Here is a 121896-nt window from a genome sequence, read left to right as displayed (position 1 = left end):
TCCCCAATCCCCGTGAGAACAGCTGCCCCAGCCACTGCCCCCTCATCTGCTGTTGGGAACCTTCTGTCTAAACTCACTCTCCTGCCTGGGGACCGAGCACATGGCATTTCGGGGAGGACAGTGCCCTTGCAGATCCAAGGCCAGGCAGGGAAGGCAGGCAGGGTATGCATCTGCACAGCAGAAACAAGAGCTTTGGAGGCTCAAGCCCAGCTTGCCATGGTCATGTGATCCTCTACACTTGTCCCTGTAAGCAATGGAGTCTGTGTAACATCTGGCAGCTGGAAAGGAACACCAGAGTGGGCAAGGGTGTATGACTCAATGCAAGGCTGGCTGCAGAGTGAGGCTAAACAGACAGCCCATGGAGCAGGAGACTGACCGGGTAGGGCAGTAAGGGCAGTCATACTCTTGAGACAGAAAGGGCCAAGCATGGCCAGCAGCTCGGGGCAAGGGTTTCCACTCTGCACGTGGCTACATGCGGAGTGCAGCCCACTCAAGCCCCTGTAAGCCATCCCATTCTAAGGACAGCTTCCTGATACCAATTTCTCCTTTCTCAGCTCCTGGACTTATTTCAGCCCGATTCCCCCAAAAGGAGGTGACCAGGCAGAGATTGGGGGGAAGCAGCAGGCTGACATTAATCGATAGAAGCGGCTCCAAGCAGTTCATGCGGCCTTATCTCTCTCTCCTTTGGATAGCGTGTGTCCGCCGGAGTCCACGGGGTCGGTGATTAATAGGGGCCATCACTCACTGTCCGGGACGGCTGAAAGGCAGTGGGGAGGGGGCGGCCCTCCCCAGAACTGAGATAACAAGCAGCAGGAATAATGAGTGGTGTCACTCCACTTTTCATTTTGATGGAAAGTCATTACGGGAGTCAACGCCAGCGACAAAGAGCCATGAATCAACTGCTCTGCTATGAAATTAAAATCGAATTGCTGGCCACCCTCAGCCCCTACCCTTCCTGGGAAATGGGGATGGGGAGGTGGCTTGGGTGAGGGGTGCTATCTTGGGGCGGGCTCTATCCAATCCCAGAGCAGCCTGTTATGGGCAGGAAGTGGACAGGCAGCCAGTGAAGGTGACAACTCCTGTCTCTACCTTGTTTATCAGACCCTTCCTCCCTAAACCATGTTTCCCCTCTGCCTGGAAGGTAAGCTGTGATTAAGAGGAAAATATGGCTTTGCTGACTCTAACAGACCACTGCTTGACTGCTCCCCTTGGGCCTCTGGCTGGAGCAGGGTAGCTTGGGCCTGGTGATGGAGCGAGCAAGGCCTAGCTGCCTTGGCTATCTCAGAACCCCTTGCTGAGCCATCTCTGTAGATCCTAACAGGGCCTTCCTGATCACTATAAGCAAAGACATAAGTCCCTAATCTGGGACTCCACAGTGGCAGCTAATGGTCAGGAAGGCTGCCTGGACCAAGAATCCATGAAAACAGGTACCCAGCCTCAACCGCAAGCTCTGGGGAGCTGTGTGAGTAACTGTTAGCAGCATAGCCAAGAGTCTTTCCCTTTTATTAAGTCCAGTTCAACTAGCTAGAAGCAGCTGTGGTTCCAGGCTAGGGGATAAGCCACGAGGCCAGTCAAGACTGCTGTTTGCAGTGAGCCAAGAGAGTGTTGAGGCCACCATCCGATGGTAGTTCCTTCCCAGAGCTCTCAATCTTCCAGTCAGTCTGGTTGCTTGCTGGGAAGGGTCCACCACAATCAGCCCTGGCTCTGCTGCCATTTCAATGCTGGGAAGATGGGCAGGTGAGGCACCGAGAGAGTATGTCACAGAAAAGTCCCCATCAGGTTCACGGGGCGCCCGCCGTACCTCTTAGAGATGTCAGCTTCGATCTGAAAGACAGTTGCTGGGTAGACAGGGATCAAACAAGCAGGTGCAGGGCTTCATTCAGCAGACATCTGGGGGTCCTCCCACATGGCGAGATCACCCCATCCTGTCTTACCAGCTTCTGTAGCTCCTTGGTCTTCTCCAGCAGCAGGTCCAGCTTGGGCTCCAGAGCCGCCTGCTCCTCAAGGGCACCCTGCTGCTTCTGTACCATCAGCTCTTTCTTCAAAGCCAACAGCTGGGACTGCTTCAGCTTTTGCTGGAGGAACTCTGTCACGCGGTCCACATACCTATGCAGAGGGCACTCAGGTGAGCGGGGAGACTGCCCCACTCCACTCCTCAGGAAGCCATTCCCTGATTGGCCTCCTACCCCCACATCTGCGAGTCCTTCTCCATTAAAAACGCCACTCTAGTTTCCTGTTATACCTGGGAAGCAGATTCTGCATAAATCAATGCCACCCACCCCCCAGCCCCTACCTCTACCATCTGCCCTAAAGACAGTCCAAGGAGAAGGCGATGGCACAGAAGGCATGGATGAGAACTAAGGGGGTCACAGACAGAGGAGGAAGACAAGGACCCAGAGCTGATCAAAATGGCAGAACCCAGAATCAGGATAGCCAGACCTTGGTGAGGCCAGAATCATAAACAGGTGTTGCATTCGAAGACTGGTGAGCCGGCCAATGAGCTCCTGTAGCGTGGACACCATATTAACCATCTTCTCTTTGGTTTGGCCCTGCAGGATGGCAGGCGCCAGCTGAAACTGGCTCACAGACAGGATGTCGGCCTCCTCGCTCATCTCTACTGCTCTCTGAGACAAGAAGATCTCGAGCTAAGGGTGAAAGAGGAGCTAGATTACAGGAAGAAAAGAGCTCAGAAGGCTAGGCCCAGACTGCTCAGCATGTGAGAATGCGTGGTAAGGGCTAGACTCTAGGGGAGAGTCTCTACCACTCTCACTGCTAGAAATCCCACAGCTGCAGTGGGTCTGGCGTGGCCCCCTCCGCCACTCCTCATCCCACCATTCTGTGTCAAGCCTACACAGTTCTGGACCTTCTTTCTTCCCTAGCCTGTGGGTCAGATAATCAAGAAGACAGACTCCAAGGATCTCTCTGCCCCACTGGAGGTATTTCTTTTTGCTCCATGGGAGGAATGAGGTTTGGGGACTCCATGGGTGAAGAGCTGTGGGTGAAGAAAAGGCCAGGGCTGGGCGCCGGTGGCTCACGCCTACAATCCTAGCTACTCAGGAGGCTGAGATCTGAGGATTGCAGTTCAAAGCCAGCCTGGGCAGGAAAGTCTGTGAGACTCTTATCTCCAATGAACCACCAGAAAACTAGAAGTGGTGCTGTGACTCAAGTGGTAGAGTGCTCGTGTTGAGCTGAAGAGCTCAGGACCAGCGCCCAGAACCCAGAGTTCAAGCCCCATGACCGACAAAAAATAAATAAATAAACAAATAAAATAAAAGGTCAGGAAGAAATTAAGGAAGAGACATATCTCCAGCCTATCTTATTTTGTCATGGAAATTAGATAATTTTTGTCCTCTTCTTCCTTTGAGGCTAGAAAGGGGTCTCTTAGGGCAGAAAGAAGACAGAACTGGATGGGGCAGAACTTTCTAGAGGTTCTCCTCAACCATAAGCCACTGAGAAGGGAAGAGACTCCAAAACAGGGCCCATTTTCCCAGTCTAAGAACACTGGCTCTTTATACCTTAGTTATGGCAATCATGTTTCAACACAAATGATTGTGCGGCTCCTATCTTGTTAAAAAACAAAAACTCCAACAACTTCATGGTTTACCAAGTCAACTCAAAATTCAGACTGTCTCTGAGCTCCTCTTCTGCTCCCCCATCCCAGCTCCTGTAACAAGGAGCCATGCAGCCTCCTTCCTGTCAGTCAAAGGTCCCCCCTTAAGACCTTTTTGGGGGTTCTTTCTGCCTGGGAAGTTTTTTTCTTTTTTCTTTTTTTTTGCTAGTCCTGGGGCTTGAACTCAGGGCCTGGGCACTCACTGTCCATGAGCTACTTTTGCTCAAGTCTAGCACTCTACCACTTGAGCCACAGCGCCATCTCCAGCCTTTTTTGTTTATATTGTACTGAGGAATAGAACCCAGGGCTTTGTGCATGCTAGTCAAGCACTCTACCACTAAGACACATTCCCAGCCCTCCTCCCTGCTTTTTTTTTGTCAGTCATGGGACTTGAACTTTGGGCCTGGTCACTGTCACTGAGCTCTTCAGCTCAAGGCTAGTGATCTACCATTTAAGCCACAGCGCCACGTCTGGTTTTCTGGTGGTTAATTGGAGATAACAGCCTTACAGATTTACCTGTCTGGGCTGGCTTTGAACCGTGATCCTCAAATTTCAGCCTCCTGAGTAGCTAGGATTACAGGCGTGAGCCACTGGCCCCGGCCAGGAAGACTTTTTGCTGGACAATTCACCACTGCTTTATCTGGAGTATTTGCAGTCTCAGCGTAAAGTCACCTTCTTAATGAAGCCTTCCCTGACTCCCAGACATAGAACCACAACCCTTGTTAGAGAAATGAGCTCCCTTCCCAAAGCTTAGTCTACTCCTTCCCTTCTCCACAGCTTAGCATGCTTCCTTTCTAGGCAGCACTAGGCCCATGCAGTAAAGGCAGTAAATAATCAACTTCCAGCCACCTTTACCTTGGGATGGCACTCCTCTGGGGCAGCTACCACCATATAAGGCAACAAGAGCCCCTTAGAGTGGCCTTCAGTTCAGTGAAGCTGCAGGACCCCTTACCTACTATTTGGATGGTAGCCATAAATCCTCGTCCACCATGATGAAGCCCTTGGCCCACATGTGCATACTGGGGTCTCTGCCTCCTAGCCTCTTCTAGCTCCTCCTAAGCCTCCTAGGTTATATAGGTCACCTCAGACAATAGCTGGTGCTTCTTCTCACTTCTCCCTTGTGAGAAGGGGTCTTTCCCAACAATAAACCTTTCTTTGTTCTCTGTACCTGGATGTCTGCGTGGTTTTCTGGCAAGTTTAATAATCTTTCAACCCTTCTCAGCAGCTCGTCTCCCTCCCGCTTTCTTTTTCTCCGTAGCATTTAGCACCATCTTACATACGCAGCATTTGTCTAGGTTCTCATCTGCCTTTCCCACCAGAGTAGAAGCCGCGTGAACTTGGGGCCTTTGAATGTCTGGTTCACTGCTCTATACCCAGTGCCCAAGAGTGTGCCAGGCACTTTGGAGACTCACAATAAAGATGAGCTGGATACATGGGGTGGGGAGCATCCTACCAGGTAAGACTCCTACTCCAAGACAAAGGAAGGACTTAGTGCCCTTTGCACTACAGGAGTGGTCAGGCCAGGGGACAGAACTGACGTCACCTGTGCTGGAGGCAGGCTGTTCCCCACACACACACACAACAGTACCTCCATGAGCTCATCAATGAACTGATTCCGGGTCTCAGGATATTCAAGAAGTGTCAGAGCGTCTGTGCCTCTAGCAACACCTTCTGGAGCTGCCAAAGAGAGAAGCAGACAAGTGAGAAGGGATCTAGAACTAAGGAAGGAAAAACCCACAAATTTGAGAAGCCCAGGGGATGACTATGGACAGACTTGTTGCACTAAAGCTACTTCCCAGCCCAAGCCAAGGGAGAGGGTTATCCTTTCCCAATTGCCCTAGCTTTTCTCAGGCTTCCTGCCAACTCTAGCCTGCCAGAACCACAGAGCTGGGTTCAGGGAAGGCCAGCTCTGAGCTGGTGGCAGTAGGAAGTAAAGTGTCATCCTGCACTGCCCTCTAGTGGCTCAGATCACTGCTACACCCTCTCTGCTGGTGAGGAGGAATCAAGCCAAACTTTGGGGTCTAGCCAACATCCTTTAGGTAATCCCACTAAAATGGCTAGCCTATAGTCAGTCTCTAAAAAGCTGAGTCTTCCTAGAGAACTTCTCTTCTGCCCCTCTCCCCACACATCCTCAGCAAGACTTAGAGAAAAGTTTAAATGTGTGAGAAGCCTAATCATAATAGTATATTTTTGTGTCTACACTTGGGGGTTCCTTGAGCACTTACCTTCAGTTCCTGCCTCCAGCACTGTGATCTGCGAACCAGTGGCATCATCTCCCCAGTCTATCCCATCACTCCCCAGGTCCTGGGTGGGGAGCAAAGAACCAGAGAGCCTGGTGAGAAGTCCCCAGCACAGGGAGCCAGAATGGACCAAAACCTTAAGGAAGCCCAGGGCCTGCACATTACAGCTGGATTAAGGTCGACAGACCTGATGCATGGGACAAGGATGGCATTGTGGGCTATTATAATGCCATCCCCAGCCTTGCTTTGTAAAGTACTTCTATACCTTGCCCCAAACCCCAGCAAGAGGAGATACATAAACTCTGGACACATCACTTTTGAAACTGCCTCCTTTGGAATGCACTCATCTTTGGAGGAATGCCTTTACAGGCACAGAGTACGGCTGAAGCAGGATCACAACAAAGTCCTCCGAGAGATGAACCAAGTGGGCATCCTAACCTTTGACTCTGACTCCAGGGAGATGCCCCAGTCGATTCCAGTAGGCTCAGTAGAGATGTTGGGGCTGGAAGCTGCCTCTGCCCCAAAGTCACCCCAGTCAATCTAGAAAACAGAAAGAATGTCAGCCAAATAAGGTGGGAGGAAAAGAAAAAGAAATGAAAGGAAGAAAAAAGAAAAGGCCAGATGCCAGTGGCTCATGCCTATAATCCTAGTTACTCAGGAGGCTGAGAGCTGAGGATCATGGTTTGAAGTCAGCTTCGGCAGGAAACTCCATGAGACTCTGACTGAGATCTAATTAACTATTCAAAAAAGCTGGAAGTGGAACTGTATCCTTGAGCACAAAAGCACAGGGATAGCACCCAGACCCCTGAGTTCAAGTCCCAGGACTGGCACACACACAAAAAATAAGAGCTGGGTGTGGTAATCCCAGCTCTTGGGGAAGCCAAGGCTGGAAAATCAAGTGTTATAGGTATTACAGGACTCAGGACTCTATAGTAAAAATAGTAATATAGGCTACACAGTAAGAACTTGTCAAGAGGACTTGGGCAGGAGGGGGGGGAGCAGGGAGGGGGGGAGGGTGGGGTGTATACCAGTGGCTCCTGCCTGTAACCCAGCTACTCAGGAGGCTGAGATCTGAGGATCTCAGTTTGAAGCTAGCCTGGGGAAGAAAAGTCCATGAGACTCTTATCTATAATTAACCACAAAAAGTCAGAAGTGGAGCTGTGGCTCAAGTGGCTTGAGTGGCAGAGCACTAGCCTTGAGTGAAAAAGCTCAAGCCCAGAATTCAAACCCCAGGACCAGGGGGGGAAAAAGAAAGAAAGAAAGAAAGAAAAGCTGGGTGGAGAGGTGCTTGCTTTCCCAAAGGCCTCAGGTAGTTCTATAGGGAAACACACATTCAAATGCAATGGCCTGTATGCTCCCAAAAGAAAGCCCACATTCAGAAGACACAGGTGTCCAAGTGGCTTCTGGTTTACATGAACCAACTTTCTGAGCTCTCCAGCATTTTCTATACTCTGGTCTCAAGGAGGCCACGCTCTCCTGCCAAAGTCTTGCTCCTATGACTTCTACCCTCCCCTCTAGGACTCTGAATGCAGGTCATGGTTTGAGCTGGGTGTTGATGGGGCAAATGGCTTCTAATAAGGCCTGTTTTACCTCATCTTCTTCCACTTGCTCGGGAGGCTCCTCAAGGTGTGGCCGCTCCACCACAGAGGGCTCTTTCCCCGTCCTCCATTCGTACACAGTCGAGTTTCCCCGCTTCTGCACATACTGCAGCATGGGCAACACCTGCTCCGCGGGGCTTAACAGAAGACACAACTGAGCCTCTTACTGACCTCTCACGAAACCAATATGTGGGCCATATGGTCCAAGGTGTAAGCCTCCCACCAGCTCAAGTGTATGAAATGCAGCTCACCTGGCTGGATATTGGTAGCCCACACCTGTAATCCTAGCTACTCAAGAGGCTGAGGGGTCTGGGAATGTGGTTTAGTGGTAGTTTGCCTAGCATGGATGAAGCCCTGGGTTCAATTCTCCAGTACCACATAAGCAGAAAAAGCAAGAAGTGGTGTTGTGGCTCAAATGGTAGAGTGCTGGCTTCAAGCAAAAGCAGCTCAGGGACAGTGCCCAGGCCCTGAGTTCAAGCCCCAGGACTGGCAAAAAAAAAAGAGAGACTGAGGATCTGAGGATCTGCAGATCATGGAACAAAGCCAGCCCAAGCAGGCAAGTCCATGAGACTTTTGCATCCAATTAACTAGCACAAAGCCAGAAGTGGAGGTATGGCTCAATTAGCTAAGTGAGAGTGCAAGGTCCTGAGTTCAAGTCCCAGGACCAACACACACACACACACACACATACACTCTCTCTCTCTCTCTCTCTCTCTCTCTCCCCAGTTCATGTGCTATGTGGGGAAAATGGCAGTGGGGAAGAGCCAGGGAACACAAGTAAGCCACCCCCTGCTAGAGAGAAGTTGTGATCCTTTTACCTTTCACACACAAATCCTACACAGGCTTGGTACAGTTCAATGGCTTCGCCCAGGGACTGAGCCCCTGCACCAATCTCAGCCAGCTGACTGGGCAGGTCCTTCACCAGGGCCAGAAGTTCTCTTCGGACATTGTCTCCCTAGAAAAGGGAGAAGGGAGGGGCTAGGGCAGACCTGGCAAGAGGTGGAGTCCAAAAAGTCAAAGGAATTACCCAAGGGAAACCACTGGGCTTGGGAATGTGGCTTAGTGTGATAGAGTGCTTGCCTAGCATGCACGAAGCCCTGGGTTTGATTCCTCATACACAGAAAAAGCCGGAAGTGGCTCTGTGACTCAGCTGGTAGAATGCTAGCCTTGAGCAAAAAGCAGCTCAGGGATAGTGCTCAGGCCAATTTCAAGCCCCAGGACTGGCAAAAATAAGTAAGTAAGTAGATAAATAAATATAAACAAAGGGGAGACACTGGCCCAAGAGGGATACAACCTGGCAGAGAAGTCAGAGGGCTGATAGTGAAGTCTTTGCCAGTAACAGAAGAGCCAGGCCCAGGAAGACAGCCCCAAGCCCAGGTGCCCTCCCACTGCAACAGAGGAACAAGGTACCACTCCCTTTATCTGCACACCGTGATGCCATACTGCTTGCATGAGTGGTAGAACTGCTCCCGCATCTCAGCGGCCCCAGCCTGGCCCTCCTCCTCCTTGCGGCTGTATTCTTGCTGGAGCTGCTGGCACTTGGCGATCTGCTTCTTTAGTGAGGGGATCTCGTAGTTGACATTCCGAACCAAGAGGCTAGAGAGTTCCACTAAGAAGGACCCAGGAAATGCACCCCAGGATAGCCACACCCCCTAAGGCAAGATGCCCGAGGATGCACCCAAAAATGCCCTAGAGTGGTGGTAAAGAGTGGGGTTTGTGCTCCAGTCCCTCCCCTTCCTGGCTGAAGAACCTGAGACAAGTTACAAAGCCAGAACTCCAACCTTCAGCTGCAAAAACAAGGGATATTAATATTGACCAGGTGGATCTACATAAACACCAACCCATGCCTCTTCTGCCTAGTATAGAATGGGGGTGGAAGGATGGTGGGGGCAATACACACTCCACCCCATCAGAGAGGGACAGGTCAAGTACCAGCTCAGTTAGGAACACATTTGACCCTCCTTCACTCCCTTCTCAGAATCATTTTTCTCACAATCAGTCATCATCTACATTCTACTCTCCTCCCACAATAGACCATGCCTCCTGTAAGCCTGGTATCTCTGAACTCTGGGTGGGCTTCCCCATGGACACTGGCATCACTTTACCTAGGTAGGTGTTGTCCTTCTCATACAGGGCTACAATCTCTTGCCAATCCTGAGTAGAACAGAAAGGGAAGTCAGCCAGGGAGAACACCCAGAAACAACCTCACAGATCAATCTCTACACAGAGGACACTTCCCGCAGGCTTCCCCTCACACCAAACACAAACTCCTAGCCTTCCTCTTCCTCCTGGGTGTGTGTATGTGTGTGCATGCGTGTACACACATACACATGCATCAATACTGGAACTTGAACTCAGGAGCCTTGCATTGTCACTTGGCTTTTTTGCTCAAGGCTGCTGCTCTAACATTTGAGCCATAGATGGACATCCAATTTTTGCTACCAAACTGGAAATAAGAGTCTCAGACTTTTTTTTTTGTGTCCGGTGGTGGGGCTTGAACTCTGGGCCTGGGTGCTGTCCCTCAGCTCTTCAGTTCAAGGCTAGCGCTCTACCACTTGAGCCACAGCACCACTTCCAGCTTTTTTCTTTTTGCTTATGTGGTGCTGAGGAATCGAACCCAGGGCCTCAGGCATACAAGGCAAGCGCTCTACCACTGAGCCACCTTCCCAGCCCAGTCTCAGTCTTTCTACCCAGGCTGGCTTCAAGCCTCAATCCTCAGATCTCAGCCTGGAATGTAGCTAGATTACAGGCGAGAACTACCAGTGATATGAGCCACTCACTCCTCCAGTTCTTCATGCTAGACAGACCAAAAACTTTATTGTACCAGTGTGGCACCAACAAGCACACCTCAAAGCAGCAGGTGAGAAACTGTAAGCCCAGAGAAAAGATCTACATTTGGCATAGGCTACAGGGAAGAGAGACGGCTCAGAGAGACCAGAGGGGCTGAGGAATGGATGTCCCCAGCTGCACATGACCAACCCTCTGAAATACTTGCCTTCATCCGCTGTGAAGAGTACTGGCCAAAAATATTTTTTGTGGAGGCCTCAGTGCCTTTGAGAAGGTCCACAATTCTTAGGCAGTGGAAGTAGTGAATGTCTGGAAAGCAAGGAAGGGTAGAGATTTGGAGAATGACATTGTCTTTACCTCCTGTAGCCACTGTCTGTGTCTGACTCACATGTACTGTACCGAAAACAATCTTGGCAGGTAGCTCTCCCCTTCATCGTTCTGAAACCAGCATATCTCCCTCTCTCTCTCTGTCTCTCTCTGGGGACAGTCTTGTTTATGGCTAAACAAGGAGGTAACTGCATAGATACAAACTGTGCCAGGAAAGGGAGGATATCAGTGACAAGACCCCCCCAAAGCACTCACAGGACCCAGAGAGCAGCTGAGCAATCTCTTCGGTCTCTGGCATGTCTTGGATGGCAGCATTGATCTTCTCCCGGATCATCAGCACCAGACTCTGCCATTTCAGGCTGCAATGCCTCCTGTCCACCAGCCAGTCTGTATCAGAAACACCCAGTTATGGCATTCCTCCACACCTCCAAAACCCTATTACTAATGCACTGGGTAATGGCTAAAAGTTGCCACAGTTATTGGTTAAGGTATGTGTGTGTGGGGGGTTGGAAGTGTGTGTGTGGGGGGGGGGAGTAATCATGGGAAGATGCAAAGGAACATAGGCCTAGAGATGCTTGGGTTAAACAGATTCCATCAGCCTGACTTTATTCACAATTTTTCTAGAGCAGCTGCCTCAACACAAAGATAATGACAAACTTTTAAATTGGTCCTAACATGAAAGTGCCACTTTTGACCATCCTAGATTCTCCATAATATTTTGCTTCCAGGGTTAATTATAACTTTCTGGTTGACAAAGGATGCAGTTCAACTTCCATTTCCTCGGGGCTGGGATTAACTAGAACAATGGAAAACATAAAACGGTTATGCCAAGTACCGGATGAATGAGCAACTGCAAAGCCCCTAATACCTACAGCGCCCCAAGGACTAGATACCATTAGTCTGCCCTTAATTGTGAAGTGCTACCATGCACACGTGACTCTCAATGGGTCTGACTTCAAGGAGCTGAGCCCAACTCAGTGTTTAAGCCTAAGAGTCATGCTCATTCCTCAGTAGAAGGAACTAAGAGTCAGGCTTCATGGTTAGATGGTCCTAGATTCTAATTATCAAGTTTCTGGAGCAATTCTATTGCTTCTCCATGACTCTCAGGCAGGAGGGTCAGCATTTTCCCTCATTTTCTAGGTGGGAAAACTCACACAGAACTGAACAAATATTAATGATCTTCATTTTTATTTTGGTAGTACTGGGGGTTTGATTTCAGGGGCGGGCTCACATTTGCTATGCAAATGCTCTATAGCTGGAGGCATACCCCTAGCCTGTATTATATTTGTATAATATCAAGTACATAAAACAGCACTTAGAGCTGAGTGCTCAGGCTTCACTCCTGTATTCCTAGCTTCTCAGGAGACTGAGATCTGAGGATCAAGGTTCAAAGACAGCCTGGGCCGGGCGCTGGTGGCTCACACCTGTAATCCTAGCTACTCAGGAGGCTGAGATCTGAGGATCGCGGTTCAAAGCCAGCCCGGGCAGGAGAGACCGTGAGACTCCTATCTCCAATAAACCACCAGAAAACCGGATGTGGCGCTGCAGCTCAAGTGGTAGAGCGCTCGCCTTGAGCTGAAGAGCTGAGGGACAGCGCCCAGGCCCAGAGTTCAAGCCCCACAGCCGACAAAAAAAAAAAAAGACAGCCTGGGCAGGAAAGTACGTAAGACTAGTATTTCTAATTAACCAGCACAAAGCTGAAAGTGTAGATGTGGCTCAAGTAGTAGAGCAACAGCCAGCCTTGAGTATAAAAGCTAACGGATGGTGCCTGAGCCAAGTTCAAGCTCCAGTATTGATACACACAATCAAATAATTACTAAATAATAAATATTCTCTCTGCTGAATAATTTTATTTTCAGAGGGAAAATAAAATTATAAATGTCAGAATTAGGAGCGAAAGGCCGCAACAGTCAAACATCATCTTAAGTCCAAGAATGACATTAAGACTGATAAATCCAGTGAACATCTTTAAATGCCTGCTCTGCATATGCCCTGATGTGGTCGGAATGAAAAGACCTTTCCCCGGCTCTGAGCTGGGGAAGAGACATGTAAACCAGATACAACCATGGCCTGGCTACAAAAAGGTCTGTTAGCCCAATGAGCTCCCTTTCCCATAGCTTAGCATGCTCCTTTCCTAGGCAATACTAAGCCCGTTTAGTAAAGGCAGTAAATAATCAGCCTCCAAGCCCACTTTTCCTTGAGATGGAACTTCTCTGGGACAGCCACCACCATATAAGGCAGCAAGATCCCCTACAGTGTGACCTTCAGGTCTGGGCAGCTGCAAGACCCATTATCTACTACTTGGTCTCCTACCTAGTCTGTCCTGATGAAGCCCCTGGCCCTCACTTCCACACCAAGGTCTCTGCCTCCTAAACCTCCTGGGTTATATAGGTCACCTCAAACAATAGCTGGCACTTCTCTCTTATGAGAAGGGGTCTTGCTGGTCCCCTTCCTGGTAATAAACCTTTTTGTTGTTGTTGTTCTTTGTACCTGGATGTTTGTGTGGTTTTCTGACAAACTCTAATGAACTCTAACAAGGTCTCTATGTCCAACTGAGTCTTAAGTCCCTCTTCTCCCTAATATACAACGATGACAAGAGCTTTTTAAATAAAAGGGAGGTGCCATATTTCCTGGCATAATGGATGAAGCATGAAGATTGAGCCAGACGGGTTTAAGTTCCTGTTCAGATCTGCCACTTAGTAACTAAGCTTCTTTAAACCTAAGCCGGGTCTCCTCCCCTGAATGATATGATGTGATCACACATGTTAACAAACGTTAAGGGAGAAAGCAGGGGTCAAGTGCAGACTTCCTATAGGGGTTTCTTCCTGCTGCTCTTGGGCCTGGCCACCGAATACGGCTGGTGATCAGGACCTCCACCTAGATTTCCAGGTTTCCAACACTCCCAGCAGCCGGCGACAGGGGGCAAAGCACAGGCCTCCCCCGACGGCGCGAGGCGCCCCTCCTACCGAGCAGCTTGCTGGTCTGGATGTCGATGGGCACGTGCTGATGGTCCTGGAGGGAAACACCGCGGAGAGGGGGGCGTGAGCAGAGGAGGCGCCACGCAAGCGCTCGCTGCACTGCCCCAACCGCCGCCGGGCGGGGCCGGAGCCCCAGGCTGTGGGCAGACGCCGCGTGTGGGAGGAAGGCCGGGGAGGCAAGGGCTGGGGTCCCGGGACAAGCTCCCACAACCCCAGGCCCCGTCTCCACACCTGCATCTTTCCTCCACCTCCACTCTCACTTCCGCTTCCGGCAGAAGAACCCGGTTCGTCCCGTCCCGCCACCAATCCACGCTAACCTTCAGTTCTCATACCAACAGGCCTCCTTCAGCCACGTCGCCGCCTTCCGCCGAGCCAATCAGGCCTTAAGCCCCGCCCACCCCGAGGCTCCGAATGGCTGAGCCCGGGAGGGGCGGGAGATCAGCAGACAGCCAACCGGAGACTCGAGGCGGGCTCAGGTCCGAAGAGGGGCGGGGGTTCCTGGAAAAGGCTGCAGTGGTGGCACTGTCCCGATAGGGGCGCACAAGAGCCAGTCCCTGCAGGTACCGCTCTACCACTCCAGGGGGCGCGAAACCTTCTGCAGGCGGAAGGCGTGATCTGGACAGCATATTCCAAAGCAGTTGAAAGTAATTTCTTTTTTCTTTTTTTGTCTGTCTTGGGTCTTGAACTCAGGGCCTGGACGCTGTCCCTGAGCTTTTGTGCTCAAGGCTTGCGCTCTACCACTTTGAGCCATAGCTCCACTTCCGGTTTTTTGGTGATTAATTGGAGGTTAAGAGTCTCACAAACTTTCCTGTCTAGACTGGCTTTGAACTGTGATCCTCAGATCTCAGCCTCCTGAGGAGTAGCTAGGATTACAGGTGTGAGCCCCAGTGCACAGCTGGAAGTACTTTCTTCTCACCGTGTCTTGCTGAATGCAAGGCTGACAGATGCCTGGTAGCATTGGCACACTTTGTCTTTCCCCTTCTGTTTATTTGATAGACATGAGTTGAACACTTGTTTGGTATTGGGCAATTGGGGTAGGGAAGTAAAAGGAGGAAAGGCCCAGCCAGGAAGCATCCCAAACATAACATACTGACTCATGTTTGTTTGTTTTTTTCCCAATCCTGGGGCTTGAACTAGGGCCAGGGCACTGTCCCTGAGCTTCTTTTGCTCAAGGCTAGCACTCTACCACTTGAGCCATAGCACCACTTCTGGATTTTTCTGTTCATGTGGTACTGAGAAATCGAACCCAGGGCTTCACTCATGCTAGGCAAGCACTCCAACACTAAGCCACCTTTCCATACCAACATACTGACTCTTAAAGGAAGAGCTCAAGAGACAGCAGGAAGCTTTGCGGACCACACAGTACAAATGGAATACAGAGGAGTACTGGCAGGCAGGAGTGGCAATATAATTGTGGAGTTCATTGCAGTGTGAAAATGAAGGGTGCTTTGTTTAGCCAGGTGTCCAGTGGCGCACAGGTATAATCCAACTACTCAGGAGGCTGGGATCTAAGGAATACAATTCAAAGCCAGTCTAGGCAGGAAAGTCTGTGAACTCTTAATCTCCAATTGAGCACCAAAACCCTGAAAGTGGAGCTGTGGCTCAAGTGGTAAAGCACCAGCCTTGAGCACAAAAACTACAGGACAGCACCCAGGCCATGAATACAAGCCTAAGGAATCACACACACACACACACACACACACACACACACACACACACACACACACACACACACACACACACACACACACAAAGGATCCCTTGTTTTAAAAAATATATGAACAATTTTAATGACCTATTGAACACACCAGCCTCTGTAGTTAAGAAAAAGAAAAGAGATTGAGACAAGCAATAGCCAGAGGCTTTGCTATAGAAGGCTCACATCAAAGGGAGCCTCTTTAAGAAACTTGGACTTTATCCTTTCAGACAGAGAGGAACCTCATGGGGTTTTAAGGGTTTGAGGCAGGGAAGGACATGTACAGATTGGCTGCAAGAAGGATGGATTAGTGAGAGATAAGACTGGAGACAGAAAGACTGGAAGGAGGCTGCTATCCAGAGGTTAGGGTCTGACCTGAGATTGAAGGTGTGAAAAGGAGAGGAAAGGCAGGATTTGAGAGACATTCAGGAGGAAAATGGATAGGACTTGGCAAGAGATTGGCTGTGTGGGTGGGAGACAGACAGCAAGAATGACATGCAGGTGTTGAGTAAGCAGGACACCATTTTACACAAGGATGTCGGATGCTGAGCAGGAATGAGGGAGGAGAGGACCTCAGATTTGAACTTGTGGAGTTAGCAAGGCTGAGAGCCCCTCAGTTAGAGTGTGCAGAGGGCACTTGGGTCTATAACTCTGAAGTTCAGGGGAGTCATAAAGACTGGACAGTGTCGACAGTCACAAATCAGCCCATCTGTGATCCAGTAGTGGCTGGAGTTAAGACAGGGCTTGAGATCAGCCAAGGAAAGAGAGTGAGAAGATGAGGGCAGATATCCAGGGATTTTAGAGTGGGGTATGTCATTTCTGAATGCTCTCTTCCCCTCCTGCCCCCTGCCTATGGCAACTCAATGCCTGGGGCTTAGTCGATTTTCCATTGAACTGTCTAGTGTGATTCACTAGTGGGCAGACCTAGATTCTGTCCTGTGAGATCCTGGACAAGTTCCACAGCTCTCAAATAACTACAGTTTCCTCAACTTGGAGATAACACAAGGTATTTCCGATAAAAGGCTTAAATAAATAAACATCCTAGGTGTTTATTTACCTTCCCCCCAACTTTTTGTCAGTCATAGGGCTTGAACTCAGGGCTGGGTGCCCTTCTTGAGCTCTTTCTTTGCTCAAGGCTAACACTCTACCACTTCGAGCTCCGTTTCTGGTTTTTGAGAGGTTAATTGGAGGTAAGAGTCTCATGGGGACTTTTCTGCCCAAGATGGATTTGAACTGCAATCTTCATATCTCAGCCTCCTGAATAGCTAGGATTATAGGTGTGAGCCACAGGCATCTGGACTATTTACTGTTTATATCTTTCTTTTATTATTTTTATTTTTTGTAGCCTTGGGGCTTGAACTCAGGGCCTAAGCACTGTCCCTGAGCTGCTTCTTCTTCTTCTTTTTCTTCTTCTTCTTTTTTCTGGTTGTGGGGCTTGAACTCTGGGCCTGAATGCTGTCCCTGTGCTCTTCAGCTCAAGCAAGCGCTCTACTGCTTGAGCCACAGCTCCACTTCCGGTTTTGTAGTGGTTTATTGGAGATAAGAGTCTCTCGACTTTCCTTCCTGGGTTGGCTTTGAACTGTGATCCTCAGATCTCAGCCTCCTGAGTAGAGCTAGGATTACTGGTGTGAGCCACCAGTGCCCAGCTTCCCTGAGCTTCTTTTGCTCAGGGCTAGCACTCTACCAATTGAGCCATAGCACCACTTCTGACTTTTTCTATTTATGTGGTACTGAGGAATGGAACTCAGGGCTTTATGCATGCTAGGGAAAGCACTCTACCACTAAGCCACATTCCCAGCCCCTATCTTACTTTATTTATATTTTGCTCGTCCTGGGGCTTGAACTCAGGGCCTGGATGTTGCCCCTGCACTTTTGTGCACAAGGCTAGCTCTCTGCCACTGGAACCACAGCTCTTCTGCTCATTTGTAGTTAATTGGAAAGTCTCATGGGCTAGTTTCAAACTGCAATCATCAGATCTCAGCCTCCAGAGTAGCTAGGATTAGAGGTGTGAGCTACTGGTGCCCAGCTACAATGTACTTTAGATTTTCTTTTGTTGTTGTTGTTGTTGGTCATGGGCTTTTTTTTTTGGGGGGGGGGTCCGGTCATGGGGCCTGAATTCTGGGCCTGGGTGCTGTCCCTCAACTCTTCAGCTCAAGGCTAGCACTCTACCACTTGAGCCACAGCGCCACTTCCGGTTTTTTCTTTTTTGCTTATGTGGTGCTGAGGAATCGAACCCAGGGCCTCAGGCATGCAAGCCAAGCGCTCTACCACTGAGCCACCTTCCCAGCCCCTGGTCATGGGCTTTAACTCTGGGTCTGGGTGCTGTCCCTCAGCTCTTCAGCTCAAGGCTAGCACTCTACCATTTGAGCCACAGTGCCACTTCTGGCTTTTTCTGCTTATGTGGTGCTGAGGAATCCAACCCAGAGCCTCATGCATGCGAACCATTGTCCCAGCCCTAGATATGTACTTTTATGCTTTGTAAAATACATGCATATACAATGTTATACAATCATTATTGAAAGATATCCATGGAAGCAGCCTGCAGGGCCAAAGCAACGAAGGGCCTCTTTAGGGCTCTCTCAAGGGAATTTGGCTCCCATCTCAGAGTTCCTGACTCAGAGTTTCTGACTCAGGCAGTAGGAATTGCTGGGGCTCCCCCACAATTAAACAAACACTCACTGGGCTCCAACTATGTGCTGTGGGCTCCCTGGGCTACCCCAAGAAGTCTAGCACTACCCCGCCCTCAGGGATATCTCTCCTCCTTGAATCAATAGGCAGGGCCCAGCAGGACTGGGAGGCCCAGCCCTGATGAGTTACTGAGGCCCAGACCACCAGCACCTCACCCCACCCACTGCGCTCAGGGTGACTCACATGGAATACAAGTCTGCTTGAGAACCATTTCTGCCCAGTTGCTGATTCCCATCCCCTGGGAGACTGCCCAAAAGGACATAAATGCCTAAGCCTCTGGCAGCCTTCTGCCCTCTTCCGAAGTCACCAGGAACTTGAGGCCTGTACCTAGACACGTATCCAGGTCACTGACTCTGGTCTGCAGGAAGGCTGGGGGGTAGGGAGCTGGTTGAGCTTCCTGGCAAGGAAAGGGTGCAGACTTTTTTTTTTGTCAGTCCCTGGGGCTTGAACTCTGGGCTTGGGCGCTATCCCTCAGCTCTTCAGCTCAAGGCGAGCACTCTACTGCTTGAGCCACAGTGCCACTTCCAGTTTTCTAGTGGTTTATTGGAGATAAGAGTCTCATAGACTTTCCTGCCCTGGCTGGCTTTGAACCGTGATCCTCAGATCTCAGCCTCAAACTAGGATTACAAGCATGAACCGGCACCCAGCGGGTGCAGACATTTAACCATGACTCTCAACTCTCTCAAGCCTCTGCTAATGGAGTGGGTGGGATGCAGGGGTTGGGGGTGGGGGAGGGCTGGGAGGCAGCACACTTAGGAAGTGGAGGAAAGACCCAGCCAGAGCTGGGATGCCAGCCTTGCAAAAGGACATCACACAGCCCCTGGGTGCCTTGTATGTGGCCTGGCCAACCGTTGTTTTGTTGTTCGTTTGCTTATTAAATGATAACCAGGTGCCACGCGCCAGTGGCGCTCTAACTGGTTGACAAGCCTTATCTAATTGGATCCTTCTTTACTTGATGTGGGTACTATTATTAGTCAGGTTTTAAAGACAAAGGAGAAAAAGCTTAGTTAACTCATCTGGCTGGCATTGACTTGGAGGTGGGATTCAGGTGAGTCTGTCAGACTCCTCAGCCTACATTGTTGTTCTCTAGGTGAGACACCTGTACCTCATTTACACCCATACCTGCTGGGCCAGGTTGGTCACAAGATACCCCAACTCTTCTTCCTTGGCTTTCCCCTGATTCCTGCTTTCTCCCCCACTTGTGTCAAACCCTGAGTACAGCATTCCTGCAGTCCCTGCCCTTTTCCAAAGTTCTTTCTCACCACACCTTATTCTGGACCAGCGCCCATTTTTTATCCTCCTGCCTAGCCATAAAAAGAAGCCTCACCCTTGACATCCAAATAATCTTCTATTCATGTATTACTTTATGGCCCAATTGTTTTGCCCACAGTCATGCTATTGGTGAGGTGTGCAGGTGTGATCTAGCTGCCTGCTGGCCAGGAACTCCTAGGAACATAGCAGTCTTGTCTTTTGATGTGTGTGTGTGTGTGTGTGTGTGTGTGTGTGTGTGTGTGTGTGTGTGTGTGTGTGTGTGTGTGTGTGTGTGTGTGTGTGTGTGTGTGTGTTTACTGTATCTCCCCACACGAGGCTTGAGGACTTGAGGACAGATTAGGCCATCTCTGTAACCCAGCACTTGGCACAACACCTGCCATGGATTCTGTGAAGAACTTCATGGATGTTTGTGCAGGAAGAAATGAGAGGAGGTGTAGCTATTTGCAGGAAGGCATGTAACATTGGAGGTGATTGTAAGGAGTGGGGAGATGATAGTTGGATCTTGGGGAAAGGGCTCTGACTCCCTTCTCCAGCCCTCCCTTTACAGCTTAGGACATGGAATCAACCCTCTTGAGTATCTTGGGGGTCATGAAGTGAAGAAATCCAGACAAAGAAATTAGGGATGGTTGGCTATCCAAGTGAAGCACAGATGAAGGCCATGCAGCAGAGCCAGTCAGTTGCGTCTGCTTAAGGCTGATGATTGTACCTTCCCCCCCACCCCTGCCCCCTGTTTATACTAGGGATTCAACCCAGGGTAGACAAGTGCTCGGTCCTATTGTTTTTAGTTTTTGAGATAGAATCTGGATAACTTTGCCCAGGATGGCCTTGAATTCAAGATCCTCCTGCCTCTGGGATTATAGGTGTGCATTACTGCACCTGGCTGATTGCACTTTTAACCGTGGCCTGCCATGCCCTCCTTATCCCTTGTTCACCTTTGTTAGTCATCTGGGTAAAAACAACTCACTGGGTGACTTTATTAACTAGGTCCAATGTGTCAGCTAAGAATACGTTCTCTCTCTCTCTCTCTCTCTCTCTCTCTCTCTCTCTCTCTCTCTCTCTCTCTCTCTCTCTCTCTTTCGCTGAAATTTGAACTCAGGGGCTGTACCACTGAGCCATGCCTGTAGTTCTTTTTTGGTTCATTTGTTTTAGTTTGTTTTTCTGGTAGGGTCTTGCGTTTTGCCAGGGGCCAATCTCAGACCACCTGCCTAGGCCTTTGGGACTACTTTATGTATGTGGGATTATGCTTTTCCATGCTGGGACTCCCATTCTGTTTCTTTCTGTTGCTTTATCAGGAGAGGGAATTCAATCTACCAAGAGAGGGAAAAGCAAGTCTATTATGAAACCAGTTCAACACTTGCCAAACACTATTGCTAAGGCAGTGAGAACCTTAATGAGAAGACATAGTAAAAATGGATTCTCTCACAGTTTGGAGGCCAGAAGTCTGAAATCAAGGGCTGGGAAAGTGGCTCAGTGGCAGTTTGCCTCACATGCATGTTCAGGCCCCACGACTGACAGACACATGCATGCATGCATGCGCGTGCGCGCGTGCACACACACACAAAAGAGGTCTGAAATCAAAGTGTCAGCATGTCTCTGTTCTGTGCCTCTTCTGTATCCTGGCAGTAGCTGGCTGTACCTGGTATTCCTTGGCTTGTGGTTGTGTTACTTCAGTCTCTGGATGACCATGGTTTAAGGCCAGCTCCAGCAGAAAAGTTTGCTGGTTTTCAAACTAACCAGTAAAAGGCCAAGCTGGCTTAGTGGTAGAGTGCTTGCCTAACATGCATGAAACCTTGGGTTTGATTCCTCAGTACCACATAAACAGAAAAAGCTGGAAGTGATGCTGTAGCTCAAGTGATAGAGTGCTAGCCTTGAGCATAAGAAGCTCAGAGACAATGTCTAGGCCCTGAGTTCAGTCCCCAAGACTGGCAATAAAAAGCCAGGCTGGGGACATGGCTCAAGTGGTAGAGCACCAGCCTAGCAAACTTAAGGCTCCAAGTTGAATTCCCAGTTCTGACAAAGACCACTTCAGTTACACTGGAAAATATGGAAATGTCTGCATCACAGGTTGTGATCCACAGTAAGTAGGAGCATTGGCTAGGCAAGAGGATTTTTAGGGCTGGCCAGAGGGAGAAATCCAAGGGTACTACAGGCTGGAAGCCTGGTGGATGGGGCCTGGTGATGGATACTCAGGGGTGAATAGTGTCCCTCAATGTCCTTCCTGAGGCAGACACAGTCATTGGATTATTTTCTCTGAAAGTGAGCTGTTCAGAAAGGCCTGGCTTCAGTCTGGTGCTTCCTGCCCTTACTAGGCAGCCTTACCATTTGAGCCATTCCCTCTTTTGCTCTTTTTTTTTTTGCCGGTCCTGGGGCTTGAACTCAGTGCCTGGGCACTGTCCTTGAGCTTCTTTTGCTCAAGGTTAGCTCTCTACCACTTGCACCACAGTACCACTTCTGGCTTTTCTGGTTATGTGAGGAATCAAACCCAGGGCTTCATGCATGTGAAGCAAGCACTCTACCACTAAGCCACATTCCCAGTCCCAGTCCCTCCTCCTCCTCTTCTGCTTCTTCTTCTGCTGCTCCTGCTTTCTCCCCCTCCTCCTCCTCCTCCTCCTCTTTCTTCTTCTTCTTCTTCTTCTTCTTCTTCTTCTTCTTCTTCTTCTTCTTCTTCTTCTTCTTCTTCTTCTTCTTCTTCTTCTTCTTTTTCTTCTTCTCCTTCTCCTTCTCCTTCTCCTTCTCCTTCTCCTCCTCCTCCTCCTCCCCCTCCTCCCCCTCCCCCTCCTCCTCCTCCTCCTCCTCCCCCTCCTCCTCCTCCTCTTCCTCCTCCCCCTCCTCCTCCTCCTTCTCCTCCTCCTCCTCCTCTTTCTTCTTCTTCTTCTTCTTCTTCTTCTTCTTCTTCTTCTTCTTCTTCTTCTTCTTCTTCTTCTTCTTCTTCTTCTTCTCCTCCTCCTCCTCCTCCTCCTCCTCCTCCTCCTCCTCCTCCTCCTCCTCCTCCTCCTTCTCCTTTTGATTGATCACAGGGGTTGGCTTGAACTTAGGGCCTAGGCACTGTCCCTGAGCTCTTTTACTCAAGGCTGGAGCTCTATTGCTTTGAGCCACAGCTCTACTTCTGGTTTTTGAGTAGTTGATTGGAGATAAAAGTCTCATGGGGACTTTTCTGCCTGGCCTGGCTTTGAACCACAATCCTCAGATCTCAGCCTCCTCAGTAGCTAGGATTACAGGTGTGAGCCACTGGAGTCCAGCTACTGCTCTGATTTTTTTTTTTTTTTTTTTTTTTTTGTCATGGGCATTGTCCCTGAGCTCTTCAGCTCAAGGCTAGTGCTCTACCACTTGAACCACAGCACCATTTCCGGTTTTCTGGTGATAAGAGTCTCACAGACTTTCCTGCCTGGACTGGCTTTGAACTGCGACCCTCAGATCTCAGCCTCCTGAGTAGCTAGGATTACAGGCATGAGCCACCGATGCCCGGCTACTCTGATTATTTTTAAAACAGGATCTTACTTTATGTTTATGGTCTGCGTGGACTATGACCCTCCTATTTATTCCTCCCACCACAGCTGGGATGAAAGGCTGATTCCACTGTGCCCAGCTATTAGTTAAGGTGGAGTCTTGCAAAGTTTTTGCCAGGCTGGCCTCAAACTACATTCTTTTTTTTTTTTTTTTTTTTTTTTGCCAGTCCTGGGCTTGAACTTAGGACGTGGCCACTGTCCCTGAGCTTCTTTTCCTCTACCACCTCAGCCACAATACCACTTCCATCTTTTTCTGTTTATGTGGTATTTAGGAATTGAACCCAGGGCTTCATGCATGCTAGGTAAGCTTTCTACCACTAAGCCACATTCCCAGCCCCCACATTCCTCTTGATCTCAGTCTCCTGAGTAGTTAATATCACAGACGTGAGCACTCAGGGCTTCTGACTGAGGCAGACCCTGAAGGAGTCAGCAGTTGGTACCCAAACTGGGCATTCAGGCCTTCTTTGAGGGAGAACCTAGCTGCACACTTGTCTGCCACAATTGGACAATGAAGAGAGTTAGCTGGCAGAATGAAGAGTATAGCAAGAGAGATCCATTTATCCTTAGAGGTGACCTTATTTAGAAAAACGCATCTTAGTAGGTACGATTACAGTGAGGGTCTTGAGAGGGATCATCTGGGTGGGCCCTACGTGTCCTCATAAGAGAGAGGCAGAGGAGCTGAGCCAGATACGTAAGAGAGACAAAGGTGACATGAAGACAGAGGAGGCAAAGGGAGCAATGATGTGGCCACAGGCCACCATGCTGACAGTCACAGCAGCTAAAAGATGACGAGAAACTTCCTGGTGCCTCTTGACAGGTCGTGACCTGCCACATCTTGGTCTTGGCCCAGTGGAACTCATTTTTGGACTTTAGATCTGCAGAACTAGGAGAGAATCCAGTTATGTTGGCTTTTTGGGTGTTTTTTTTTTTTAATTAGCAAGTTTGGGCTGATTTAGCCAAGTGCTGATGGCTCAGGCTTATAATCCTAGCTAGTTAGGAGGCTGAAATCTGAGAATCACTGTTCAAAGCCAGAGTAGGCAGAAAAAAATCCATGAGACAATGAACCTCCAATTAATCAGCAAAAAGCCACAAGTGGATGTGTAGCTCAGGTGCCGGCTGAACACCAGCCTTGAGTGAAAAAAAAAAATCAAGCAAGAACACAAGACCCTGAGTTCAAGCCCCAATACTGGCGCGCACACACATGCTCATGCATACACGTGCGCATGCACACACACACACACACATATACAAACACATTTTTAAAAATCTGGGCTAAGTTTGTTATGGTAGCCCCAGGAAACAACTACCAAATGTAAAAGGCAAATTGCCAGCAGGGGTGCATTAGATCATCCCCCCTGGATTCTGAAGGGAAGGGATTCTAGGTGGATCTGTATGTGGACAGGGCATTTGTCAGAGTACCTAGAACTTGGTTTCCATATGCACTTGCTGCTCAGACCTCACTCCTGCAAAAAATGAGTGTTCCCTCTACAATGGTGACCCCATTTGCCTACCTCATATAAAAAGGTAGCTGCTGCCCCCCTGCCATGCCACTCAGCTGTACTTTGGGTAGCCACATGAGACTGTTTGTTTTTGTAGGTCAAGGGGATCTGGGTGCTGTCCCTGAGTTCTTTGCTTAAAGCTAGTAGTGCTCTACCACTTTGCGCCATAGCACCACTTCCTGTTTTCTGGTGGTTAATTAGAGGTAAGCGTCTCACAGACTTTCCTGGCCAGGCTGGCTTTGAACCATGATCCTCAGATCTCAGGCTCCTGAGTAGCTAGGATGACAGGTGTGAGCCTCCCGTGCCAGTGTGAGCCACTGATCTTTGACCTTGTTCTGTTCTTCACCTAGACCAGGCTGGGCACCTGCAGGATCTCCAGTCTCCTGGCTTTGCAGAGAAGAGTGATTGCTGAGGACAATGCATTTCCTGTTAGGGGAAACCTAGCAGAACCTGCCACTGCTCCCTGGGCAGAACTGAGTACATGGAAGGAAATGTGGAGCCAGTTTGGACTATAACCCAATGGGCTTCGTGGCTGTGCCTGAGGTCCTCAAAGATGGTTTAAGTAAACTTCATTTTCTTTATGCAACAAAGACACATCTGCTATATGATGTAATCATACTTAAACCTAGCTTTAGGGGTGCTTAAAGTTGCTCCTTTTTATCAAGCAATAAAGTAGCTGTGTGGAGGGCATTATATTCATAGCTCACAATCTTATCACAAAGTCGGCTTCTTTTCTTGCTACTCCCAGAAGAAATCCCCTGAAAGCCAGGGCTGGGCAGGTCTCTCTCTGCCAGAAGTACTCCCCTCCCACTGGTCCTGAGCCCACCTCTATCCTGAGCACCACCTCTATTGTGGTGGCCCTCAGGAAGGATGGGCCACAGGTAGGTCTCACATTACAATTCTCACTGGGGCTCTTTCTGTGGGGCTGGGAAAACAGTGCTGCCTCCCTAAGCTCAGTTTTGGAGGCAAAAAAAATGGAGGTTGGCTCCGTGCCTTTGTGCCTCTGATCATGTACAATAATGTTTATTGAAATGAACTTCAGGAAATGGAAACTACTAGGTTTCTTTCTTTGTTGCTTTTGCTCTTTCTTTTTGTCTTGTTTGTTTATCTGTCTTTGGAGGGTAACGTTGGACACAGAAATGGAGGGCAAAGGATGAATGGATACAGCAGCAATACTTACTAGACACTATGTTGAAAATAAACTATACAACTTGTGGGTGAGGACAGAAGGGAAAAACTGGGAGAAAGCAAGGGAAGGGGTGACAATGTCCAAAAAGAAATGTACAAGTCATGATCTGACTTGTGTAATGATAATCCCTCTGAATGTCACCTTTATAATAGCCATTAAAAAATTAAGCCAGGGGCTGGGAAGTTAGCTCAGTGGTAGAGTGCTTGCCTTGTATGCATAAGGGCCTGGATTTGATTCCTCAGCATCACATAAGCAGAAAAAGCTGGAAGTGGAGCTGTGGCTCAAGTGGTAGAGCACTAGCCTTGAGCTGAAGAGCTCAGGGACAGTGCCCAGGCCTAGAGTTTAGGCCCCACGACTGACAAAAAAATTAAAAAAAAAAAATTAAGCCAGGTGCTGGTGGCTAACACTTGTAATACTTGCTACAGGAGGTTGAGATCTGAGGATCATGGTCCGAAGCCAACCTGGAAGTACTGGAAACCTTTTTTTTTTTTTTTGTTGGTCATGGGGCTTGAACTCTGGGCCTAGGTGCTGTCCCTCAGCTCTTCAGCTCAAGGTGAGCGCTCTACAGCTGAAGCCACAGGGCCACTTCCTGTTTTCTAGTGGTTTATTGGAGATAAGAGTCTCACAGATGGACTTTTCTGCCCAGGCTGGCCAGGAGGCTGCCCAGCTTCCAGAGTAGTTAGGATTATAGGTGTGAGCCACTAGCTCCCCACCTGTAATACTCTTATCTCCAGTGAACCAACAGAAAACAGGAAATGGTGCTCTGGCTTAAAATGGTAGAGTGCTAGCTTTAAGTACAAAAGCTCAGGGATGGCACATAGGCCCTGAATTCAAGCCTCAGGACTGACAAAAAATAAAATAAAATGAATTTTTAAAAAGGAAACAGGATTCACACACACATATACCCACATACAAAACAACAACAAACAAAACTCAAACAAAAAAACAACTGAGGTCTGAGGATTATGGTTTGAAGCCAGCCTGGGCAAGAAAGTCCATTTTACTCTTACCTCCAACTAACTACCAAAAAGCCAGAAGTAGCCAGGTGCTGGTGGCTCACACCTGTAATCCTAGCTACTAGGAGGCTGAGATCTGAGGATTGTGGTTCAAAGCCAGCCTGAGAAGGAAAGTCTGTGAAACTCTTATCTCCAATAAACCACCAGAAAACCGGGAATGGAGCTGTGGCTCAAGTGGTAGTGTGCTTGTCTTGAGCTGAAGAGCTGAGGGACAGCGCCCAGGTCCAGAATTCAAGCCCCATGACCAACAATAACAACAAAAAAAGCCAGAAGTAGAATTGTGGCTCAAATGGTAGAGTGCCAGCCTTGAGCAGAAAAACCTAAGGGACAGCAGTCAGGCCCTAAATTCAAGCCCCAGTACTGGCACAAAACAAAAACAAACAACAACAAAAACCCCTGGGGTCTGTGTCAGTGATGCATAGTTTTGGGCTTAAAGAGCTAAAATTCTTTTTTTTTTTTTTTTTTTGGGGGGGGGGTCTGGTCGTGGGGCCTGAACTCTGGGCCTGGGCACTGTTCCTCAGCTCTTCAGCTCAAGGCTAGTGCTCTACCACTTGAGCCACAGCACCACTTCCGGCTTTTTTCTTTTTGCTTATGTGGTGCTGAGGAATCGAACTCAGGGCCTCAGGCATGCAAGGCAAGCGCTCTACCATTGAGCCACCTTCCCAGCCCCAAGAGCTAAAATTCTTTTATTTTTCTCCCTGGCCTCCCCTAAGAGCTAAAATTCTTAAGGGAAGCAAACACATGAAGAAGAGGCCATTATATATGATTATATGTATGTGTATAATGAATCATGTACATATCATATTAATTAAACATATGTAAGCAAGCTGTAAGGAGAACAAGAAAATTCTTGATGGAATGAGAGATAAAATAATGAGTTCAGTTTTAAGGGATGAATAGGAGTTTGTCTTGGGTTACAATGGGTAGGGAGGCCATTCCTAGCCCAGAGCACAGTAAGCACTCCTAATCTCACTCTCCTAAACAGCCTCTGTGCCCAAGAAGATAAGCAAAGAAGGGCCTGGTGTCTAGGGAGAGTTGGATGGGGGAGGAAAGGAGGCTGGAGTGATACAGAAGCCTCATCTAGGAGGGCCAGGCCAAGGGATTCCACTACGGGCTGTGGGCCGCCTTTGGAGGCCTTGTCCACCCAAGGACTATCTAGAGTCAGGGATGGAGACAGATAGGATTCTGTGGACCCAGCACAAGTAGATGGGGAGAGGGAGTCTTGAGAGAGTTAACTAGTTAAGAGTCAAAATATAGGGCTGGGAATGTGGTTTAGTGGTGGAGTTCTTGCCTAACATGCATGAAGCCCGGCGTTTGATTCCTCAGTAACACATAAACAGAAAAAGCCAGAAGTAGCACTGTGGCTCAAGTGGTAGAGTGCTAGCCTTAAGCAAAAGCAGCTCAGGGACAGTGCCCAGGCCCTGAGCTCAAGCCCCAGGACTGGCAAAAAAAAAAAAAAAAAAAAGAGTCAAAATATAGTGAAAGGGTGACATATAACTGTAACCCCTCTGTATATCACCTTTAAAATAACAATTAAAATATTTTTAAGCCAGGTGCTGGTGGCTCACGCCTGTAATTCTAGCTACTCAGGAGGCTGAGATATGGGGATGGCAGTTCGAAACCAGTCTGAGCAGAAAACAGTGAGACTCTTTCTCCAATTAACCACTTATAAACTGAAAGTGGCACTGTGGCTCAAGTGGTAGAGTGCTAGCCTTGAGCACCAAGAGGCCCAGGGACAGTGCGCAGGCCCTGAGTTCAAACCCTATAACTGACAACAACAACAACAAAATTTTAAAAAGAGTCAAAATATATCCCCTGAGCTCTTGTGCTCAAGGCTAGCACTCTACCACTTAGAGCCACAGTACCGCTTTCAGCTTTTCTGGTAGTTAACTGGAGATTGGAGTCTCACGGATTTTCCTGCCAGGGCTGGTTTTGAACACGATCCTCAGATCTCAGTCTCCTGAATTTCAAATGTGAGCCACAAGGGTCAGGCATCATTTCTCCCTCTTTATGGAGAGTTTGTCCCAGGCTCTGCCAATTTTACCATAGCCAGTAAGTCCCTCTCATTGGACTACTGAAAGTTTGGGAGAGACATTGAGACAGATGATATTTTGGTGTGAGGAGACTAAGTTCGAGAAAAATACAACTCTAGGCAGAAAGAAATACAATGCTCCTCTGCCCACATATGGAATTCTGCATTCTGAAGCCTACCTCTAAGCAGGAAGAGGGGAGTGAGGGCATTTGTGTTGTGGTGGCCTGGAGATGGGGGAAGGCCAGGAGGGGTTAGTGTTCCTAGTTCCTGCAGGAGATCTTGAGGGTAGGGCTCCTCAGGCCAGGAAGGGCGACTAGGTCTTTCGCTCAGTGCCTGCAGTTGTAGCACTGGGACTTGAAGCAAGGGAGCAGACAGCCTGGGAACCGGTCTGCCAACCTGTCTAACTAGGGATTGGTTTCGATTCAGGGAGTTCAAAGGGAGCGGAGATGCCCAGCCTGCCACAGGAGCAGCTACAGGAGCAGCACCCCTTAACCCTTTCCCTGTTGTGCCCTGGGGCAATATCCAGAGGGTGGTCCATATTGGAGAGGGAAGCTGATGGCGGCTGGGGGGGTGCAACCAGATACTAGAGAACAGGGAAACTCAGAGAAGCTTTAGTGTTCTTGAACACCCGCCCCTCCCCGCCCCCCAGACTTCCCTTGGGATTCGGTCCTCTAGCCTGGCGGTCCCAGGAGGACCTTAGCTTCTGGTGGACACTGAGGGCGCTGGGATTGGATTTCTGAGGTGATGAATATTCATGAGGCTGAGGCGGCCTCTGCTTCTGTTTACTTAGCCGGGAGGGGCTGGGTTTCAGGTTCACCTTGACTCCGGGAGCCGCAGAGAGCAGGTATCCGCTCTTGCACCTGTTTCTCCTGCACCTGACGTGCAGCTGCTCTGCGCACCTCTCCCGGCTGAGCCTGGCCTGCGTGGCACTCTTGGAGCCACGTTCTCCTCCCCCAGTCTCACCCTCCCAGGGCAGCTTCTACATCCAACTCCTTCTCTAGGGAAGGTCTCGCCTCCAGCCCGGAGCAGTCAGGATTTACAGGTACAAGCAGAGGGCTGATGGGTGGGAAAACCAAGGCATGGCTCTCAATCAGGGTTTGCAGTTCTGCCTCCAGGGCTGACCAGCCCAGTGGGCTGGGGGACCCAGGCACTATCTCCATCCCCTCTGGACTAGAGGCCAAACCAGTCTCCAACGGAGCTTCTGCAGAGAAAGTTTTACTATTAACTTTTACTGAGCTCAAGTTCATTCCCCTTGACCTCCTCCTTCTACCCCCGCCCCCCCTGCAACCAGGCTGGACCATTTATCTTCTTTTTGATAGAAGCATCTCCCCATTCCTACCCAGGGTACCTCGGTCTTATCCAGGGTGAACAAGGGACCCTTAGGGGGCTCTGCAGAAGAAGAGGAAGGGGGTTCCAGGTTTAGTCTCATGACCCAGAAGTTAACTTGATTCCTTACCTACACCACCACCCCCCGCCTCAGTCAATGGTTAACTTCCCTGCTCAGAAGGGGCCTGGCCCTGTCTGGTTAGAGTCCTTTAGAACAGCTCACAGATGTACTTTGGGTGGTGGGGGGAGGAGGGGGTCTGTCCTGGAGCACCCAAAGCCTGCCATTGTGCTGGTCATACAGTGTAGCGGTTGGCTGCCCCATGGGTTAGGGACTTTTATGGGCCCCAAAGCTATACAAACAGCAGATATGAAACTGGCACCCTCAGGATCTGATTTCTATCACTCCAGAAGTGCATGGCTCTAGAGCAAGTCCTCAGCCCCCAGCCTTCAGCCTTCAGCATGGCCACTCAGGGCCTGGCATAAACGGACTGTAGGTCCTATACCACAGGTCAAAAAAGGTAGAATCTGTGTGAAACCTCAAGCCCTCCCCTTGTACCCCCTCCCCACCCCTACCTCCCACCATGCCCTTCCAAGTCTCCTCTGGCCTTCTGTGATTGAACATGGACACATGGCAGGAGACATCTTGATTTTTTTTTTTACACTTTGGAGATCTGGGAACTTTGATAACAATATCACCTTTTCAAAAAGAACAGATTTTACACTGGCTTTTATACTCATTATTTAGATTCCTGTAGCTGGGTTACTGTACACAACACAGACGAATCTGCTAATATAGATGTTTTGCAAATTCAGATTTCCATATGTTAGGCTTGCCACAAGGGGCAAACACCTGCTTTGGAGCTCAGCTGTCCTCCAGGACAGAGGGACAAAAAGACCCAGAAGGGAGCATCCTAGAGAGCCCAGATCCAGAACATAAGGGCACCATTGCCTTCCTGTCTTGGTGAAGGGCCCCAAGGCTGGATACAAGGCTACTTCTGTTGCTATGGTTTCCTAACAAGTTCCTTGTGACCTTGTTAGGACAGTTTACTCCTAGGACAGTTAGGCCCTGCAGAAGCTAACTTGAAATATAACAACCATTAAACCAGGTATATTTTAACGGGCAAAGGCAGAAGCTACTTTCTTGCATAAGGCTAGAAATGGAGTGATTAGACTGGGTTCAGGAGTTGGATCTTCCAATCTGGTCCAATGATCTGGTAGCTCCAGATGGGCACTGAGGGGTGGGGAGGAATGACACCTTGTCAAAGCGGCGGCTAGAGAACCCACAGACTAAGGGAGTACCCTGTCCTTTCTTTCCTACCCTCCTCCAACAACTTCCAGAAACCCATTTGGAACATCAAGTTCTGTGCAAGGAGGTGCTAAGCCCAGGCAGGGCATGCTGCCAAAGCAAACTTCTCAGGCTATCCCTCTGCGCCCTCACCTCTCCAGAGGCCTGCAAGTATTTCTCTCCCCCTCTCCTCCACACTCCAAGTGCCAGCTCTACAAGGTCTCCCCTTGGCTTTTGCTGTTACTGGAGTCTGGTTGGAGGGACAGAGCAGGCAACATGGGGTCTGTTTCCTGGACCACAAAGCAGGAAGGAGTCCTCTCCTTGAGTGTTCTAGGAAAAAAGGTCTGAATATGGAGGACCGGAGATGCAGCAGCCAGGGGCAGCCCAGGTTAATGTGACGCACTCCAAGTCTAGATCAGAATCATGCTTTCATTTCTCCTGAATTTGATATACTCCTAAAATGCCATTGGCCTCCTAAAAATATCCATTCTTACTTTTTTATTGTGAAAATACCGTACAAAGGGGTTACAATTACATGATCAAGGTAATGAGTACATTTCTTATCAGCCATTGTTGCCTCCTCCTTTGTTTCCCCTTCCCATCCTCCCCTCTCCTGCCCCCCCCCCCAATATCCATACTTATTATGGAAAGTCTGGAAATCAGAAAACCAGGGGGGAGAAAACAGCATTCTTTATTCCTTTAACAAAAGCTACCCATTAATAATCACTTGGAGGGCTGGGAAGATGGCTCAGTGGTAGAGTGCTTGCCTTGCATGCATGAGGCCCTGGGTTTGATTCCTCAGCACCATATAAGCAGAAAAAGCTGGAAGTGGCACTGTGGCTCAAGTGATAGAGCACTAGCCTTAAGCTGAAGAGCTGAGGGACAGCACCTAGGCCCAGAGTTCAGGCCCCACGACCAACACACACACACACACACACACACACACACACACACACACACACACACACACACACACACACACACACTTGGAATATTTCTTTCTGGTCTTTTCATAAAACAGTGATGAGCAAGGCACCAGTGGCTCACACCTGTAATCCTAGCTACTCAGGAGGCTGAGATCTGAGGATCACAGTTCAAAGCCAGCCTGGGCAGGAAAGTCCGTGAAACTTTTGTCTCCAATAAACTTCCAGAAAACCAGAAGTGGTACTATGGCTCAAGTGGTAGAGCGCTAGCCTTGAGCTGAAGAGCTGAGGGACAGCGCCCAGGCCCTACCGCATACAAAAAAAAAAAAAAAAAAAAAAAAAAAGAATTGAACACAGGGCCTTCAGGGCCTTGCACATGTTAAGCAAATGTTCTATTCTGAGCTATGCCCACAGCACCAAATTAGCTCTTACTTATTTTTAAAAAAATTTTTGTTGGTGTGGGGCTTGAACTCAGGGCCTGGGCACTGTCCTTGAGCTCTTTTCCTCAAGGCTAGCACTCTTCCACTTTGAGCCACAGCTCCACTACCAGTTTTTGAGTGGTTAATTGGAGATAAGAGTCTCTCAGGGATTTTTCTGCCTAGGCTGGCTTTGAACAATGATCCTTAGGTCTTAGCCTTCTGAGTTGCTAGGATTACAATCATGAGCCACTGGTACCATTTTTTTAAGAACCCAAAAATTACTTTTATTGAATAAGGGAATGTAGTCAGAACTTAAGCAAATCATAAGAATTCTTTAGCTTGGTGGGCTGGGAAAGTGGCTCAATGGTAGAGTGCTTGCCTTGCATACATGAGGCCCTGGGTTCGATTCCTCAGCACCACATATGCAAAAAGAAAAAAAGCTGGAAGTGGTGCTGTGGATCAAGTGGTAGAGCACTAGCCTTGAGCTGAAGAGCTGAGGGACAGTGCCCAGGCCCAGAGTTCAGGCCCCATGACCTGACCCCCCCCCCCCAAAAAAAGAATTCTTTAGCTTGTCTAAGAGCTGAAAGATCAATAGCCAATTGGAGGGAAAAGAGGAAGCACTTTACATTTTCAATGCAGAGAAAAACATACTCTAATTGATACATGTTTCTGTCAAAATTCTCCAAATAAGATCATGTTTATCATCTAATGATTTTGTTCCTTTTATTAAGGGATGAAAAGTGAGATTCAGTGTGTGTGTGTGTGTTACTATTTAGAATTACTATAATAACAGCTTGAGAAAATTCATGAAGCAGAAGCATAACTATGAAAAGATTTAAAACAGTGTCATAAAAGTCTTAACTATAGCAGGGCACTAGTGGCTCATGCCTGTAATCGTAGCTACTCAGGAGGCTGAGATCTGAGGACTGTGGTTTGAAGCCAGCCCAGGCAAGAAAGTCCATGAGATTCTTTTCTCCAATTAATCACAGAAAAGGCTGGAAGTGGTACTGTGGCTCAAAGTGGTAGAGTGCTAGCCTTGAGTAAAAGAAGCTCAGGGACAGTGCCCAGGCCCTGAGTTCAGGAATGGTAAAACACACAAACAAACCAAAACCCCAAAGAACTACAGTATGTGGAAAAGACAATAAAACGAAAGGTATGTTACACTCATTCAAAACAAAATTCATAGGGAAGAACACAGAGCGATGCCCCCTGTTGCCATGTGGTTCTCTCTGTTACTGAGGGTGAAGTGTCACCGGCTGGCAACTTAAGCTTCTCCAAGGACTTAAAGTATAAGCCTTGGAGTATAAGCACAGTATAAGCCTTGGAGCTATGAAACCTTCTGAACAGTTTGGCTTTTTTTTAAGTCCACCTTGGGGCTTGAACTCCGGGCTTGGGTACTGTTCGTGAACTTTTCTGCTCAAGGCTACTGTTCTACCACTTTGAGCCACAGCTCTACTTCTGGTTTTTTTATTTTGTTTTTTTGGTGGTTAATTGGAGATATGAATCTCGTGGGCTTTCCTATTCTGGCTGGCTTTGAACCACTATCCTCAGATCTCAGCCTCCTGAGTAGCTAGGATTAAAGATGTGAGCCACCAGCACCCGGTTAGTTTTTGGCTTTTGAGGGTAAATTTGGGCATTTGTATTCCAGAAATAAATTTTCAGTCTTCATGAGTTTTAGAAGGCTCAGTCCTTCGTGGCAAAGGGAATGATGAAGCTACTCACATTACAGCTTACAGGAAGTAGAGAACTCAGCATCAGTTTGTTTCCTCTTCTTGGCAGTAGTGAAGTTTCAGCATAGGACCTTGTGCTGGCTAGGCAGGTGCGCTATCACTTGAACCATTCCTTCAGCCATTTTTGCTTGTTTTTTTTTTTTTTTTTTTGGTTCCAGTCGTGGGGCCTGAACTCTGGGCCTGGGCGCTGTCCCTCAGTTCTTCAGCTCAAGGCCAGTGCTCTACCACTTGAGTCACAGCGCCACTTCCGGCTTTTTACTTATGTGGTGCTGAGGAATCAAACCCAGGGCCTTGAGCATGCAAGGCAAGTGCTCTACCACTGAGCCACCTTCCCAGCCCTTTGCTTGTTATTTTTTGAATATGCTCAATTTAGCATGGACTGTGATCCTCCTATTTGTACTTTTTTTTTTTTTGTCAGATGTGGGGCTTGAACTCTGGGCCTGAGTGCTGTTTCTCAGCATTTCAGATCAAGGCAAGTGCTCTACTACTCTACTGTACCAGGCCTGAATTCTGGGCCTCAGTGCTGTCCCTCAGCTCTTCAGCTCAAGGCTAACACTCTACCACTTGGGCCATAGCGCCACTTCTGGTTTTTTCAGTTTATGTGGAACTGAGGAATTGAATGCAGGGCCTCATGCATATAAGGCAAGCACTCTACCACTGAGCCACCGTCCCAGCCCGTGCGCTACCACTTGAGCCACAGTACTACTTCTGGTTTTCTGGTGGTTAATTGGAGATAAGAGTCTCACAGACTTTCCTACCTGGGCTGTCTTTGAACTCAATCCTCAGATCTCAGCCTCCTGAGTAGCTAGGATTACAGCAGTGAGCCACTGGTGCCAGGCTCTGTTTGTACTTTCTATATAGCTGACAGGTACAAATATAACACCACCTCCAGCTTTTATTTGTTGAGATAGGGTCTCCAAAACATTTTACTTGTGCTGGCCTCTAAAACACCTAATCTCTGAGTCTAAAGTAACCAGGTTTACAGGAGTGAGCTACAACACCCAACTTATAAGGTTTTAAAAATTGATGATAAAGTTACATGAGTGGCTACCTGTCTAGCTACAGCTTTCTGGTGTCTGCTGGCTTCTGCACCCTCATCTAGATATGTCACACTTGTGCCTAGGAGGAGTCTAGAAACACTGGGGCTTGCCAGTCCTGGGGCTTGAACTCAGGACCTGGGCACTTCCCTGAGCTTCTTTTGCTCAAGGCTAGTACTCTACCACTTGAGCCACAGTGCCACTTCTGGCCTTTTCTGTTTATGTGGTGCTGAGGAATCAAACCCAGGGCTTCAGGCATGCTAGGCAAGTACTCTTCCACTAAGCCACCTTCCCAGCCCCCAGAAATACTCAAGGCTAGCGCTCTACCACATGAACCACAGCTCCACTTCCAGTCTTCTGGTGGTATACTAGAGATAAGAGTTTCACAGACTTTCCTGCCCAGGCTGGCTTTGAACTGTGATCCTCAGATCTCAGCCTCCTGAGTAGCTAGGATTATAGGTGTGAACCACCAGTGCCCAGCCAGAAATACTTTTACTTATTGTCACTCTGCTCCCTTAACAATCTTAATTCTCTAGTTTGCTGTCCCCTGCCTAGCTCATATATACTCAGATGCCAACGACCCCTCTCAGAACTCCTATTTGCTCATAAACATCTTTGTGAAAATGAGCGAAAGGTGAGGCCTGTTGGACAAGGAGGTGAAGCAGCGCATGTCAGGGTACCACTGCATTGTGTGCCCATGTCATGGAAGGTGCTATCTGTGATGCTCACCTCAGCTATGCATCCGGGCTCCACCTGCCTTCCAGACCATCAGTTCCTCTTCAGACTCTTATCCTTGTGGCAGCTTGGTAGGGAAAGGGAGTCATTACTTACTTAATAATTATTGCCATTATTTTAAATTTTACTTTGCAAAACATGTCAACCTCTATGAGCAGGTACCAATGGTAGAGCTCAATGTCAAGGTTAGATGGGATGGATAAGGAAAATGAGCATCAGGAGGCTAGACAAGACCCAGGACTTCCCAGCTCTCCCTCTAAGCAAATGTTCCACACCACTCAGTCCTGTGGGTCATTGCTGGAAATTCCAAATAGCTTGGAATATCACAAGTTGTATTTAACTTTTTCTGGCCTCACACTTGTGATCCTCCCGCTTCAGGCTCCCCAATGCTCTGGGCCACTAGTCCAGGCTCTGTTTAATTTTGTAAATATGCAGTAGGTGTTTCTGTCTGTATGAACAGCCAACAGTTTGCCCATCCCAGATAGCAGTGGGAGGGGCTTATCAAAGCCCTGGTTGCTAGGTGACCTGGAAAGATATAGACTATCTCAGAGGGTCTTGGATCATCCCAAAGCTCCCTATAGCTCTGCAGGGGAATGGGATATGCTCATCACACAGTCCCTCTGCCTGACTCAGCAGCTTCTCTGTTGATATTCACTTTGACAGCCCTTTCCCAGAGCCTCTGGAAGCACTGTATCACACGCCTCACCTGAATCCTGAACATAAGGTTTATTCTGCCCTTCCTTCAACTCTGCCTGTAGTAGGGCTTGAACTCAAGGCCTAGGTGCTGTCCTTTAGCTTTCTTTCACTCAAGGCTAACACTCTAACATTGGAGCCACACCTCCACTTCCGGCTTTTTGCTTCTTCATTGGGAATGTCTTGAGTCTCATAGACTTTCTTGCTTTTGCTGCCTTTTTTTTTTTTTTTTTGGTCGGTCATGGGGCTTGAACTCTGGGCCTGGGTACTGTCCCTCAGCTCTTCAGCTCAAGGCTAGAGCTCTATCACTTGAGCCACAGCGCCACTGCCAGTTTTCTGGCGGTTTATTGGAGACAAGAGTTTCACCAGCTTTCTTGCCCAGGCTGGCTTTGAAATGTGATCCTCAGATCTCAGCCTCCTGAGTAGCTAGGATTACAGGCATGAGTCACCATTGCCTGGCTTAGCCTGTGATTATAAATGAGCCTCAAGAGGGCTGGTCCAAGGTGCTCACCAGCTTTGCCCACTGACCTGTCTCCCCGCAGCAGGAAGCCCAGCCTCAGCTCAGGAAACAGCATGACTGAAGTTGGGTGGTGGAAATTGACCTTCCTCCGGAAAAAGAAATCCACTCCCAAGGTGCTCTACGAGATCCCTGACACCTATGCCCAAACAGAGGGAGGCGCAGAGGCCCCACGGCCTGAGGCTGGAAGCCCCACCAGTGACTTTAACACCCGCTTGGAGAAGATTGTGGACAAGAACACAAAAGGCAAGCACGTGAAAGTCTCTAATTCAGGCCGCTTCAAGGAGAAGAAAAAAGTCCGCGCAATGCTGGCAGAGAACCCCAGCCTCTTTGATGATCGAGAGGATAAAGGACAGTAAAGGGGGCCCAGGAGGATGCTCGCACCTCCCAACCTCCTGTCACCAGCCCGGCCTGAGACAGAAGCTCACCACACTGGCCCCCGCTTTGGTCCTAGATAAAGTCATGGGAAGGTTGTTGTTGCCTGCTGGCCAGGAAATGTCTTGTTCTTAGGTTTGTATGTATGTGCCTCTGCTTTGTGTTAAGGCCTGGGCAATCCCAGGTTCCTCCCCCTTTCCCCTAACCACAATACAAAACCCTCTCCAGTTCCAGGAGAAAGAGAGAGAGAGGCAGGGCCTGGGCAGGAAGGGGGCCTGGCGGGAAGTGGAGAGAGAGGGTGCCAAGAAGGACTCCACCTTCTCCCTGGGCACAGGGTCAAGGGTGAGTTTGAATTGCTGCTTAGATACTTCACTTTCTCTACCTGTGACTGCTCCCTGGACCAATCCTAGAGGAGCACATTTTCTAGAAGCCACGTGATGAGGGCGGTTTCCTTGGTGCCAGAGGCAAAGACGTTGAACTTGAGTTCACCTCTTCACAGAAGGGGTAAACTTCCTGGAACTTTGCCCCAGGTATGGAGGGGCAGAGGACTCGGGACTCATCCTGGGGCTGCTGCAGGCCTGACCAGAAACTCCCCAAGGTTCCCTGCCAGAGTCACTCTCTTAAAGGTGTCCTTCCCCCCACCCCCCAGGGACAAGGGGGGGAGGGGACTCTGGCAAGAAGTAAACACAGCCAGTTTTGCCCTCTTCCTTCTCCCTGTAGTATTTAAGACAGATCAGCTCCAGAGTGAATCCTGGAGCCTTGAACTTTTGTTCAAAAAGTAACTGTAGGTTTTTCTTTATAATAAACGATGCTTGTAATCTACACTCTCATCTTGCACTGATGGCCGTGTCTGTGTCTCTCTCCAAGTAGTGAAGTGGGTCTTTGTGTTCATACTCTTCCTTCAAAGTTCAGGAAGGGTTCCAGTGGGACCATGTCGGAGCTGGGTCGCTGACTCCACCATCAACCTGGGCTTGGTATGACGAGGGACAGAAGAGCCAGTTACAGCTTAGTGGCCAGTTCCTTCAGGGCAATAGAATCCATCAGGGGATCCAAGCGAGAGAAAGCTTTGGCAACTGACGATAAAGTCTCAGTGATTTGGTTTGGGATTAGGATGCAAATTCTGGCTTCATCCTTTAGAAGTTAGACAGCCTTGGGGACATATTTTTAAGCCTAGCCTGAAACTAGTGATAGATTTCCTGCCCAGCAAAGCATGAAGTCCTGAGTTCAAACCCCAGAACCACAACAAATTAAAAGAAAAAAAAAAAAAAAGACTACTCTGACAGGGCACTGGAGGCTCATGTCTGTCTGTAATCCTAGCTACTCAGGAGGCTGAGATCTGAGGATCGAGTTCAAAGCCAGCCTGGATAGGAAAGTCTGTGAGACTCATATCCAATGAACCACCAGAAAACCAGAAGTGGCACGGTGGCTCAAAGTAGTAGAGTGCTAGCCTTGAGCAAAAGAGCTCAGGGACAATGCCCAAGCCCCAAGTTTAAGCCCCATGACTGACCAAAATAAATAAATAAAATAAACAAAAATAAAATAATAAAAAATATTATGACTACTCTGAAGCGGGGCATGGTGGTGCATGCTTGCAATCCCAGTCCTGGGAAGGATGAGGCTAAAGAATGGTGAGATCCTGGAAACCTTGTCTCCAAAGAAAGAAATGGAGAGGAGAGAGGGGATGGAGATAGGCTAGGAAGAAGAGTCCTCCAACCCTCAGTTCCCCCTTCCCAGGAAGGAGGCTGTAGTGAGCTCTATCTTGCAGGAAGTGGTCTATATGTAATGTCCCATAAGTTCTTCTCATAGCCAGTGCTCAATTAAAAATCGGTTTTCATTTATTATGGAATGCGACCATAGCCACAGCTTCAGTCTACTAATAAGGTGAGAACTCCCTCCCTCTAACGTCAGACCTGGCTCATCCTTAAACCACAAGAAGGTCTGAAAAAAAATTAATTGGCAAAATCTCTGGAGTTCAGGGGAGAAATGGGGAGAAACCGAGGTAGTCCCGAAACAATGTGGTCCTGCAGGCTGCTGGGCCCCCACCCTGGGGAGCTAGCTGCTCCTGGGGAAGTCCATTGCCAAAACAAACATCTGCACAAGGGGGCCTTTGTTGGTTGACTTGTCTAGGCCAGGGGAACTCTGTGTAGGAAAGAAACAGACCAGAGGTTGGAGGGACCAAAAGCTGAGGGATCTGCCTTCCGCCAAGCCTCTTTATCCTCTTTCTATTACACAGAACTTTCTAGGGTCTCACTAATAATTCTATCAGTAAAGCCTCACGTGGAGATCTCATCATTCTGTCCCCAAATTTGAAGCCCCGCCCACTATTAACTCCATTAAACAGGGCTGAGCGCAAGCCTGCCACAAGGTTTCTCATTTAATCCTTTCGTCAGTCAGGTGTTGCCATTTTCCTCAATTTCCAGACATGTTAGCTGAGGCGGAGGGAGGTTGGACCAGACACTTTAGATCAGGTGCTGGCAGTAACAGAGCTGGGTTAAAGTTGGAGCTGGTCTGGGCATGTGACCCCGCCCCCTTTCAGGCCCCCCAATACCTCCTCCTCTAATCACACTTGCTGGAAGTGTGGGAAGTTGAGGCTCAGAAAGAAGGGAATGGGTCAGTCACCTGGGACAAGGGGAGTAGAGATAAGAAGGTCCTATCTGGGCCTGATTCCTGGGAAATGAGCCTCACCCCAAGGGGGTTTCTACAGCTCAGAGACAAGGGCAGAAAGTCAACTAGCCTCGAGGCTGTGATCCCTAGGTGTACACAGCAGAGACCTCCCACGCCAGAGGGTGAAAGTTGGCCTGGACACCACCCCGTAGTCTACCTAATACTGGCACTGCCTTGCCACCTCCTCTGAGTCCAAGGGCTCCTCTGCCCTTCACAGGGCAATCCTGTGCACCACAGTCCCAAAGCAATTCCGGTTTTGTTTTGTTTTAAATCTTTCTCCAAGGAAACTGCACACACACCTGTAAGCTGGAGGGTGGGCAGGCGGGCTGGGGCACAATCTGGCAGCTCAGGGAATTCAGAGCAAGGCAGCTACGAGTTTACAGGAGAGGAGGAGGAGGAGGGAGGAGGAGGAAGAGGAGGAGGAGGAGAAACCACCAAGAGCGTAAATATGTGCAGGAGCCGCGAGAGGCTATGGGTTATCAACCACAGTTTCACTGGGCCACAACCCAAGAGGAGGAAGGGGGAGGCAGGGGAGGCCAGCTGGAACTGGCCTATACTGCCCAGAAAAGGCTGACCCTGGGCGGTGAGCTCCCCCTGCTGGACACCCCGTCTGCATGGTGAGCAGTGAGGAAAAAAGTCCCAGACATTCTGAGCTCCCCTCCCTCCTCAGGTGGGGCAGGAAAACCAGACCATGTCAGACATTAATATCACACATGGATGACAGGTTTTTATTACACACGTGGAATGGTGAATGAGGGACAGAGAACTGCAAAGGAACAGCTGAGACCAGGCTCCAAGCTAGAGGAGGACACACAGTAACCATGACACAGGTCAGGGGGTACAGTGCTTCTCCATATCCACCCACCATGGACTCCTAAGTCACAATCCAAGATAGCCGACAACAGAAAAGAGGCAAGGAGGGTAAGGGTCACAGGCTAGATGTCTTTCCTTTCCACTCAGGCTTAACTGGGGGTCTACAGAGAGAGAATGGACCTCAGAGGACCCCTGGCAATAAAAGACTAAAGCACCCACACCCGCATACAATCAAAAGTACAGTGTATCTGTTACAAGTTCAAGGCCAACCAGTACAAATAGTTCTCAGTTTCTGGCTGAGTCACAGCAAATATTGTCCAGCCTGGCTCTGTTCCACGGTCAGTAGGCTACTTGTTCATCTGCAACCAGCAATCAGCTGACCCCATCTCTGATCAGGACTGTGTAGGGAGAAAGCCAGTGCAATCCAGCACAGACATAGACTCAAAGGGTTACATGCTGAGAGTAGGAGGTGGGGTTGATTTAGAAGTTGAAGACAGTCTAGTCTTGAGGGGTCAAATAAAAATGCAGACATGGATTCAGTAGTTTGGGGTAGTCCCAAAGATGTGCGTGCGTGCGTGCGTGCGTGCGTGCGTGCGTGTGTGTGTGTGTACGCCAGTAGAGCGGACCTGAACTTTAGGCCTCTCACTTGCTCAGCTTTTTCCCTAGGGTTGATGCTCTACCACTTGAGTCACATTTTTACTTCTGGCTTTTAGATGATTATTTGGAGATCAGAGTCTCTTGGAGTTCTCTCTCTGGACTTGTCAACCTGGAATGGCTTCAAATGAAACTGTGACCCTCAGATCTCAGCCTTCTGAGTAGCTAGGATTATAGGCGTGAGCCACCTACACCTGGATGGATCTGCATCTTTAACAGACTCCCCAAGTAACACCGGCTAGGCCAAAGACAAGTAGCAAAGATTCTAGATCAGAAAGTCTTGATCTTGGTTGCACAGATTTCCTGGGTAGGGGTGTCTTTTAAGGTCTGAATACCAAAGCTGCACTCAGGTCAGCTAATCATTGGTAATTCCAGTGTGTGAAGTCTAGTGATCTACATCAGGAAATCTCCTGGTCTGAACTACCAATTTCTTTAATTTAATTATTTTTTGGTGCTGGTCTTGGGGCTTGAACTCAAGGCTTGTGCACTGTCCCTGAGCTTTTCATGCTCCAGTTTTTTGGTAGTTAATTGAAGTAAAAATCTCACAGGCTTGCCTGTGAGATCTCAGCCTCCTGATTAGCTAGCATTACAGGCATGAACCACCAGCACCTGGCTTATGATTTCATTTTATATTTGAATGATAAAATACATGTATTTGTATATACACTCACACATAAAATTTCCACTAAGAACACGAACAGGAGTTGGATTAAAATCTTCCTGGCTTATAGATAGCAGCCATGATGTGAGCCTCATCTGCAAAATTCCTGATTAGCTGAGACTGAATACTGATGGTGGCTGAACACTCACTACCGAACAGCTCCTTTGCTCTTAGGCAGTTCCTAAGAGGATCTCGTTTGAAATCTCTTCGATGTCACACAGTCCCACGCACTCTCTTAACACCTTGCCTCTTCAGAATCAAGGTGCAAGTCTTTCATAGAGCCAGTCTTCTTCACCACGGTGAGTCATGGGCCCCAAAGAGGAATCTCTAGCCGGGAGGCCACGCCGGAAGACAATTCGGTCATGCAGGCGGTTTGTTTGGCCTTGCCAGAATTCTATCACCTGAGGGTATAGGATATAGCCACCCCTACAAGGAGAAGTAGAGATATACTGTCTCCCTTCATTCTTTAATCCCTCATCCCAGGTTTGTGAAGGAAGCTACTGGGGTGCATCTGGGGAGGCCTGCCCAGAGGGGATTTGTAATCCTGACGTCCCTTTCAGAATAAGAACCAGCCATCACTCACCAATATTTTGGCTTAGGTACCTCTTGTTCCTGGTAAAGCTGCTTCAGCTCTTCATTTTTCTTTCTCAGATACTGTTAAGGAGGAGCGAAGGGAAGACTAGACACAGGTAATGATTCATTTAAGGGCTTAACCATGTATTACATGTTCTTACAAGCTGAGCACCAGTGTCTCACATCTATAATCCTAGTGACTCAGGAGGCTGAAATCTGAGGATCCAGGTTCAAAGCCAGACAAGGCAGCAAAGTCCATGAGATCCCCCCTTTCCCCTTTGTGGAGCTTAAACTCAAGGCCTAAGGGCTATCCCTGAGCTCTTTTGCTCAAGGCTAGTGCTCTACCACTTGAGCCACAGCACTACTTCTGGTTTTCTAGTAGTTAATTGGAGGTAAGAGTCTGGTGGACTTTTCCTGCCTGGGGCTGGCTTTGAATTGTGATCCTTAGATTTCAGCCTCCTGAGTAGCTAGAATTACAGATGAGAGCCACCAGTGCCAAGAGACTCTTATATCTAATTAACCATCAAAAAGGTGGATGATAGAGTGCCAACTCTGAGTGAAAAAGCTAAGGGACAGTCCCCCAAACCCTGAGTTCAAGCCCGAGTATAGGCACAACAACCACAACCACATGCACACACGTGCATACAAACACACACATATGTGCTCTGGGCCGTGTACTGGGCCATGTAGACTGGAACACAGTCAACAGGAGGACCAGACAAAGGAGGTCTTTTCCCCCACTTCCTGTCCTCCCCCAGGGAGATCATCATTCTCTTCTCTTTGCCAGAGCACGAAGGCCCTGGCATTCCTGCAGACAGCCTCTGGGGATGAGTCTAGGTCCTTATCACCTAGAGGACTACACCAAAGCCCACTCACCTCCCGATCAGGGATCACAGAACTCTGGCGGCTGACCACAGCCCCGATCTGGCTGCTCTTGGGGCGGGAATGGAAGTAGCCCTTGGCCTCATCCTCAGGCAGCTTCTTCACAGGCCCTTCCACACGAACCTGCCCAGGGACGATCCAGCTGAGCGACGCCCAATGCTGTCACCAGCCCTTGCTATCAGCACAGGCCTGCTCTCTGTTCTCTCTGTTGGCTGCCCCACCAATCCCAGCTCCAATTAGCCCAACTGAGAGTTATATGGCAGGTGGAGTACTGAGGCCTGGACAGGATGCATACCCAGTATGGATACCTTCCCAAGCCTGGCCCATAAACTCACCCCTGCCAACCCAGCCCACCCCAAGGTGTCCTGGGAATAATCACTCACCTGCCGGTTCAGGGGCTCCCAGTAGAAGACAAGAGAGGCAAAGGGATTAGAGTCCTGGAAATGAAAGAGAATCCGTAGGCAGCAATCAGGGCTGGAAGAGGATGTGTCTGGTCCACACAAGGCAGGCAGGAGATCTGCAAGACTCAGGCCCTCAGCAGATATATTCATTGTGATATACTGTTTACCACTTGAGCTACACCTCGCCTTCCAGCTTTCTGTAGAATAACTAGAGAGAAGTCTCTCAGAATTTTCTGCCCAGGCTGGCTTCAAACCGGTATCCTCAGATCTCAGGCTTTTTACTAGCTAGGATTATCGGCATGAGCAACCAGTGTCCAGCTCACCCATAGATTTTTGAGAAACGTACATGTGGCTGGCATGGATTAAGGGAGGGCTACTCATTTTGAATCCATTCATAGAATGCATATAAATTCCCTCTCTATCTAATAGTAGGAAAGGTACCAAGGATAAAGTAAGTGAAAAAGATAGTCTCTACTCCTTCAAAGCTTACTATATAGCAGAAGAGACAAATATCAATCACATAATCACTGTAAAACAAATGCAGTCATAAACCAGGGGACCAAAAAGGCAGATGGAAACGTTGCAAGTTGAAATGACAGCAAACAGCACTAAAGGGAGGCTCAGTCCTGGAAGGCTTTGCGGAGGAGACAACAAGAGTTAATCAGGAATCTATCAGATTATAGGAGTGGGGATGGTTCATTCACCAAGGCAAAGAAAGCAATGGCAAGTGCAAAGGCCCAGGGGCAGGGGGAGCGGAGCAGAGAGGAAAGTGGATAGGAAGGAGACTAGGAAGGAGACATGAGAAGGTCATGCAGGCAAGGGTGGAGCTGGGCCCAGCCCACGTGTGGAAGATTTACGCTGAACTCTCACCAACTCTTTTCCCTTCCGACTCTCATAGTTAGTGAAGAAACGAAAGCCATCCTTGCCAAAGCCCTTCAACAGCAACATGCGGGCAGAGGGTTTTCCATCTCTAGGGACATACAGAAGAGCAATGGAATCAGCCCATTTCAATGTCCTTACTTGTCTCCCTCCCATAAGATGTCTGAGCAAGCCCTCCAGCTGTGCCCTTTCGCCAGCTCTCAGGCTGCCACTCCCACGACTTGTCCTAGAGGTGCAGTAGGACATGTTTGCCTGAGACCCTGCTATGGACTGAACTGTGTCCCCCTAAAATCCATATGCTGGTTTAACCTCCCTCTCCCCCATGTGACTGGATCTGCAGATAGGGCCTTTTTGTTTTTTGTCCTGGGGGGGCCTGAACTCTGGGCCTGGGCGCTGTCCCTCAGCTCTTCAGCTCAAAGCTAGTCCCCTACTACTTGAGCCACAGCGCCACTTCTGGCTTTTTCTGCTTATGTGGTGCTGAGGAATTGAACCCAGGGCCTCATGTATACAAGGCAAGCACTCTATCACTGAGCCACCTTCCCAGGCCCAGATAGGGCCTTTTGAAAGGGAGTAATTAAAGGTAAATGAGGTCAGAGGGAAGGAGTTCTAAATACAATAGGACTGGTGTCCTTCTAAGAAAAAAGAGCCACCATAGAATGCTGTCTCTCTATCTCTACACAAAGAAGAAAGGCCAGGCAAGGGCACAGCAAAATAAAACCATGGTTTGTCTAAAGAGGTCTCACCAAACACCATCCCTGACAGAACATTGATCTTGGACTTCCAGCCCTCAGAGCTGTGCAGAATAAACTTAAGCCACTCAGTCTGTATTATCAGACTTTGCTATGGTAGTCCTAACAAACAAGGTCCTAAGAGTAGGATCAACAATGAAGTAATCAGCCAATGCTAAGGATCACAAAAAAGGACTGCTATAGCAGGTCTTCTTCCCAGAATTCTGGGAGATACTGTGGGGACTTACACAAGAGCCCTGCCTTCAAGCCTTGTACTCTAATGAGGGGAGACAAGAAGAGCTGAATAAAAGGTTAGTATAAGAATTGTTTCGGGGCTGGGAAGGTGGCTCAGTGGTAGAGCGCTTGCCTTGCATGCCTGAGGCCCTGGGTTCGATTCCTCAGCACCACATAAGCAAAAAGAAAAAAGCCGGAAGTGTTGCTGTGGCTCAAGTGGTAGAGTGCTAGCCTTGAGCTGAAGAGCTGAGGGACAGCGCCCAGGCCCAGAGTTCAGGCCCCACGACTGGACCCCCCCACCCCCAAAAAAAGAACTGTTTCAAAGGCTCTGTGATTGTCAAATAAATGATAAAAGTCAAGTACTAGGCTCTGTTCAAAAGGATCAAGCTTCACAGAGTGGTCCCCAGGAAATGTAACTTTTTTTTTTTTTGGTGCCAGTCTTGGGGCTTGAACTCAGGGCCTGGGTACTGTCCTTGAGCTTCTTTTGCTCCAGGCTAGCACTTTACCACTTGAGCCACAGTACCACTTCTGGCTTTTTCTGTTTATGTGATAATGAGGAATCAAACCCAGGGTTTCATGCATGCTAGGCAAACACTCTACCACTAAGCCACATCCTCAGCCCAACTCTTTTATTTTTTAAGCTCAACGTTAGGGCTCTACCACTTAAACCACATCTCTATTTCTGGCTTTTCTGGTGGTTAATTAGAGATAAGAATCTAATGGACTTTCCTGTATGGGCTGGCTTCAAACCACAATCTTCATATCTCAGCCTCCTGAGTAGCTAGGATTACAGGTGTGAGCCACCAATGCCCAGTCAAAATGTAGCTCTTGAAGGGCAGATGGAGACAAAGGGTTGTGATTGGGTATGCTAGGGAGAGAGATGCAAAGCTGTGCGGTTTACCATTGAAAGGGATTTAGTGGTCTGGTGTTTGGTTTACTAGTGAGGATTGGTTGACTGAGGTCCAGAGAAATGACTTGCCCAAAGCCATACATTTTAATAACAGTGCTGGAATCATGGAGTTGACATGCAGTGAGTTGAGAGCTCTAAGTTTGAGAATTCATTGGTACCCACCTACAGATGGGGCCCATGGCCATGCCCACCTGGTACAAGTAGCCAGACACATGGCGTTGGCTTCCCCTATGTCAGGACACTGAACAGCTTCTTCAAACCAGGAAGCAAACTGCTTCATGGGGTCCAGAGAAGTCAGATGAGTCTCCTCAAATGCCTGAGAAAGGAATTTTATTCCATTTAATAAACACATCGATTTTTTTTGCACTGATCAAAGAAAGCACTTTCCAAATATTTGCTCCTTTAGTCCTCATTATACAATGTTTCCATGATTTAAAAAAAAAAAAAGCAGTACCTAGGAATTAGATTCTGTGCCATCTTAGAGGTCCAGAAACAGGCATAAAAAGACCAATAACTAGCCGGGAGCCAGTGGCTCACGCCTGTAATCCTAGCTACTCAGGAGGCTGAGATCTGAGGATCACAGTTCAAAGCCAGCCCCAGGCAGGAAAGTCCATGAGACTCTTATCTCCAATAAGCCACTAGAAAACCGGAAGTGGTGCTGTGACTCAAGTGGTAGAGCGCTCACCTTGAGCTGAAGAGCTGAGGGACAGTGCCCAAGTCCAGAGTTCAAGTGCCATGACCCACAAAAAAAGGACTGAATAATTTCCTGGGTCCCAGAGCTAGTAAGGCATGAATTGTGGAGAGTGACCTGATAAAAGCTCCATCCCACGATTTCTCATGTAGTTGGCCTGAGATTTAATGAAAGTCTATATTAATTTTATCCTGTGCCAGTATAGGGGCTTGAATTTGGGGCCTGGTGCTCTCCCTTAGTGTTTTTTGCTCAAGGCTAGCACTTTGCTACTTTTTTGGTCGGTTGTGAGGCTTAAACTGAGGGCCTGGACACTGTCTCTGGGCCTCTGGGCTCAAGGACAGTGCTTTACCACTTGAGCCACAGAACCACTTATGGTTTTTGAGTGGTTAACTGGAGATAGATACTGTGATCCTGAGATCTGTAGCTAATATTACAGGCGTGAGCAGCTGCCGGCTTGGCCACTCTTATCTCTGATTAACCAGCTAAAAGCCAGAAATGGAGGCTTTAGCTGCCTAGAGACGATGAGTCTTTTAGTTTTCTCGGCTCTGGCTAGCCTCAGATCAGTCTCCCGAGTAGCTGGAATTATAGGCAAAAGCCCGTAAACTGACTCCAAGGTTTTTTGTTTTTTTTTTTTGTCTTTTTTGTTTTCCCAATGCTAGGGCTAGAACTCAGGGCATCATGCTTAAACTACACCCCCAATCCTTACTTGTCATTTTATAAGCTGTTCCCCCCCCCACACACACATTGTTTTAGCCTTTTCACAGATGCCTATGCCCGTAGCTGCCTTGTGAGGTTGTTGCTATCACTATATAAGTGAGAAACTGAGGCCCACAAAGGATAAGTCAACTCCAAAGGAGGTACATTCAGTAAATGGCTGGATTCCAACCCACAGTTCGTGTGCCTCTTACAAGGACAACACGCTGCCTCCACCCACATCTCCTCTAAACTCCTCCCGGCTGGAGGAGCCAGCACCCCTCTCCCCCACGTCTCCCACTGGGGTGACCCCTAAACCCTCTGGTTTCACGGGTGGCCCCTTGAGAGGGCGTCTCTACCCCCTCCCTCCGCAGATGGCTCTGGGACCTTCTCCCCGCGCCCGGGCCGGAGTCCCCGCGGCGGTGGCCGCACCTCTTGGTCCCCGCGGTAATTCTTGCGCATCGGCCCCAGGTCCATGGCTGCGCCGCGACAGCACGGATGACGGAGGTAGCCCAGCCACCTGGCAGGTCTTCCGAACGTCACCGTGACGCCCCGAAGCCTGCACGTCATGGGGGCCGCTGTCCACGTGACCTGGACTCGCCAGGCGCTGGGGTTCGACGGCGTTCGGAACCAATTTCTCACGGGGAAGGATTTGCTAGTGGCCCAACCAAACTAACAAGTTCTAAGTCCTTGAAGCCAATGGGTCCAGGAACAGCCAATGGGATTTTCCAGGATCGGAGGCGGGAGCTAGACACAGAGAGATCATTGGTTAGAATTTTCCGGTGCAAAGCCAATTAGAGCTCTAGTAGAGAAAACCGAAGTCCAATCGGCAGCGCCTTTGGGGGCGGGAGCAGAGACAAGGAAATGCTGTCACCGCTGTTAAACACGCACGTGGAGTTTTGTTAAAGGTATAGGGATTGCTTCACCCCAGATGGGGGTGGGAGTGGGGGCGGGAATCCCTGGGGGCTTTGGAAGAGCGCTCAGTGTTAGCACCGCCTCTGGGACTGAAGAGATTAGGGCAGGGAAGGGAGATTGGTGGGCTGTGGAGGGCAAAATGGAATTAAGGGCCAGACTGAAAGTGGCAAGGACCACAGAAAAAGGAAACAAACTGTGACTTGAGAGTGGGCGAGGTTGAAGCGATTTGTGTACCACTCATAAATTATTGTGTGGTGGGGATGAGGGGATGATCCTTTAGGGACTAGGATGAGAAAGAGACTAGGGTGAGAATGAGAAGGAGGAAGAGGGAAATTTGGAATTAAGAGATCACAGACCAAGCTGGGTACTGGTGGTTCAAGCTTTTAATCCTGCCCACTCGAGGTTGAGATCTCAGGATCATAATTAGAAGCCAGTTACCCAGCAAAAAGCTAGAAGTGGAAGTGTGACTAACGTGGCCATCCTTGGGGGGGGAAAAACTAAGGGTGTGCTACCGGCCCTGCGTTCAAGCCCCTGTACCAACACACACATACACACACACACACACACACACACACACACACACACACACACACATATCTGGACTAGGCACCAACGTGGTCTGAAAGTATGAGAATGCTGAGATGAAGTTCCTGCCCAAGAGAAGTTTATAATCTGTAGGAGAAGTAAATCTGTGAGCCAAAGAAATGTAGCTCCTGCCAGGTGTTGGTGGCTCACTCCTGTAATGCTAGCTACTCAGGAGGCTGAGATCTGAGGATCGATGTTCAAAGCCAGCCTAGGCAGGACAGTCAGAAACACTTATCTCCAATTAATCACCAGAAAACTGGAAGTGGCACTGTGGCTCAAGTGGTAGAGTACCTTGAGCTGAAGAGCTGAGAGACAGGGCCCAGACCCAAAGTTCAAGCCCCATGACTGACAAAAAAAAAAAGGAAGGAAGGAACGAAGGAAGAAAGGAGGGTAGCTCCTTAACAGATGTAAGGAAAGGGGAACAACTAGATTTGGCATGCTTGTAATTCCAGCTACTTAGGTGGCTGAGGTAGGAGGGTCAAAAGTTCAAGGCCAGCATAGACAATTAGCAAGACACCCCCCATCTCAAAACAAAAAATTAAGAAAGGGAATGATAGTGTAGCTCAGTGGTAGAACTAAGTACTTTCAGGAGACTCTGAGTTCAGTCCTTAGTATCAAAAGTGTGTGTGTGTGTGACAAAAACAAGGGCAAACAGCCTACATATAGAGAGCAGTTTGTACACTGGCACAGGAGAGCAGTTTGTACACTGGCACAGGGTAGTGGGATTTGAACTTAGGGCCTGTGCACACTGTTCTTTAGATTTTTTGCTCAGGGCTGGCACTCTACCACTTGAGCTACACCTCCACCTACAGCTTTTTGGTGGTTAATTGGAGATAAGATTCACTTAGAGCTGGTGCCAGTACTCATGCCTGTAATCCTGGCTCCTCAGAGGCTGAGATCTGAGGATCTCTGTTCAAAGCCAGCCCGGGCAGGAAAATCCAAGAGACTCTAATCTCCAATAAACCACCAGAAAATGGAAGTGGAACTGTGGTTCAAGTGATAGAGCGCTTGCCTTGAGCTGAAGAGCTGAGGGACAGTTTCCAGGCCCAGATTTCAAACCCCATAACCAACAACAACAAAAAAAAAGAAAAAAAGAAAAAAAAGATTTGATTAGATTTGTCTGCCTGGGCTGGTTTTATAATAGGATCCTCAAACCTCAGCCACCTGACTAGCTAAGATTACGTGTGAACCTTGCAGTGATTCTGTTTTTATTTATTTATTTATTGCTGGTTATGGAACTGAAACTCAGGGCCTGAGGGCTGTCACTGAGCTCTTTTGCTCAAGGCTAGCTCTACCACTTTGAGCCAGTGTCACTTCAGTTTTCCAGTGATTTATTAGAGACAAGAGTCTCACAGACTTTCCTGTAAATCTTCAGATCTCAGCCTCCTAAGTATTCCTAGGATTCCTAATCCTCCTAGGATTACAGACTGAGCAATCAGCACCCGGCTGATTTTTTTTTTTTTTGGTCGGTCATGGGCCTGAACTCTGGGACTGGGTGCTGTCCCTCAGCTCAAGGCTAGAGCTCTACCACTTGAGCACTTGAGCCACAGTGCCACTTCCAGCTTTTTCTTCTTATGTGGTACTGAGGAATTGAACCCAGAGCCTCATGCATGCAAGGCAAGCACTCTACCACTGAGCCACCTTCCCAGCCCGATGGGGCTTGAATTCTGGGCCTGGATGCTGTCCCTCAGCTCCAAGCGCTTTGTCACTTGAGCAACCTTACCACTTCCGGTTTTCTGGTGGTTAATTGGAGATGAGTCTCTCCAGGGCTGGGAAGTGGCTCAGTGGTAGAGTGCTTGTCTCCACATGCATGAGGCCCTGGCTTTGGTCCCTCAGCACCACATAAGCAGAAAAAAGCTAGAAGTGGTGCTGTGGCTCAAGTGGTAGAGTTCTAGCCTTGAGCTGAAGAGCTGAAGGACAGCGCCAGAGTTCAGGCCCCATGACAGGACCCCACAAAAAAAAAAGAAAAAAAAAAAGAAACTGGGGGAGGACTAGGAATGTAGCTCAGTGGTGGAGCACAAAAAAAAGATATAGATAGATAGGTAGGTAGGTGGATAGATAGATAGATATCTAGATAGAGAGATAGGAAAAAAGTGCTAGATTCCAGATAGCTTCTTTCTCTCCCTTGATAATTGCCAAGGAAGTTTGCAGCTGACTCCTTTTCTATATTTTCCCTTTGTTTTGAAGATAATGAGTAGGCTTGTGTTGTTCTTTTCTGCTTCATAGGATTTAGTGTCAGATCACAAAGCAGCCCTGCAGATCATGAGGACAGGGAAGGAAGAAGGCTGCTCATGATACCAATGCAACTCCCAGCCAGGGTTTTCTGAGTGGGAGAAATGATTTTTTTTTCTTTTACTGATATAAGTATTTCTTTTAACCCTACCATCCTCAAACTTCGTGTGTGTGTGTGTGTGTGTGTGCGTGTGTGTGTGTGTGTGTGTGTGTGTGTGTGTGTGTGTGTGTGTGTGTGTGTGTGTGTGTGTGTGTTTTGCCAGTCCTGGGGCTTGAACTCAAGAGCCTAGACACTGTCCCTGAGCTTCTTTTGCTCAATGCTAGCACTCTACCATTTGAGCCACAGCACCACTTCCAGCTTTTCTGTGTATGTAGTACTGAGGAATTGATCCCAGAGCTTCATGCATGCTAGTCAAGCACTATACCACTAAGCCACATTCCCAGCCTACGATAAATTCTTTTTTTTTTTTCTTTTTTGTGGGTTGTGGGGCTTGAACTTTTGAATCTAGGCGCTCTCCCTCAGCTCTTCAGCTAAAGGCTAGCTAGCACTCTACCACTTGAGCCACAGTGCTACTTCCGGTTTTCTGAGTCTTTTTTTTTTTTGTTGTTGTTGTTTTTTGGGTCCGGTCGTGGGGCCTGAACTCTGGGCCTGGGCGCTGTCCCTCAGCTCTTCAGCTGAAGGCTAGTGCTCTACCACTTGAGCCACAGCGCCACTTGTGGCTTTTTTCTTTTTCTTATGTGGTGCTGAGGAATCGAACCCAGGGCCTCAGGCATGCAAGGCAAGCCCTCTACCACTGAGCCACCTTCCCAGCCCGTGGACTTTCCTTCCCAGGCTAGCTTTGAACCGTGATCCTCACATCTCAGCCTCCTGAGTAGCTAGGATTACATGCATGAGTCACTAGTGCCTGGCTATATAAATTCTTTAACTCCCTCTAACTCAGGCATCCTATGTGAGGCAGGGTAGTCAACTGACTAGTCTAATGCCAGGGTCCATCTATCTGTTGGTCTCTTATTGTCACACAGACTTTATTATGTAGAGAAAGGACCTCCATAGTACTAACAAAGAAGAAATCAAGTACAGAGAACCTGGCTCCATCTGAGATTTATGTCATTTTATTTTTCAGCCATGGTGGTCGACTGACTCTAAGGAAAAGCTACTTGCCAGCAGTGCAAGTGCTGGTAACCAAAAAAGGGGAATGGACAGTTAAGGAGCTCCAGCACTCCTCAGCAGAGCTGCAACCCTGGCTGGCCTTCTGAGGGTGAGTTAAATGCAGTTCTCTGCTTGCCTGAGGTGAACTTGCTTCTGCTTTCAGCTTGGGTGAGGCACACCCTTACTTCTCAGTAATTAAAACAAACAAAAAATGGGCTGAGAGGCATGCTTTCAGTAGTAGAACATCTTAAATACATGAGAGGACCCGAGTTCAAAACCCACCCCCAAAAAAGTTCCCACAAACTATCACTTCTGCACACCCTTACTCAAACCAAAAGGCACCAGTCCTGGATGGTGGGAAAGGAGACAGAAGGCAGAATCTGGAGCCAGCAGAATCTAGGCTCCCCAGCCTTTAGTTGCTAGGCTCTCTGCTTGGATCTCTACCTCAGGAAGGTAGCCTTCTCTGGCCCTTAGGGAACTGCATTTGCTAAGGACCCTGGGCCTTCTGGAAGTGGCTGGGCCAAGGCGTCTCCTCCCTGCTTTCCAAGCTTCTTGCTAATGGGTTATGAAGCCAAAGCTCTCCTGGGCAGGGGCAGTGAGTGCAGAAGTCAGGAGGAAGTCCTGCTGTGCCCTGCCTCAATGAGACCTGCTTTATGGTAGAGCCAACAGTGGCTCCTGGATGCAAAAAGCAGAAACGCCTCTGACATCTCTGGAAGTGCTGAGAGCCTGAGCTGTAAGGTGAGGTACAGGTGCTCACAGCCCCTTTTGGGCTATGGCCTAGGTTCGTCGGGACCCCCTTTTCCCAGCCCCCTGAGTTAAAAGACAAAGGAAGCCCAACTGCCAAGGAGCAGACTTTGCCTCAGGCAACTAAATTTATTAGCAAGAAAAAATTTTGCCAGCCCAGCACTGACCAACAAAGTACATCGTTAATAAAGGATAACAAATCTGTCACTTAATTCATAAAACATACCTCAAGCAGTTACAACTAAAAATAAAGTTGGATTTTAATTTAAAAGCCTCAAAAATAACAAGCAATATGTTTTTCTTAAAACATGTTGTAGACACAATCGTCTATTATACAATATACACTGTACACAGTAGAGCTTGGGCAGCTGGGGCAGCAAGATGGGGAGGGAGAAGGTTAGGATGGGAAATGTTTTTATGTCAAGTCAGATCTGAGTTGAAATGCTGTGTCACTTAGAAAAGAAAACTGCTAGAGGGAGAAAAAAATTCCTATGTTCATCATTGCCCCCCAAATCCTAAATCAAAAAAGGCATGGGAGAGATGAATACCAAGGAAAAGAAGAAGGGAGCAATTAAATAAAACTTCTTTAAAGCACACACATACACAGTGTTCATCATCTGAAGTACAGAGTATAAGGCAACGTTCTCCATAGAAAAAGGGGAGCAGGGAAGAGTCCGAGGACATCTGACCTTTGAAGTAGGAAGTTGGAATGTCTGGAGGAGCGCCATGGCAGGGCTGGGCAGTGGAGTGGAGGTGGCCTCCCAAGCCTCTGCAGAGATGAGTGCCAGTGGGAGGCTGGGTACAAGGTCCCAGGGCATCCCTAGTGACTGAAGGGGCCAGGGAGGCACACCCAGGAGGAGAGCATGGCAAGATGGGACTCCGGCAGTGTTGGGAGTGTCAGGAGTGGGGTGGGGCAGGGCGGGGCTCACTTTGCTCCTTGAAGGAGTGAAATGCATGTTTTTCCTTTGGAAATAGGGTTCCCATGCGTCCTAGTTTAGAACGTCTCAATGGGCATGGCCAGCATCCATGGTCTGGGCAGGCCAGGAGCTCTTGGTGAGAAGGGAAGGGCCAGGGCAGAGCCAAGGGCTTCAGAAGGAAGAGAGCAGAGCCCCCTCCTGTGGGGACACAGTTGCAGAACAGGATGAGGTGAGGGCAGCTGTGGGTGCCTGTCTGCCGGGGCCCAGGCCACACAGATGAAGGATTGCATCTTCAAGGTCTCCCACTTCAGTCACTCTTATAAGTTCTTCGTGACCAGGTGGGTCTTGTAATGCTTGGTAAGGTGGTCACTCCTCATGAAGCGCTTCTGACACTGGGCACACTCGAAGCGTTTGTCCCCTGGAAGAGGAGATGTTGGTCACCTACACAGTCCCTGTGGAGCCACCCCAAAAAGGAGGAGCACACGTGACAGGCTCTTAGTAAAGCCAACTGGTTTTGTCTCCACACTCTGTCTACCTCCTGCTTATAGGATTCCTCCCTGTGATCTGTTGATCTAGCTCTTTGACCAATTCTCACTTCTCTGACCCACACACCAACAGTGTGCTTTGTTCTAGTCCTTGTCCCACTGTGCTTGAGCACCTGCACCTCACACATCAGGATGCTCACTTTCTTTGTTCTGCTCTGTGCCCCTTGAACTTTACATGTGGATCAACATCTTCTCCCTTTTAGGGAAACCCCACACTGCCCTCTAGTCTTGCCAATCCTGAGCATGCATACCCCGACCCAGACTAGGTCAGCTGCTGTTCAATGTTTACTTTTCACTTCAGTAGGGAGTGGGGTAATCACCTATCCAGGAGCTACAGGGATAGGGGTCTAACTCACAGGAGCAATCACTACAGCTGTTTGTAAAGCGCCACACACAAATCCCTGGACATGCTCAAGAAAACTTCAGATGACAGGTGAACATTTTTCTGTAGTTTTGTATTTTTCTGTCCCAGTACACTAAAACATTTAACTATGATATCAAACCCATGGTATCAAAAACAGTATTGCCTAGTATATAAATGAGTAAAAAAGATAAAGCAACTAAGGGAAAATCAATAGGGAGATGACAGCAAGAGAGCAGCATGGGACAGCAGGGTACTTGTACATTACATCTGTGCTTATTAACAGCTCTGGAGGAATGGCAGAGGTTATGTGATACAATGACATGCTTTGAGGACACTGTGATACAGACATGGCTTGAAAGAACTCTCCAGGTAGCCTGGACAGTTGGTAGTCTTGCTAAGTGTGTTGGGAGTGATGAGGCACGGAGGGCAACAGTGAGGGTGCAGCAGGTAGCTGACCTGTGTGAGTACGAGCATGCCTTTGGAGCTCGTCGCTTCTTGTGAACCTCTTCCCACAGAAGAACCAATTGCAGACGAAGGGCCGCTCGCCAGTGTGCAGGCGCACATGGGCTCGCAGTAAAGACGTCTTCCGGAAGGTCTTGCCGCAGTCAGGGATGTGGCACACATGCTTCTTCTTGCCCTGCTCTCCAGACCTGAGAATTGGTTGAGAGTGGGGTGGAAGAGACAGGAAGTGGGGAAGGAGGAGGTAGAACAGGAAGTGGGGGGTCAGGATGAAGAGCACAGAAAAGGCAGGAGGCCAGTGGCATGAAGCCACCAGTTGCCTCTGCATTTGGGCCACCTCAAAGTCCTGAGCAACTGTCCCATGGGCGGGCGTGGGGGGTGGGGGTGGGGTTAGGGAACAGGGTACATACCAGACTGCTAGTTTGATCCCAACTCTTGAATTACCTCTTTTCCCCATCTTTGCAGTTGGGACACGTGCAGGCCATGCGCCGCCGCTTCTCCCCAGGCTGGGCCTCTCCCGCCAAGGCCTGCTCCATCTGCAGCTGGATCTGGGTGGGGCTCAGCCCACTGATGGTGAGGTTGTTTCCAGAAACGTTCTGCACTGTCAGCTGCTGCTGCCCTGTGAGAAGGACAGAGAAGGACACAACTCAGGGCAGGAAGCCTGAAACCTCAGGTCAGTCTCTTCCTTCCGTAGATGGTAAGGATGATCATCAGGGCAGGTAATATTTTTTAGAGCCAGCCTATCAGACACCTTAAACAGACTCATAATTGTTACATGGATTCAGAGTCAGCCAATTCTCTGGACCACTACACTCCACTGGCAGCATTTACTTGAAGACAGTGTTTACTTGATTTCAGTAAGGAAGTTTATCTTGTCTTGGGAACATTCTTCCTGAATCTGTCCAGCCTGTGTTCTAGTGAGCTATCAACTCTGTTTTCAAGGAAGTCTTCAAGGACTTCTGTTTGTGTGAGAAAAAAAAGCAAAAAAGCCGGGGGCTGGTGGTTCACGCCTATAATCCTAGCTACTCAGGTAGCTGAGATCTGAGGATCACAGTTTAAAGCCAGCCCTGGCAGGAAAGTCTTGAGACTCTTATCTCCAATAACTACCAGAAAACTGGAAATGGCACTGTGGCTCAAGTGGTAGAGTGCTCGTCTTGAGCTGAAGAGTTGAGGGACAGCGCCTAGGCCGAGCTCAAGCCCCATGACCAACAACAAGAACAAAAAAGAAAAAAGAAAAGGGTGAGGAAAAAGTTCTATGACTGAGAAATCAAGTCCTCTTGAACAGTTTTCCCTTCTTCCTTTTGTAGTCCCAATGGGAAAAAACAAATGCCTAAAGTGCTAAGAATTAAGGACTAAAAAGAGTAGAGTTTCAGAAAGCCCCCACTGCCTTGAAAACCCCCTCACCCAACTGCAGACTGCAAAGAATTCTTTCTCTCTTTTTTTTTTTTTTTTTGAGTCTTAGGGCTTTAACTCAGGGACTGGGCTCTGTTCTTGAGCCTCTTTGTACTCAAAGCTAGCGCTCTAACACTTGAGCCACAGCACCACTTCTAGCTTTTTCTGAGTAGGTTTACTAGAGATAGAGTCTCACTTACTTTCCTGCCGAGGCTGGCTTTGAACTGCAATCCTCAGATCTTAGCCTCCTAAGTAGCTAGGATTATAGGCGGGAAACTGGCGCCTAGCAAAGAACTTTTTCCTAGGAAACTCCAATGTATCCTTTGATTATTTTGATTATTGCCCAGGATTTTTTATTTTTATTTTTTGGTCGGTCGTGGGGCCTGAACTCTGGGCCTGGGCCCTGTCCCTCAGCTCTTCAGCTCAAGGCTAGCACTCTACCACTTGAGCCACAGCGCCACTTCCGTATTTTTCTGCTTATGTGATGCTGAGGAATCAAACCCTGGGCCTCATGCGTGCAAGCAAGCACTCTACCACTGAGCCACTTTCCCAGCCCCCTCTCCCCCACCCCCCCAGGCTGCTTTCAGTGTAAAATATCACTAATGAACTGACATGCAGCATAGCTGTCCCACTGCTGAGGGCTCTTCCTTTCCTCCCAAGCTCAACACCAGTCTTTCTAAGAAGCCCTCTTGACTTCCTTTACCTGGAGTTTCTCAGGAACATCTGTCTTTGGTCTGGACCAAAATAATTTGCATAATTAGTGTGTTACTTAGAAAGTTTTCCTGGGCATGTCTAGTTTTCTCCATCCTATTCAAGGTCTGAAGTTGTCAGATGGGGGTGGGGCAGCATGTGACTTACCCTATCCCACAGTACTACTGTAAGGACTATGTGGGAAGACATACATGGGCCTACTCTTAGGCCGGAGGAACCAGGCAAACAATGGGTAGCATCCTCACTGCTGCTACTGGGAAGCCTCAGGCTTGCCCAGTTCCCACATTCTGGGCACACAGCTCTGCTGCCACCACCTTGGCCATAGGCCTTCTCTCACCGCCCGTGTTGGTGATGGTGACAGGCACACCCTGGACTTGGACACCATTGATGTTGATGGTCTGCATGGCTTGGGCAGCTGCCGCCAGCTGTGCAGCATTCAGGCTGATGATGCTTCCAGCAGGTGCAATCTTTGGCAGGGGACGCTCTTTTCGGAGAATTGCAGCAGAATGCTTTTTGCTGGTCCCACTCAGATGGTGAGCTCTGGGTGCAGGGCTGCTACAGGTCGTGGTTGAAGTGGCTGCAGCTGTTGCGGGGGGGCTGTCCTGGACGAGGACAGTCTGCACCTCCCCAGAAGGTGTTCGGATATAGACCTGAGAGGGCCAAAAAGAAGTGAGTGTCCTAGAGAGTATCTATCCCCTGAATGAGAACTAAGCATCTCTGTCAGCCCCAATTCCTACAGCGTGCCCAAATCTACATTAATACACTGTTAACCTTCACCAAGGGCTGATGGCCTCCCTATACTAAGCTGGCTATGGAACTGAAAACTTTATTTACTTAACATAGAAAAATATGTTCTAGCTGGGTTTCAGTGACTCATGCCTATAATCCTAACTACTCAGGAGGCTGAGATCTGAGGATTGTGGTTCAAAGCCAGCCCAGGCAGGAAAGTCTGTGAGACTCTTTATCACCAATTAACCACCGGAAATGATGCTGTGGCTCAAGTGGTAGAGTGTTCGCCTTGAGCTGAAGAGTTGAGGGACAGTGCCCAGGCCCAGAGTTCAAGCCCCATGACCAACAAAAAAAAAATATGTTCTCCTAGAACTGGAGAATCAGATGGCAGTATACTATGAATGATCATCAAATAAAAATAGTCCTTAATAGCCATAGGTTAATAGAAACAATTTCTCTCCAATTTACAATGACATAAAGGGAAAAGTATCATTGTTAATGAGTTAATGGGAAATGTGAGGAGGGATTCTGTGGGGGGAGGACAGCAGCAAACTGGCAGAGGAAGCTAAAGAGCCCATGGGACTGGTTATATGGGAGGAGTCTTATCCAGAAAAATCAAGGAAGAATAATGGGAGTGAGGTCTCCTGACAGAGAGAAGGGAGTTACAAATACAGAGAAAGCTAGAGGAAACCCTGTGGTGTCAGATAGAATTAGAAACATTGGTGGAAATGCAGGGGTTTTAATAAACAGAAATATAAGTAAAAATGTGTACCTGTATGTCTGCATATGATCTGTATCTATTTGTACTTCTTAGCTATAACCACCAAGAAGGCCTTAGCATCTAAATCCCATGCTCTACTAATAGGAACAAGGACTCCTTGGGGACAGAGCTGATTTTCAGGGTTGGAGCAGGGAAGATGGAAGAGCCTGGAACAACTGTTGTACTGGGAAGTAAGGAAATACAGCATGGTAAGACTGTGCAAAAAGAATATAAACTGGCTTGAAGGGGCTTATATGTACGCCAAAATAATTATATTAACCCACACAATCTCAGGCTTGTCAGGGCATTGAATAGGCTAACCCGTGAGGGCTTGAACTCCTGGTTCCTGGATACTTTAATACTGAGTGACACACTAGAGCTGTGACAGTCTGTTCTTCCTTTTTGCAAGAGCCAAACTTGGGTCTTGAATAAAATACGAATCCCTGAGTCTCTACTGAAAAATAAATGAATGAAAAAGAGAATGATAGAATATAATAGGAATTATAACTTCCGATAAGAGCAACCAGGACTCCAAAGAGAAATGGTTATTTTAAGGCCACAGTTGGGAAGATACAAGTTATGAAATTTTGACACATGGATCAACCTTTAGAACATGCTAAAGAAACTAGTCACAAGATCACCTATAGGGACAGGGTGTGACTCAAGTGGTAGACTGCCTGTCTAGCCAGCATGAGGCCTAAGTTTAAACCTAGTACTGCCAAAAACAATAAGACCAACCACCATATGAATACATTTATACACAGTGTTCACAATTTAGGCAACAGAGAAGCAGTGGCTGAGGGGAGAAAAGTGGAAAGGAGTAAATTAAACAATGTGGCACAACCATACTACATAATAATGTAAAGAAACTCAAAATCACTGAAACGTACACTTTAATAGGGCAAATTTTATGGCAAATAAATACCTCGACTGAGCTGAAGAAAGCGGTGGGAGGGGAAAGGACAGGCTTATGTCAAATGGGAATAAGAGCCAACCTGAAGGAGTTTCAAATGGCCAAAGTCAGAACAGTTAGAGCAACAAAACTGACTTATAACCTGAAGTATAAAATAATTATACATTAGTACATACAAATATTAATGAGGAAAAAGAGACAAATTCTCCTTCAGAGGGATTCCAAATAAAATGTGTAGATAAACCTCTTTTAGGGCTGGGAAGGCAGTTTAGTGGTAGAGTGCTTGCCTAGCATGCATGAAGCCCGAAGTACCACATAAACAGAAAAAGCTTGAAGTGGCTGTGTGGCTCAAGCGGTAGAGTGCTAGCCTTGAGCAGAAAGAAGCTCAGGGACAGTGCCAGGCCCTCTTTCAAACCCCAGGACTGGCAAAAAAAAACCCCAAACAAACCTCTTCTAGGATACAGAACCTAATTCCCATTCCCGGTCCCCAGGTTGCAAGACTTAGCTTTATTGCCAAATAGAGAAAAACAGGAAAAATCTCGACTTGCAATGAAGATACCTGGCAAACAATTACCAAGTAATAAGTGCTAACACTGCCAGGAGTGTTCTGTTTTCCTGATAAGAGTGTGAGGGACATTTTTGCCCCTGCTACTTTTTTTTTTTTTTTTTTTTTTTGTCCATCGTGAGGCTTGAACTCTGGGCCTTGGGGCTTTCCCTTAGCTTTTCAGCTCAAGGCTAGTGCTCTCCTACTTGAGCCACAGTGCCACTTCCAGTTTTCTGGTGGTTTATTAGAGATAAGAATCTCATGGACTTTGCTGCCTCTGCTGGCTTTGAACCACGATCCTCAGATCTCAGCCTCCTGAGTAGCTAGGATTATAGGAATGAGCTACCAGCAGCCAGCTAACCTCTGCTACTCTTTACAGAAACCTCTAACTTTAACTTCACTTAGTAATCACCTGAAATCTAGGAAAGATAGGACTGACTGATAACATTTTTATGAAAAGGGACTGAAACTACCACTAAGAAACAATGAAGGGAAGGTGGCTCAGTGGTAGAGCGCTTGCCTTGCATGGGTTCGATTCCTCAGCACCACATAAGCAAAAAGAAAAAAGCTGGAAGTGGTTCTATGACTCAAGTTCTATGACTCAAGCTAGCCTTGAGCTGAAGAGGTGAGGGACAGTGCCCAGGTCCAGAGTTCAGGCCCCATGACTGGACCCAAAAGAAAAAAAAAAAAAAAAAAGAAAGAAACAATGGAGCATTCACAGAACAAACCACTACCTGGCAAGGAAGACTTCTTTATCGAGCCCAGTGATGTTAACTTCTTGGAACTCCTCCCAAATAGGGATTGAATTACCGGTCAACCAGGCCTTACTTGGACCAAGACTGTTGTAACTATGCATATCTTCTCACTCCTGCCCCAAATTCTCCATATTTAACCTAAAGCTCATTTCTATTCCCTGAAGACTGCTTGAAGTTGATGGCAATAAGTAGATCTTACATGGAACTCCTGGAGTTTGGGCCTGGGGTCTAAAACACTGCTTTATACTATAGAGGTAAAATTTACTTAGGGCGGGGGAGAGGGGACTGAAGTATACAGAGGTGAAAGGGGAATCATAGTAGCAAACTTTGCTTGAATGATTCAGGGAAAAAGTTCTTTGTAAAGAACTTTCTTCTATGACTTTTTATTTATTTTTGGTCAGTCGTGGGGCTTCAACTCTGGGTTTAGGCACTGTCCCTCAGCTCTTCAGCTCAAGGCGAATGCTCTAGCACTTGAGCCACAGTGCCACTTCTGGTTTTCTAGTGGTTTATTGGAGATAAGAGTCTCACCGACTTTCCTGCCAGGGATGGCTTTGAACTGTGATCCTCAGATCTCAGCCTGAGTAGCTAGGATTACAGGTGTGAGCCACTGGCACCGGCTTCTTCTATGACTTTAATTAGGGTTATTTATTTATTTATTGGTAGTACTAGGTTTAAACTCAGGACTTTGTACTCTACCACTTCAGCTATGCCCCCAGTCTTGGGGTTATTTATTTATTTATTTTTTTGCCAGGCCTAGGGCTTGAACTCAAGGCCTGGGCACTGTCCTTGAGCTCCTTTTGCTCAAGCCTAGCACTCTACCACTTGAGCCACAGCACTACTTCTGGCCTTTTCTATTTATGTGGTATGAGGAATCGAACCCAGGGCTTCATGCTTGCTAGGCAAGCACTCTACCACTAAGCCACATTCCCAGCCCTCTTGGGGTTATTTTTATTTCCTGAGTTACTGAGGACTATCTTTCAATTAAAAACAAACAAACAAGCTGGGTGCTAGCAGCTCACATCTGTAATCCTAGCTACTCAGGAAGCTGAGATCCGAGGATTACTGTTTGAAACCAGCCTGGGCAGGAAAGTTCATGAGACTCTTATCTCCAATAAACTACTGAGAAAAAGCTGGAAGTGGTACCATGGCTCAAGTGGCAGAGTGCAAGCCCTGAGAAAAAGAATCTCAGGGCCGGGCGCTGGTGGCTCAGCCTGTAATCCTAGCTACTCAGGAGGCTGAGATCTGAGGATCACGGTTCAAAGCCAGCCCGGGCAGGAGAGACCGTGAGACTCCTATCTCCAATAAAACCACCAGAAAACTGGAAGTGGCGCTGTAGCTCAAGTGGTAGAGCGCTTGCTTTGAGCTGAAGAGCTGAGGGACAGCACCCAGGCCCAAAGTTCAAGCCCCATGACCGACAAAAAAAAAAAAGAATCTCAGGGACAGTGCCTAAGCCCTGAGTTCAAGTCCCAGGACCCACACAGAAAAACAACAACAAACAAAAAACCTCACTGTCATCCTTAAATACCAAAATCTCTTAACTATTTCTTTTTTTTTCTTTTCTTTTTCTTTTTTTTTTTTTTTTGTCGGTTGTGGGGCTTGAACTCTGGGCTTGGGTACTGTCTCTTAGCTCTTCAGCTCAAGTCCAGCACTCTACCACTTGAGCCACAGCCCTACTTCCGGTTTTCTGAGTGGTTCATTGGTGATAAGAGTCTCACAGACTTTCCTGCCCAGGCTGGCTTTGAACTGTGATCCTTAGATCTCAGCCTCCTGAGTAGCTAGGATTACAGGCATGAGCCACCAGTGCCTGGCTATTGTTATTTTTATATCTATGGAGGGGGGTATTGTTTTTGAGACAGGATTTCCCTAGATAGTATGCCTTGAGCTCCTAATCTTTCCACCTGATCTTTCTGCCTGGTCTCTGGAGTGCTAGGAATATAGATGTATGCCAGCACACTCTGCTTAACAAAGCTTTTTTTTAAAGGTTAGGTAATAAATATTTTAGGCTTTGTAGACCATAGTTTTTGACTCGGCTACTAACTCTGCTATTATAGTACAAATGACTGTGTCAGTATTCTAATGAAACTTTCTTTAAAAAAAAAAGTAGGGACCAGATGTAACCTGAAGGCTAAAGTCTACCAAAAATTTTCCTTGACAGTCCTGGGGCTTGAACTCAGGGCCTGGGTACTGTCTCCGAGCTTCTCTGCTTTTTTTTGCTCAAGGCTAGCATTCTACCACTTGAGCCACAGCACCAATTCTGGCTTTTTCTGTTTAGGTGGTATTGAGGAATTGAATCCAGGGCTTCATGAATGCTAGGCAAGCGCTCTACCACTAAGCCACATCCCTAGTCCCCCTGAACTTATTTTGCTCAAGGCTAGCACTCTACCACTTGAGTCACAGTGCTACTTCTGGCTTTTTCTGTTTATGTGGTACTGAGGAATCAAACCCAGGACTTAATGAATGCTAGGCAAGCACTCTACCAATAAGCCACATTTTCAGCCCTAGGAATTTATTTAACTACAAAAGTGGAAATAGTTTAGATATAGTTAATAGGCATTAGTTGTATAACTGTCAAACTTTCAACACACTAGAACAAAGATTAGGTAATCATTTTAAAATGTTTTAGCTAAATATTTTTTTTTGGCAATAGCTAAATCTTTATGCGTCTGTATTATTTCCTCAGGAAGACCTGGCTTACGTCTTGCCTCCATCAACTCAAGATGTGGGACTTCACAGAAAGGAAGGCAACACTGCTGCCATCTGCACACCTGAACAGGTATCACTCAGTATTTCAGTGATAATGGGACCTCATATATATATGATATATATATATATATATAAAATAAATGATTTGTAAAACAAATCAAAGCTAGTTGGGCACCAATGGTCTGTATCTGTAACTAGCTACTCAGAAGGCTGAGATCTGAGGATCAAAGTTTGAAGCCAGCTTGGGCAAGAAAGTCCATCAGATTCTTATCTCCAATTAACTACCAAAAAGTCAGAAGTGGAGCTGTGGCTAGGTGTTAGAGAATTAGCCTTGAACAAAAAGAGCTACTCAGGACTGAGATCTGAGGATCACAGTTCAAAGCCATCCTGGGCAGGAAAGTCCAGTGAGACTCCCATAACCACTCAGAAAACAGGAAGTGTTGCTGTGGCTCAAGTGCTAGAGCACTAGCCTTGGGCTGAAGAGCAGAGGGACAGTGCCCAGACTCAGAGTTCAAGCTCCATGACTGACCAAAAAAAAAAGAGAGAGAGCCAGGCATCGGTGGCTCCCACCTGTAATCCTAGCTACTCAGGAGCCTGAGATCTAAGAATCACGGTTCAAAACCAGCCTGAGCAGGAAAGTTCATGAGACTCTTATCTCCATAAAGCACCAGAAAACCAGAAGTGGTGCTGTGACTCACGTGGTAGAGCTCTAGCCTTGAGTTGTTGAAGAGCTGAGGGACAGCGTTCAAGCCCCACCACCACTACCACCACCACCAACAAAAAAGAGCTCAAGGACAATGCCCATGCCCAGGGTTCAAGCCCCAGGATTGGCATCACAAAATAAAACAAAAGCTGATCACTGGTGGCTCACACCTTTAATTCTAGTTACTCAGGAGGCTTAGATCCGTGACCACAGGTCTGAAGGATCACAATCTGAAGCCAGATTGGGCAGACAAATCTGTTATCTCAATAACCAGCAAAAAAATGGGTTGGAGGCTGACTAAAGTAGTAGAGCCTCAGCCATGAACAAAACCCCTGAGTTCAAGCTCTAGTACCAGCCCCCCTCCCCCCCCCAAAAAAAATCAGCTCGCAATATGCCACAGGGTAGTGGCACTCTACTGTAGACTTCTAACTTCCTCCTGTGTGACTTATGTCCCCAGCTTCGTGTCAAGGGCAAACCTCTGTCACTTACTCCTTTCTTTATATAGATAATGTAACTTTAGTTTAAATATTCCTGATATAAGCTGCTCCTACCTATTGTTTTTCTTGTCATTAACAAGGATCAGAATGTTTCTCATTTCTTACTTTACATCAAATTCTATGGCTCTTACTGGGATTTCTTCATTCTTGCTATTGTTCTGAGTAATTCTACAATAAAAAATGAACTTTATTACTAAAATATATAATCTGCTGTTAATTAATCCCCCAAGACATTCCATAAAGAAAAAGAACAAGCCAGGTGCCAGTGGCTCACACCTGTAATCTATCTCCTCAGAAAGTTGAGATCTGAGATTTGAAGTTCAAAGCCAGTCTGGGCAGAAAAGTAAGATTCTATCTCCAATCAGCCAGCAAAAACACTAAACTAGAGGTGTGGCTCAAATGACAGAGTGCCAAAAAAGTAAGTGAAAGCATAAAACAGAGTGAAAAAAATAAGTGAAAGCATAAGGTACTGAGTTCAAGCCCCAGTACTAGGACAGGAGAAAAAGAAAAACTAAGTTTCATCTGATTTCTACATCTGATAAGCAGTACTTAGCCCAAGATCTGAAAGCCCATTTGTCAGGTAGAAATTGCTTGCTACTCTCTGCCTGCCTGGAATGATTCTGACTCCCAACACCCTGGTGAGCTGATTGCCCTCACCTCCAAAAGCAAGCCAGAGGAAGAGTAACCAGAGGAAGAGAGGGAGGCAGGGCAGAGGAGGAGTTACCTGAGTAGGTGTAGACTCAGTTGTCTGTATCTGAAAGTTCTGAGAGGGCTTCTGAGGGACGGTGGGGAGGGTGGCAGATGCAGCCTGCACCACTCGCAGTGCCTGCTGGGGAATCTGCACCACCTGCTGCTGTTCAGCCTTGGGGGGCACCACTTGCACCTGCTGGACCACAGCTGGCTGGCCCCCACCTGGGCTTTGAACAATGAGCAGGTTGTTTCCTGCCTGGATGATGTTGTCTGCTGTGGTCTCAATCAGCACCGTTTCCACCTGCTCAGCTACAGCCACTGGCGGCTGGGAGACAGGAAGGGTCTTCTTCCTGACTTTCTTATTAGTCTTAGACAGAGGCGCAGGAGGGCTTTCGGTCAGGAGCTGAGTGGCAGCCCCTGCATCGCTGGCATTCATCAGGTTGTTGACAGGTAGAGTGAGCGTCACATTGCCACCCCCTCCCGTCAGCTTCACCACATTGGCCCCACTCTGCACTGGGGTGGTAGTTGTACTAGACTTCTGGACAGGGGCTGGCTTGATGGGGACAGGCTTGTTGTGGCTGGATGGTGAGGGGGTGATGATGGCTTGGTTAGTACCAGGGATGATCTGAATCTGGTTGGTGAGATTGGGCTGCACCTGGATGGTTTGGGAACTGCTTGCCTGAATCTGAGGGACTGTCTGGTACTGGATATTTGTGTTGGATCGAGTCCCTTTGTTGATCATGGTGGGATTCTGGATAGCAAAAACCAGCTGGCCTCCAGGATAGGAGGTACTTAGCTGTGAGCCCTGAATCTGCAGTATGTTTCCTTTGGAGGACAAGATGCCGAAGCTATTCTTGCTGGGACTGAGGGGTAGAGGGGCAGGTTTGATAGGGACCAGTTTCCTTGGTGTGGGCTGGGGTGGAGCAGGAGGTGTCACCGCAGCTTCAACTGCTGGTGGGCCAATTTTGCTACATGTTGCAGCAAGCAGGGCCAATGGGGATGGTTGAGAGTCCTGAAAAAGCATCAAAAGGAAGGAGTGAGACTGAAGTCTGTGACTAGCCACCTCTCTTCACCACAACATTCCCCCACCCCCACCCCTCCACACATACACTCTAGCTCCTGCTGGTTTCTCCATGAGGCTAAGGGAGAAAACATGGGAAAAGGACTTTCTCTGGAAGGAACTCTCCAGAAGCAGTCCCTGGCCAGGGTGAACTAACAGTGTCAGCCAGCAATTCCTCCTGCTGACCCTGTATTATAGCAGGGACAGTGCTACACCTGCAGGTCTCAAATTGGGTTCTGTGGGCCCACCATACAAAATTGGGGGGAAGGAGTTAAACAGGAAGGACAGACACTTTAGTATGTTTTCTAGGGATGGTAATTATGTTCCCTGGACTGAGAAGGGCTGTTCTGGAGGCAGCAGCTACAGGACAGGTTCTAGCAGAAGGACTGCTGAGCTTAACTCTGGTCTTTCCACCTGACCCACTTTGGTACCTTAGGCAAATGACTATTGCTTCTTGGATAACAGAACCTTCCCAAGACTCATGTCCTAGGATGTTTACTGTAAAAGAATGGAAAGGATTTTCTTTTCCTTTTTTTTTTTGGTTGGTTGTGGGGCTTGAACTCTAGGCCTGGGTGCTGTCCCTGTGCTCTTCAGCTCAAGGCTAGCAATCTACCACTTAAGCCACAGTGCCATTTCTGGTTTTCTGAGTGGTTTATTGGAGGTAAGAGTCTCACGGACTTTCCTTGCCTGGGCTGGCTTTGAACCGCAATCCTCAGATCTCAGCCTCCTGAGTAGCTAGGATTACAGGCGTGAGCCACCGGCGCCCGGCTTGGAAAGGGTTTTCTGAGTGTGGTGAGTGTCGTCCAAGCAGCCTGCCCTCAAAGCCCACTGCCCACTTGCCTGGGTGGTGGCGGCTGGCTGCAGGTAGTCACTGGGACTGACAGCAGCAGTGGCAGCCATGCTCGTCTGTGGATCTGTTGGAAGAAAAGATATGGAGTAATGCAAAAGACAGAGAGCAGAAAAGATCCCAAGGCTCAGTTTGTTAATGGTACTGGGGTTTGAACTCAAGGTCTTGGGTTTACTAGGTAGATACTCTACTACTTGAGCCATGCCCCAGCCCTTGTTGCTGCTTCTCTGAGAGAGAGATTAAACAGCCTTCTCCCCATGTTTCCACTTTAGGGTGGCAGTCCAGCACTTGTCAGTAGACCTCCTCTACTCACACTCAAGTCTCTAAGCCTATATATGGACAAAATGGGGCAATTGTTCTCTTGTACTTTTTTTGGAGGATGGTAGTGGTAGTACTGGGTTTTGAACTCAGGATCTTGTGCTTGCTATGCAAGTATGCTACCACTTGAACCATATTTCCATTTTTTTCTGGTTATTTTGGAAATTGGGGGGGAGAGGGTTAGTGAACTTTTTCTTCCCAGGCTGGCGATGAACTGCCATATTTCTCAACTTTCTGAGCAGCTAGAATTACAAGCATGAGTTGGTGGCACCTAGCTTTAGTAATTTCCTTTTAAAAATGAACAGGTGCCAAAGATCACTGGGGACTGTTCTTTAACCACATCCTCACATTGTAGGGCCTGTGTGTGTTTATAAGCACAGTCCTATAGTTTCAGGGGCTAATGAGGAGAGCTTCATTCTGTACATTCAACCCATGATACACCTGTGCAAAGGAAAAGGTAACATCTTTTTCAGAAGCAATGGAGGCCTGTGTCACTTGGCAAAGGTACACTGCAGGGTAGGCGTACAGGGGGCCCAACGAGTCCAGTCGGTACAATACATGACTGAAGGCAGTAACTGGTTCCACCAAATATCCTCTAAGAATGTTGTTGATTTTAGTTTTACTAACTTTTTATAGTTATTTGTTAGTTTGCTTTTGCTTTTCTTTTGAGATGGAGGTCTCACTTTGTAGCCAAGGCTGGCTTCAAACCCTTCTGTCTCAGTCTCCCAAGTGCTGGGATTACAAATAGGGACTACTACCCCCCGCTTCAGTTTGAGGTTCTTATAAAATTAAGTAAAATTAACATTTTAGTGAGCTAATGTAAGTCAACCCCAAAACACCTTTTCCTTTAGAGCACTGTTGTTCAAACTGTTAGACCATGAGCCACAGTTATAAAAATAATTTATTTGGGGGCTCAGGACATAGGTTAATAATTAGTACTTGTTTAGCATGCATAATCCCAGCAACACACACATGCTCACACACACAGTAGTCAAAATAACTTACTTCAAGACCTAGCATGCATGCATGCACTTATGCACACACACACATTCATGCAACAAATCCCTGTCCTGTGCTCATATAGGAAAAGTTGGCTGAAATAAGACTGAAAGAGTGATTCAGATGGTACAGCACCTGCCTACCAAGCAAGCATGACACCCTGAAATCAAACCCAGTACCACCAGAAGTTTCCTGAAACAAAATTTGCACTTACTACCATGTAATTTTGAAATTTTTCTGCTTTCTATCAAAAGTGCTGATTGTGACCCATTAAATTGCTTTTATACTTAACTGGCTGAAAAATACAGCTTTGGTCTATATACTACCAAAGTTTGAGAAAAAGTAAAAAGATCTAGAAAGTGAGTTAAATTGGCAGATATCATAGAACTTCAAACAATGGGTGTACTAGGGTGAAAGGTTGGTATAATACTAAGAGTACCAGGCTTTAGAATTCAAATTGAATTCTAAGTGAGGCTTCTGACTGTGGGTCCATCCACTAGTGTGGTGGTCAGGTGCTCCTTTCAGATTTACAGCACCACCATCTTCAGGGTTTCTGTGAGGCTCCAATTACTTACTCAAAAACATCAAGCACAGGGCCTGGCATATGGTGGATAATCAATATATGGCAGTATAAAGTTTAGTAAATCCTGCACTAAGGTCAAACAACAAGAACAGGCCAGGTGCTGGTGGCTCATGCCTGTAATCCTAGCTACCCAGGAGGCTGAGATCTGAGGCTTGTGGTTCATAGCCAGCCCAGGCAGAAGAGACTGATTTCCAGTTAACCACCAGAAAACCAAAAGTGGCACTGTGGCTCAAAATGGTAGAGTGCTAGCACTGAATAAAAGAGCTCAGGGTCAGGCTCTGAGTTCAAGCCCCATAACCATCACCACCAACAACAAAAACAAGAACAGGCCAGGTACCAATGGCTCACACCTATAATCTTAGCTACTCAAGAGGCTGAGATCATGGGGCTGGGAAGGTGGCTCAGTGGTAGAGTGCTTGCATTGCATGCATGGGCGCTGGGTTCGATTCCTCAGCACCACATAAAGCTGAAAAAGCCAGAAGTGCTGTGGCTCAAGTGGTAGAGCACTCTCCTTGAGCTAAAGAGCTGAGGGACAGAGCCCAGGCCCAGAGTTCAGGCCTCACGACCAACAACAACAAAAAAAAATCAAGAGGCTGAGATCAAAACCAACCTGGGCAGGAAAGTCGGCTAGATTCTTTATCTCCAATTAACCACCAAAAAAAGTTGAAAGCAGAAGTGTGGCTCAAGTGGTACAGCGCTAGCTTTGAGCACAAAAGCTCAGGGACAGTGCCCAGGCTTAGGACCAACATGCAAAAATAAGTAACAAGAAGACAGAGCTTAACAGTACTTGTCATGTAAAAACAAAACAAAACAAAAATTAGTGGCTTTTGACTCAAAGCTAAATGAGAACCAGTAGAATCTACATATGATTGCCAAAGAAGCTACTATAATCTTGGACTGCATTTCTAGAAACTTAATCATAGAACAAGAGAAATCATAGTCCCAGTGGATTATGCATATCAGGCCATGTCTAGAGTCAGGTTGTGTGTGTTTTGAGGAATATTTCCAAAGGGGGATTTTTAACTGGAGCTGATTTAAAGGAAAGCAGCAACGGTTGTAGCCAGGGTATGTGGGTAGGGACATTCACTGGGGTACTTGTTTCATACAGTTTCAAAGGGTTGAATCAAGACATCAGAACAGACATTGTAAAGACTTCAGTTTAAGAGAACTTTTAAGCAATGGGATCAATTGCCTTTGGGGGTAATGTTCTCTCTCTCTGGAACTGGTCAACCAGAGGAAGGATGTATGTTTCTGTTGGAGATGGGATAGGAAATCAAAGCAAACAATTCTTAAGATTTCTATACTTTTGGGGGACTGGGTGGATATAGCTCAGTGGAATGGCAGTAGCCTAACATGTGCAAGGCCCTGGAACTGATGCCCAGCACGAAGAAAAAAGAGAAAAAAAAAGTAAGATTTTTACATTTTTCATGTTGCTGATAAAAACAGGAGATAGGTGCTGACAGGGCTGAGAAGGCAGATGAGACCTCCTAGGAGACATGTTGGAGCTCTCAAGTTCACAGCTAAACTTGGTCAGTGACTCTCCCTCAGTCAGACACCACCCTGTGTTATGAAACCAAGGAACACAGAACAAGACAGAATGAAAATGAAATGAAAACTGACCCAGCACTTTCTAATTATCCCCCCTTCCCACAAGGCAGTCATGAATTACCCTGGACTCAAAGCGTTTAGAGACCCCGCTGGGTGCTGGGCTTCTTCAGTTAAAGTAGAATCTACTGAGGCAAGCTGCAGACTGCAGGCTTCCATGCTGCGACATTTCAGTTTGGTTTCATTTTCCTCCCCGGCTGGTTCTGAAATACTCCTCTAGATATTAAAGCACTCTAAGGATGTCTCCTAGTGTCACTCAAAGCTTTATATTCCCTGGGCTGTAGACTTGAATGGTCAAAATAGAGACTACTGTCCCTGCCATGGCAGAATTATGTCCTGGAAAACCACTGAGAAAAGAGAAGGGAAAAAAGAAGTACTTCCAGTTAGTTTTTGGGAATGAAAGTGGATGAGAGGTAGCCAGATATGTAACTGCATGATTATGATCAAAGGTACCGTGAATCCTCATTAATTTGGAACCTTTTTATTTAAAACGTATAATGTGATATAAATTATACTTAACTTTTCCTTTATACTATTGAAAGCACAGCTAAGTATATGAAGATAGACTCAGGCGTAGTTATGTAATTGTTTTATACCACTTCCACCATTTTAACAGTATCATTTGCTTTTAACAGCAATTAACATCTAGTTGTAGAAAACTACACTTAGTAACATTGATAAGATTTATCAGATAGTCTTGAAAGAAAATACTGATCTCTTTCAAAGTTGTATTATTTACAGACTTTTCATTAATTCAGGTTGACTAAAACCTCCTCAACAGTCCCTAGGATGATGAAATTTTACAGTGATTTTTTTTTTTGGGGGGGGGGTTGGTCATGGGGCCTGAATTCTGGGCCTGGGCGCTATCCCTCAGCTCTTCAGCTCAAGGCTAGCGCTCTTCCACTTGAGCCACAGCACCCACTTCCGGCTTTTTCTGCTTATGTTGTGCTGAGGAATCATGCATGCAAGGCGAACACTCTACCACTGAGCCACCTTGCCAGCCCCCCCCCTTTTTTTTTTGTCGATCGTGGGGCTTGAACTCTGGGCTTGGGCGCTGTCCCTGTGCTCTTCAGCCCAAGGCGAGTGCTCCACAGTTTGAGCCACAGCACCACTTCTGGTTTTCAAGTGGTTTATTGGAGATAAGAGTCTCACGGACTTTCTTGCCCGGGCTGGCTTTGAACCATGACCCTCAGATCTCAGCCTCCTCAGTAGCTACCATTACAGGCATGAGCCACTGGCTCCCAGCTTTTACAGTGATTTTCTATACAATAGTGGTACATCTCTTAGGCCCCAAGAAAAACTAAAGATATATAGAACAAGACTTGACAGTAGCATGAACAGTGGTGCCAGGTGTCTAGTAGGACCATACTTACTCTAAAGAAGCTACTACAATCTTGGGACTGTATTTCTAAAAACTTAATCATAGAACGAGAGAAATCATAGTCCCAGTGGATTATGCATATCAGGCCATGTCTGGAGAGTCAGGTTGTGTGTGTTTTGAGGGACATTTCCAAAGGGGGATTTTTAACTGGAGCTGATTTAGAAGAAAGCAGCAATGGTTGTAGCCAGGATACCTGGGTGAGGACATTCACCAGGAATTTCCTTCCCCCATATTGGAAACCAACTGAACCTCAAGTCTGACAGAAAAGCATCTAGTCTCCTGGCTCTTATCCTCCATCTCCACCACCTATTCTCTAGCACAGCCCCCCTCTTCCCTCTCTCCTAGGCCAAACTTGGTGTGGTGGAACTGCTACCAAGTGGACTCTACAGTCTCCTCCCTACTTCTGCCCTACACTCTGTGGCTGCTCCTGCTCAGGTCCCATCAACCTCCTTACTGCTACACCAGATCTCTATTGTAGTCTCCTCCCCGAAACGCCTATGGATTTTCTCCCACCTCTTCCCTTTGTGGACTCCTTTTTTTTTTTTCTGTCAGCTGTGGAATTTGAACTCAGGACCTTGGCACTGTCCTCGAGCTCTTTTGCTCAAGGCTAGCACTCTATGACTTTAAGCCACAGTGCCATTTCCAGTTTTTTTGTGTGTGGTTAATTAGAGATAAGAGTCTGTGAGACTTTCCTGCCTGGGCCAACTTTGAACAGCAATTCCTCAAATCTCAGCCTCCTGAGTAGCTAGGATTACAGGCATAAGCCATCAGCACCTGGCTATGGATTATTTTCCTTGCCACCCCTAAAAATGTGGCGTGTTTTTTTTCCCCCTTCACCCAACATTCCACTCACAGTCACTGTAGGCACCACTCCCATGGCATCAGGTTCCTACTATAGGCTGAAAGCTCTAAGGCCTCTCCAATACATACTAGTCTAGTACACCCAGCCCCGTGGGACTCTACTTGGACTGGCCACAAACACTCCCAACCCTGAACATTTCCTCCTAGAGTTTCTCATCCCTAGCTTGAGGCCTCCTTCCAGACCCTAAAGGAGCCCTTATCTCCGCTGCTGCCCTTCTCTTGTTAGAACATTTTGTCTTCCTTCAACCTTTCAGGTTTTGTTTTTTTTTTTTGCTTGTTTTTTTTTTTGTTAGTCGTGGGGCTTGAACTCTGGGCATGGGGTCTGTCCCTCAGCTCTTCAGCTCAAAACTAGTGCTCTACCACTTGAGCCACAGTGCTACTTCTGGTTTTCTGGTGGTTAATTGGAGATAAGAGTCTCGTAAACTTTTCTACCTGTACTGGCTTTGAACCATGATCCTCGGATCTCAGCCTCCTGAGTAGCTAGGGTTACGGGCATGAGCCACTGCCGCCCAGCTTTCAGGCTGTTTTGTGTGTGTGTTTTTCCCCCCAGTAAAATTCTTTTTTTTGGGGGGGGGGGGTCAGGTCGTGGGGCCTGAACTCTGGGCCTGGGCACTGTCCCTCAGCTCTTCAGCTCAAGGCTAGCGCTCTACCACTTGAGCCACAGCGCCACTTCCGGCTCTTTTCTTTTTCTTTTTCTGCTTATGTGGTGCTGAGGAATCGAACCCAGGGCCTCAGGCATGCAAGGCAAGCGCTCTACCACTGAGCCACCTTCCCAGCCCTCCCCCAGTAAAATTAGTAAGTGATGTTATAGATGAGGTGAAGTCCTTTGGTAAAATACTACTCATTACAATAATCATGGGCCTAATGTGAGTGAATGGGCCTGCTTCCCAAGTTGGACTATGTCTGTACTGAACTACTGAAGAGACTCAGTTCCCAGCACAGGACCCCTCCAAAGACCTTACACTACAAGTATCTTACTTTTTTTTTTTTTGGGTCCAGTCATGGGGTCTGAACACTGGGCCTGGGCGCTGTCCCTCAGCTCTTCAGCTCAAGGCTAGCGCTCTACCACTTGAGCCACAGCGCCACTTCCGGCTTTTTTCTTTTTGCTTATGTGGTGCTGAGGAATCGAACCCAGGGCCTCAGGCATGCAAGGCAAGCGCTCTACCACTGAGCCACCTTCTCAGCCCACAAGTATCTTATTAAAGGTAGTCTCTCTTCTGGTATCTTCAAGAGAAAACTGAGCAGGATCTTCATGTGAGATCAACAAATCATGATAATTTTACCTCCTCAAGAGAAATCTTTCTGCTTTCTACTCATGGCTCAAATTCCACACTCAAGCTTTGAGTACTCAGCTTGTTTTGCCTCCTGCATTCCTACTATCTTGGCTATGGCTTCTTTGGCCCTCTGCTATGGTATTTCCCCTGGAGGAATTTCACTCTTTCCAAATAGGCCTTCTGTTGGCTATTTTGGTCAGCTCAGCTGGGCCAGAAGCCAACAAAGCAGTTTCTAAGCCCAGACATTCCCAGTTGCCTAGCCTGGAAGCACTCAGGGCTTCTGAGAGGAAAGAAGCCACAGCTGGTTTTAGAGAACAAAGATAGACCTTGAGGGAAGTTGACAGGCTGAGAATCAGCTTGGATCAAGGAGGGAGCTGCAACCTGGGTGGAGAAAAACTCCAAACCATACTAAACTACAGATTTTTTTTATTCCATTGTGGGGCTTGAACTCTGGAATGGGGTACTGTCCCTCAGCTCTTCAGCTCAAAGCTAGTGGTCTACCGCTTGAGCCACAGCGCCACTTCCAGCTTTTTTTTTTTTTTTTTCTTAATGTGGTGTTGAGGAATCAAACCCAGGGCCTCATGTATACAAGGCAAGCACTCTACCACTGAGCCACATTCCTAGCCCCCTGCTGAACAATTTAGAAAAGCAAATCTCCACAATCACTGTAGCTATTATAAACAAGGCCCAGGAAATAAATTTAGTAATTTTCATTGCCACAGGCCAAAGTGGGAAGAGGAAAGTGAATAGGAAAGGAACTGGAAGAATCCCTCACAACCATCCCAGGTGACCATGCAGAGGCAGGCAGGCAGGCAGGCAGGCAGGCACAGGAGAAAGGTTATTATAAGGTTTATTAGAGGGGCCATATGTCCCCAGGAGAGGGAACACATGGCATTTGCCCCTATCCAGGTGGCAGGTAGGTCAGAGGGAGGAAGTGAGGGCAGAAGTGAGCTAAGTTCCTACAAGGTAGGTCTGGAACTCTAGGGCAGGGAGAAGCTCAGGTCTGGGTAGAGCTGAGGACCAGAGGTAGGAATAATAACAAGAACCAAGATCTATCTCTGTCCACTACCCCCCACCCCATATTCTCACCCCCTTATATTCTGACCCTGTAACTCAGCCCATGTCCATTATTTCATCAAGTTAAAATTCCCTCCATTACTTTTCTCCTTTTCAGATATGACTCTTTACTATCTTACAGGCAGTTTTTGTCTCATAATAGTTCAACTTTATTTTTTATTTATTTATTTATTTTTTGTCACTCGTGGGCTTGAACCCTGGCCCTCAGCTCTTCAGCTCAAGGCTGGTGCTCTACCACTTGAGCCACAGTGCCACTTCCAGTTTTCTGGTGGTTAATTAGAGATAAGAGTCTCATAGACTTTCCAGCCCTGGCTGGCTTTGAACTGCAGTCCTCAGATCTTAGCCTCCTGATTAGCTAGGATTACAGGTGTGAACCACCAGTGCTCAGCTCTAGCTTATTTTGCTTGAGGAGTCTTGTAGTCTTTTCTGCTTGGGCTGACCTAGAACTGGTATCCTCCTGATCTCGACCTCCCAAATAGCTAGGATTACTGACTTGAGCCCTAAACAGTACTCCTAGTATCTCCAATTTTGTGTCTCTTTCAACATTCTTTCCCTGTAGCAGATGCTAATTCCATCCTAGCTGCTCAGCCCTAAAACCTTAAGACTTATCCTTGACTTCTGTTTATACTCTACGTCTAACACTAAACACCTATATTCCAAACATATACCAAATATGACTGCTTTCACTACCTCCTCTCATCATCCAGGTTCATGTCCCCATCATCTCTCACATGGATAAATAAGAAAGCCACCTGGCTGGGCATCTGACCATGGCCCTATTAGTCTATTCTCAGTATGTACCAGGCTCGAATAAAATCATATTACTCCTCTGCTCAGAGTCCCCTAATAACATTTCATATTCCATTCAGTCAAAGCTCCCACCATGATGCAGGATTCTAGGTGAGCTGGCTCCGTCACCCCTTTGACCTGCTTACCTCTCATTCTCCCTTACTGCTCTAGCCTTTCTGGTCTCCCCGCTATTCTAGAATGTATCAGGTATGGATCCTTCAGGACCTTTTTACTTGCTCTTTTGTCTGCTTCTCACACACACTTTCCAAATTGAACATGGCTCAGTCTCCTCGTCTTTCAGGCTTGTTGCCTTCTCACTGAGCTCATCCTATGCAATCTGCCCTCTCCCACACATTTTTCCTACTCTTCTATTGTTATCCTTAGTACTTCTCTCTTTCTAATAAGTAGGGTTATTTATGTACTGCCTCACCAAAAATGTGAGTTTCCTAAAGGAAAGGACTTCTGTCTTACTGATGTATCTTCTACTACCTGGCCATGGCAGGTGGTTAATATATGTGTTGAAGACATGCAAGAATGAACAATTCTAGAGGAAGGCAGAGGGGGAGAACCCAAGGAAAAAGCTTGCAGATTTGTGTGTTCTGGCACTGGATGTAGAGTAACTCCACAGGTTAGCACAGCTGTTCCCATTACAGATGGAACTCTAAACTCGACCATTTTCTCAGACCTGAGCTCAGGCCACCACAGTGTTTCTAGACAAACACTTCAATATGTATGCCTCATCACCATACACACACACTGTAAATCTTCTTTCAATTAACATGCATGGGATGAAGCCAGTTATCTGAATATAAACACCCACCCCTGGTCTGTCTCCAGTCTGAGTTCCTCTCCCTAAAATGTGATGCTTTTTTATTTGCCCTAGCCTAGGGACCAGCTACTGAAATGATTAGTGACTTCATCTCCCCCGGGGGGGGGGGGGGGGGGGAAAGAGGGCTGGCTTATTACTGACTCTCTTTGAAGACAAGGAAATATTCTGGTCTGTTTTTTTCTTTCTTTATTTATTTTTGCCAGTCGTGGGGCTTGAACTCAGGTCCTGGGCACTGTCCATGAGCTTCTTTGCTTCTTTTTGCTCAAGGCTAGCACTCTACCACTTAAGCAACAGTGCCCCTTCTGGCTTTTTTCTGCTTATATGGTACTGAGGAATTGAACCCATGTTTACTAGGCAAGCTTTCTACCACTAAGCCACATTCCCAGCCCTCTGGTCTATTTTTTTAGAATGATCTGAAATTAAGTCTAAGAAAACTAAATATTGACTATGGGAAGAAATGTCTCACTTCCAGTTCCCTGGCCCTTCTTACTGTCTCTTGGTCCTTATTCACACTATCTTAGAGGCTACTTTATGACTTTATCAAATCCCACAAGAATGGTGACAACCCCAGAGAAGAGGCTCAAGAAAGACAACATTTGGAGATGTGCAAGCTAGTGACTGCTAGCTCCTTCTGAGCCGCTTTCAACTTGTATGTCAAGATGAAAGGCCACTTAATAGCTTAAATCACCACATGGGGGTAAAATGGCATCCTAAAGCACTTAACATCAATCACCAGAACTAAACTTCTGCATTGTAATGTGGTAGCTTCCAGTAGGCACAGCAGACATTTCTGATGTTCAAACAACATGCAACTAAGGGAATGACATGCCCAACAAAAGATTCCAATGGCTGGGCCTGTAAGCATGCCTGTCCTGTGATGTAAGCAGTCTTGACATTTCAACACACTGAGATACACTAAGATGGAGTGTTCTGCCCATTTATAGCCTCTTGCTTTAGGCAAAGTTTATCTCCCTAATGCATGCCAGCCTGAAGCCTACTCTGATGAGAGGCATGGTGATCCCTGTGCCAGTTGTAGCCACAAAGCACCGAACAAGAACACATCCTAGATGGAGTGAAAGTCCAGGTTCACCCATGTTGCTAATCCTGGCCCTGAGCCTACTCCTGGGGGCTCTTTTCCAGTGTCATATGAAGACTAGAAAAAGTTTTCCACTTCACAATCTGTTAACTAGAACAAATCCACCCATACCACCTGGAAGCATCTCCTCAAGGGCAATCTCCAATTCCATTCCTAGTCTGACAATGCCCTTGGGTTAGAAATGTCCCAGTTTGCCGGGCGCTGGTGGCTCACGCCTGTAATCCTAGCTACTCAGGAGGCTGAGACCTGAGGATCGCGGTTCAAAGCCAGCCCAGGCAGGAGAGACCATGAGACTCCTATCTCCACTAAACCACCAGAAAACCGGAAGTGACGCTCGCTGTAGCTCAAGTGGTAGAGCGCTCACCTTGAGCTGAAGAGCTGAGGGACAGCGCCCAGACCCAGAGTTCAAGTCCCACGACCGACCAAAAAAAAAAAAAAGAAATGTCCCAGTTTTACCTTCTTCTTTCATCTTTCCACTCAGCTACAAAGATTACCAACAGAAAAATGGGACTCCCTACCTTAAAGTCCTACAAGAAAGATGTTGGTCAAAAGATATGCCAGTAACAAGTAACATTTTAATGAAAAGAGAAGGAAGGGAAAAAAAGGGAGGGAGGGAGAAGAAGAGGGAGAGGGAGAAAGGGGGAGGAGGGGTAGGGAGAGAGAGAGATTCCTCCCCTGATAACAAATTTAGGGGGGGAAAATCATACAAATATTTGCCGAGTATTCAAAACAAAAGCAAAACAAAAACAGTAAATCCACTCTATGACATACATTTCTCAAACCCAGAAATATACTTTTGTGGTCCAGTCTAGAGGTAGTGTTCCTGGTTTGTTTTTGAGACAGGGTTCCACTAGCCCAAGCAGATCTCAAACTCTATATTCTCCCATATCATTCACCACCATGCCTGTCTGTGTTCCTGGTTTAGAATATACTGGGAAGAAGTTCACAAACCCATTAAGCTGCCCAAAGGAACACTTCAGATATACTACCCAATGAACTTATTACAAAAAAAAAAAAAAAGGCCCAGTACTGGTGGCTCCTGCCTATGATCCTAGCTACCCAGATGGCTGAGATCTGAGGATCACAGTTCAAAACTGGCCCAGGCAGAAAAATCCATGAGCCTCTTATTTCCAATTAACTAGCAAAAAAACAAAAGTAGATGTGTGGATCAAGTGCCAGTCTTGAGTGAAAAAGCCAAGCAAGATCAAGAGGCCCTGATCAAGCTGCCTCCTTCACCCCCCAAAAGACCAACTTGAGAGAAAATGTATTCTCCAGTTTTACAAGATGAACCAATTAATCCTAAAAACTGAGCTCTGTTCCTACCATTACATCTCTAAAAGTTCTGTTACAAGCCAGGCACTGGTGGCTCATGCCTGTAATCCTACCTACTCAGGAGGCTCTGATCTGACAATCACGGTTCAATGCCAGCCTGGGCAGGGAAGTCTGTGAGACTTTTATCTCCAATAAGCCACTCAGAAAACCAGAAGTGGTGCTGTGGCTCAGTAGTAGAGTGCTAGCCTTGAGCTGAAGAGCTTAGGGATAGCATCCTGGCCCAGAGCTCAAGACCCACAACCAACCAACAAATAAGTAAGTCATAAGGGCTCTGTTTGTGCAATACTTGCTTAAAGTAAGATGAGGAATTGCCACATACCTATTGCAAAGGACTGTTCATTATCTGATACAAGAAACTTCAAGTTCTCCAAAAGTCTGCTATTAACTACCAGAACTTATAAGTTAAAAGGATGAGGCCAGAGGCATGGCTCAAGTGGTACAGTGCCAGCAGAGCAGAGCCAAGCAATATTGAAGCCCTGAGTTCAAACCATAGTACAAAAAAAAAAAAAAAAAAAGTAGTAATTCAAGACCAAGATATCAAAATGAACTACCCTACCTGCTGGAATGCCATGAGGTTCTGACCCAGACATCTTCCAAAATTTTACAGCTCTCTCCTCTTTGAAGGGCCTCCAGAGGCCCAAACTTTGACTAGAATCTGGGGGAGAGGGGTAGTGGCTAGTCTATTTGCTGTCCACAGGAATGCCAAACTCTTCCTCCTGGATCCAAGTCTCCCTGCAGGGCAATCAGAGGGATCCAATTATGAGCAACTCTAGTTGAGTCTTTTTGGCAGAGTCTGTATCCTTAGCAGCTCAGCTCAGGGCTCCTAATTATGTCATGATAGCTTTTTGTTGTTGTTTTTAACCAGAGAAGTTAAGCCTCTGTACAACCAAGTAGAAGAACTACAATAAGGAAACTTCCCCTTCACCCCTGCCCAGCCAATGAGAAACCATTTCCAACAGGTATTATTGCCTGTTAATGTTATTTTCTGACAGATTCGCCCCTTCATCACAGGAATTTAAATCCAAACAAGACAGTGCAGTTATTGCGGTTATATTTTCACTAATACAGATTTGTGTTAGTAATTGAAATTACTGCTGTGGTTCTGCTCTGCCTGAATCATTCCCTTTTCTAGCCAACACTCAAAACTCTCTAACCCTAAATATCTTACCTAAAAAATACCACTCAAAGCTGTGGTAAACACTGTAATCCTGGATACTCAGGAGGCTGAAATCTGAGGATTATTGTTCCAACCTAGCCAGGGTAGAAAAGTCAGTGAGACTCTTATCTCCAATTATCAACAAAAAAAAAGCTGGAAAAGGCCAGAAGAGAAGCTGTGGCTCAAGAGACAGAGTACTAGCCTTGAGCAAAAAAAAAAAAAAAAAAGACTAAGGGACAGGAGGGAGGACAGGTGAAGAAAAGCAATCATGATATTCAGTATACACACGTGGAAAATAACCTATGTAATTTGTGGGCAGAGATGAGCTGGGGAAACCAGGGGAAAACAAAGGAAGGGTTGACATTGTCCAAAACAAAAAAACAAAAACAACGTATTCATTACCTGACTTATGAAATGGTAACCCCTTTGTACAACACCACAATAAAATTATATTAAAAAAAAGAAAAACCTAAGGGACAATGCCCAAGTCTTAAGTTCAGGCCCCAGCACACACACAGACACACAGACACACACAGACACACAGACACACAAACACACAGACAGACACACACACACACACACACACACACACACAGCAGCAGCAGCAGCAGCAGCAGCAATGGAACATGACAGGATTTTTGGAATAAAAATCAAAGAATGTAGTAAGGACAGGTTTCTCATTGCCCAAAATAGAAGACACATTTCCTTCCGAACGAAGATCAGAAAGCCACTGAGAAGAAACGGAAGCAAGGATAGGCAGCTGAAAACCATGAAATCAGCAGAGGGGATGGCTATGGGGTGGATGGAGGAAGGAACCAAGTGCCTATTGGGTTTTATTTATCAGGCGATCTGCCAGGCCTGCCCCTGGGCTGCGGGATTTCAGAGGTCTCCCCCTCAGGGACATCAGATAACGAGCTCGGGAGCTCCTCTACAAGTTCTCAGACTTCTCAAAATTCCAAAAGCCGGTCACTGTCTAACTGGAGACTTAGGGACCCCAGTGCAAGCATTAAAAAGCGGCTTGGGCCCACCCACCCCTCCCCTCCCCGGTCTAAGGCCCAGAAAGTTCCCTCGCCTCCAGACACCATCTCCGGATTGGGATAAATCGCGGAGCACGTTGAAGTCTAGGCCCGCCGGTGCCCATCTGGCAGACACCGTCCGGGGTTCAGGTATCCCCTCCCTCCTCTCAGACGCCAGAAGGCCTGAACGCCTGAGGGCACCTAGAGGTGAGGCGTCCGGGCGCCCCAGCGGGGAAGCCTGAGGAGCGTCCGCCATTCCTCAGGGCCGACCCAGGTACAGGTCCGCGGGCCGGGCGGCGCTGAACCCGGCTGACAACCTCTCTCGAGGGGTGCCAGGCTCGCCCCGGTGCCCGCTCCTCACGCCGGCCCCCGGAAGCGCCTCACTCCCGCCCAGCGGGCTCCGAGGGGGCGGGGAGTCGAACGCCCCCTTCCGGGTGCCTCCGCCCGGCTAACCAGCCGCGCTCCTCCTCCAGGCGGGAATCCTCCCTCCCCCGCCCCTCCCGTAGCCGGGCCCCGGTGCCAGGCCCAGCCCCAGGGGGGAACCCTCGGCCCCGGCCTCCCCTCCCCGCGGCCTCTGCCCGTCTTCCCGACCCTTGAGGTCCAGGAAGACCCCGCCGGCAGAGGCCGGGACCCACCGCTCATTACGACATCTTCCTCCCTGGCCTCCGACGCCTCCGCCGCCACCGAGAGCCTGACACCGCCCGCCTAGCACCCGCCAATCCCGGAGCCCGCCACTGCCCGAGCGACGGCAGCGTTTACCAATAAGCGTTCGGGACACTGGGGACCGACAGCACTACTAACTAATCAACGAGAGGCATCTAGAGCGACATTGGTTAGGCCAATAGGGCGGTGAGGCGTCACTGATGGACGGTAGAGGCCACCAACCGGAAATATATTGAGAAATGAGCGACGTATTCGCCGGCCAATTGGTTGGAGGTAAAGTCCCGCCCACCAGGTAGTTGATAGACAGCAACAGGAAGCTAGATAGGGTGGGCTCAACTGAGGAGTGTTTCTGTATTGGTCGTGGTTGACCTTCCACCCACCTCTAACCCAGAAGATGGGTGATAGATCTGCCCTCAAGCCAATCAGAAGTCTTTAGGGTGAGGCCTATAAAATGCATATACCTTGCGCTTGACGCTTAGTGTTGGCACAGGTGAGTCCGGGTACTCCCTCTTCCCTGCTGCCGCTGTCAGCTTCCACTTATCCCCGGTGAGTGGAAAGCCACCAATTTGGGCTTATACTCGGTTCCTCGCCCGACATCGCCTTGGAAGAGGTGACTCTGTACCGTGAGACACCAGCGCCCCACACCGTAACGGGAGTTGGGGGTTACGTGACACTTGTGAGAGAGGGTTCGTTTTTTAGTTTTCATCAGTCTGGGCCCCTCTTCATTCCCCCCACATTATTGCGGAGACCCCGTAAGCCCACAGCCCCCAAACCGGAGCTCTCTACGAGCAGATTCTCGGGGCGCCTCCCCTAATCAGATTGATTCTTTGGGGCGTGCCTAGAATCAGCGCCTTGAGTGGGCCGAATGGGGTTCGAGAACCCTCGGTAGGCAACCCCTAGGTAGGCTTATCTTTCTCGTACGTAAACCTGGCTTCTACAGACGCCTAATCTAGGAAGGCTGCCTTGGCACTCGTGCCAGGCAATCCGCCTTGGCTTCACACCAGATGGGGCTGGAAACCTCCAGGCTGCAGCTTGCCGCCGGGACCTTAGGCACCCAAACTCTGAGCCCTCTGTTCTCGGTTATAAAGCAGGGCTGTTCACACCTACACTTCAAAACATTCACTTTGGGCTGGCTCATGCCTGGAATCCTGACTACTCAGGAGGCTGAGATCTGAGGATCCTGGTTCAAAGCCAGTCTTGGCAGGAAAGTCTGTGAAATTCTTATCTCCAATTAACAGCTCCCCTTCCCCCAAAAAAAGCCAGAAGTGGGGCTGTAGCTTAAATAATAGAGTGCTAGCCTCAAGCCAAAAAGCTCTGGGACAGCACCCAGGCTGTGAGTTCACAACCAGCACACACACACACAGACACACAGACTTTTTAAAACCATAACCCACAGTGAGAAATAAGTTTTTCACCCTTACCCAGTAAGCTCAAACTACGTGAATGTATAACAAAGGTTTTCTTTTAAAAAAATAATACTTCCCTTTAGGACTTGATATGCACTGGTTATAGATACATTGATTCCTGCCACCTGGAATGGGATGGATTTAGGACTCTGTTTTACTTGGTAGTGCTGGGGACTGAACCTCAGACCTTCTGATTTATTGTTCCTGCTTATTCCCCCCCTTTGCCCCCCCCACCTGTTTTTTTGGCCGGTTCTGGGGCTTGAACTCAGGACCTGGGCACTCTTCCTGAGCTTCTTTTTGCTTAAGGCTTGCACTGGCTTTTTCTCTTAATGTGGTACTGAGGAATCGAACCCAGGACTTCATGCCTGCCAGGCAAACATTCCAGTACTAAGCTACATTCCCAACCCCATTTTCATTTTATTTTAATTATTTTGTGCTGGTACTGGAGCTTGAAATCAGACATTACGTGTCTGTCCTTAGCCTTTTTTTTCCCCAAGGCGTAGCACTCTACAACTTGAACCACAACTTTACTTCCTTTTTTTTGCTGGTTAACTCAAGAGTGTCACAGAGGGCTGGGAAGGTGGCTCAGTGGTAGGGTGCTTGTTTTGCATGCATGAGGCCCTGGGTTCGATTCCTCAGCACCACATAAGCAAAAAGAAAAAAGCCAGAAGTGGTGCTGTGGCTCAAGTGGTAGAGCGCTACTAGCCTAGAGCTGAGGGACAGCGCCCAGGTCCAGAATTCAGGCCCCACAACTAGACCTTCCCTCCCCCGCCCGCCCCCCCCCCCCCCCAGAAAAAAAGAGTGTCACAGACTTTACTGCCTGGACTGGCTTCAAACTTTTGATTCTCAGATCTCAGCCTCCTGAGTAGCTAGGATTACAGGTGTAAATTATATGGCACCCAGCTGTTTTATTTTTTATTTTTTTGCCAGTCCTGGGGCTTGAATTCAAGGCCTGGGCACTGTTCCTGAGCTTCTTTTGCTCAGTGATAACACTCTACCACTTGAGCCATTGCACTACTTCTGGCTTTTTTTGTTTATGTGGTACTGAGGAATCCAACCCAGGGCTTCATGCATTCAAGGCAAGCACTCTACCACTAGGCCACATTCCCAGCCTATTTTTTTATTTATTTTTTGCCAATCGTGGGGCTTGAACTCAGGGCCTGGGCGCTATCAAGTCTAACACTCTACCAGTTGAGCCACAGCGCCACTTCTGGCTTTTTCTTTGATTAATTTCAGTTAAGAGTCTCATAGACTTTCCTGCCTAGGCTGACTTCCAATCCTGATTGTCAGATCCCAGTCTCCTGAGTAGTTAGGATTACAAGCGTGAGCCACTGGCACTTGGGCAAATTATTTTACTTTCATATGATTGTGTGCTGCTAGGGATGTACGCCCAAGGCTTTGTACATGGTAGGCAGGTGCTGTACCACTAAGCCATACCTCCAATTGTCTTTTTCTCCTCCTCCTCCTCCTCCTTTTTGTCGGTCATAAGGCTTGAACTCTGGGACTGGGCGCTATCCCTCAGCTCTTCAGCTCAAGGCTAGCGTTCTACTACTTGAGCCACAGCACCACTTCTGGCCTTTTCTGTTTATGTGGTCCTGAGGAATCGAACCCAGGGCCTCATGCATGCGAGGCAAGCACTCTGTTACTGAGCCATCTTCCCAGCCCTTTTCTTTCTTTCTTTTATTTGGGGGAGGTCCAGTCATGGGGCCTGAACTCTCGGCTTGGGCGCTGTCCCTCAGCTCTTCAGCTCAAGGCTAGCGCTCTACCACTTGAGCCACAGCACCACTTTCGGCTTTTTTCTTTTTGCTTATGTGGTGCTAAGGAATCGAACCCAAGGCCTCAGGCATGCAAAGCAAGCGCTGTACCACTGAGCAACCTTCCCAGCCCCCTGCCCTTTTCTTTCTTCTTGATCAGGACTGGCAGTTTGAAAAACACTGCCAGGAAGAGTTGATATGCTAACATTATATGAAATATAGAGCAAAATGTTTATTACACAGTACTTGTTAATTAGCAGTCTACCTTTCTCAAAATGACATTAGATTATATCACTCAGAATGTTGCTTAGTGGTAGAGTGCTTGCCTAACATGCATGAAGCCCTGGGTTCAATTCCTCAGTACCACATAAAGAGAAGTGGGGCTGTGACTCAAGTGATAGAGTATTAGCCTTGAGCACAGAAAGGCTCAGGACAGTGCCTAGGCCCTGAGTTCAAGCCCCAGGACTGCCACACACACACACACACACACACACACACACACACACACACACACACACACACACACACACACACACACACACACACACACACACACACACACACACACACACACACACCCTTCCCTAAGCCCTTCTTCATATAGCTCAAACTCTTTTCTAGGCTAATAACACACACACACACACACACACACACACACACACACACACACACACACACACACACACACACACACACACACACACACACACACACACACACACACACACACACACACACACACACACACACACACACACACACACACACACACACACACCCTTCCCTAAGCCCTTCTTCATATAGCTCAAACTCTTTTCTAGGCTAATAAAGTCTTTAAAAACAAAACAAAAGCCGGGCGCTGGTGGCTCACGCCTGTAATCCTAGCTACTCAGGAGGCTGAGATCTGAGGATCGCGGTTCAAAGCCAGCCCGGGCAGGAGAGACCGTGAGACTCCTATCTCCAATAAATCACCAGAAAACCGGAAGTGGCGCTGTAGCTCAAGTGGTAGAGCGCTCGCCTTGAGCTGAAGAGCTGAGGGACAGCGCTCAGGCCCAGAGTTCAAGCCCCACGACCGACAAAAAAAAAAAACAAAAAAAAAAAAAAAAACAAAACTGTTATTTAGGGGCTGGGAAGGTGGCTTAGTGGTAGAGTGCTTGCCTTGCATGCATGAGACCTTGGGTTCGATTCCTCAGCACCACAGAAGCAGAAAAGCCAGAAGTGGAGCTGTGGCTCAAGTGGTAGAGCGCTAGCCTTGAGCTGAAGAGCTGTGAGACAGAGGGGCGCTGGTGGCTCACGCCTGTAATCCTAGCTACTCAGGAGACTGGGATCTGAGGATCTCGGTTCAAAGCCAGCCTGGGCAGGAGAGACCGTGAGACTCCTATCTCCAATAAAACCACCAGAAAACCGGAAGTGGCTGCAGCTCAAGTGGTGGAGCACTTGCCTTGAGCTGAAGAGCTGAGGGACAGCGCCCAGGCCCAGAGTTCAAGCCCCACGACCAACCAAAAAAAAAAAAAAAAACAGCTGTGAGACAGCACCCAGGCCCAGAGTTCAAGTCCCACAACTGACGGAAAAAAAATTTGTGGGCTGGGAAGGTGGTTCAGTGGGAGAGCGCTTGCCTTGCATGCATGAGGCCCTGGGTTCGATTCTTCAGCCACATAAGCAAAAAGAAAAAAGCCAGAAGTGGCGCTGTGACTCAAGTGGTAGAGCACTAGCCTTGAGCTGAAGAGCTGAGGGACAGTGCCCAGGCCCAGAGTTCAGGCCCCACGACTGGACCCCCCCCCACAAAAAAAAATTTGTTATTTAATTCAGACAATGTCCCATTGTGTACGCCAGGCTGGCCTCAACATGAAATCCTCCTGACACTACCTCCTGAGCAAGTGCTGAGATTACGGTTATGTGCTACCACACATCACCCTCCACACTCTTAGGGATCCTTCATGGCCTTTTTCCTCAAAAATTCCCAAGTCTAAATACTCAGTCCCTACTTTGGCATCTTTCTACTAGTTCCATCCTCACCCTTCCTTTCTCCTGGTGAACTTCTGTGCATCCTTGAAGACCCTGCTCAAAGTCTGCACACTTCACTTCTATCCAACCAAGCTTTGTTCTGATCTATGTGTTAACCTGGACTGTTCTTATCACATGCAAGGGGCTTCCCTTTGACATGCTGTACTTTTTCAATTTTTGTTGTTGTTGTTGGTCATGAGGCTTGAATTCTTGGGCCTGGGCACTGTCCCTGAGCTCTTCGGCTCAAGGTGAGCGCTCTACCACTTGAGCTACAGCACCACTTCCAGTTTTCTGGTAGTTAATTGGAGATAAGAGTCTCACAGACTTTTCTGCCCAGGCTGTCTGAATGGCAATCCTCAGATCTCAGCCTCCTGAGTAGCTAGTATTACAGACATAAGCCACCAGTGCTCAGCTCAAATTTTCTTTCTTTTTTTGGTCGGTTGTGGGGCTTGAACTCTAGGCTTGGGTGCTGTCCCTGAGCTCTTCAGCTCAAGGCAAGCACTCTACCGCTTGAGCCACAGAGCCACTTCTGGTTTTTCTAGTGGTTTATTGGAGATAAGAGTCTCACAGACTTTCCTGCCCAGGCTGGCTTTGAACCGCGATCCTCAGATCTCAGTCTCCTGAGTAGCTAGGACTACAGGCGTGAACCACTGGCTCCTGGCTCAGCTCAAATTTTCTTTTCTTTTCTTTTCTTTTTTCTTTGTGTTTGGTAGTGCTGGGGATTGAACCTAGCACCTCAGGCATGATTGGCATGTGGCCTACTACTGAGCTACACCTTCAGTCCCTTTTTGTATTTCTCTCTCCTGAGAAACCATGCACTGCAGTAGATTGAGGCCAGTACACAGGGTGCCCAGAAAATGTATACCCAGTTAAAGAATGAATATTTGTGTGCAATTAGATCTACATGAGGGCTTGTTTATATACATCATTCTGTTCCCAGGCCAGTTTCAAGTTCCGATTGCTTCACTGTCAAGATGAGGACTCCACCCAGGTTTGGTGACTCAGCTATATTGGAGTTCAGGGGTTTTGGTGGGGAAATAGGGTTGACAATCCTGTTGGACCACTGCCACATCTCTTTTGGGATAAAAGCTAGAGGTAGCATGCTTCTACCCAGAGGCTCTATCATAAAGACAGCAGGAGTGAAAAAATTGTGCATGTGGATGGGGGACAGTGTGAGAACTTAGAATTCACCAGTAATTTTAAATTCTAAATGGCACAGGTTGCCATTTCTTGTTCCTTTGTTCCTTTTATTTTTAAGGTATTGTGTGTGTATGTGTGTCCAGGTGTGTGCAGGTACTGGGGCTTGAACTCAGGGACTGGGTTCCATCCCTTGGCTTTTTTACTCAAAGCTGGTTCTCTACCACTTGAGCTACACCTTCACTTTTTTTTTTTTTTTTTGCTGGTTAATTGGAGATAAGTCTCTTAGACGATTCCTACCTAGACTGGCTTTGAACTGTGATCTTCAGATCTCAGCTTTCTGAGTACCTAGGATTACAGGTTTTGACCCAATGGCACCCCTCAGGTATTTTCTTACTCCTTTTCTAAGAGACCTAGTCAAGGAATTAGGCATTTTCCCCCCAGGATGGAACCCAAGGCCTCACACATGACAGACAAGCATTTCCCAATGGAACCACATCACTAGTCCCTACACCAGAGTCTTGGTTCTTTATCACAACCCCTCAGATCACTGTACAAATTCTCTTTCTCATGGGTCTCTTTTCAAGATGGGTTCCAGGGCTCAAGAGAGAGGGAGAAGGCCAAGCAGCTGGCCTGTAAGTACTTTCTGTCTCCCTGGCCACATGTTAGGCTCAGAGAGGTTTTCACCGATTCTGAAATTTGGGTCCCATCCTAGGAAGTCAGTCCCTAAGGGGTAAAATCAACGTGTCAGTATGAGGAAGAGTCTTAGATAATTCCAATTGGCAGCTAACAATCACAAGCCCTCCCTCACCCAAATAGCCTCCACTGGGGCACCCCAGTCAATCACCAGGAACATCTAGACCTCCATTCCTACCCTCCCACTCTTGTTCCTCCCCTTCTGAATACCTCCTTCTTCCCCACCCTACCTGCTGTGATGTTAGTAGAGCCAAGGCTTTTGGATGGTTCTGCTGTATCTTCTCACATCGACCAAGGGCTCCATCTTCTCCTGTTGTGCCTGGAAGTAGGTGTTCCCTCACCCTCTCACTACGGTAGCCATTTCCTACTGCAGGTTGTCACTCGTGGGCCAAGCTACTTGCCACTCATTCACCCCTAACAGCCATGCATTTGTCCACCACTGCGCCTCCCATTCCAGGTTTGATGGCAGCACAGTGAATGACTGCTAACTGGACGAATGGCTGAATCCTTTGCACAGTCTAATTACATCCACTCCACTTCTCTATCTCTTAATCCCCTTATCTCTTTGTTTTCCTGCATTTTTCCTGCTTCTTGACACTCCTTGCCTTTCTCTTCTGCATATGGCTGTCCCTGATTAAGCTGGAGTTTCATACAGAACCCCAGACTACTCTCCAGAAACTGCAGATCCTGGAGCTTCCTATGCTGGAAACTTCATGGCTCAGCAGGTGCTGTCAGTCTAGAAACTAGAAGCACCTGGGATAGTGCTTTGACTCTGGGCTGGTCGGCACTCACAGCTATGACTCAAATCTTACGTGCTATTTGTCTTCTAATAGTTATAGTCATGTAGCCTAAAGACTGCTAATTTTAGCTGAACTCTAGTGGCTTATACCTGTGTTCTACTTAAAAGGCTGAGATCTAAGGATCATGGTACAAAGCCAGCCTAGGCAGAAAGAGCTCCAGCCTATGAGTGAAATTCCAGGTCTTAGACCCAAAAAAAGGGGGGGAAGGGTGTAAAATAAAGCCAGAAATTGAGCTGTGGCTCAAGTACAGTGGTAGCCTTGAGCAAAATAGCTCAGGGACAGCACCCTAGATCCTGAGTTCAAGCCCCAGTACTGGCAGAAAAATAGCCAGTCACTGGTGTCCCATGCCTGTAACCCAAGAGGTAGGAAAGTCTGTAAAACTCTTATCTCCAATTAACAGCCAAAAAGCCAGAAATGGAGCTATGGCTCAAGTGGTAGAATGCTAGCCTTGAGCCAGAAAGCTCAGGGACAGTGCCCAGATCCTGAGTTCAAGCCCTAGCACCAGCACAAATAAGAAGGAAAGAAAGGAAGAAGGAAAGCCAGGCGCTGGTGGCTCACGCCTGTAATCCTAGCTACTCAGGAGACTGAGATCTGAGGATCACGGTTCAAAGCCAGCCTGGGCAGGAAAGTCCATGAAACTCTTATCTCCAATAAACCACCAGAAAACCGGAAGTGGCACTGTGGCTCAAGTGGTAGAGCACTTGCCTTGAGCTGAAGAGCTGAGGGACAGCGCTCAGGCCCAGAGTTCAAGGCCCACAACTGACAAAAAAAAGAAAAAGAAAAGAAAGGAAGAAGGAAGTTTTGCTGAAAGGCTTTTTTTTTCGAGTAGCCTCTGTTTTTCTGTATTTTCATCTTTCCCTACCTATGAGGGAAGACTTTGCAAACAATCTCTGATACTCATATGTGCAGGCTCTGGAGTTGATTCCCTGGGAGGAACACCTGCTTTAAATGAGCATGGCTCTTTTTTTTTTTTTTTTTTTTTTTTAACTCCCCAGGTCCATCCTTGACTTCAGTATCCAGGTAACCTCAGTCTTCTATGGGAATGAAATGAGCTGCTGTCCCTTTTAGCCTCTGGCAGTTGTCCCCTACTCCTACTCCAGACCATATTGCACACACATCACAGCCACCTTTCCTCCAGTCCTCCCAAGGACGTGGCTTCCTGACCCTTCTTCCCCATCTCTTCCCAACTCCCTCTGCCCTCGGCTCCCCTATCCAGGCCAATGGCTGCTCTCCAACTGCCACAGAATCCTCCAGCAAGGACATTCCACTCATCCCTCCCTCAAACTTCTTCCTCCTTCCCTGCCTGGTTCTTCCTACTCCAAGCTCCCTGGGGGTGAGGTCTGCAGAGCCTCTGGAAGGAAAGGGAGGAGACCTTTTAAAGCAGATCTTCTGCAGACCTCGAGAGTCAACACCAGGGGGCACCCGAGGCATTGCCAGAAGCTGCTGCTGGGGTTTAACTCAACCTGCGGGAAAAGCCAGGGCTCTGCTTCTGGTCTCTTGCATAGGAGACTCCTTGAGAACGGTTTTCCTCCTAAGAAAGCTGATTCCCGCCTACCAGCCCTTCTTTGAACCCCTAGGAGCATCATCCTCTTTCTACCTCTGTCCTGCTGCACTCAAACCCTCAAAGCCCTCTCCTGACCTAGATCACAGCCTCATGTAGCTGTCCAGGCTACCCCTGCTAGACTAGAGATGTCTCCAGGAAGGCGTGACCATCTCCCTCTCTTCTTTTCCCTTCCCAGCATCCTGACCTGTTTCTTCCAATGTCATACCTCAATCCTATCACTAGCCTGATGGGGCCCCCAAGACTAGAGGGTCCTAGAGGCTCAGATGGTGGCTCAGAAGTAGAAGTCTTCACCTAGAAGCAGGACCTAGCTGGCAGAGACTCAGGAAGTGGGCGATGGTGATGATAACTATAACAATAATCATATTAATAATAACATTGGGGCCCACAAAATGGCTGTGAAATACCCTCTAATGATCCCTTGTATTTATAGATCTCCTTCTCTTCAGAGCCCTTGCCCAATTAACTCTCTGAGCTTCCCTAGGAGGGACAATTACCCTATATTTTATGGCCAGGGGAAACCAAGGCCCTGAGAGGGTGCTGGAGTTGACTAAGGTCACACAGTGTGTTAGTGACAGTAGACTGCAGAGCAATACTGTCTCCCTCCTCTCCTCCATGTCTAGACCTGTGTACAGTGGCACACTCACATGCTAATATGACTACACACACACACATACTCACACTACTACATGCACACACATAGTAAGCATCCCATTCAAGCTTTGCCTTGCAGGACCTCATCTAGGAGGATCTAGAACTGGGACAAAGGATTGATGCCTTGCAGTATGGAGGAAAGAAGCCCCAGTTATCTTTGAGACCAACTCAGGATCTTGGTTGAAACCAAAGTCTTCGTGGACTTTCTCAGTTCTGATGGAAATGACCTCATATCAGGCCAGCTCCCAGTCAAGATGGAATCTCTCCAGACTTCAGGACTCCTGAGGAAAGAAACATGGGGCCTCACGACCCACAAGGCATGCTCCTACTTTGGGATAAGAATATACCCTTAAAGCCGGGCGCTGGTGGCTCACACCTGTAATCCTAGCTACTCAGGAGGCTGAGATCTGAGGATCATGGTTCAAAGCCAGCCTGGGCAGGAAAGACTGTGAGACTCCTATCTCCAATAAAACCACCAGAAAACCGGAAGTGGCGCTGTAGCTCAAGTGGTAGAGCGCTTGCCTTGAGCTGAAGAGCTGAAGGACAGCACCCAGGCCCACAGTTCAAGCCCCACGACCGACAAAAAAACAAAACAAAACAAAACAACAACAACAAAAAGAATATACCCTTAATAGCACCAACTTCTTCACCCAGTAAACCCCATTAAGTTCTTCCAGGCCACAATACTGGACACGGAAAAGCAGTTCCTAGGATGAGAAGAGACATGGCTCATGCCAGTGTCTTACACCTGCAACCCTAGCTACTCAGAAGGCTGAAATATGGAGCATTGAGATTAGAAGCCAGCCTGGGCAGAAAAGACTCCACTTTCAATTAATCATCAGAAAGCAGGGCTCAGGTTGGGCACGTGGTTTAGTGGTAGAGTGTTTGCCTAGCATGCATGAAGCCCTGGGTTTGATTCCTCAGTACCACATAAACAGAAGAGCTAGAAGTGGTGCTGTAGCTCAAGTGGTAGAGTGCTAGCCTTGAGCAAAAGAAGCTCAGGGACAGTGCCCAGGCCCTGAGTTCAAGCCCCAGGACTGACAGGGCTTGAGTTATGCCTCAAGTGGTAGTGCCTACTGATTGGGAAAGCAGAAGGATTTTAGTTTAATACTGTAGCCCTAGGAAGAAGGGAAGGTAGAGGCAAGAAGAAGGTCTCTTGGACACATTAGCCATCTTCTGGCCTACACAAGGACATAATAAGGGACCAAAAGACAGGAGGCAGGATAGAATACAGACCTGACTTTGGCTTCAAGTCTTCATCAGGAAAGTTTAAAATCTATTTTATAAAGTAGTGCACACTTGGGCTGGGAAGGTGGCTCAGTGGTAGAGCGCTTGCCTTGCATGCCTGAGGCCCTGAGTTCGATTCCCCAGCACTACATAAGAAAAAAGAAAAAAGCCGGAAGTGGCGCTGTGGCTCAAGTGGTAGAGTGCTAACCTTGAGCTGAAGAGCTGAGGGACAGCACCCAGGCCCAGAGTTCAGGCCCCACGACGGGACCCAAAAAAAAAAAATTAAAAAAAAAAAAAAAAAGTAGTGCACACTTGTAATCTCAACCCTGGGGAGGCTGAAGCAGGAGGATTTAGGTTGGAGCCTACCCTGGTGAAACCCTGTAAAAAAAAAATGAAGGGAAGCATTTTTTTTTTCTAAGTCTGAGCCTAGGCCTGGGAAGCAGGAATATGCTATTGTTGGCTTGCAGCATAGGGGACCTAAAACTTGCTGCTGTATAAAATCACACATTAGAGCAGATGATGAAATGGGCAGTGACGTAAAGTCGGGGGGGGGAGGGGGGAGGGATACTTGGTTAATATAAACACTGATCTGGAAACACACATTTCCAGTTGGCTTGGGCCCTGGGCTTGGGGGAGAACTTCATGGGGGTGGGGGTCCCTGTGCTAAGAGAACAGCAATTGCCAAAGTGGCCAGAGACTTCCTGGAACCTTCAAGCCACTGCTGATGACCTGGCCCCCACTCCCCAGCCCCACCTCTGCCTCTTGCTTTCCTTTCTCCCTCTGGCCTCTGACCCCTGCTTGCAGCCTGGGCCTAGGACAGGCCCTCCCCTGGCTCCTGGTTTCACCTCTGAAACTCTAAGGCTCCACATTGCTGAGATTTTACTAGGGCTCCCAGCTGGGTCCCACCTTTGATCTAGCTTCAAAAAATAAAAAGCAGTAGCAGGAGAGTAATTTTCCCCAACCTGCTGGGGAGGAAGGCAGGCTGGAGGCAGGTCCTGACCAGCCCAGCCCACTGGGAGCCTGTAGCCAGAGCTGGTGGCAGGGGGGGGGGGTGAGACTCAAGCAAGCAAAGCCATATTTGCTCTGACTTCCTCCCCCATCCCAGAGTAGAAACCTCCTTGGTCCTACTTCCCTTCCCACCCTGCCCTTCAGCAGGAGAAAGGGTTACATAGCTGCCTTGAGTCCCACTCCCAGTTCTGGATTTTCTCCCATCTGCCCTGCTGAGTTACAGATGGGCCTCTGTCCTCTTCCCACTTTCCCTCTGGCCTATTCCTTGGGAGTGGCCACTGACCTCTCAAGGTGGGGCTTGGCAATAGGCAAGTCTGTGCCTACCTGATTGGACATCTAAGACATTACTCAGTTGGCCATGTCCATGCCAACAGGACAACATTGAGAGACTGGACTCCGAGCAGGGAAGGCTAGAAAGAGAATCCTTTCCTTTTATGTGCTCTTTTCCTCAGTGGTGCAGCGTGGAGCTGTAGGTCCTGTTCTAGGATTTCCATCATCTTCTGGCAATGGCCCCACCCTATCAGGTTCAAAGGCTCTGATCCCTGGATGCTCACCTACTCTTTTGAAGTGGTTAGCAATGCAGCCCACCCCTCACCCCCCCCCCAACTAGCTGAGGACCACGTCTATTTCCTGCAGGTGAGGATCAGGGGGATGAAGTCCAAAGTCTGAGAGAAGCAAAAACATACCCTTCAAGCATTGAGTCTTGTCCCCTGCAGACACCAGCTACTTGCTTCTCTACAGGTAGGGCCAAGGGGTTGGGACCAAAAGAAATCTAGCCGTTAAGGGTAAAAAGTCCAGGCCAGGCACCTTCCATTCGGGAGAGTCCCATCTCAGCCTTTCATCTCATTGGCTGAAACAAGAGATGGTCACCAAGCCCAGCAGTGGTGGTTCATACCTGTAATCCTAGCTATTCAGAAGGCTGAGATCTGAGGATATAGGTTCAAAGCCAGCCCAGGCAGGAAAGTCTGAGAGATTCTTATCTCCAATTAACCAGCAAAAAGCCACAAATGGAAATATGACTCATTAGTAGAGTGCCAGCCTTGAGCTGAAAGCTAAGAGACAATTCAAAGGAGTACATATGGCCTTCAGTTCAAGGACCATTATTGGCACCCCTTACCAAAAAAAAAGAAAAAAGGTGGACACCAAGCAAGGAACCTTCTATGTTCTTATTTTGCCATTTCTGACTTGTCTCCCTTCTGGTATGACTCCTACCTGACAAAAACACTCTGAAAGTATCTCCTAAGTATTGAGATGAATCTTCCAGGATTGACCAAGATCCTCTATAGCCCTTTTGTTCCACTGCCCCCCAACTTGAGGTTTGTGAGGGACTAAGACATGACAGAAGTGGAGCAGGGAAACAGGTGTCTCATCCATTTGGCTGCAGGAACACCCCCCTCCCAAGCTGACTCTCCCTCCTTTCCTCCCCCACCTCCCCACCTTGCCCTAGGCACTTTTCCCTAACCTGGGGCAGAGAGGAAAGTTCAGAGAGGAGAGGAAGTTGGGAGCCACCTAGTCTCCAGATGGGGCGGGGTCCCAGCTGAGATAGCCATCATTCTGGCAGCTCCAACCTGTTCTATCAGTGAGTAATTTTTTTTTTTTTTCCTAGAGGAGAAAGGTAAAGGCTTTGGTGGGGAGCTGTTCTGGCCCCTCCAGGCCTTGTGCAAGAGCTGTAAATCTCTCACTCTCCACAGGCTGGGAGCGGGGTGGGGGTGGTGGGGTGCTGCTGCTGCTACCACTTTCATGTTGGGGAGGTTTTATGCATTTGCTCCTTTGTCAGGCTCCACAGCCTGTAAAAATCCAGTCCCATAAATCTGTGCTGCCCCCCTCCGGGCCCAAGCAGAGTTCCTCCCATTCCACCTCCCACCTTCAAGAACCTGTAGAACACTGGCAGAGAAAAGAGGCCAAAGACCTCTGAGAAAGGGCAGCAATGGGGCCACTTGCTCCCTAAGGTCCCCTATGCCCAGTTCCTTTGGCAGATTGCACTGCCTCGCTGGGTTTGAACTCTGAATGGTCTGTTTCCAGCTTTTAGGGCTGGGCTGGATAAGCTTCTGGTGGTTCTCCCTGCTAGTATCCACCCAAGACAGGTGGCTTTCTGTCTGCCAAGCTCCCAGGTGCAGTGGAAGGTGGAAGGCAGCCCTGGGACTATGCCACTTCCCCAGATCCAGATGGGAAACCCAAGGAGTATAAAAACGAGTAGCAGTGGCTGAGACCTGGATGGTCACAAGTGACTCCTGCAGTCCAATGGATTTGATGGTGAAACACGGGTCCTAACTTCCCAGTCCGATGTGGGAGGCAGGACACTCATCTGGGATGTAGGCACCAATTGAGAGGAGATCAGATGGCAGGGATTGGGATGGGTCTCAGGGCTGGTGCAGGCAAGGGACAGGCCAGGGAGGGATGGGAATGCACTTGAGTGTCTTGGTGGGAGGGGGAAGGTAGGGCTGCTGAAGGAGGGTGTCTCCTACAGAAAGAACAGTCTGTCCAGAGGTTCTTCCTGGGGAGAAGATGCAGCCTAGGTGAGGGAGGGAGGAGGAAGAAGGAAGGTAAGAAGCTAGTGTCTGGCTCTGCCCTTTCTGGTACCAGAAGTAGGAGGACAGGATGACCTTCATGCTGAAGGCTGGGAGAGGTTAGGTAGGTGATGGAAGGCGGATTCCACAGTAAGGACCCTGAGTGGGAGACATAGCACCCAGAGCAGAGAACTCCCTCTCATGAGTTTCATGGAACTTCCTGGCTTATAGGGTTGTTTTTTTCCCTCTGTGTGTGCATGCATATATGTGTGTATGTGCATGTGTGTACTGGGGCTTGAACTCAGGGCCTTATGCTCTTGCTTAGATTTTTCACCCAAAGCTTGAGTGACACCTCCATTTTTGGCTTTTTTTTTTTTTTTTTTGGGTCCGGTCATGATGCCTAAACTCTGGGCCTGGGCGCTGTCCCTCAGCTCTTCAGCTCAAGGCTAGCGCTCTACCACTTGAGCCACAGCGCCACTTCCGGCTTTTTTCTTTTTGCTTATGTGGTGCTGAGGAATCGAACCCAGGGCCTCAGGCATGCAAGGCAAGCGCCCTACCACTGAGCCACCTTCCCAGCCCTCCATTTTTGGCTTTTTGCTGCTTCTTTTGAGGTAAGAGTCTCAGGGATTTTTCTGGCCAGGCTGGCTTCAAATTGGGATCTTGAGATCTCAGCCTCTTGAGTAGCTAGGATTACACGTGTGAGCTACCAGTGCCTGACCTTGCAGGGATTTTGAAAGGACACTGTGTGTCCTAGGGTCTCTGAGAGAGCCAGAAGTCATCTCATGTTCTTCCACTGGTGGCCAGCTGGGATCCTGATCCTGTTCATCACTTCTGCCTCTACTGCAGAAGCAAAAGGTTGCACCACCTGGGTCCCACGCTCAGGAAATGGATTCTCTGAATGGGGGTGGCCCTGGCCTTTTGGTGGCCCTGGCAGCATGCCAGTTCTCTTTCACCGCCAGGAGCAGCTTGGCCTAATATCCTGGCATTCTTGGGGTTCTCTGCCCTATGGCACAGTCCCCCTCCCCCAGAGTTGGATGGAGGCCAATGCCTGCCTCCTGTAGGGCTCCGGGCTTCCGCTAGTGGCCAGGAACCCCCAGGAGCCACGGGGGAAACTGAGCAATAGCAAAAGTGAAACTGACTCAGCCGGTTTCCCACCCCCGCCCAGGGAAACGGGGAGCAGCTTCGGCTGGACAACAACCAATTAGGCACTTTTTATTGCCCACGCTGTCATAATCCTCAGAGCTTGGCTGGGACGGACAAGAGGAAATGGAATTCCAAGATGCTTTCTGAGGATGCCCCAGCCACTTCTCTGTTTTGGGGCTGGACAGTCCGGATGTTTGTATCCAGAGAGAACTTCCCTCCAAGAGAACCCAATCTTGCATCTGCTTTATGTGACAAGAGCCCATTGCGGTAGCAACTCAGGAAGATGCACCATCCATCCACTCCCACCCCAGGACTGGTGATAGTGAGGCTCATAGGGCATCAGGAATTAGGAAATTCATTTTCAAGTATAATTTGAGTCCTCTCTTAGACTAAGTGACTCCCAAAAGAGCTCCCTGCTGGCTCTTCCTCAGAGCGGGGAATGGAACCCCGGGGTCTTGAGCATTCTAGGAAACAACCATTGAACTACATCACCCACCCTTGGTTTTCTGAAGAGAGCTCATTATTTAGCTCATGCTAGTCTTGAACTCATTAATTTTATTTTATTTTGCCAGTCCTGGGGCTTGAACTCAGGGCCTGGACATTGTCCCTGAGCTTCTTTTGCTCAAAGCTAGCAATCTACCACTTGAGGAACAGTGCCACTTCCGGCCTTTTCTGTTTATGTGTACTGAGGAATTGAACCCAGGGCTTCATACATGCTAGGCAAGCACTCTAGCACCAAGCCACATTTCTAGCCCATTGAACTCATTATTCTATAGCCTAGTTTTCCCTCAAACTGGAGATTCTCCTGCCTCTACCTCCCAAGTGCTGGGATTATAGGCATTTGTCACCTATCCAATAGGAAGGTGATCTTGTCTTCTTCCATTAGACTGAAAGCTCATTGGGAAGATAGTTTCCTTAGAGAGGACTATCTCTCTCTTGTTCCTTGCTCCCCCTTCAGATACACAGGGCAGAGCTTTGTCCATAATGCAGTGGCTCATTCCTGCAGTCTACGAATGCTGGTTTGGAAGCTAAGAAATGCATCCCTCATTTGTTGGTGCTTCCATCTCCCCACTGTAAAATGCAGTAATAGGAGCTCCCCACCTCCAGCCTGAAGACCGAGTATGAAATTGTACATGAAAGTGTATATGTTTGGTCCACAGGAAGGGCTCAGTCAGTGAGCTCTTACTAGCTTTCAGGGGAGTTGGCAACAGAAAGTAGACCACCTGAGCAGTAACTCTCTGTCCCTCAGCAGCAGCCCCAGCTTAGAAGGGCTGCTTTCAGAGTGGGAGAGGCACAAGCCAGCCTGACAGCTCTCTGCAGGTCTCTGGCTGACAGCACTGTGGATAGGTCAAGTCCATTATCTGCAGGAGATGACAAAGAGAGCTGTGAACAACTTAGACACCCTCACTCAGCTCCAATGAAGAGGCAAAGTGGGGCACAGGAAGGATAGTACTGTCTACTGCTAGTAGGGAGGGGAGAGAGGGATCCTTTTATTATTATTATTATTATTATTATTATTATTATTATTATCATTGGTTGTAGGGCTTGAACTCAGGGCCTGGGCACTTAAGTTCTTCAACACAAGGCTAGTGCTCTATCACTTTGAGCCACGGGGCCACTTCCAGTTTTCTGGTAGTTAATTGGAGATAAGAGTCTCATGGAGCTGGGTGCCAGTGGCTCATGGCTGTAATCCTAGCTACTCAGAGGCTGAGATCTGAGGATCAGGGTTCAAAGCCAGCCCGGGCAAGAAAGTGTGAGACTCTTATCTCCAATTAAGAATTAACCACCAGAAAAGAAAACTGGAAGTGGCACTGTAGCTTAAATGGTAGAGCACTTGCCTTGAGCTGAATTACTCAGAGACAGCACCCAGGCCCAGAGTTCAAGCCCACGAATGACCAAAAAAAAAAAAAAAAAAAAAAAAAAGCCAGGTGCTAGTGGCTCACATTTGTAATTCTAAATTCTAGCTACTCAGGAGGCTAAGATCTGAGGATCAGGGTTCAAAGCCAGCCTGGGCAAGAAAGTGTGAGACTCTTATCTCCCAAAAACAGAAAACCAGAAGTGGTACTGTGGCTCAGTGGTAGAGCGCTCACCTTGAGCTGAAGAGCTAAGGGACAGCGCCCAGCCCAGAGTTCAAGCCCATGACCACCACCACCACCACCACAACAACAAAAGAAGCTCATGGACTTTGCTGCTTGGGCTGGCTTTGAACCGTGATCCTCAGATCTCAGCCTCCTGAGTACCTAGGATTATAGGTATAAGCCATCAGCACCCAGCTAGTACATTTCTTTTTTGGACAATCATGACCTTTCCTTTACTTCCCCACTCCTGTTGCTGCCCACAAGTCATATAGTTCATTTCCCACATAATGTATATTGAATAGCATGATTGCTTCTGTACACCCAGGAGGCTTCCTCTTGCAGGAGGGGCTGGTGATGGTCTCAAAAGCAACAGCGATGTTCATCCAGCTTGTTGGGGGCTGGGACAGAGGCAAGCAGGTGAATGCCATGACCTCTCCCAGACTGTGGATTCCAAAATCACCTGAAGGAGAAGAGAGGACAGAGGGAGGTGAAAACACACCCAAGGCAGGAAACACACCCACTTTCCACATCACAGGTAGAGACTTGTCCCTGGTTCACAGTGGTCCACAAATTGCTTTGACTACCAGTGGCTCTCCTCTGGGAGGGGAAGAGGCGGCTAAGGGAAGATGGGTGACTGCTGTAAGGAAGAAGAGGCACTGCCTGCCCAGCCGGTATAGCCCTGAGTAAGGACCTGGGTGGAGCTGAGCAGGTTGACAGCGGGCATGGAGCCAGGCCTCTCAGGCAGGCAGAGGAGGCAATTGAGAGGAGGAGGCAGAAGCTATGCATTCCTTTAAAAGATGGGACAGGACAGGCTTCAGTGGCTCAAGCCTGTCAGGAGGCTGAGATCTGAAGATCATGGTTCGAAGCCAGCCAGGGGAGAAAAGTCCGGGAGACTCTTATTTCCAATAAACTACTTAGCTGGAAGTGGTGCTGTGGCTCAAGTGGTAGAGTGCTAGCCTGGAGCACAAACAGCCTCATGGATTGCACCCAGGTCCTGAGTTCAAGCTCTAGGACCAGTCCCCCCCCCAAAAAAAAACCCCACACATGGGACAAACTGCTCCCCATCATCATCTTGAGCCTCCAAGAAAGAAGCAAGTGGAAATTGAATGGTGGAGAAGGAGGCAGAACTCTAAGCTGTCAGGAAAATCTTACACTACTTTCTCCTCCTGCTCTGATGGCCACATATACTTTTTTTTTTTTTCTAGTCCTGGGGCTTGAACTCAGGGCCTGGGTGCTGTCGCTGACTCTACTACTTTTAGCCACAGCTCCACTTCCAGTTTCTGAGTGGTTAATTGGAGATAAGAGTTTCAAGGGGGTGCTGGGAAAGTGGCTCAATGGTAGAGCGCTTGCCTTGCATGCTTGAGGCCCTGGGTTCGATTCCTCAGCACCACATAAGCATAAAGAAAAAAGCCGGAAGTGGCGCTGTGGCTCAAGTGGTAGAGCGCTAGCCTTGAGCTGAAGAGCTGAGGGACAGCGCCCAGGCCCAGAGTTCAGGCCCCATGACCGGACCCCCAAAAAAAGAGTTTCAAGGGGACTTTTCTGGGCTGGCTTGGAACTGTAATCCTCAGATCTCAGCCTCTTCAGTAGCTAGGATTACAGATGTGAGCCACTAGCACCAGGCTAAATTTTAATTGTCAAAGAAATTTACTGGGCTTGGAATGTGGCTTAGTGGTAGAGTGCTTGCCTAGCATGCATGAAGCCCTAAGTTCAATTCCTCAGTACAACATAAACAGAAAAAGCCAGAAGTAATGCCGTGGCTCAAGTGGTAGAGCACTAGCCTTGTGCAAAAGAAGCTCAGGGACTGAGCTCAGTGCTCAGGCCCTGAGTTCAAGCCCCAGAACTGGAAAAAAAAAATTCACTGCAGCTGGGTGCCAGTGGCTCATGCCTATAATCCTAGCAACTCAGAAGGCTGAGGTCTGGGGCTGGCAGTTCAAAGCCAGCCTGGGCAGGAAAGTCCTTTGAGACTCTTATCTCCAATTAACCAACAGAAAAACCAGAAGTGATGCTGTGGCTCAAATGGTAGAGCGCTAGCTTTGAGCTGAAGAGCTCAGGGACAGTGCCCAGGCCCAGAGTTCAAGCCCCACAACTGACTTAAAGAAAGAAAGAAATTTACTGCAGTCCTAGGTACTCAGAAGGTTGAGGACCTGAGGATTGCAGTTCAAAACCAGCCCAGACAGAAAAGTTAGTGAGACTTTTATGTGCAGTTATCTAGCAGAAAGACAGAAGTAGAGGTGTGGCTCAAGTGGTACAGTGCCAGGCTTGAGCGACTAAGCCAAGCAAGAGGAAGAGGCCCTGAGTTCAAGTCACAGTACTGATGCAAATAATAATAGTAATAATAATAAGTCATCTAAGAAAGAAAAAAGGAGCAAGGGGGGGAGGGAATTAGGAAGGAAGGGAGGGAATGAAGGCTTGTAAAGCTCTCCCAGTGCTCCAAAAAATCTCACCTGAGACCCATTGTAACAATGAGATGTAGAAGATACTAATGTTGAAAATGAACTTTACAACTTCGGGATGGAGAAGGGAGGAGTTGGGATGTGAGGTGGAAAGGGAGTGTAGGGGAAAAACAAAGGAGGGGGTAACAATCTTTGATAGGAAATGTGCTCATTACCTTACTCATGTAACTGTAACCCCTCTGTACAGTATCTTTACAATAAAAAATACATTAAAAAAAATCTCACCTGACTCAGGCAAGGGTAGCTCATCCCTGTAATCCTAGCTACTCAGGAGGCTGAGATCTGAGGATCACAGTTCAAAAAGCCAGCATTGATAGCAAAGTCTATTATATTATTATCTCCAATTAAGCACTCCAAAAGCCAGAAGTGGAGCTGTGGCTCAAATGTTAAGAGTACTATCCTTGAGCACAAAAAGGTTCAAGGAGGCTGAGAAGTTGGCTCAGTGGTAGAGCGCTTGCCTTGCATGCCTGAGGCCCTGGGTTCGATTCCTCAGCACCACATAAGCAGAAAAAAAAAGGCCGGAAGTGGCCCTGTGGCTCAAGTGGTAGAGCGCTAGCCTTGAGCTGAAGAGCTAAGGGACAGCGCCCAGGCCCAGAGTTCAGGCCCCACGACCGGACCAAAAAAAAAAAAAAAAACGGTTCAAGGGACAGCACCCAGGACCTGAATTCAAGCCCAAGAACTGGCACACAACACCACCCCCCCCCAAAAAAAAAACCCTCACCTGAGTGGTGAAATGTTTGTTCCTTTCCCATTCTCCCTGCTGCTGACTTCCAGGCCAGCACACAGATTCCTGCACTCAGCGTGAGGACCCTTGCTGGAAGCAGGCTAGCAGCCTAGGGGGGGCGTGGCTCTTGACCACAGAGGTTTCTCAGTCTGAGGGGGAGGACAGCACATCTCTGATTCATCAGTGGAGACCAGAAAGTGGAGACCAGACAGCAGATGAATGGAATGCGTGAACAGTGCCAGCGGAGTGGAAAGAGAATCTGGGGCAGAGGGCTAAGGAGTTTGTTGGAGGAAGATTTCCTAGAGAATACAAAATAGATTCTGAGGGGAGAGGTTCCTAAATACCACGGATCCCCAAACTATGTCTATGACCCAAAGAAGTAACAGCCTGAGACTTCAAAGCCGGGCTTCTAAATCTCTCTCCTCCCCAGGCCTGGGGCTGCCTGTGCTAGGACAAGGTGCCAATAATCAGGGAAGGGAGGGATGGTACAGCAGGGAGGGGAAGCGTGTCATATTGGGGAAGTTCCTCCCTGGCCCATAGATGACCCAAAGTCACTTAAATGGAAAAAAGAGACAGAGGCAAGTTGAGCAGGTCCCTGTCTGGGTCTGGCCACAGTGAGTCAGGGAGCCCGGCAGTCTGATCCCATGAGCCAAATCCCTGAATCTCTGGGCAATCTCTTGAAGGCTCCAAGTGTCCAGCCTCAAAGCCACTGACAGGTACAGATCTGCCCCTTCTCTGACCTCCTCCCCTCCCTGCCCTTTTGCTATCCTCTCACCTCTGACCCTGGGGGCTGAGAGACTCATTTTCTCCTTAAGGCTAAGTTATTTCTCCTCTCCCCCCGACCCCTTCACACCCTCAAAGATTTAGGAAAAACTTGGATAAAGGTGACAGAATAAAAGGCCTGTGTGGACAGGTACAGGGCAGGACAGAAGGGACTGGAAGACCCTGGGAAGTTGGGGCCCCCACCTGGGGCCCCTCCCACAGCCACTGTGAAATCAGTCCTTTAGATTTGCCAAGGATGGGTGGGGGAGAAGGTGGAGGTAGAGAGAAAGAGAATTAACATGAGTCCCCAGAAACCCAGTGTATTGGCTATTAAGAAGAGTATAAGTAAGACATTTGCACACAGGGACAGGATATTCAGCTCTGGGTCCCACCTTTCAGGGACATCAGACAGATTCGTCAACTTCTAACTCGGGACTGGCCCAAGCCAGGTAGCCCAGAGGGTCTTCTCAGGGCCATCTCAAGGCAAGGCAAGGTAGCTGAATCATTTGACTTTGCTGTCTGAAGGAGCCCAAAGTAGCACCTCAGCCATCTTCCTGTCTCCAGGTACATGCATAGGGAGTGAGCTTCCTGGCAGTTCCAGGCAACAAAGAGTAGACCTGGCTCCCTCCTCTGCAGCGGTGTAAAGGACGGGAGGAGTCTCCTGAGCCCCTAGACTCTCTCCCCCAGCCACAAGAGCTGGCTCTGAAGGCCTAGAAGGGAAGGCCAGGAGTCTGGCTGAGCCCCAGTTTTAGTCAGGAGGGAACAGGGTGGCGAGGGGGTGGAATGTCTCTTCCGCCTGGTAGATTAGTGACTCTGAGACAGGAGAGGGCCTGTCACCGGGCCCATAAATAAAACAGCCGAGTCTCCCTCCATCTGTGTTTATCTGTCTGGCCTTGAGTTTCCGGGAGAGATGTCTCAGCAGCCCAGGCATCAAAAGCCAGGCTCTGGAGGGGAGGAGGGCCAGCCACCCTCCCATTGCTTCACCTCCATTTCTGCTCCCCCTCCCCAAATCCCTTCCCCTCTGCCTTTCTCTTAGTAGAGGAGACACTGGCTCCAGGAGGCTTCTGGCCCTCGGAACAGGAGGCTCAGGAGGATTGTAGGGTCTTGGAGGGGGGGTCTCTTTCATCTCTTCTCACTTCTGGACTCAGGAGAAAGTACTCTGGGACCTCCTGAGGGAGATGAAGAGCAGGAATGACCAGGGTCATTCCTGGTGAAGGACAGGACAAGACTGGCTCTGGAGAAACGTGTGCATACCACCTCCAGCCCTTCATCCCCACTGACTCTTCCAGGACTGAGTTTTCTGCTTCTCTAGGTCTGAAACTCTAGGCCTGAACTCTGGGCCTGGGCGCTGTCCCTCAGCTCTTCAGCTCAAGGTTAGTGCTCTACCAAATGAGCCACAGCTCCACTTCTGGCTTTTTCTGTTTATGTGGTGCTGAGGAATCAAACCCAGGGCCTCATGCATGCTAGGCACGCACTCCACCAATAAGCCACATTCCCAGCATGAACTTGAGTTTTAAAGAGCATCCCAGGGACAACTGGACTAACTCAAGTTTGAGAAAGGCCAGTTGTGCTAAGTGAGGGCAGACACTCTTGTTCTCCATCTGGTCCTGCTCAGTGTCAGAAACATATACAGCAAGTCAGTGTTCAGTAATTGTCATTGATCAAATGCCTTCTTTCCTTCCTTCCTTTTCTTTTTCCTTCTTTATATTTTCTTTTTCTTTTTCTCAGTCATGGGGCTTGAACTCAGGGCCTGGGCTGCTGTCTCTGAGCTTTTACACTTGAGGCTAGCCTTTTACCACTTTGAGCCACAGTGCCACTTCTTGTTTTCTGGTGGTTACTTGCATATAAGAGTCTCATGAGGGCTGGGAAGGTGGCTCATTGGTAGAGCACTTGCCTTGCATGCCTGAGGCCCTGGGTTTGATTCTTCAGCACCACATAAGCAAAAAGAAAAAAGCCGGAAGTGGCGTTGTGGCTCAAGTGGTAGAGTGCTAGCCTTGAGCTGAAGAGCTGAGGGACAGCGCCCAGGCCCAGAGTTCAGGCCCCACAACTGGACCCCCCCCCCCAAAAAAAAGTTTCATGACCTTTTCCTGCCTATGCTGGCTTTGAACCAGATCCTCAGATCTCAGCCTCCTAAGTAGTTAGGATTACAGGCGTGAGCCATCGGTGCCCAGCTTTCTTTTTCTTTTTAATGGGGTCTCACTAAATGGTCCAGGCTGGCTCAAACTTAAAATCCTCCTTTCTTGATCTCCTGAGTGCAAAGTGCAATGAAGTGCACTTTCCGCAGTGTCCATTCTTCCTCTTACCTCGGGCCTTCCTCTGTGCCCTCTCCAACAACCCCAAATCTAGAAGATTCCAAGTTCTTATTTTCTGCTAGCATGTTAATAACACAATGTGTCAATTATCCCTCCCACCCCCAGGGTCACGTGTCTCTAAACAGAATGTGGAACTCACAAACTTGGGGTCCTAGGGCAAGCTAATGGGGAGCTTCAGTGAGACCAGCAGGGCTCCTCAGCTCTGCTTAGATTCCAGGAAGAACTACCTCGACTCATCCTCAGGGAGTGTTGGTGGGTGCAGGTCTGTGTGGAGGGCAAGCAGTGGCAGGAGCCAGGGCAGGGGGCTATCTTCATGAAGGAAAAAGATATTGAAACTGTGTGAAAGAAGACTCAGAATTGGACAGGGCCAAAGGGCAAGGAGACAGCATTGCTGTTGCGCAACTCGGGTCAGTGGCCTCTGAAATGTTACAAAGAACCAGGCATTTCAGCCAGGAATGCACAAGTAGGTCATTTTTTTTCTCTCTCTCTCTCTCTCTAAGCTTTAGTTTCCCTGTACATCTCTGGAGAAGGGGGGAAAAAAAAGGTTTCTTCAGGTGTTGAGTTCTGCACAAAGACCTTCCAGTGTTGCTTCTTTTTGCATCTGTTTGCATTACATTTGCACTAATTTGCTTAGGTTGGACCAACAAAAGTAGCATGCAAATGAATGCTGCTCAGGTTAAAGGTAGGGATTTTTCCCTCAGGCAAAGACTGAGGAGGTGAGCAGCAGCAGCAGAAGGAAGAGGAGGAGGAGGAGGAGGAAGAGGAGGAGGAGGGAAACACTTAGGGAAGACCTATAGCTGGAACATGCCTCCAGGCTCCAGAGAGAAGAAACGCAGCAACGACTTTAGGTTAGACAGCTGTGCAGATCCCAGGAGGCCTAGGGCGGGGGCTGAGAAGCAAAGGACCCAGGTATTCTGGGGGTGGTGTAGGAAGATGAACAGGATTCTCAGGCCTCATCAGGTATCAGGGAGCCTGGGAGCCAACTCCAAGAGTGTACCATCTTAGTAGATTGCAAATGCTTACCTTAAGGCCTGAGAGGATGAGAGAGGCAGGATTGGGGAAGAGGACAAGACAGGTATCAGACCAGAGTTTCCAAAGGAAGGAAGAGGCAGAAGAAAGAGGTGGCAAAAACTCCCTCCTCTAGCAGTGTTCAGACCCAGCAAAAGGGTTGAGAAGGATGCTGAAAAAGGGATCAATGAAAACCTGGTAGCTGTCCCTCATGACTCCTGAACATCCAAGGGTGAGGCAGGTGGAGAAGGCACTGTCTTTAAGGCCATAGGAAAGTCCTAAAGTCCTCATTTGATGATGGAGACATTCCCACATTGATGGGAACTCTTTGCTCTCAAAGAATCCAATAACTTAAAAAAAAAAATGAAGAAGACACATCTCAGGTCTTTTGGAGACCCTGAGTCTAATGGAAAAGATCAATTTGCCCCTGGTATGGGTGCAGGTGGGGACACAATGGATGTTGTACACATTTTCAAAGTTTCCTGGGAGCTGTTCCAGGAAGAAGATCAGCAAGGGCCAGCAGAGAAGACGAGTAAGCCTTTCTTCCATGGAAGGGACCCTAACATAAAAGAGCAATCAGTCAGCAAGGTGAGGCTGGGCGGCTTCCTGGGGTGAATTTTGAGTGAGATTTTGAAAACAGACCGGGTGAGGGGGCTCATCTTTGGTGCAGGGAGGGGCTGAGAGGGGCCATGAAATTTAACAACAAGAAGAAGAAGCAATGCTAGGTGGCCCTTACTCAAAGAGAGGACTTCACAGGAAGATTCTTCCCCCTCCCCGCCCCCACACCCAGATGCCCAGTGAAACTGAGGCTTAGAGAAAAAAAAGGGACTTGCCCAAGCTCACCTAGCAGGTTAAAGGCAAAGTTGAGACCAGAAAGGAGAGGAAGTCAGGAAGTTCTGCTCTAACCCCTCCCTGGTCTGGCATGCTTTGATAACCTAGGGCTGTTGTCAGAAGGTTTCAGGAGCCTATCATCCTCCAGGTGGGCTGTTAGAGTAGGGGAAAGTACCTTAATCTCTTCTAGGCCTCTTTTTCCCCATCTGTACTTTGGGCTCTTTCATCTACAGAAGGGAAAGTTCTTTCCAGGAAGAGCTCAAGTGAGTCCACGGTTGTTGGCAGGATTTGCTTGGTTTTCCTGTAAGGATCAGTGAATGGTCAGTCCATGGGAAGGAAAAAAGCAAAGGCTGGTGGGTCTTCCTGCAGGTCAGGCTTGGGCTTCCATCAATTAAGCCTGATTTGAGGGGAGGGGGAGGGGGAATTTTTTTTAAGAGACAAATGTATGTGTAATTTGCATATCAGTTGTGAGAATTCCAGGCCAAGAGCTCTGGAACCTCCCTGGCACCAGCTTCCTCCACAATGGCTTTCTTGCCTACCCCGAGAGCCTCCCTAGATGACCATTTCTGTGGCCACAGATGGCACAGGGGGTTGCAAAGTTGGGCACTGGGCTTCCCCAGGACCCAACAAAGCTCCTTCCGCCCTCTCCAGCCCGAGTCAGCCGCCCTCCTCACTCTCCTGCGGGGGAGCTGGGAAGGCCACCCGAGGCCTTGTGGGAGGCTCCAGGCTGGCTGGGGGCTAATCACCCCTAGGCCTCCTACGGCTCGGCCTTTCCCAAGCCTCAACTCCCCCCCCCTCCCCAAGGACAGCCCAACGGAGTCCCCCAGGGCCCTGGCCCTGCCCCTGCCCTGAAGGACGTGGGGGTGGGGGTGGGGGTGGTGAGAGTGGACCCTGCACCCCACCCTCTGCGCCCTCAGCCAGGCTGGGGTGTTCGGCTGCAGTGGGCCGGCGAAGGGCTGTCCCCTCCCACTGGAGCCAAATAATTGCCTCCTGCTTTGTTGTGTGGTGTCTGGGGCCCCGGGCCTCTCATTTGTGGGGACGTGCTGTGGCGAGAGCCTCCCTGCGTAATTACCCTCCTCCCCGTGGCCGCCGCCGCCGCCACTGAGCCTCCTGCGTCCGCTGGGCCTTACTCACCCCGCCCGGCCGGCAGCTCCCCTCGGCCCAGACGCAAGGAGCTCCCTCCCCGGCCCGGCCCGGCCCAGCCCAGCCGTCTTCTCCTGGCAAACACACACTCTCCAGCTTGCTTTGATTCGGGGAGAGGGGCCTGAAGCAGGGTACACATACACACACACACACACACACACACACACACACACACACACACACACGGTCCTGGGCCCGGGTGGGGATGGAGATTGAGTTCTGGACACGCGCCTGGCCATTGCACAACATCTGGACAGCAGTTGCACCTGTCTCGACTTGTTCCCAGTTGGGCTTGGACCTACCTGCGACCCTGATACTTGGGAGAATATATCCCACTCTATTTCCCTTCCCCTTTTTGTTTCTTTGTTTTGTTTGTTTCTTTTTCTCAACCACCTGTTTACCTGTTAGCAGGGAGGGAAAGAAATGAGAAGGGAGAAAACAGAGAATGCTATTGTTGCTGAGACACATGACAACCCAGGAAAGAGAAAGAAGGAAGGAAATGGAAAGAAAGGAACAGAGACTTCTCCAGGGGAGAAAAACACATGGGTCAGTAAACCTAGCTACTCAGGAGGCTAAGATCTAAGGATCTTGGTTCAAAGCCAACTGTGGGCAGGAAAATCCATAAGACTCTTATATCCAGTTATACTATCAAAAAGCCAGCAAGTGGTAAAGTTCAGGGACAGTACCCAGGTCCTGAATTCAAGCCTTCAAGCCCTAGGACTAGCAGAGAGGTGGGTGGGGGAAGCAGAGAGAGGAGAGAAAAAGACATGGGAGCTGGGTGCTGGTGGCTCACACACTTGTAATCCTAGCTATTCAGGAAGCTGAGATCTGAGGATCATAATTGGAAGCCAGCCCAGGCAAGAAAGTCTGTGAGACTCTTACATCTAATTAGCTGCCAAAATGCCAGAAATAGAAGTGGCTCTAGTGGTAGAGTGTTAGCCCAGGCCCTGAGTTCAAGCCCCAGGACCAGCCCTGGGGCAGGGGGTGGGGGGAAGGTAGGAGGAGACAGGGAGAGAGAGAGACAGGACACAGGCTACCTGGAGAGACACAGGCACAAAAACAAATGGAGAGAGAAGTAGATTTTTTCACTCCAATTCACTTTAACTCATGTATCTCTGTGCACTGAGGTTTGAACTCAAAATGTCACTCTACACCTGAGACATGACTTCCCTCTCCCCGTCCATCAGTTCTCTTAAGTTGAAACAGACACAAAAGCAGAAAGGTTAGAGTCCTAACCAAAGAAAGCAAAGCTCTTGTCCTTGTCACATTTTATCAACTCCTGGATACCTCTTAAGAAGGGAGCATTGAAGCTGAATGAAAACTGAACATTGGAGGAGGGAGGGGACAGCAAGAGGGACTAGGATGAGCCAAGATCTTACATTATGGTGAGGGTAAAAAAAAAAATCGCGCTAGGTGCTGGTGGCTCACGCCTGTAATCCTAGCTACTCAGGAGGCTGAGATCTTGAGGATTGCAGGGCAAAGCCAGCCCGGGCAGGAAAGACAGTGAGACTCCTATCACCAATAAACCACCAGAAAACCGGAAATGGCGCTGTAGCTCAAGTGGTAGAGCACTCGGTTAAGGGACAGCGCCCAGGCCCAGAGTTCAAGCCCCATGACTGACCAAGAAAAATTTTGCAATGGTTTGTATGCAGTGGGTACTCAATAAGTGATGAGTGATTGGGAGCTGATGACCAAAACAATTGAAAACTTAAGGCAGTGATACAGATGTAGGATGGACTTCTGGAAAGCAGGTGGTGGTGGGAGGAATCTTTCCAAGCAAAGAAACCATTTGTTCACCCACAAAGCATTTATAGAGTGCCTACTATGTGCCAGACACTCTTCTGGCTTACTATAAAATTAAAGAACAAGAACCAAGCCGGGTGCCAGTGGCTCATGCCTGTAATCCTACTCAGGAGGCTGAGATCTGAGGATCACCGTTCAAAGCCAGTCCAGGCACAAAAGTCTATGAGACTCTTACCTCCATTAAACCATTCAGAAAACCTGAAGTGGCACTGTGGCTCAAGTGGTAGAGTGATTGCTAGCCTTGAGCTGAAGAGCTGAGGGACAGTGCCCAGGCCGACAAAAAAAACAAAAACAAAAACAAAAACAAAGGCTTCTGGAATACTTGTATACTTGTGAGGTTTATGGACTCCTCCTGCTAGAGTAAAGACACTGAGAACAAATCCCTCTTCTCAGTGTGTTTAAGGGGGGCTACTAGGGCAGGATGAGTTCTGGGGGGACTTGAATTGGCCAGAAAATTAAGCTCTATACTCCAGGTTATGGAGCCTATCAAATTAGTAGAGATCAAGTCTCCTGAGGATCCTGTGCTAAAGTCGGAGTGGGAGGTAAGGGATCCTTTCTGAGGTCACACAGAGCAGGTAGAGTACTCAATGTGTATGATCATGAGTTCTGCCATGCCAGATAGAAAAAACAGATATTTAGGATATGCAGAATCTGAAGCATACAAATACCTCCATACTAAAGCAAACTGTATACAAATACCTCCATGGCATTTATATTTGGGTGATGGGTTCTTTATCTTTGTTTTAAATTCTTCAGCTCAAGGCTAGTGTTCTACCACTTGAGCCATAGCAGTACTTCTGGTTTTCTGGTACTTAATTGGAGATAAGAGTCTCACAGACTTTCTTGCCTGGGCTGGATTTGAACCATGATCCTCAGATCTCAGCCTCCTGAGTAACTAGGATTACAGGTGTGAGCCACCAATGCCCAACTGCGTGATGGATTCTTTGTCATGTGAATCCAGCACGTTTAGGACCCCCTCTGTCTCCAGACACATTAGTCTTCACAGCATCTTAGTTTGCCTGCCTTTCCTTCTTTCCTTTCTTTCTTCCTTCCTTCCTCCATTTGAGCCACAGCACCGCTTTCAGCTTTTTCTATCTATGTGGTACTGAGAAATCAAGCCCAGGGCTTCATGCATGCTAGGCAAGCACTCTACCACTGAGCCACATTCCCAGCTCAGCCTTGGCTTTTCTTTTCTTGGTCTCCCGAAGGACTTCTTACCACCCCTGTTATCTATCATCTCAAAGTCACCTTCCTTAGCATAGCACATCCAAGCACTGCCCTGGCTCCTCTTCTTGGGTGGAGGAAGGACAAAGAAGCAGGGATGTCATTAGATAAGGTGAGGACCAGAGGCTCCTTCACAAACACCCCTACTCTTCACCTGTGTCTTTTAAGTCAGGCACTGGGGAAGGAGATGAAAGGGACAGAGCAGAGGAGAGGGAGAAAGAGAGGGTGGGACCCTGATTTGAAGGACAATGGGAGCAGGAATCCTGGTGATCTCATTGGTTCCCTTGGTGTCAAAGCATCATTGGCGTTCAGCAGAGTAGGATAGGTAAGTGTGTGAATGCTGGGGTGAAGGTGGGAAATGAGATGCAGGTTCTTGTACCTATATTTACTGTACAATTTCATTCCCTTTGTTCTTACTCCTACCCCTATATAGTCAAGAAGTTCTCAAGCTGGGAATGTAACTCAATGGAAAAGCACATGCTTAGGATGTGTAAGGCCCTGGGTTTGAGCCCAAGCACTATATAGGGGGAAAAAAAACACAAAAAAGAAAATCTCATGGCTAGGAATGTGGCTTAGTGGTAGAGTGCTTGTCTAGCAAGCATGAAACTCTGGGTTTGATTCCTCAGCACTACATGAGCAGAAAAAGCCTGAAGTGGTGGCTCAAGTGGTAGAGTGCTAGCCTTGAGCAAAAACAGCTCAGGGACAGTGCTCAGACCCTGATTCAAGTCCCAGGATTGGAAAAGAAAGAAAGAGAAAGAAAGAAAGAAAGAAAGAAAGAAAGAAAGAAAGAAAGAAAGAAAGAAAGAAAGAAAGAAAGAAAGAAAGAAAGAAAGGAAGGAAGGAAGGAAGGAAGGAAGGAAGGAAGGAAGAAAGAAAGAAAGAGAAAGGAGGAGGGAGGGAGGGGAGGGAGGAAGGAAGGAAGGAAGGAAGGAAGGAAGGAAAGAAAGAAGAAAGAAAGAAAGAAAGAAAGAAAGAAAGAAAGAAAGAAAGAAAGAAAGAAAGAAAGGCTGGGCGCCGGTGGCTCACGCCTGTAATCCTAGCTACTCAGGAGGCTAAGATCTGAGGATCACGGTTCAAAGCCAGCCCAGGCAGGAAAGTCTGTGAGACTCTGATCTCTAAAAAACCACTAGAAAACAAGAAGTGGTGCTGTGGCTCAAGAGGTAGAGAGCTTACCTTGAGCTGAAGAGCTGAGGGACAGCACCCAGGTCCAGAGTTCAAGCTCTACAGCCAACCAAAAAAAAAAAAAAAAAAAAAAAAAGGAAGGAAGGAAGGGAAAAAGAATGAAAATCTCAGCCAGGTGCTGGTAGTTCACACCTGTAATCCTAGTTACTCAGGAGGCTGAGAGCTGAGGATGGAGGTTCAAAGCCAGCCTAGGCAGGAAAGTCTGTGAGACTCTTCTACAATTGACCACCAGAAAACTGGAAAAAGAACTGTGACTCAAGTGGTAGAGTGCTAATCTTATGCAAAAGGAGCTCAAGGACAGTGTCCAGGCCCTGAGTTCAAGCCATAGGAGTGGCACAAAAATAACTAAATAAATAAGAATCATCAAACAAAATCTTGGTTTGACCTGTAAAAATATTTTAACATCTATATATTGACCTAGGGTATGCATATGGAAAAGTGTCATAAGTATATGATATAAGTAAATCCTTAATTATACAACTTTAGGACGGATATATGGTTCAATGGTAGAGCATGTGTTTAGCATGAGCAAGGCCCTAGGTTCCATCCCAGCCACCCCCCTCCCAAAAAAAGGAAACTCTAGATGAATTTTCACAAAATAGACACACCCAGATGCTAAGTACCACTCAACTCACAAAACCCAGCATTACCACTGCCCTCCAGCACCCTTGGTGGCCCCTCTGCTTGCTAACTCCCCAAGGAGAAGGAATCCCTATTCTGACTTCAAAGAGTTATAGATTAGGGTCTGGTTTTCCCCCTACTTTTGATCTTTCTATAACTGGAATCATGCACTGTGTTCACTCCTCTCTGGCCTTCTGCACTCTGCACGTCTGTGAGGTTCACTCTTTCCGTGAGTTTGACCCTGGCCTGTGACTGGATGCGTGGGAACATCAGGGAATAACACCCTAAGATCTCAAATGCCTGCTTTCCTCAGAGGCCCCTTGCAGTGTTTGGTGTCAGCACCCCCTCTTCCTCCCTCCACGTTGCTGGCCCTCTAGACACCCAAGATCCCAAACAGGATGAACATTGGGACACCTTGTGCTCCTGGGGCTCCTATCCAAGTTGGAATCTGAGAACTGCTGGTCCCAGACCACACCCCTCCAAAGGGACTCCAGAGGGAGTCCCCGACCTGGGCGGGGTTAATTAGATGGCTGCTTTGAGATCTCAGGATGAAAGGACTGCCTAGGGCCATTGTCCTTGGCCTCCTGTCCAGCTTTGCGGAGGAGGGGAAGGAGCACCCTGTCCCTTTAGGCTCCAGGCATGGGACATCAGCTAATTGGGAGTGGCGTTGCCAAGCTCTGGAGGACTCTTGGTTCTTAGAAGCTCCTGTCCAAAGAGCAGGAAACCCAGGACTGAGATATTGGGGGAGTGGGAAGTCAAGGGCTTGCACCCCTGGGGTCTGCCTCCCCACCTCCCGGGCAGCACCCAGACAGCACGGCTCTAGTGCCTTGTGTGTGGTTTCAGGATAAGCTGTCTATGCCACCCAGAGCGCCCTGCTGACAGACAAGGATCTCACCTGCTTTCAAAGACGCCCTTTCATCTGCCAGGGCTAATTACACCTGCAGAGCGGAGGAGAGGGCACTGGAGCCAGCCCCCCCCCTCCCCTAGCCCAGCTCCCAAGCCCCCTGCCTCAGAAACCCTTCCTCTACTTGTTCCAAAACTCTGATAGCAGTCTCAGCACCTGTCAATTATGGCTTCTCTAGTGACAAGTAGCCTTGTCTTTTGGGAGAGAAGATGATGATGATGATGATGATGATGATGATGATGATGATGATGGAGAGCAGTGGGCTAGATAGTGGGCATGAGGGTCAGGGCTGGAGGGTCAAGATAGCATCAATAGAACAGCTAAGATCATGCACCAACGAGCAGGTAAGGACCTCTCAAATGTGGAAGTCAAGTTGATGATTGAGGCCAAATATAGTGGCCTTGACTCAGGCAGCTGGGGCTGGCTACTCATGGATGGATGTGGGAAGATCCAGGATCCCCACTTGGGTCAGACTCCTTAGCATTAGATCCTTAATCATGTCCCAGTTCTTAACATACTGTTTTCTTTTTGTTGGTGGTGGTGCTAGTCATAGGGCTTGAACTCCAGACCTAGGCGCTGTCCCTGAGCTCTTCAGTTCAAGGCGAGTGCTCTAGCACTTGAGCCACAGGCCACTTCTGGTTTTCTGGTGGTTTATTGGAGATAAGAGTTTCACAGTCTTTCCTGTCTGGGCTGGCTTTGAACCGCGATCCTCAGTTCTCAGCCTTCTGAATAGCTAGGATAACAGGTGTGAGCCACCAGTCCCCCGTTTAATATACTACTTTCTAACCATCTACTCATGGGTTTCAGTCTCCCATCATCTTGCCAACATCTCCTAGGGGTGCCTTGTTCACCTGTCTTTGTACTTGAATTTCAGCCAGCGTTCAGAACACTGTAGTTCAGTACACCAACTGCCCTGTGGGAGTGGAGGGTGTGTGACAAGGGTCCATGAGTGAAGGGGGCTTTGGCAATATGTGTGTGTATGCCTAGATATAGTCAGGTGCAGTATCAATAGCATCTTTTTTTTTTTGGTTGTGGGGCTTGAACTCTGGGCCTGGGCGCTGTCCCTCAGCTCTTCAGCTCAAGGCTAGAACTCTACCACGTGAGCCAGTGCCACTTCCAGTTTTCTGGTGGCTAATTGAAGGTAAGAGTCTCACAGACTTTCCTGCCTAGGATGGCTTTGAATTGTGATCTTCAGATCTTAGCCTCCTGAGTAGCTAGGATTACAGGCCTGAGCCACTGTCACCCGGCTGGAACTCAGGGCTTAGATGCTGTCCCTGCTTCTTTACTCAAGGCTGGAACTCCACCACTTGAGCCACAGTTCCACTTCAGACTTTTCAGTGGTTAATTGTAGATAAGAGTCTCACAGACCTTCATGCCCAGGCTGGCTTGGAACCTTGATGCTCAGATCTCAGCCTCCTGAGTAGCTAGTAGGTATATGCCACTAGCACCTAGCCTAACATGAGAGTTTATTAAAATGGCCCAATGAAGGGGTATGCCTGGACTCTAGTGGTTACTTTAGGGGATGTGAGGAACCAAGAATGATCACAAAATCTGTAGGCATTGGGGTCTGGATGAGCCTCTCTGTGGGTGCTGACCCTTCAGCATGTGTGCTGGGTGAAGGGTGTATGCATGCAGAGAATCTACATACGTGAGATGTGTTCCACACTCAACTGGAGGAGCTTCGTCTGTCATCGATGTCTGGGAGTGTGAGTGACTATGCCTGAGATACAGGTGAGTGGGGTTGTGTCTGTGGCCCTGACTTTGTTTCTAGTAGTGAGAAGATGTGTGGAAGTAGAGTTCTCAGATGGAATTCTTCCTTCCCATGCACCTTGCTCCAAGGCTAGAAGAGAAAATGCTGAGAGAGCTCATCTGCTCCCCAAAGTGGGGCAAGTAGGAAGTAGCTGCCCTACTATCACTGTCATCCACTCCTCTCCTGGTCCAAGGAAACAAGGTATGTCGAGTCCCCGGGTCAACTATCTACATCTGTGCCAGGATCTGACAAGAGAGGAGGCAGGACTAAGCTCAGCCTGGAGCACACAGAATGAGGACACTCAAAGAGATTTTTTTTTTTTTTTTGGGTCCGGTCGTGGGGCCTGAACTCTGGGCCTGGGCGCTGTCCCTCAGCTCTTCAGCTCAAGGCTAGCGCTCTACCATTTGAGCCACAGCGCCACTTCCGGCTTTTTGCTTATGTGGTGCTGAGGAATCGAACCCAGGGCCTCAAGCATGCAAGGCAAGCACTCTACCACTGAGCCACCTTCCCAGCCCCCAAAGAGATTTCTTTACGGTGGCTTCTTCCTTCTTCCCTCCTCCTCCTCCTCTTCCTCCTCCCCACCTCCTTCTTTTCTTCTTCTTCCCTCTTCTTTTCCTCCTCTTCCTCCTCCTCCTCCCTCCTCTTCCTTCTTCTTCTTTCTTCTTTCTCTTCTTCTTCCTTCTTTCTTCTTTCTCTTTTTCTTCTTCTTCTTCTTCTTCTTCTTCTTCTTCTTCTTCTTCTTCTTCTTCTTCTTCTTCTTCTTCTTCTTCCTTTTTCCCCCCTCTTCCTCTTCCTTCCCCCTCCTCCTCCCCTTCCTCCTCCTCCTCTCCTCTCTTCCTGCTCCTCTGCCTCCTCCTCCTTCTTCCTCTTCCCTCCTTTCTTCTTCTTCTCCTCCTCCTTCTCCTTCTCCTTCTTTTCTTCCCTTTCCCCCTCCTCCTCTTCCTCCCCACCTCCTTTTCTTCTTCTTCCCTCTTCCTTTCCTCCTCCTCCTCTTTCTTCTTCTTCCCTCTTTCCCCCCTTTCCTCTTTCTTCCCCCCTCCTCCCTCTCCTCCTCCTCCTCCTTCCCTCCTCTCTTCCTCCTCCTCCTTTTTTTTTTTTTTGGGGTCTGGTTGTGGGGCCTGAACTCTGGGCCTGGGCGCTGTCGCTGTCCCTCAGCTCTTCAGCTCAAGGCTAGCACTCTACCACTTGAGCCACAGCGCCACTTCCGGCTTTTTTCTTTTTGCTTATGTGGTGCTGAGGAATCGAACCCAGGGCCTCATGCATGCAAGGCAAGCACTCTACCGCTGAGCCACCTTCCCAGCCCCCTCCTCCTCCTTCTTCCTCTTCCCTCCTCCTTCTTCTCCTTCTCCTCCTCTCTCTCTGTCTCCTTCTCCTTCTCCTTTTATTTATGTATTTTTGTGACAGGGTTTTATTTTTACTAGGTAACTCACACAAGTTCTCCTAAAGCTCACTGTGTAGTTCAAGGCCTGGCCATGAACTCAGGATCCTCCCAGCTCAGCCTCCTGAGTGCTGGGATTACACTGTGAGCCATCATTTCTAACCTCCCAAAGAACTTTGCTTTGGGGGAAGCAGGACTATTAGTGGGCTGAGTGAAAGACCCCTCAACCAGTCCAGAAAGTCCAGAATCATGCCTCCCATGCAAGGCTAGACTGCCACTTAGGTATATAGCAGCATGGGGAGGGGTGGCCCTGGCCTCCCCCTCCTCAGACTCCCATTGAAACCTGCCTCCTCCAGTTTCAGATCCTTGGACAGATGTACATAGTGGACCATGGGGACTCAAAGCTCTCAGATTGGGGTTCACTGATATCATGTTTTCCTCCCAAGGGGGCTCTGTTGATCCTGTCCATCTCTGGGAAAGGCCATTCCCTAGGTACTGCCTGACAAGCCAGGCTCTGTTTGGGGGCGGGATGCCTAGGGACCCCACTGGAACAGTGCAGTGAGGCAGGGTCTGACGACCCTGCTGAGGTCACAGGCCACTGAAGTACGTCAGTGGTGGGTGGGTGTGGCCCAGGCGGCCTCACACCTCCCTTTCATCCTTTGTTCCTGCCAGCCCAGCCCATTCCCACCGCAGATTCTGATTCCCAGCTTGGCGTGTCCGATGAACAGGCGTCTTCGCCCGGACAGATCCTCTCTCGGCCCTGCCCTCTGCTTACCTCCCCCTCCCTGCCTCCCTCCCAGCCACTTTCAGTGTGGTGACTGCTTCCAGCCTCTTCTACCTTCATCTTGCCAAACCGCCAATGGCTACCCACTTCACAGAGGGCTGTTCAGTGGATTGGTGGGAAACAGTGTGCTAAGAACTCAGAGGTGGGAAAGGTGACTTCTCCCGCCTGCCACTCACCCTCAGATGCCAACCCTGAGCCTGCATTCATGGCACATAGCTAGCTGCTCTGGTCCAGCAGCTTGTCTTCAACATTTCTCCATTCACCCTGGCTCGAAGTTGGGTTTCCACATCACTCAAAGGCTGTTTGTATTTGACTTTGCCAGTTTTCTCCCTTGTGTCTGGCAGGGATTTGACTTTCCCACCCTGGCTACCAGCCTCTTCCTAGGCATACCCAGGCTGAGGATGAAGAGGTTCGTCTTCTCCATTATATCCAAGAACTGTTCCGCTGCAAACACCTCCCCACATCTTTCTGCCCGTTTCCCCAGTCCTGATGTCTGTGGTTCTCACAGCCTGCCGGGTCTCTCCTCATGTAACTTGGGTCTTGCGCTTAGTCAAGCCAGGTGTTCCCAAGGATGGAGTCCACTTCCCCCCAACCCGATCAGAATCTCACTGGAGATAGGAAAATTGTATTTCCTATAGTCTACAGAACAGATCCAGGAACCAGGACTAGAAGTGAGCAGTGGCCCTGAGCAATCCCCAGGGTGAAGTGATGGAGTTAAAGTAAGAGGAAGAAATGTGTCTCAGCCAGGCATCCATAATCCTAGCTACTCAAAAGACTGAGATCTGGAAAAAAAAAAAAAAAAGACTGAGATCGGAGGATCATGATTCAAAGCCCCGCAGGAAAGTCTATGAGATTCTTTATTTTTATTTATTTGTTGGTTGGTTGGTTGGTTGGTTGTGGAGCCTCAACTTGGCCTGGGCGCTGTCCCTCAGCTCTTCAGCTCAAGGTTAGTGCTGTACCACTTGAGCCACAGCACCACGTCTGGCCTTTTCTGCTTGTGTGGTGATGAGGAATCGAACCCAGGACCTCATGCATGCAAGGCAAGCATTCTACCACTGAGCCACCTTCCCAACCCATCCATGAGGTTCTTATCTCCAATCAACCACCAGAAAACTGGAAGTAGAGCTGTGGGTCAAAGTGGTGGATCAGGGCTGGGAAGTTGGCTCAGTGGTAGAGCACTTGCCTTGCATGCCTGAGGCCCTGGGTTCGATTCCTCAGCACCACATAAGAAAAAAGAAAAAAGCCGGAAGTGGCGCTGTGGCTCAAGTGGTAGAGCGCTAGCCTTGAGCTGAAGAGCTGAGGGACAGTGCCTAGGCCTAGAGTTCAGGCCCCCACGACTGGACCCCCCCCCAAAAAAAATCAAAGTGGTAGATCACTTGCCTTGGGTGAAAGAGCTCAGGGACAGTGCCTAAGCTCCAAGTTCAAGCTCCATGACTGACCAACACAAGAAAAGAAAGAAAGAAAGAAAGAAAGAAAGAAAGAAAGAAAGAAAGAAAGAAAGAAAGAAAGAAAGAAAGGAGAGAAATGTGTATGTTCCTTGCCCTCCACTTCTGGCTCAAGGATCTGGGTAGAGAAGAGAAAACAAGA

At 48.4% G+C, this 121896-nt stretch overlaps 4 protein-coding genes and 2 long non-coding RNA genes across 16 annotated transcripts; 2 read left to right on the top strand and 4 right to left on the bottom strand.

The window, feature by feature from the left end:
• Positions 1-1486: 1486 nt before the first annotated feature.
• Cdk5rap3 (CDK5 regulatory subunit associated protein 3) lies at positions 1487-13836 on the bottom strand. Its single transcript, XM_070028236.1, has 14 exons — positions 13772-13836; positions 13529-13574; positions 10818-10949; positions 10444-10544; positions 9554-9602; positions 8879-9057; positions 8267-8403; positions 7441-7585; positions 6289-6390; positions 5836-5914; positions 5199-5287; positions 2440-2645; positions 1935-2106; positions 1487-1824 (listed from the first exon to the last, which is right to left on the bottom strand). Exons 1-14 carry the CDS (start codon positions 13775-13777, stop codon positions 1759-1761), a joined length of 1509 nt encoding a protein of 502 aa, XP_069884337.1. The 5' UTR covers positions 13778-13836; the 3' UTR covers positions 1487-1758.
• Positions 13837-29269: 15433 nt separating this feature from the next.
• On the top strand, positions 29270-38308 carry Prr15l (proline rich 15 like). Of its 2 annotated transcripts, none has more exons than XM_070028235.1 (2): positions 29270-29480; positions 37132-38308. In XM_070028235.1, exon 2 carries the CDS (start codon positions 37160-37162, stop codon positions 37460-37462), a length of 303 nt encoding a protein of 100 aa, XP_069884336.1. In that variant the 5' UTR covers positions 29270-29480; positions 37132-37159; the 3' UTR covers positions 37463-38308. The 2 variants fall into 2 exon arrangements, with proteins under 2 accessions (XP_069884336.1, XP_069884334.1); XM_070028233.1 differs by having other exon boundaries at positions 29271-29480; positions 37129-38308.
• Positions 35912-48939, bottom strand: Pnpo (pyridoxamine 5'-phosphate oxidase). 2 transcript variants are annotated; one of them, XM_070028232.1, is made up of 7 exons: positions 48694-48939; positions 47069-47193; positions 44997-45096; positions 44109-44162; positions 43720-43848; positions 42854-42924; positions 35912-35960 (listed from the first exon to the last, which is right to left on the bottom strand). In XM_070028232.1, the coding sequence occupies exons 1-7, from the start codon at positions 48829-48831 to the stop codon at positions 35927-35929; spliced, it is 651 nt and encodes a 216-aa protein (XP_069884333.1). In that variant the 5' UTR covers positions 48832-48939; the 3' UTR covers positions 35912-35926. The 2 variants fall into 2 exon arrangements, with proteins under 2 accessions (XP_069884333.1, XP_069884332.1); XM_070028231.1 differs by lacking the exon at positions 35912-35960 and adding an exon at positions 40850-42696.
• Positions 48940-49112: 173 nt separating this feature from the next.
• On the top strand, positions 49113-64872 carry LOC138831104 (uncharacterized). The gene is made up of 5 exons (XR_011373108.1): positions 49113-49169; positions 53118-53252; positions 56638-56845; positions 59870-59973; positions 64657-64872. It is a non-coding gene; the product is annotated as an uncharacterized lncRNA (long non-coding RNA).
• Positions 53992-83488, bottom strand: Sp2 (Sp2 transcription factor). Of its 9 annotated transcripts, XM_070028226.1 has the most exons (10): positions 83428-83488; positions 81789-81871; positions 81177-81352; positions 72046-72328; positions 68470-68543; positions 66604-67581; positions 58613-58925; positions 56617-56791; positions 56170-56363; positions 53992-55222 (listed from the first exon to the last, which is right to left on the bottom strand). In XM_070028226.1, exons 5-10 carry the CDS (start codon positions 68527-68529, stop codon positions 55122-55124), a joined length of 1821 nt encoding a protein of 606 aa, XP_069884327.1. In that variant the 5' UTR covers positions 68530-68543; positions 72046-72328; positions 81177-81352; positions 81789-81871; positions 83428-83488; the 3' UTR covers positions 53992-55121. The 9 variants fall into 9 exon arrangements, with proteins under 9 accessions (XP_069884327.1, XP_069884323.1, XP_069884329.1 ...); XM_070028222.1 differs by lacking the exon at positions 72046-72328; XM_070028228.1 differs by lacking the exon at positions 81177-81352.
• Positions 83489-101518: 18030 nt separating this feature from the next.
• Positions 101519-110751, bottom strand: LOC138830476 (uncharacterized). The gene is made up of 3 exons (XR_011373024.1): positions 110655-110751; positions 109696-109821; positions 101519-101890 (listed from the first exon to the last, which is right to left on the bottom strand). It is a non-coding gene; the product is annotated as an uncharacterized lncRNA (long non-coding RNA).
• Positions 110752-121896: the final 11145 nt, after the last annotated feature.

This window comes from Dipodomys merriami, unplaced genomic scaffold (assembly GCF_024711535.1).
Source record: "Dipodomys merriami isolate MVZ:Mamm:240054 unplaced genomic scaffold, mDipMer1.0.p SCAF_19, whole genome shotgun sequence".
Taxonomy (NCBI): domain Eukaryota; kingdom Metazoa; phylum Chordata; class Mammalia; order Rodentia; family Heteromyidae; genus Dipodomys; species Dipodomys merriami.
The sequence above is the reverse complement of the archived record's forward strand: the minus strand, read 5'-3'. Positions and strand labels throughout refer to the sequence as shown.

Bases quoted from the DNA above. Each gene is read 5' to 3' on its own strand.
- Pnpo (XM_070028231.1), bottom strand. From the start codon at position 48,831: ATGACGTGCAGGCTTCGGGGCGTCACGGTGACGTTCGGAAGACCTGCC. The intron at 44,163-44,996 runs GTGAGAGTTCAG...TTTCATTTCCAG, and splicing joins GTCGGAAGGGAAAAGAGTTG to GACTCTAATCCCTTTGCCTC. The intron at 42,697-42,853 runs GTGAGTGATGGC...TTCTCCTTGTAG, and splicing joins GTACCTAAGCCAAAATATTG to GGGTGGCTATATCCTATACC.
- Prr15l (XM_070028235.1), top strand. From the start codon at position 37,160: ATGACTGAAGTTGGGTGGTGGAAATTGACCTTCCTCCGGAAAAAGAAA.
- Sp2 (XM_070028222.1), bottom strand. From the start codon at position 81,210: ATGTCTGGGTCAGAACCTCATGGCATTCCAGCAG. The intron at 58,926-66,603 runs GTAACTCCTCCT...TGGCCCTCTCAG, and splicing joins CTGAGTCTACACCTACTCAG to GTCTATATCCGAACACCTTC. The intron at 56,792-58,612 runs GTGAGAGAAGGC...TCCTTCTCACAG, and splicing joins CACCATCACCAACACGGGCG to GGCAGCAGCAGCTGACAGTG.
- Cdk5rap3 (XM_070028236.1), bottom strand. The intron at 9,058-9,553 runs GTAAAGTGATGC...GGTCCTTCTTAG, and splicing joins GAAGGACAACACCTACCTAG to TGGAACTCTCTAGCCTCTTG. The intron at 7,586-8,266 runs GTAAAAGGATCA...TCTTCTGTTAAG, and splicing joins GTAGGATTTGTGTGTGAAAG to CCCCGCGGAGCAGGTGTTGC.